A 144,179-nucleotide genomic window follows, 5' to 3' on the forward strand; every position below is an offset into this window, starting at 1 on the left:
CCCTTGCCTTCTCTGACTGAAAGCTAGTGCTTGACATACTTGTTTCTAACCTTTTCAAACCAAAAAAACTTTTGTTTTGGGTCCACATTCCCTCCACACCATGATCAATCCCTCTAGCATCTCTGAGCAATAGTGAGCCAAGAGACTGATTCCAGAATCTGTAACAGATGACAGAAATTCCCAACCTTGCCCTCCAAGCAGGAATTCTTCGCTTATTTGAGCAAGGAATTTAGCTTCCCAGGTGGTTCATGGTAAAGAATCCACCTGCAAAGAAGGAGACTCGGGTTCGATCCCTGGGTCAAGAAGATTCCCTGAAGCAGGAAATGGCAACCCACTCCAGTATTCTTGCCTGGGAAATCCCATGGACAGAGAAGCCTGGCAGGCTACAGTCCATGGGGTCACAAAGAGTCAGACACAACTTAGTGACTAAACAACACGGTGTTTCCAGTAGTCATGTATGGATGTGAGAGTTGGACCATAAAGAAGGATGAGCACCGAAGAACTGATGCTTTCAAACTGTGATGTTGGAGAACACTCTTGAAAGTCACTTGGACTGCAAGGAGATCAAACCAGTCAATCCTAAAGGAAATAAATCCTGAATATTCATTGGAAGGACTGATGCTGAAGTTGAAGCTCCAATACCCTGGCTACCTGATGTGAAGAGCCGACTTATTAGACAAGACTCTGATGCTGGGAAAGATTGAAGACAGGAGGAGAAGGGGATGACAGAGGACGGGATGGTTGGATGGCATCACTGACTCAATGGATATGAGTTTGAGCAAGCTCCAGGAGATGACGAAGGACAGGGAAGCCTGGCATGCTGCAGTTCATGGGGTTGCAAAGAGTCAAACACGACTGAGTGACCAAACAACAACAAACATTGCATATGCCTTGGCAAATCTCTCCTGCCAAAGACCACCAGGATCATGCCAGTAATTGCACAAGTTGGTTTCATTTTTCTTTGCAGCCATGGAGAACTTGCACCATGGAGAACTGAACGGCATCTCAAGAAGTAGTTGTTAGAAAGGACTTATTAGCAGATTTGAGCTCATGTTAAAGATTTGGGATAAAGTTTAAGGCAGTGGGGCTTGTTCTGGTTTCAGTGCTCTTGGGAAATTGCATAGTTTTATCACTGGGTATCTTACTGAATCTTTATCTGGAGGGACAGAAGACTAGAGCAAGGCTAAAGCTATAATGTGTTTTTCAACATGCCACAGTAGTCTCTCATATTAGCCAGGGTAGAAACATGTTTGATCATTTCTGTGGCTTGGATAAAGTTCCTGTTTTGTCCATGTTCAGACATGATTATGGAGTGTTTCTAACTTTGCCTAGATCTATCACAGTTACAAAATGACCTTATCTGCCATTAGTGTTTGCAGGAATTGATATTGCTCCACAGAACACCAAAGCTTAGCTGTGAGTATCAGGACAGGTCCTAGTAACCCCAAGTCCCAACAGATTATACCAGGCCAACTTGTGGATGGCAGGGACTGATTTTCTTTTTCCCACACGCACATATTCAGTCAGAAAAGACTAGAATGTAACAAATATCATTTACTGTTTGTGATACTCCAGCACAGTGTTAAGTGCCCTACATCTTTAATCTATTTAATCTTCACAGTGACTCTATTGAGTAAGTACAACCAATATTCCCATTTTCCAGAAGTGAAAAGTGTGGCATAAAGAGGTTAAGTTATTACCCAACATAAGCAATAGAGCAAGAATTCAACTTAGCAGCTATAGACCAACAGCTTTAACCTCTCTACCTATTGTAGAGGTTATTGTCTATGTGTACAATAAATTCTGAGCAGAGATTACCTTTTAAAGATGATGGGAGTACAGGGATACAGGTGCCTTTTTCTCTTCTCTTTCTTGTCCTTATTTTCTATATTATCTACAATTAATATGTATTCATTTTCAATCAGAAAAAGGAATAATTTACGAATGTACTTATGGAAGCTCTGTACCCAAGCCAAGGTCACCGTCCTAATGCAAACCCAAGTCTTGGGTGCTGTCAAAGCTCCCCTGAATGTCTGAATCAAAAGAGAAGACATCAAATGGGGAGGAGGCAACGCCCTCTCTGCACACGCGCTTTCTCTCTCTCTCTTACTCCAACTCAATTACTCCAACTCAATTTAGATCATATTAACTGGATTTCCCGCATTAAAAAGTGGCAGGAAGACCCACTCTGGGGCCATTCCGTGTCTCTGAATTAAAGCCGGGAGAGTGGAAGTCCTCCAACATGCCCCATATACAGAAGAACAATTAGGAATTGAATTGGGAGGACTAGAACCAAATACCTTGGTCTCCAAGGAAAGACCCTTTCTTGGTGGGAGAACAACACTCCCACTCGTCAGGTGAGCTCTGCTGAGTTTGTCCCGCTCTAGGACGCAGCCCAGGCACTGAGAGCGGGACGCCAGCACTGCAGCCTGCGTGAGGGCTTACATGAAAGGGCTGAAAATTCTAGGGAGGGCAGTGAACCGAGGTTAGGCGGGAACCATTGGGAGGGACAAAGACTTCACAATGAAAAGAGCTCTGTGGAAATGTTAAAGGTTCCCGATCAGACCTGTCGGCTGCTTTCCCTTCTCTCACTGCGCTGGCGGCAGAGCACACGAAACATCTTTGTTTGCTCCCCGCGCAGAGACCGACTTTAGGCCTCCTGAGAGGTGCCCACCCACCAGCTGCCGCTGGCTCGGCCGCAAAGAACTGGGCTCGCAGTCATTCCCGCTGCCATCGCACCCCCACCCCCCACCCCACTCCCCCGGCCCTTTCCTTCTTTCCGTCTGCCCCGGCCGAGAGCCACGAGAGGCAGCCTCCCTGCCATTTAGCACCTCGGCTGCGCAGTGGTGGGTGGTTTCCCAAAACGTGTGCCCTCGCAGCCGCTCGCGCTCGAGTCGCCGCTTGCAGGGGCACAAGTCAATGAGGCTTTTCCCTCCGCGATCATCGTGAATCAGCAAAGCGCTGCAGAGCCGCGGCGTCTCCGCGGGCAGAAATTAAGATGATGGGGGAAGGGCACAAGTGGAGTGTTGCAGGGGAATTTCTAGCCCCTCCCGGGAATGGCAGTTCGGGGTTGAAGGGTGCGTGGCGGGGGGAGGGGGGGGGCGATGTCAGCTGGAAGCTGCCAGAGGGAACCTTTGGAAATCGAGAGCGGTGAACCGGAGGGAGCCTTTGGAAACAGAGAGCGGTGTGGGGAAGAGTGAGGCTAAGCTGAGAAAGTGGACGGGAGTCTGGCTAGGCAGGAGGACCCCGGGAGCGCAGGCTGAGCTGAGCCGGTGCGCCCCCGGGGTAGGCAGCCCTGCCGCTGCAGGTGTTGCTGAGGGAATATAGATTGGAGGGTCTGGAGTGGGGGAAGGGAGGAGAGGAACCAAAAAAAGGAGGATTTCCCGGCCCACGACTTCCTGTTTCTAACGTGCAAGTTCCCAAGTTCAGTTGGAGAAGTGGAGGGCCGCTAGGCATTGGGAAATCTGCGATGGGAACGTTAGGGAAATACCTCCCTCAGTCGCGTTCTCCCATCCGTTCCCCTGTCCCTCTTTTCTTTCTCCTCTCTCTCTCTCTCCAGCTTCTTCCTCTTCCTCGTCCTCCTCTCCCCATCCCGTCTTCCTTCAGCTTTGATTAATATGCATGTCCATGCTCAATAGTGCGGGCCACACTCCAGGGACCGCGCCTCCTGTCACCGCCGCCTTTCGCTAGACCCTTGGCACCAAGAGGCCAAGCGGGAAAGACTGGAGGCGTGGGATGAGAAGACCGAGCGCTCAGAGCGCGAAGCCCGGGGACCCCTCTCCGCGCCCCGGTCCCCACCCCCCTAGCTGGACAGAGCGCCTCAGTGGCCCAGACACGCTCGGTCTGCGTGGCAATGGATGGATCCCGCGGCTTGGAGCGCGCAACAAACCGCGCTAAATTGTACCTGTGCGTGGCCGTTCCCGCCGCCGCCGCAGGTCTATCCCGGGCCCGAAGCCGGCGCCCGCCTTCTCGGGGAATTCTCTGGAGGGGGTGTGCGAGGGGAACCACCGTGGCCGCCTGCTAGCTCACGCCTGGCGCGCACAAGCACACGCCCAACTTTGCCGAGCTGTCGGCGGCCCCCCCGCCCCGGGTTCCCCCGCGCCCCCTGCGGCTCAGCACTCTCGGAGACCAGAGCTCTCCATGTCTGAGATAAGGTGTCCCCCACTCCCACACTCTCGCATTTGAGGAGGAGAGGGCAGGGTGGAGGAGAGAAGGGAAGTAACGCTACTGACTCCCTGACCAGCTGTTCACAAACACTCTACGCCCGCAGGGGCGCCCGCTCCAGCCCCGCCAGTTCCCCCAGACCCGCCAGTGACGACAAAGAGAGGAGGAGGAGGCAGTGCGGAGAGGCGGGAGTCCGGTAGCACCAGAGCCCTGGCGACCGGCGGCTCCACGGACTGAACACCATTATCAGCCACTTTTATTACTGGGGTCGGGGTGGGGAGGTTGAGGGGCGCACAGCAGAACTGTCTAACCCACTCTGGAGAGACCCTCATGGAAAACGAGTAGACTCTCTACAGGCGCCTTCGGAGTGGACGTGTCCCAGACGCACAAGCGGACTCTGGTCCCGCGGAAGCTGCAGTGTTGGGGATATTTTAAATGGCTCTTACTTGAGAGGAGGCGTGATTTCCACGTTCGAGCGTCTTCGCTCCCCACCCCCTCTCCGCACCAGCCAGTGCGCGCCACCACCTGAGCCTGGCGAGAGCCGGGGCGCACGCAGTCTTCAGCCTCCTCCTTTCCGCCTCTGGGGGGGATTCGGCTCTGAGCCCGTCCGCCCGACGCCCCCCGGGACAACTCTTTACTTTTTGTTTGGAAAATCAGGGCCATTTCTTTATTCGTCTCTGGGTCTCCCCGGAGGAGGACAGGGGAGGGGAGGGCGCGCGCGGCGGGCCGGGCCAGGGGAGGGGAGTGCTGGGAGGGGAGGGGACTGGGTGTAGCCTGGAATTCTCCGTCCTCGTGTTCCTAGGCTGGCGCGCAGAGTCTCCCCGCGATAGCGCCGCCGCCGCTCCCCGCGCCACCCCGTCGTTGGCTTCGGGGGTCGGGTGAGTGGGGTCATGACGCGCCGCGGGGGCCGCCCCGGGCCCCTCCCGCGCTGAGCCGGGACGCTGCCCCGCCGCGCGGAGCCCCTCGGGCGGGGAGGCGGCGGGGGGTGGGGAGGGCGCACGGGGTAGGGCGGGGTGGGGGCGGCGCGGAGGCCGCCAAGCTGGGGGGCTCTCCGGGCGGGCGCGGCCGCGGGCAGGAGGGCGTGTCTCCGGCCCGAGGGGACCCTCCCGAGGCGCGGCGCGGGACTCCCCGATGGTGGTGCCGCGGCTCCGGGAGAGCACCGGGTCTCGCCTCCGCCGCCGCCGCCGCCGCCGCCGTCGCCGCCGCGGGCGCCACCACCGCCGCCGCCGCCGCCGCCGCCGCCCGAGCCCGCGCCGAGCGTGCGCCTCGCCCTCCTCCCGCGCCCGCTCTGCTCTAGGATGCTGCGGCAGGTTCTACACAGGGGCTTGAGGACGTGTTTCTCCCGGCTCGGCCACTTCATTGCCAGTCACCCTGTCTTCTTCGCCTCGGCGCCGGTGCTCATCTCCATCCTGCTCGGCGCCAGCTTCAGCCGCTACCAGGTCGAGGAGAGCGTGGAGCACCTGCTGGCGCCCCAGCACAGCCTCGCCAAGATCGAGCGCAACCTCGTCAACAGCCTCTTCCCGGTCAACCGCTCCAAGCACCGGCTGTACTCGGACCTGCAGACCCCTGGGCGCTACGGCCGGGTCATCGTCACCTCCTTCCAGAAAGCCAACATGCTGGACCAGCATCACACCGACCTGATCTTAAAGGTGAGAGGGGGGCGGGCGCGGGCAGCCTCTGCCGGCGCCGCTGCCGCGGTGGGGCTGGCTGTGCGCAGGGGTCCGGGCTGAGAGCGCCGCCTCTCCCATCCCAGGCGACTGCCGCAGGGGCTCTGCTGCACCTCGCGCCCCTCGAAGGCCGCCCGGAGCCTCCCAGCCTCCCGGACGGGTAGTGTCCGGGCCCGGCCCGGCCCTGGCCGCCGTCGCCGCCACCCCAGCAGTCGCTGCAACAGTTGGGGCGGCGGCGGCCACCGTGCTGTGATCGGTGCGCTTGTTTTGGATGCAGTGGTCCTGGGGGCGGGGAGGCTGTGGGGTAACTGGGCCAGAAGGAGCCCAACTAGAGAAGACATTCTAGAAAGTCCTGCTACTTGAAAACAAAATACTCTCTGGGAGGGGGGCGGGGGGCGGATTCAGAGAGCCTGCTCCCCTGTCCTCGTTTCTTCTTCCTTGCTCCAGTCGGGGAGTGGAGTGTCTTGGAAAAGGCTGCTCCGAGGGGCTGTGAGTGGGCCGAGGAATGTGAAGCGGGATGGTAAAGAAGAAGTGTGTTCCCAGAAAGCAGGGGCTGCCCTCTTCCCCTCTTCCCCGGGCGAGGTGGCCATCTGTTTTCCCGAGTGGGAAATGATGTTTGTAATTCGCAGTCGGTTCATATTTCACAGTAGCTCCCCTCCTTCAAGATGCAAAAAGTTCTCTGGGAAAGGGGGTAGGTGGTTCACTGGTTCACTTGTATGTGGGTGCGTTTGGGGGTGAGGGTGAGGGTCAGAGCAAAAGAGTAAGGACAGAAGCCAGGGCTGCGTGGCCATGACAAGAGCACAGTAAGCCGAGCAGCTGCTTAAAGGGTGACACTGGAAGAAACAGGTTGTGCCACAGCCCTAGGTGAGAATTTGGTGTAAAAAGTGAGGTCAGTGGTGATAACTTTCAGGAAGTTCCCAAGAAAAGCAGAAGAGTGAGGACTAGAGATGGAAAAGTGAAGACCTTAGGAAAGAAAAGCCAAGATAGGTTAGAATGTTCCATCCCAGTCCTGGTGGGGATTCTGGGTCTTGTTTACTGAAGGTCCTCCTCTGGGGAGGGCACACAGGAACCAGTCCAGCTGGAGCCCTGGGGTGGAGGGGTGGAAGGTGCTGGTCTTGTGTGGGTCCAGATCTAGGATTGGAGGCTGGGTAGATTTCTAATCTACTTCTCCCACCAGGAGTCAGCCAGTGAGCCCAGGGAACTCTTTCCTTTCTTCTCTTTCCCTCTGCAGGTAACCCCCTAGAGACAAGCTCTTTTTCCTCTATAGTTTTCCACCGTCTTTTGTTGACATCAATCAGTAATTAGTAGTGAGGGGAATCTGAGTAGAGACTCAAGGGAATTAGGACCTTCCCACATTGGGTGGCTTGTGATATTTTTAACGACACACACATCATCACACACACTCATCACAGAACCTTAGTAACATCAATCCTGAGTTGTTTGCTTTTCTGATGATTACACTCCCAACATCAAAGTGTTCCCCCCCCATGCTTCAGTTAATGTATTTTGACACACACATAAATACTGCTACAAATGCTTTTCCCAGAAAATATGTAATAATTTCACCATAGGCTTAAGGAAACTATACTTTAGCCAGTCCTGACAGTTAGAAAACTGCTCCATTTTTTGATATATGATCTATTTAAATGATGTTTCTCTTCGTTTTTATTTTTTGAGGTGATGGTTCCACTGGCTCTTTATTTCCCCTAACAATCCGTCACGCAACTGTGATGGGCAGTCACCAGTTACGTTCACTCTCAAGGTTAATGAGACATCAACAGGCACGTCAGATCTCTTTTCAACTGGATTGTTTCTCTCGGATTTGATTTTGATCTGTTCAGGACAGAAAACCGTATTAGACGAGAAAGTTGGGAGTGGAGAGACAGGGAGGCTGGCTTTGCTTCATACCTAAAGGGCAACTTTAAAGGACTGCGGTCTTGTGAGTGAATTGTTTTAAGAAATTGGGTGTTTTTTCATGCTGTAGGTTTCTGGGGAAGATCAATCCAAGTAGACTAGTGGTGAGAACTCATTTCTAGCTGATGGCTCTCTGGTGAAAGTGAATTCACAGAGCTTATGAAAACCCAGACTCGGGCAACTGAGGGAATTGCCTTCAATTTTATATATCCATTGTTTTCTTCTTATATCCAACCTCTCTATGTGGTAGGTGTGGAGCCGGGGGCCAGAAAAATGGACCCCTGGTAGTCATGGTAATGTAAAGTGTAGGAACAAGCACTGACTTTCTTCCTCTCTTTTTCTACGAGAGACATGAAAGATTAGTCCTTTACAAAAGGTGTTAGGAGTGAGAGTCACCATTTTCTACCCTTTCTGGTGTTTCTCTGATACTTTGTTGCTGCCATCAAGGAGACCTGACACTTAACATTGTACACACCACCAGCTGGCCCCTGCCTGTTTTATCACATCACAGGGGAAGTAAAGTGGACAAAGCAGAACCAGGCTTTGAGGCTTTCCCAGGCCCCATGACAAAACCGAAGAAGTAGCTCCCAGGGTTATGTCACGTACTCCTCCTCAGGCTCTGGGCGTGTACCTATGCAATGAAGGCGAGCCTGCTTGGAATATTAGTCCAGCTACTTTCTGATCCAAAACAGACTGAGGAAGGGATGATGACAAACAGTGAACACCCGTTTGATGTTTTTTAAAATATTGGGCTGGCCCAAAAGTTCATTTGGGTTTTCAGCATGCTACTACAAGAAAACCCAAATGAACTTTTTGGCCAACCCAATATAATTGGGAGTATCACAGAAAAAAAAATAATAATCCACATTTGCAAACTCAGCTCATCTGCCTTGGAGGAGCTTTCTCAAATTCGTGCAAGTGACATGACTGCCATACACTGACCACTGACCTCTGCAGTGTAGAATCTGATCACAAACTACAAGAAGAGGGATTCTCCCTAGCAATGGTTTCCTCTGAAGGATACAAAGCAAAGATGTAATTTGGGGTGAAAGTAGGGGGGGCCTGATAATGCTGGTAAGAGGCCAGCCATTAATTTTTGAACCCTTTTAAATACATGTTGATCTTCAAAAGTCTTCATTTTTGCTAGAAGATTAAATTTAGCTCATTATTATATCTTAACAGAAAATCCAGGATGTTCATCTCAGAGCAAATTTCAGAGTAGTGCCTCACAGGCTTATATGGACATGCTTCTTTCTGATCACCTAAAGTGAAGTGTGAGCAAGACCTAGTTGATAACTGATCTGGCTGTGACTACGACAGTACTTGATTTCTTCCAGGATCATCTGTGTAAAGAACCAGTTCAGCTTACTCCTTCTAATAATGATATCACCTTTATAACAGCTTAGTTATAAACCTGTAATACATTTAAATACAGCAAACACCAAAGGGTAGGCAGGCAGAAAAAATGGTGTGGTTCCATTATACAGTTGAGAAAACTGCTCCTTAGAAATTAACTGACATACTATAGAAAAAATAAAAAACTAAGGACAGAACCAGGACTGTGACCCAGGGTTTTGACTCCCAGCCCACTGCTTTTCTCACTATCATATACTAAACTCCTTGAGTGATTTAAAATGTACATTTCTGGTATCCAAATATATTTGATCAAAATCTCATCCCCATCTAACAGCAACAGTAGAATCATAAGGACATTCTCTTGACTGACACTGCCCCGTGTCAATGGAAATCCACTAATACAAAGTCCACGTGCCCAAAGTAATACGTTTATCATTAGCAATATACAAAGAGAATATTTTAGGGGAAAAATCTCTGGATGATTGAACAGCGATTTCCTGTTTGAGTGCTGTCCACAGGCCAGGTCAGGGTGGATTGAACCCCAGTGCTCACTAACACAGTCCCCAGCACATGACAGACCTTCAATAACTGTCTAAGGGATCTGCCCCCATCTGCTCATATGTTTACGTGATGGGCAAAGAAAACGCCACCAGAACTACTCTGAAAGGTATTTTCAAAATGACATTTTTATGTTTACAACTTTATAGGCAGCTTCTAAGGCTTTTCTTCTTCCTAGATACCATCCTTCCTTTCTCTTTTTCCAAGATCACCTGTGTAGTCATATCAAAAACCATCTCAATTTTGAGATTGGGTAGGGGCATCTCCTTCACATCTTGTCCTCTTCTTCAGAAGAACCTCATAGGCTGTTTGACTCCAAACCAAGGGGAGGTCACGTACTCACTCTGCAGACATTCTTTCTGTTACCGGGGAATCTCATTTTGTTCAAATATCGAGTGTCTATGTTATGTAAACTTTTTATGTTTAAATATACTAAGGAGAAAAAAGTTGTGAAATGAGATTAATAGAATTTAACTTGGAACTCTTTAACTCAAGCTTTCCATGAAGGGCAGCACAACTGCTAGCTCAGGGTCACAGAGACCTGGTAGCTGGATCAAGATCTCAGTTTTTCCAAATACTGTCTCAGCACTTTCAATCATTACAGGAAGCGCCATCATTTCTTTCTCTCCAGTCTAAGGATTGGCAAATGCCAGCCTTTTTTTGAGCTTAGGCATTTTTACATTTTTAAAAAATTGTAACAAAAACAAAGAATAATATGAGACAGAGATAGCCCATGTCTCTCAAAGCCTAAAATATTTACTTATAATATTTACATAAAGAAGTTCCTCTACTGTATTCCAAACCTTCTATACTGTATTCCAAATCTCCCTGACTGGAACAATTTCAGAAGTTAATGCTGTTAAATCATCTCTAAGGCAGTGGTTCTGAACCAGGGGGGACTGTGCCCTGCAGGGGACATTTAGCAATGGTTGGAGACATTTTAGCTCACATCTAGGGGTGACTTGCTCCTGGTGTTTAGTGGGTGGAGGTCATGGATGCTGTTAAACATCCTCTGAGTGCAGAATAGCCCCCCACCACTTCCCACAGCAAAGAATGATTTGGTCCCAAGTCCTGCCTGAAAGGGTTCATTTGTATATTTCTTTTGTTCTGTCAGGATTTTTTCATCTGCATTGATTATGTAAAATGAAAAAATGCCAAAGAGACGTTCACATCCAAAAATTTTATAGAAGTTTGACTGGGGACAAATAGTACAACCTCTGAGGACATGCTCGTATGGGTGGTGAGGCAAAGACCAGATTTGCCAGCGTTAACATTCCCCAAGAGACAGCTCTCTTGCCATCGTACAGCTCTGTCCTTTATGGTCCAAATTCCACTCCAGAGGAACCCAGGAAACTGAATACAGTCTAACTGCCTGAATGGTAAAGCTGGCCTTGAGACTGGTCAGAGTGTCTATTACTGGCAGGCCTGGGCCCCAGTCCTGGCCGTCACCCACTAGGCCCGGCTTCTCCTGATGGTACGTAAGCTCCCACTGTGAGCAGTGACCTGCCGAGGAGGCAGAAGGCGGCACTTTATTGCCTGGCCTAGCTGCTTTGCTTTGCTGAACATTAAGTGACAAAGGAAGGGCTTGTATCCAGAGGACAGAGATGGAAGACCCTTGGGTTTGGAAGGCACCTTAAAGGTCATCTCCATTGACACTGGAATGTGCTCTTAGAATCTCGGGGTGCTTTGTCTGGTGACAGGTACTATGATGCTTTGGGTAACCCAAGTCCCTTCAATGAGTGACCCAAGTGGCAAGTACTCTTAGAGAAGACTGAGGCCAGGCTTGAAAGAGTGGTGTGTGTGTGTGTCGGCTGCACCAGGAGCAAAGTAAGGGGAGGGTGAGATCTCGTTTCATTCTCTTTGCATTTCATAGAAGGTGCATCCGAAAAATCCAAGTTCAGTGTCATTCTAGGGTTGTCTGATTTCTAAGCACATGTCATGTGTGTGAATAGCATCCTCCAGTGCCCACGCTGTTTGTCTCATTTAGATTTGAGGTGCCATCTTTTACTCTCCTGTGTAGATAAGCACTGGGGCCAAACTTTGGGTAAACTGCTAATTTAAACTGGAATTTAAATATAAAGCTGTCATGTGAGAGGAAGCCCACCTTTTTAATGGCTCAGAGTATCTTGACAGATGCCACATTAGAGTTAGAGAAGGAGGCTTTTTTTTTTTTTTTAACGAACACAAAGACTGAACCTCTCAGGATTCACCAGACTTACAACCCTACTATAGCAGCTGAGCATTTAGCCGGTGACTTCCTGTGATAATAACTAAGAGAAGGAGAAGAAAGCTAACAGAAGTTATTTGCTTCCTGCCTGAGAGGTTGCAGCATCCCTGGCACACGAGCTCGGGGATCTAATCAGCTGTGACTCTGTGGTATACGCCATCTGGTACCTGACTTTGGGGCTCAGTGTGAGCCCCAAGTGATACCTGAGATAGGCTTGAAGCAGACCTTTGAAGTCACCTGCTTGCTAGCACATCACAGCAAGCAGGCCTGTCTGCAGCCCTGCCTGTGCTGCCGCCACATGCCCGGAAGGCCACAGAACTTCCGAGGAATCCTGCCAGACTGATTTAATGACCAGCAGGGGAGGTGAGTAATCTCTAACCTTTAAAAGACAAAAAAAAAAAAAAAAAAGGAAATCAACACCAGTTGTTATTTCATATGGGAAGCCCTGAATAATATGTCATACCTTCGACTCCAGAAGTCATATTTTGAACAAAAGAAGGCAGTGAGGGAACAGGGAAGCTATTTTTATCTTCGTGCTCTCTAAGAAGTCCTCCTGAGAATATTGTTTTGGGTATTTTGAATGAGCCTCTTTGTTAGGTCTTCTACTTTAGGTTTACCCTGTGGGCTTCAGATATGGTCAAGGTGAGGACTGGAGTGCTGCCTTGGGATGTGATATCCCAAAACATTGGCAAAGAAGTGAGGACATGAAGTAGAGAGTAGCGGGAAGCCAGTCCAAGGGAGTGTTCTCAAACAAGCATCCACTGTGAGCACCTGGTGCCCAGCCTCACTGGGGAACTCTGGGAGATGCTGGATAACTTCTGTACAACTTATCCCAGCTATGGGTAAAGGACCCGGCTGTTCACCACTGCCCCCCCCCCCCCATCCCCAGCCACGTCTCCAGCCACCATTAGTTGATCTGGGACATGAAATAGTCTCTAGCGATCCCAGATGCCACATGTGTCCCTGTAATCAGAATTGTTTTTGTGGTTGCTCTTTTATGAAAGTGAAAAGAAAGTGAAAGTGAAGTCGCTCAGTCATGTCTGACTCTTTATGACCCTGTGAGCTGTAGCCCACCAGGCTCCTCTGTCCATGGGATTCTCCAGGCAAGAATACTGGAGTGGGTTGCCATTTCCTTCCCCAGGGGATCTTCCTGACCCAGGGGTCGAACCCAGATCTCCCGCATTGCAGGCAGACGCTTTAACCAAGGCACAGGCAAAGAGCTGCGGGCGTTCCCGGTGAGTGGCCTTGACCTGTAGAGGTGAGTGAGAGGAGAGAATGTGGGTGGGACTCCGAGAGCATCTCCACCCATCTAGAGACAGACAGCCAGGAGTGTAGGGCCTGCATTGCTAAGGGGTGTTCCTCGCTTCTGGGCAAGAATCATCTAGCATAGCTGTTCACTTATTCCTGAATTTTGATAGGTAACTGCCGTTTTCAGTTTTGCCACTGGATGGTGGTAAAGAGGATTCCAGGCTGGACCTGGACACTACCTGGATGTGTGGTTTTATAAGGCAGGCCCCCACACTTGAGTGGCCGGTGTCCAGCCCCTCTTTCCCTCCCACAGTCCCCTTCTTCACACATGTACCTACCTTGTTCTCTCCCCTAGAAATGCATTCACTCCTTATCATGAGGTCAGACTTACATGCCTACTTTATGAGGCCTTCCCAAATTCAGGGCTCCCTCCCTCCCTTAAATCCATCTGTCTTTCAGTTATATCCACATTCTTTAATGCTTAATTAGATAGTATTATATAATTTGTTTCCCTGATAACTCAGTTGGTAAAGAATCTGTCTGCAATGCAGGAGACCCTGGTTCAATTCCTAGGTCAGGAAGATCCCCTGGAGAAGGGACAGGCTACCCATTCCAGTATTCTTGGGCTTCCCTTGTGGCTCACCTGGTAAAGAATCTGCCTGCAGTGTGGGAGACCTGGGTTCGATCCCTGGGTTGGGAAGATCCCCTAGACAAGGGAAAGGCTACCCACTCCAGTATTCTGGCCTGGAGAATTCCATGGACTGTATAGTCCATGGGGTCACAAAGAGCCAGACATGACTGAGTGACTTTCACTTTCTTTCATATAATTTGCTGTAATGTCATGTGATACTTTCTCTTAAGCAACATCATAAAGCTCTTCAAGGGTAGCACCATGTCTTATACACCCAAATCTCTCCTAGAAACCAGTATAACATGGAGTGTGCAGCAGGTGCTTAATAAATTGTTGCTGCTTGACGGCTCAAAGGATATAGAATGTGATATGCCTTCCCTATTCATTTATTTTGCTCAAATATAATTTTGCCAGATAGCATGGCCATGTGATTTTTTCAGATCTGTCTTTATTTCTCATCCTTGATAAATTTTGGTTTCAAACTTGATGATAAGCAATAAGCATACATTCTGCCTCAGGATCTGCTGACACTTACTTTATATGAGGAGAAACTCATATAAAGAAAAACCAAGCCCAAACCCTGAACACCTCTTTCGCTTCAAGTAGTTTGGCAAGGTGTAAACTTGACCTTGGTCTCCAGGGGTCCATTCCCATTTGGGAAAGCAGAGCACTCTGCAGTTCCCAACAAACACCCTCAAAGTCAGCTGTCCACTACACACATCCTTACTTGCATAAAGTGAAGTCTCAAAAACCACTGGCCAAACCCATACTGAAATGTAAACATGAAACACATTTTTTTTTAAATCAAGGACAAGTGGTTTTCACAGCTATTAGCATCAGAGTTCAAGAGATCACTGTTGTGATGTCATTCAGCCTTTCATTTTTCAAGAGGGAGCCCAGGGTAAGAGAAAGACTTGTTCTTAGAGATAAACTTAAAAAATGATGCTGGTACAAAATCAGTGTATCTCTGGTGAGTTTAACAGACACACTTGTTGTTCAGTTGCTAAGGCACGTCTGACTCTGTGACACCATGGACTGCAGCACACCAGGCTTCCCTGTCCTTCACTATCTCCCGGAGTTTGCTCAAATTCACATCCATTGAGTCAGTGATACTATCCAACCATCTCACTAGAACTGTTCATTTCTCAGCATTCGAGATTCCTTTGCCCATTCTTCATGGGCTCCACAAATTTGTTAAATACCATGGCTTTGTCAGTTTCTTATAACTGTCTCAATAAAAAATGCATCTCTACTAAACAGCTAGCATAAATGCTCAAAAATTTTTTTCAGATGCCCAGTACCTTAACTTTTGGGTTCTGCATTGTTGTCTCCTGTTTTTATTCTAGTTGTGGTACAGCATGTAGGCAAGTAGTCATATTGAGTAAAGACTGGCTGCTCTTAGATGCTTTATGCCCACACAGCACCTGGGCATCTCGTGAAAATACAGATTCTGATTCAGCCTGGGGTAGGAGCTGCAGTTCAGCATTTCTGACAAGCTCTCTGATGATGCTGCTGGTCAGTGGAGCACAACATTGAGGAGCAGGGCTCAGATCTGGCTGTTGTGAACAGAGCACTGGAGCTGGAAAGCCAAGCTCAAATCCCATTTCTCCTAAAGATTGTGACTTTGCGGAAGTAGCCTAACATCCGTGAGAAGCAGGTTCCTATCTGCAGTGAGTGTAACAGCATCCTGCACACCCGCTCAAGGTGAAGGGTGCGGTGCAATAACGTATGTGAAGGCACTGCATAACCATTTCCTTCTGTAAGTGTGTTACCATCATTTGTATTTACTTTGAAAATGGCTGTTATTTCTGCATATATGCCAGCTCTTTCAGAGCCATTATTGCCTGTTGAGTAAATTCACATAGGCATTTTTTTCCTTTGATCCAAGAGGCAATAATGGGTGCTCAATCTACATTCTCAATACTCACACTGGCAATTTGTTGGTCTTTAACGACTCCATCTGAGTCATTACACATGATTGGATTCATCGTATGCTGAGCATACAGCTCCTAAGTTCGCTGGTGGGCAGAGCCTGTCAGTGGAGATGGGCAGATTGCATCTCAGCTCATTGAGGTGGTTTCTCAGGGCTCAGAACCTCTTCTTCACGCTTGCCAGGGCTTTGCACAAAAAGGAAGCATTCACTTCCTGTCCAGAAGTACCTTTGGAATGAAAACCTCTGGGAGGCTGAGGGGTCCTGTGTCAAGGTTCTCTTCACTATTTTTCACAGGCCGCATGCTAGAAAGGGATTGTCCCGAAACATAGGTGAGAGAGTCAGTAACTCTCCCCTCTCACTTAATTTACATGACTACAGTGCTTCCCTGGGATCTTGCTCACATAAGTAGATCTGCAAGCACTTCAAAGGGAGGAGTGTGTCAGAATGGCCAGAGACCAGGAGAACCAGGCAAAGTGATAATTCTGAAGCCCTTTGAAACTGTGAAATGGAAAATTTTGCTGACTACGGGTTTTAGCCATTTAGGTCAGTGCATTTCCCCATCTTCCCTTTTCTACAATTTCTTTTCAAAGGGTTAGGAAAGAAATCTACAATTATTTAGGATCAAAATCGAATCCACCAAAGAAAACGTCTCAGCCTTCCTGATTCTCTACACCTAAACTCTTCACATGAAACTAACCTCAGGTTAAGAGAAGATGAGCAATTCTTCTCAAATTTGAATATGCTTTCAAATTTCCTGGGAATTTTATTAATGTTCATATTCTGATTCAATAGGTCTGAGACAATAGGCCTGAGCTCCTGCATTTTGAACACACTCCCAGCTCTGCTGCTGCTGCTGGTCTGAGAGCCATGCTGACTAGATCAGTGAATTGGTGGACCTGAAGAAGAGCCTTTGTGTATCCTGACTAACTAGTACCATTTAACTGCCTCCATACTCTGAAGCAGTGGTTCCTCACCTTGAGTGGACATCCCATGGAGGGCTTGTCCAAACAGATTTCAGATCTCACCCCAGAGTTTCCAATTCTTTGGGTCTGGAGTGGGGCCTGAGAACATGCATTTCAAACAGGTTCACAAGGTGATGCTGTACCTGCTGGTCCAAGGACCACAGTTTGAGAACCACTGATATAAAGCATCCTAGTAATTAGCTGCCAGGACTAAACCTAAAAATGCCATTTCTCTCTCAGTTGAAACCTGGACAACATATACAGCAGGGTGAAAGAGTTATTTGTTCAGCCGTTAATTCTGGGTGATGTTGTCATAGCTAGTATGCAAAGGATACTGTTTAAGCCTGAACCTTGAAGCTGGCAGTTTAACGCATGCGTATTGAACAGAGGGACCTGTCCCTGCTGTCTGTCTCCAGGAGCTGGAGTTTAGGAGAAAGGGGCTGAGTAGAAGAAAAGATGCTCAGAGATGAGGGAGAGAGAGAGCCCCCACTTCACACATATACAGTGTGGATGGTGTTGCTACCATCACTGTATGATTCCCAAAGCTTCCTTCCTTCCAGAAGCTTCCCACACAGGGCCACCTGCCATTTGCTGTTGCAGAAACATAATTTACATCAGACCAGAAGGCAGAGCAGGTACAAATAGGAGCTACATGCTGTGTTTCTGAGACAAGGGCCCAGCTCTGTGGTTGCCAGAGGTGAAGGGTCCATGGGGAGGGCCCTGGAAGCTACTGTTCAGTTTCGACTACTGACTGATGTCAGGTGCAGTTAGAGGTGAAGTCGAGCTGGAGCGAAGGTTAGTGAGTACTGATTTTGGAACGGTGGAATCAGCATTGTTTCAGAGCCCTGAAGTTCTGTGTTTGACGCTATGAACCATCAAAGTGTCCATGATAAAGTCATTTATCCTCTCTGGGGTCTTAATTTCCTCACCCATAAAACTGGATCGGCAATATCATCATCATGGTGTTGGAAGAGAGAAGGAGACACAATGTGTGTAAACAAATTGTAAAGTGCAGCATGCCTAAAGCCACACAAATCTCCCGGCAGCTGCACTGAATGCACACGTGTTTGTCTGGGGCAAGAATACAAGCTCCTGGGGATTCCTAGGGGAGACGACTAACCACCTTAGTCACTCAGCTGACACATTCCACATTACCATCTCCTTTTATAAAAAGTGCCTTTACCATCAGTGACTGCCTTTTACTAACCAGAAGCTTTGTTGACATGGCCTCATGCTCCCAGATGATGTAATATTACATTAGTCTGTGTTGTTACTTTGAATTACCCAAGGAGAATTTTAAAATAGCATATCTGATCATCCATCATCTACACTTCTAAAGCCTTAGACCTACACTGTCCAATTCAGAAGCCACTAGCGATGTGGCGCTATCTGATTTAAATTTAAATTAGCTAAGATGAGAAATTCATTTCCTCACTTGCACTAGCCACTTTTCAAATGCTCAATAGCCCCATGTTTCTGTAATAGAGAGAACAGGTAACATTTTCATCACCAGAGAAGTTCTACTCAACAGTGCTGCTTTTCACCAATGAAAAACTGATACATCACATAATCTAACAAACAAGTAGAGGAGTCCAGCAGACTTCGAAAGAATCATTAAAAAATAACTACCCCAGACTGCCCCCATGAAATAGAGAAACAGACAAGTAAGGCATGGCTCCTTGTGTTGGATGGCCTTGAAATAACATTTCAGTTAGTAGCAGAGTAAGCTGAAGCTTTCAGTTTCAACATGTAAAGAGCTTGGAAGTTGTCATCCCCATCCTTACAAAAGGAAAACTCTAGACAAACTGAAAATAAATGATTTTTCTTGAGCACACCGGAGAACTGAGGTCATGGGGCAAACTGACATCCCAAAATCTGCAGAGGCAGTCACGTCCATAGATACAAAGAAACGATCTGCTTACCTGGAACAGATGTCACTGGTAGAAACACTTAATTGGTAATTTTGACCAAGTGCACGAACCTTAGGGTGGAGTAACAGGAGAGTGGGTTACAGTCTCTGAGGGATGAGGGAGCTTATACTTTCTTAAGCTTCCCCTCCAGAAACCCCACCAGATACCCAAGGAAAAGATCTGGCAAGAAGTGGAAGAGAAGTCATCCTCCTGAAATTCACCCGTCTTCTCCATAACGAAGGGCTACACTCTAGGGAAGAGGACTTTGTCAGAGCACAATTCTAAAACTTTATCCTAAGTTTCTCCTTCCCACAGAAGCCCCTATAGCTTTTCTGTCTCAGATAAGTTGAAGATGGGGAGTTCACAGGTGTCAGGAATTTAAGGAAATAGATGCTGCAGCCAGGAAAAGGAGTAGAAGGCAAGGGAAGAAAACTATACCACTGGAGAAATATCTGTGAAGGCCATAGCCCCAGGGCAAGGCCCACTTAAAGACCGAGATTTCTTCAAAAGATTACAAAGCATTTCCCTTCCCAACACCCTACCACCACAGCAACAGGACTCCAGTATAATAACAGTGAGTTACAGGTGAAGAGCTGCAAGACACAGATTCTCTCTGAGAAGGAGTACTTAGGGAAGACAGAGTTAAGAAAAGAGACAAAAAGAATAACAATAGAGAAATTTGAAGCTCCTGGCACTTAGAGCCACAAGAAACATTAAATACATCCAACCTCATAGATTAGCATAAGTCTTTACTATAAAACTCCATATAACTCTATTTACCTCAGTTCCCACAGACTGATACAACATGTCCAGCTTTGGGAAAAAATTACAAGACATGCAAAAGAGAAAAAAATATAGTCTGAAGAGACGAAGCATCAGAACTATACTCAGATATAATACAGATGTTAGCATTATCAGACAAGAAATTTAACTACAATATATCATGAACTTTAATGGAAAAAGGAGACAGCATCAAGAACAGATAGATGCTGTAAGCAGAGAGATGGAAACTCTCCAGATGAATCAAAAGGAAATGCTAGAAATCAAAAGTGTAACAAAAATGAAGAATGGCTTTGATTGGCTATCATCAGTACACTCAATACAGCCCAAAAAAGAATCATTCTATTTTCATCATATATTAAAACCAGAGAAGGCAAAAAAGTAAAGGGGAAAAAATAATGAACAAATGCAACAAATAGAGAATAGTTACAACTATGGTAGATATTAATCCAACCATATCAATAATTATTTTAAACATGAATGGTATAAATATACCAATTAAAAGGCAGTGATTATCAGAGTGGATCAAGAGAAAACAAGACCCAATTCAGTGTTGTCTACAAGGAACCTACTTTAAATATAAAGACTCAGGTTAAAAATGAAGGGATAGAGAAATCTGTATGTATCTTGCTAACACTAATCAAAAGAAAGCTAGAGTAGCTGTATTAATTTCAGGTACAGCTGACTTCAGAACAAGGAAAATTATCAGGAATAAAGAGGGGCATTACATAATGATAAAGAGGTTAATTCTCCAAGAAGACATTAACAATTCTAAACACATATACACTTAAAAAACAGTATTAAAGTACATGAGGGAAGAACTAAAAGGAGAAACAGACAAACCCACTGTTATAGCTAGAGACTTCAACATTCCTCTGTTAGTAATTGACAAAGCAAGCAGGCAGAAAATCAGTAAGGATATGGATGACTGTGACAGAAGTAAGGGCCAGGATGTCTAATACTCTGGGGAGAGTCATGACCCAAATTTTATAAGGATAGTTCTTACAGAAGTATAGGGGTTAAGTTGGAGAGGCAAGATGTTAGAGAGGGGGCGATCTGCTCCTCCACCCATGAGAGTTAATGTAAGTTTGTAAGTAAGAGGCTTTGAGTAGAATAACTGCAGAAGGAGAAAAATGGGGCGAGATTAGACCATCATTTTCCAAAATGTGTTTAGTAAAATCTTCTGTGATACTGCAAAAAAAAATTGGGTTCTGTGACCAAATAACTCTGGGAGACAATGCATGTAGTAGCCTATATCAGATGGCCATATTGAATGCATATTAGCATATCAAAAGCTTTTAAAAGTTCCTTTGTAAAGAAATCTATTTAACTCTACCCAGTTCAGCATTTCTGAAATTTGTTTTGATCATGGATACTTTTTGCATTTTTGGTGACCCTTATTAATATCCCAAGGAACTAATGTGCTTCTGAATATAGACTGAAAATACCACCCCAAAAATAGGGAGATGGAATCAATAGGATTTGACATTCACTGGATCTGTGTATTGTTGTTGTTCAGTTGCTAAGTTGTGTCCAGCTCTTTGCACCCCATGGACTGTAGCATGCCAGGCTTCCCTGTCCTTCACTATCTCCTGGAGTCTGCTCAAACTCATGTCCATTGAGTTAATGATGCCATCCAACCATCTCATCCTCTGTTACCCCCTTCTCCTCCTGCCCTCAATCTTTCCCAGCATCAGGGTGTATAAAAAAGGGAAAAGGATAATGTCGGCTTAGAAGTTTCATAACTGGCTAAGGAGAAAGAGGAGAAGGATGTTAACCATAACAGGAAACAGATGAAAAAATTTGCAGGAAAAGATTCAGCTGTTGTATATATGCCAGTTGAAATATTGCCGTAATATGTATTTGCAAATCTTTAGAAGGCAGATGGAAATTCAGATTAGGAGTTTGGAAGAGAGGGGAAGTATTGATGTGAACTAAGGATTGGTCAGCATAAAGATGACAAGCCAAACTGTGAGATGGAACTCACTGCCCAAGAAGAGTTTATGAAGGTGACAAGATCAGAAGTGCTAGAGATAGAATCTTGAGTAATATTAAATTTACAAAGTATATCTTCAGTTAGGTAGATACTGGAAAGCCAGGTTGAGAGGTAGGAGGAAAGGATACAGTTGTACCATGGAACTCATCATAGGAGAGAGGGAGGGTTTTGGTCAAACCACACATATTGAGCACCTTTGTCTGCCAGATACATAGTCAAGGATATAGCAGTGAGGAAACCAAGCCCATGCCTTAATGGGGCCTACTGGATTCACATGAAAACCTCAAAATGCTTAACCATCTTAAGTATGTTGAAAATACTATTTAGACTCTGCATGATTGACTTCACTGTGTATATCTGCTGAGAGTTTAGGAAAATGAGGACTGAAAAGTTGTCATTGGATTTACCTGCTTTGAAGTCATCGTGGACTTTGGTAGAGTGCTGGGACAGAGTCCAGAATGGAGTGGTTTGAGAAGTGAGTGGGAGGTGAGGAAATGAAGTTAGCGAGCATGAATCACTCTTTCAAGTGCAGTAAGAGACAGCAAGTGTAAAGAGCTTCTTAAAGGAGAGCTATGGCAAGAGTTGGAAGGGGAGTGGGGTCAATGAGGCTTTTTAATATGGGAAAAGACATAAGCACATTTCAAAGCTCACGGGAAAGAACTAGTAGAAAAAGCTTGAGGACACAGGAGAAGAAGAGATGAGCAATACTAGGAAGAAGGAAAGGAAAGCCAGAACCCAATGTAAGCAACTGCTCTTAGAGGGAGGGTCATGGCCTTGATTTTCACATGAGAGGAGGAGAGAAACGGATGGATGTGGGTATTTTTAGAGACAGTGGCAGCCAGTTGTGGATAATTTCCATTTGATGGCTTGGGATTTTCTCTGCAAGATACTCAAGGTCAGCAGCTGAAAGTCTTGTCAAATGCTGAAGAAAGTGAGCCTCTGCCATGATAACTATGGGCTTGGAGGCCAGTCGACAAGGGAATGCAGAGACCAAGTGGTAAACTGGAGGCAGTCTGTCTGGAATTTGGGTATGAAAGTAAAGGGACTATCTCTTCCTCCCTTTTTCTTGAGATGGGCAAAAAGTATTGGGTTGGTGAAAAAGTTTGTTCAGGTTTTTCTGTAACATCTCATGGAAAAACTCACACGAAATTTTTGGGCAGGCCAATATAAAGAAGAAATTAAAGTGCAAGTGAGAGGCAAGTTGAAAGAGCGCACACTGTTGGTGGTATTAGTCGCTTAGCCATGTCAGACTCTGTGACCCCATGGACTAGCCCGCCAGGCTCCTCAGTCCATGGGATTTCCCAAGCAACAATACTGGACTGGGTAGCCATTCCCTTCTCCAGGGGATCTTCCTGACCCAGGGATGGAACCTGCATCTCCTGCATTGCAGGCAGCTTCTTTACTGTTTGAGCCGCCAGGTAAGTTAGAATTCACACTGAGTACATTTAAATTTCAGAAGAATATGAATCATATAAAAGCAAAGATTTCTTAACTCCAAGAGTTGTCTGGCATTTGAATGGCTCATCAGAGGAGATTGAAATGACCCTGAATGGTTCAAACAGAGATTGGGATGGTGTGATCTCCAAGGGTGATATGGCCTTAGAATTCCATCACATATCTCAGTGGTTTTCAGCACTGACTACATGGTAGAATCCTGGAGGAATTCACACATACCATGCCTAGGTCTCACACCCAGGGACTCTCATTCCACTGGTCTGAAAACAGGGTGGCCTACTCGAAACGTGGTCTACATACTGACAGCAACAGCAGCAGCATCTGGGACTTTGTTAGGTCTGCCAACGCCACCAAGGTTCCACCCAACCTACAAGACCTGAATCTGTTGTTACAAGACCCCAGCTGAGTTATGTACATATTAAACTCTGAGAAACGCTGGATTGAAGCATGGTATAGAGCAGGGCCAGTCATGGGTCCTTTTTAAATTCCCCTAGGAATTTCTAATGTCCAACCAGACTTGAGCACCACTGCTACATACAAAATGAGATTCTTTTGCCACTGTCTTAATTAAGCTCACATGATAAAATGGCATAGTATTATACACACATACACACACACACACACACACACACACACACACACAGAGTATATGTAAAAACTGGTGAAATCCAAACATCTGTAGTTAACAGGCTTGTACCAAATCTGTTTCATGCCTTTTATCGTATACTCTGGTTATGTAAGATGTTTTCATTAGGGGGAAGCTGAGTGATGAATACATAGGAACTCTGAACTGTAACTACAACTTCTTGTGAGTCTTAAATGACTTTAATATAAAAAGTTAAAGAGAAAGCATTTTAAGCTAAGAGAAAGCCTGCCTAGGATAAGAAGCAGCTGTTCTCCATCATCATCTAAGAAATAAACAGGCTCCATCATTCACTCGGAGCGGAGCCATTAGAGGATTTAAAGCGGAGGGATGACAGGTTGGGATTTGTGTTCTAGAAAAATAAATCTGGTGGCAGTTTGGAGGATTGACTAAAAGCAAAAAAGATGAGTTAGGAACCTGTTTCTGTCATTCAGATAGGTGATAAGGGCTAGAACCAAATCAGGAGCAATGGAAATAGAGCACGCGAGGATGGACTGGAGAGACCGGGAGGGAAGATCAGCAGGATTTGATGAATGGTTCTAGGACTGTCAACCTTGGCTACGTTGTACCCGCCCTGGGAAGCTTTTTCAGATAGAGATACCCAAGCCTTTGCCAAGGGGTGCTGATGGAAAGGTGTGAGGGGAGCCCAGGCATGTGAGTTTGTGGACTCCACAGGTGGTTCAGATGGGCAGGGCTGAGAGCAGCTGGCTCCGACTGAGGAGGCGGGAAGTGCAGGGTAAACCTCACAGGTTTTCAATCCAGTCGTGCTGGAACCAACAGAGGATGAGGAGGAGGCAGCAGAGAGACAGCCAGGATAAATTAGGGAGGTAGTCCGTCCTCTCCCGTTTGTTTTGAGTAAAATTTGTAAAACGCTTGAGTTAAAATGTGTAAAGCCATTATCCTTGCAACCTAGCTGTCTTCCCATGGCATATCTAAGCATATGCTTTTAAATGAAAATAAAACCTTAGTTCAGTCGTTTCTGCCATCCAAACATAACTTCGGCTTATTTAAAAACGACAACAGCAGAAATTAACATAGTGTTGTACATCAATTATACTTCGGTTAAAAAGAAAAACCAACGACAACAGCAACATTCTCTGAAGGATTTATACAAACAAATCTTCAGGAAGCTAGGCTCAATGCTTTGAGAACAAGGTGAGAGTCCTTGTCTTGACTGCTAGTGGCCTGTCTACATATTCTGGAATGCCCCTCCCCACCTTTCTCCCAAATCTTTGCAGATACCGCTCTCATTTTCTTCTGAACGAGTCTCTCCTTTGGGGTTGGTGTTTGGGGTTGGTGCGGCTGTTTTTTGGAATTCACCCAAACACTCACTCCTCCTCCCCCCCAATCTCCTGGGCCAACAGGGCAGCAGGTGCATTGAAGCCTCTGCAGTCAGCACTCACTGCTAATAAACCCCAGATTCCAGGTACGGGCTTCAAGAGACACTCACTGTGCCCTCAGAGCTTTGAGTCAGAAGCAGCCAATGGCTAATGGTTTATCTTTTTCAGGGTGACCCCCCAAAGCCACCAGTCCCCACCTCACATAAACAATCTGGGGTTTCCCCACTGAGAGTCCCTTGCTCCCTACTGGGAGCTCTCTGTCTTCATAAACTTGTGTGAAAAACACCATGAATACGTTTCCATCTCAAAACAGTCTTTTTTTTGTTGTTTTAGCATTTCTACTTTCCCCATTAAGATATTTCTGCCCCTTTTTTTAACTTAAAAAGTTACAAAGCTCACTACTATCCAAAGCTCACTATTATTCTATAATAATGCAGAAGCACTTCATAACATATAAGACGCACACTGTGGAGTATAACAGTTATTTAAATGGTTAATGTGAGATAGAAAACACTAAGGTGGCATTTACAGGGCTACTACTGTGTTTATGTCTCAGCTTTCTACTAAGTATGTTATTTACAAGGTAACAGAGTAATGCCTAAGTTTATGCATTTTTTAAATGAACCCAAACTTAGTTTGAGATCTGAAGGCTATTTTATATTGATTCTGATGCAGCCACTTCAGCTTGAAAAAGGAGAGAGGAAATGATAGACTGAGAATTTAAAATCTCTTTATTCCTAATTCCAATATCCTATTCTTTCTAGAACTGCCTTTATTAATAACTGCCTGGGTATTCCCTTGAGAGCTGGGCTGGCAAGGCATTACAGTGCTGTTTTGTTTTGTGTTTAAATTGTCACAGCATCTTTCCTTTTAGACATAAAAGTACATATACTCATTGTAACAGTCATCATCTCTCCCCACATGTTCTGGTTCCTCTTGCTGTGTGTTTGCCTTTCTGTTTGTTTTCTTTTTTCCCGCTGAGTATTTGAGAACTAGGTAGTTCTTCTGCTTGATCACTTCTCAATATTTAACTAGGTTTCAGGCCATGCAAATAGAAGCTGTTTAATGCATGCTAGTGATGCCAAGGCGATTGGACACAGTGTGTTGGCTTGTCCGGAACATCTCTGTCTTGAGTACTGTGTGCCTGCACTGTGTGGGGCATGGGGCTGCAACAAAGAATAAAACTCAAAGAGCAGAAAGAAGACAGATGTGTCCACACGCAGGGGGACCAGAGAGGACCTCATCTCATTTCCAAGGCAGGCTTCTTGGAAGAGGTGATGCAGGAGCTAAGCCCATCACCCCTCCGAGAAGGGAGGACTGGGGACCACGACCAGGCTGCTTGCTCACTCTGCAGCCCTTTCCAAATCAGCCTCACTTGCTTATTTATTATTCCTGCTCCGCAGCAACTTCTCCCCCTAAACAGAGTATTGCTCTAAAAAGTGCCCTGCAGATGCTTCCCGCCTCACATCAAATTAAAGCACTGTAGAATATTATGTTTAGTAAACCTTGCCATCGTGCCTCCCACAAAAAGAGAAATGCTATTTCTCACGAAGAATTAAACCCTACATCAAGAGACAGGTGGTAGCTCCATGACAGGAACACTACTAGACAGCCAGGAAGAACATGGGATTTCTAGGCATTAAAACCATCACATGCCTCATGAATAGAAGCTCACAGGTTAAGATGCCAGATTCACGTTCTGATTGAGATGTGTTGGACTCTTAGGGGTTCCAACACTAAGAACCTGTGATGTGTATCTCTGCCAGGCACTCTGTCTTCATTGTCCCATTCAGAAATCAACAACACTCTAGATAGTAAGCCCATTTTGATGATGTTGAAACTGAGGCTCAATAAGGAGATATGCTCAGCATTGTCAAGTGGTCACCAATTTGGCTGGATATGAACACATGTCTGTATGACCCCAATGTCAGGCTCTTTTTAGCATGCCAGGCTGCCCCTGGAGCACTTCTTTTTGGCTTTCTTTACAGCTAGCCCCACTTGTCTTGAACTTAGATATTCTCTTACAAATCAATAAAGATACAACAACCCAATAACCAAAGGGACAAACAGCTTGAAGGGACACTTTGGGAAAGCGTATAGCCACATGGCTAGTGAGCATATGCAGAGGTGCTTGGCTTCAGACATCATGGAAATGTACCTTAAACCAAAGTGAGATACCACTACACATACCCACCAGAATGATACAACTTTTAAAGACTGGGAATCCAAGTGTTACTGAGGATATAGGGCAACTGGAACCTATATACATTGATGGTGTGAATGTAAAATCGTACAGTCACTTTGGAAGACTTCAACTAAATATATGCCTACTCTCCCATTCTGAACTTCCACTCCTGGGTCTCTATACCCAGTGGTATGCTCAGGCTGGCTCATAAAAGCTAACTGAGCACTTCTCTTCCTACATCCTACATCCCCCTGACATTGACCATGGTGGGGGTTGTTTACTAATGGTACAAGTCAGAGCTATTTTTGTTAGAGAACTTACTTTTTCACATCTACTAACATGCCACTGTGTATACCTGAGAGAAATGAGTGCAGATGTCCACAAAAGGACTTTACAAGAATGGCCATTACAGTTGTATTGATAACAACCCTAAAGGTCCACTAATGAGAGAATGAAACAAATGCATTTTTTTTATGCAATAAAATACTCTGCAGTAAAAATTAAACTGTAAGCTATAAACACAATATGGATGAATCTTAGGCCACGGTCTGAGTCAAAGAAGGGAGACACAAAAGAGTACAGTTGACCTTTGAACAACACAGGGATTAGGGACACCGACCCTCGGCATGATTGAAAATCCATATATAACTTTACAGTTTGACCTCCCAAAGTCATGGTTCTGCATCCACAGATTCAGCCAACCACAGGTCATGCAGTACTATAGAATGTATTGATATTTCCTGGAAAAAAAGCCTGAATGTATGTGGATCCATGCAGTTCAAACCTATGTTATTCAGGGGTCAGCTGTACATAATGCCTGATTCCATTTATTGGAAACTCAAGAATAAGCAAAGGTAATCAATGTTGATAGAAGTCAGAATAACTTTCCTCCGGGGGTTTGTGCAGGTACTGACCAGAAGGGGCACAAGGGGGTCTTCTGGGTGCTGTGGATGTTCAGTGTCTTGATCCAAGCAATGTTTATATAGGTAGGCACATATAAAATTCATTGAGCTGTCCACTTAGGATTTGTGCCCATCCCTGTATACAGGTTATGCCTCAATAATGAACAGTGAACACACATACACATTTTATTCAGTGACCCTGTTAATTAAGGCAGACGTGACCACCCTCCCAGCAGTGCAGAGTGTTCCCCAGTGGTGAGGACCGACATGAAGGAAAGCTGTCTGAATCTTGGCAGACCACTCAGCTCAGTTTTACTGACATCCAACATGCCGCCATCATGGAGGCTTTCAACACCTGTCCTGGCAGCGTTGCCGATGCATGAAGAATTTGCCTCCACCAGCACATCCTCCCCAGGCACATCACTGCCTGGGAAGGAATCCAGTGAACACATCAGCTGTCTCTCCCACACACCTACCTCCGTGAGAGCAGAAATCCAGAAATGTAAAGATAGGGACTCTCATCCAACTTGGGCAATATTCCAGCACTTGCTGTCAACAGAGAACACTGAAGCCCAAGACCTTACCTGCTAAGATGTTCTAGAAGGATGCAAAGAGGCTGTTAACTGTGTCTCTGAGTGGTCTTTTTTTTTTTTTTTCAAATAAAGAAATGCCTGCTTCCTTTATCATCAGCAAGAAGAAAGATGAGAGAGCATGTCATCTCATAGCTCTCCATTCCTGGCAGGATGCAGGCCTTGTCCTTTCTTGAGGAGTTATGGGGCATTCTTGTCATCAATATACCTTGGACTCAACCTTAATGAAAAGACTGGACTATGCCCCAGACAAGGGAGAAGTGCTGTTGGCAGCATCTAGACATTAACATTTATGAACACAGCAGAGCCCCTTGAGAAATGTTTGCTGCATACCTACTGCATGCAAGTTGCCAACATCAAAGAAATGTTTCCACCATCAAAAGACAATATGAAAAGAAGCTCAAAAGATCTTAATTTACTCCCTAAGGGTTGAGTTCTGACATAACCAATTCTTGAATACACAAGAAACTGGGGATTGGGTGGTTTTAGAATGGTGCAGTGTTTTGAGGATATTCAGTTCAGTTCAGTCGCTCAGTCGTGTCCGACTCTTTGCGACCCCATGAATCGCAGCACGCCAGGCCTCCCTGTCCATCACCAACTCCCAGAGTTCACTCAGACTCATGGCCATCGAGTCAGTGATGCCATCCAGCCATCTCATCCTCTGTCGTCCCCTTCTCCTCCTGCCCCCAATCCCTCCCAGTAGCAGAGTCTTTTCCAATGAGTCAACTCTTCCCATGAAGTGGCCAAAGTACTGGAGTTTCAGCTTTAGCATCATTCCTTCCAAAGAAATCCCAGGGCTGATCTCCTTCAGAATGGACTGGTTGCATCTCTTTGCAGTCCAACGGACTCTCAAAAGTCTTCGCCAACACCACAGTTCAAAAGCATCAATTCTTCGGCAGTCAGCCTTCTTCACAGTCCAACTCTCACATCCATACATGACCACTTAGAAAAACCATAGCCTTGACTAGACAGACCTTTGTTGGCAAAGTAATGTCTCTGCTTTTGAATATGCTATCTAGGTTGGTCATAACTTTCCTTCCAAGGAGTAAGCATCTTTTAATTTCATGGCTGCAGTCACCATCTGCAGTGATTTTGGAGCCCAAAAAAATAAAGTCTGACACTGTTTCCACTGTGTCTCCATCTATTTCCCATGAAGTGATGGGACCGGATGCCATGATCTTTGTTTTCTCAATGTTGAGCTTTAAGCCAACTTTTTTACTCTCCTCTTTCACTTTCATCAAGATGCTTTTTAGTTCCTCTTCACTTTCTGCCATAAGGGTGGTATCATCTGCATATCTGAGGTTTTTGATATTTCTCCCGGCAATCTTGATTCCAGCTTGTGCTTCTTCCAGTCCAGCATTTCTCATGATGTACTCTGCACATAAGTTAAATGAGCAGGGTGACAATATACAGCCTTGACGTACTCCTTTTCCTATTTGGAACCAGTCTGTTGTTCCATGTCCAGTTCTAACTGTTGCTTCCTGACCTGCATATAGGTTTCTCAAGAGGCAGGTCAGGTAGTCTGGTATTCCCATCTCTTTCAGAATTCTCCACAGTTGATTGTGATCCACACAGTCAAAGGCTTTGGCACAGTCAATAAAGCAGAAATAGATGTTTTTCTGGAACTCTCTTGCTTTTTCCATGATCCAGCAGATGTTGGCAATTTGATCTCTGGTTCCTCTGCCTTTTCTAAAACCAGCTTGAACATCTGGAAGTTCATAGTTCACGTATTGCTGAAGCCTGGCTTGAAGAATTTTGAGCATTACTTTACTAGCGTGTGAGATGAGTGCAATTGTGCGGTAGTTTGAGCATTCTTTGGCATTGCCTTTCTTTGGGATTGGAATGAAAACTGACCTTTTCCAGTCCTGTGGCCACTGCTGAGTTTTCCAAATTTGCTGGCATATTGAGTGCAGCACTTTCACAGCATCATCTTTCAGGATTTGAAAGAGCTCAACTGGAATTCCATCATCTCCACTAGCTTTGTTCGTAGTGATGCTTTCTAAGGCCCACTTGACTTCACATTCCAGGATGTCTGGCTCTAGGTCAGTGATCATATCATCATGATTATCTGGGTCGTGAAGATTTTTTTGTACAGTTCTTCTGTGTATTCTTGCCACCTCTTCTTAATATCTTCTGCTTCTGTTAGGTCCATACCATTTCTGTCCTTTATCGAGTCCATCTTTGCATTAAATGTTCCCTTGGTATCTCTAATTTTCTTGAAGAGATCTCTAGTCTTTCCCATTCTGTTGTTTTCCTCTATTTCTTTGCATTGATCGCTGAAGAAGGCTTTCTTATCTCTTCTTGCTATTCTTTGGAACTCTGCATTCAGATGCTTATATCTTTCCTTTTCTCCTTTGCTTTTCACTTCTCTTCTTTTCACAGCTATTTGTAAGGCCTCCCCAGACAGCCATTTTGCTTTTTTGCATTTCTTTTCCATGGGGATGGTCTTGATCCCTGTCTCCTGTACAATGTCATGAACCTCATTCCATAGTTCATCAGGCACTCTATCTATCAGATCTAGCCCCTTAAATCTATTTCTCACTTCCACTGTATAATCATAAGGGATTTGATTTAGGTCATACCTGAATGGTCTAGTGGTTTTCCCTACTTTCTTCAATTTAAGTCTGAATTTGGTATATTAAAAAACATTAATTCCAAAGGCTTTGAGCATTATTAGGATTGCTCTGTCTTCTTGAAGGATTTTGTTTTGTTTTTTGGCAGTGCAATGTGGCATCTGGGACTCCCTCCCCCCAACCAGGGATCGAACCCATACCCCCTACATTGGAAGTGTAGAATTTTAACCACTTGACCACCAGCTAAGTCACTTTGAGCATTATTAGATGTCTTGGTTTGGGGTCCCCCAGAAGCAGACCTTAAAATAAATCAAGTTGTTTTTGTTGTTGTTCTTGTTCAGTCACTCAGTTGTGTCCAGCTTTTTGTGACCCCATGGACTGTAGCACGCCAGGCTTCCCTGTCCTTCACTATCTGCTGGAGTTTGCTCAAACTCATGTCCATTGAGTTGGTGATGCTATCTAACCATCTCATCCTCTTTCATCCCCTTCTCCTCCTGCCTTCAATCTTTCCCAGAATCAGAGTCTTTTCCAGTGAGTCAGATCTTCACATTAGGTGGTCAAAGTATTGGAAATCAAGTAATCAAGTAAAGGTAGTTTATTTGGGAGTTACAGGGCAACCAGAAGGGATGCAGGGAAGTGAGACAAAGGGGAAGGAGATTCAAAGGGCATGTGATCCAGAAGATCATGGCAGGTTCTTTACCACTGAGCCACCTGGGAGAGGTGCCCTTCCCTTAATATCCAGTATTTCCCACATCCTAGAACTCCATGCAGATTTTTTTATTGCCTCACTGCTTGTCTGTATCTCCCATAGGGCGGATGTTCTATGAGGGGAAAGCCATATCTATCTGGTGTCAGCAAGGTTCGTGTAGGTTGTTGTTGTTATTTAGTCACTCAGTCGTGTCTGACTCTTTTTAACCCCATGGACTGTAGCTCACCAAGCTCCTCTGTCCATGGGGATTCTCCAGGCAAGAATACTGGAGTAGGTTGCCATTTCTTTCTCCAAGGTATCTTCCCAACCCAGGGATTGAACCCATGTCTCTTGTGTCTCCTGCATTGGCAGGCATGGATGAAGCCATATCTATCTTGTTCACATAGCTTGATGTAAGATTTACTAACAATGACTAAAACATATGCATTAAATGGTTGAATGGGAAGATCCTTCATCATCTGGCCCATCTCCTCTCCATATTTGTATTTCATTGACCACCCCCCCACCATGGCTACACACAAACAAATACACACACCCCAACATGTTAGACTCCCTGTACCCCTGTTACATCCTTTGGCTACTCCTATCACAGAATTTTAACACTTCATTCTCCTAACCAATTCTGAGAATCTATCTATAAAGTCCTTCCACTAGACTCTAAGTTTATTGAGGGTAAAACTACATCATAATATTCTTTACCTCCCCAGGGCTTATATTAATGTCCAGCATAGTGTGGAGACTTAGTACCTGTTGAGTAGATGGCCCACTGCTCTAATTGGTGATCAAATGCCTAAGACTTTCTCTCTATGACCTCTAACTCCCAAAAAGCAAAAATTCTCTGGCCTCCCACCTGCCACCTGCCTGAGAGTCATCACAGACTTCACATCTGGGAGCCTTTAAGAAACTTTATCAGCCAAGTCTGTGAGCCACTGTTGGCATATTACATCAAGATAGAATCACCCAGAGTGACACCTTTGGATGTAAAAGCAACCTCTACTCCTGGCTGGATGAAGCCACATGTCACTGAGACAACCAAGGGGAAGCGCTCTGTGGATTCCAGCAAGGTCAGTGTGCTCAGGGCAGGTGGATGGAATGTTCTAAGGGTGCTGTGGATGCACTCTGCCTCTGCAGTAGTGAAAAGAGCTGGGCTACATGAGAGCTGAATCTTGTAAAACATCAGAGCCTTGATGTGCATGGAAGGAAGTTGCAACGCTGGGAAGGGAGGTGTGATTGGAAGTAGTTAAGAGACAGAAGGAGTTTCTCCAGATTCCCAGAGGCCTGTCTGATGACAGGATGGCATCACATGCAACAGTCCAGGTTCCATCAGCAGTGATGGGTCTGCAAACCAAAGGACTGCCATCTCAGTACTTCCCTTGAGGTCCAGTGGTTAAGAATCTGCTTTCCAATGCAGGGAAAATGGGTTCGATCCCTTATCAGGGAACTAAAATCCCACATGCTGCAGGGCAACTCTACCTGCATGCTACACCTCCTGAACCCACGCACTCTAGAGCCTGTGCTCTGCAACAAGAGAAGCCACTGCAATGAGAAGCCTACGTGCTTCAATGAAGGGCTCATGCACCACAATGAAGACCCAACAGAGCCAAAACAAAAAACCAAAGGACTGCCGTTTTACAGCCACTGTGAGGCATAAATAGATGAGGTAACATCAATGCTCACATCCTCTGAGACTGCACAAGTAGGGAGAACATTCTGCTTTGCTTACGATGATCCCACTCTGTGCCTGGTGTTGCTATGAAATTACTGCCCCTGTCTTGCACTCTCAAAAGTGTTCCAGTTTGCATGATAAATTATATGGTCACCCTACCCATGGACAGCATTAACAGCAGGCAGAATCTTCGAACAGACATGACACTAGATATAGGTACATGGGAGTTTTTTATATTAGTCTCTAAACTTTTCTGTGTTTTAAAAAAAACTTTTCCCTCTCCAAAAAAAGAAATACAACAAACAAAAACACTAGAAAAACTTCAAACTACTCTATAATTTAAGCATAACACATAATTATTTCAGAACCCAATCTCTCCTACCTAAATTGTTTCTCTGCATTTGTATTTTGTAGATTATAGTCTAACCATATCCATTTGTCTAATGAGGTCAGCCATTTGTCTGCAGTGTGTAAGTGACAGGATTAAATTCAATGTCATCTGTTTATTTAAGATGGAAATGATATGCATGTAGCACAGTAGCCTTTGGGTACAAATGAAGTATCATTCAATGTCACCAGAGAAAATATAAATCATCAAGAAGGAACAAACATTGAAGGCTCAGGTGGCATGGCTTTGCTTGGCTTCCTCTATGTGCCAGGGAGACAGGATGGAGAGAAACAGAGTCCCTGCCCTCACGGAGCATTTATATTCTGATGTTAAACTGCCTTTGGGGAGGGATGATACCCAAATCCTGTAGGAACCCCCAACTGCAACCTGATGTTTTGCAATAAATCCCCAAATTGCCAGCTCTTTCCACAAATATGTCCTGTAATACTTTTTTTTTTTTCTTTTTCCTGTGTGTGTGTGTGTGTGTATGGGGTAGGGGTGGGGTCACACAGAAAACATACAGGATGCAAAGGATGCTATCTGGACTGATGAGATGCTTGTTTCATCATACACCTGTGGTGCTCATCTCCAGCTCGGGGCAATGTGCCTGTAACTGGGACCAAGAATGTGGCTTCCCTCTGAGGTCTCTGTCACAGATACCTGGCATTCGCTGGGCCTCACTGGTCAGTAAACATTGGGATCCTGGTGCTCAGTCATGTTTGACCCCTTGACTTTGTTACATCATCACCACTTTTAATTCATAGCTGCTGCTAACCATGTCATCCTGTGGCTTGACTGTGCTTAGGCCTAATACCACCAAACAGGTTTATCAATATTCAAATGGTCAAAGCAGAGATATGAGGGGCAAAGTCTTGACACTGTCAAAAGAACTCCCATGAGGGGACAATCTTCTGAGCCCAGGATTTCAATCTGGGCTGATCCTCTTACTAAATGTGTGCATGTGTGCTCAATCATGTCCAACTCTTTGTGACTCCTGGACTATAGCCTGCCAATCCATGGGTCCTCTGTCCATGGCATTTTCCAGGCAACAATACTGGAGTGGGTTGCCATTCCCTTCACCAGAGGATCTTCCCGATCCTGTGTCTCCTGCATTGGCAGGCGGATTCTTTACCACTAAACCACCTAGGAAGCCTTACTAAATGTGTGACTGTGAGCAAGTTACATAAGGTCCTTGAGGCTCAGTTTCCTCACCTGTAAATGCAGTATAACAGTGACCTCTTACAAAGCCCAACCCTTTGCAGGCAATTAACACCTTTTAGGTTCCTTCTTTTGCCCACCCGCCATAGAGCCTAGTTGGATGCTTATGGTAATCTAACTGGGAGCTAACATGGAAAAGGTTGAGTGGTTTTAGGCTGGGAGCTTATCTGGAATTAGGGAGTGCTAACTTATAAACATGTACCATCCAGGTCTTCTCTTAAGATATTTGTACTGATGTACTATTAACCCTGTTTACTCTTTAGTCTCTCAGTACAGATGTAAGCAAAAATCTGTCACCTATACATTTCATTGACTATATTGGGTTGGCCAAAAAGTTCCTTTGGTTTTAAATAAAAATAAAAGACATTTTTTTGTGTTCACCAAGAACTTAATTGAACAATATATTCAGTAACTGAATGAACGTTTTGGCCAACTTTTCAAGAACAACTGAGAAAGTTCTATGCATTAAAGAAAAATATTAAGGGAGACAAGTCAAACCAGAGGATAGAAAAGGGGTTTTTCGCTGGCTCATTTTCATTTTTGCTAACAAACCTCTACTGGGTACCACTTGTGTGTCAGAGACCAAATTGAGTAGTTTATATTCAGTTTCTCACTTATCCTCTAGCAACCATAAGGAGATGGGTCCTGTGACTGACCCCATTTTACTGATGAGGAAGCTGAGGCACAGAAAGAGCTACTAACAGCTTAGTGTTCAGGATCCCACATCTACTAAGAGTCACGGCTGGCAATTGCACCCACACTAGGCCACCAACATTCACACCTCCCAGAAAGGTCAAAGCCCTGGCAAGCTGAATCATAGAAACTGTCATGGCATCAACCATTTGCTCTGTAGGACCTCTTTTCAGATCCCAAAAAGGAAGGTAGCAGCTGAAACACCCCTGTGACTTTTAAGGTCAGTAGCTTTGTAAGGTCAGCAGATTGGAAGACAGAGAAAAAACATTTCAGGAAGAAAAACTGCTATCAAGTAGCACACTCTTTTATGAACTAAATCAAGTACTCACTCCAGTCCACCATTCAGGAGTGCCATCACCATGTCATAGGTGGAACTTCTTCCTTGCTCCGTGCCCCTTAGAAACAGTGAATCCTTTGAAAGAGAAAAACAATTGTCAAAGATCTCATCTGATGGAGACACTTGCTCATCATTTTGTAGATTTAATGTTGTTATTAATTATCTGCAGTTTCAAATATTTCAAGGGTGTGGGTTATGTGGCATTTTTTCTCTTAAGAAAAATCTGCTAAAAGCATGCATTGCACTTGCATGCAGGGACTCATGGCCACAATATCTGCAAGCATCACTCCCTTGTAAAAGGGAATGAGTTGATATTCTACCCAGAACTGTTGTCTTTTTCCTAAAAGCCTGTCCGCGACCACCAAATTAGCCCTTGGAAACCAAATATAAATCTGTTCCCCCTACCCCACAGGGAGCTCTGGTTCTGACAGGACTTTTGGAAAGGAGGAGGGGCTAGAACAGGGAAAGAACAGACCCTCAATGAAGGTTAGTGAGCCACATAAAATTGCCAACACTGACCCACTCTTTTACCTACAGAAGTGGCAACTTCATATGGTTTAACCCAATATTGAATGCTAGATCAGACACCTTTTATATGTTATCACATTTGATCTTCACAATGATCCTATAAGATCAGGTTTATCCCCCCTTTACATATAATGAAACTGAATTAAATGCCTGAAGCTTAGTTTGGGTTATCCCCGAAGTTGTCGCAGAGTCAAGAAATTGATGTGAGTAGTATCTTGGAATACAACTTTGTGAAGCTCTGGTCAGAGAATGGCCACGTAAGACAGGGAAGGGAAGAAGTGAGTTATGGGGACACTGTCCAGCTGGTGGCTCTGTGGGCAACTGGAGCCCAATCCCACTGGGAAACTCCAGGAGCCAATGAGGAACATATGCCACAGAGTCAACCCACCTTGGGGACAAGGGAGCTGGGCTATTTATACACAAACTGTTTTTAGTCATCAATCTAGGCCTCTTGGGATTGGGACAGTATGTTAATACCTCATCATTTCCACATCAGGCTGGAAAGAGGGCTGGTGTGCACTGAAGTGGTAAGGAGACAGGGCAGCTATCTGTGTTGGCTATGGTCTCATAGCTAGAACAATAGACAGGGTTTGAACTGGTGGTTTTCTGACCTCATGTCCTTCCCACTAAAGCACAAGATGTCAAATCACAGGAAATACCACAAGCTCCAGGAAAACTGGGAATCAATTTTAGGGTTGTATCTGGACAGCTAGAAGACACTCACCACTCCATGCTTCCCTGCTGAAGAATAACTACATGTGTGTGGCCCTCCGGAGTTTACAGAATGCATGCAGATCTATCACCTCATGGACCCTCATCATGACCATGAGACAGACTAAAATCTACTCACTCACAAGATTATAATAGTCACGTGTATACTATATAACTATTGAGTATACGTTCCAGGAACTATCCTACATAATAGAAAGGTAGAAGTGCACCAAAGAGATAAACACTCCAGCATGGTAAAACACCGATTCTAGTGGGGAGAGCAGAAAAAAGAAACAAAGAGGTGCATCATGGAATGCCATATCATAACAGGTGTCATGAAAAACTTAAGCCAAGATAGTGATGGCCAGGGACATTTTTTTTTTTTTAATTCAGGCTGAGGTCAGAGAAGATGATTAAATTTGAGGAGGGAAGTAAAAGAAAGATGTTCCAGGCAGAGTTATGACAAAGGCCATATAACTAGGGCACCATGAGATACGAATCCGGAGAAATCACCCAGGGCAATGCCTCATCTTGCTGGCTACAGTCGGGACTTGGATTTTTGCTCTCAGCATGATGAGGAATCACTGGAGAATTGAGGGCAGCAAAGTGGCACGGTATATGTTTTCAAAAGTTCATTTTTTATTTATCTCTAACTCATGGTCCCCAACCCAGAACGGGGACGAACCCAAATGGAATTCTTCTGATTCCCAATCCAGTGGTTTTTCCACTTAGGTTCACAGTTGTTCTCTATACCTAGACGTCCTTGGTGTTCTTTTTGTTTTCCTGTCCCTTGCATAGTTATTTGTGATCTCCTGACCAAATCCTAATACTGTTGTTGCCAGTTCCCCAGGCATTTGGCTCTTTGGGACTTCTCTTTGCCTCTTAGCCAATCAGCGTTAACATTCTCCGATTTCTGAGAGCGCCCTGTTCTCTTAGAGTTACCTAGCAAAACTCATGACCCACAAACTTGCTCAAGCAGAGTTTAAGCTTGACCATGAAAGTCAAGTAAGAACAGCAGGATTCAAAAATAACCACTCTAATCAGAAAGTTTAACTTTAGAGATTTCCAGGATTCTTCCTATCAAGGAATTTTAATAGTCAAGAACAAATCAAATTTCTTCCCAGGCTATGGGGAAAAAAGAGAGTATTGAACCTGTGGTTCATCATATTCTTTCTCATCCAGAGCAACATGGAGTCAGGCAAAAGTCACAATGAGATATTGCAGTTGTCTTTTCCTTCATCATGACTATATTTTGTTTTGAAAATCTCAGATTTATTTGCTTCAAATCCAGAGCTACAGTGTCTTTCCAGTCAGAGCTGCAAAGACAAAACAACCTGTTCAGGGAATTATACTGTGGGGCTTTTAAAAGTGTCAGTACCCACAGTACAGTGTTTACCCCCTGGTAAAACAAGGAGAAAAACAGAAACATTCCACTCTTTCAGACCTGCACTGGCTCTGCAGTACTGACAAAGGTGACCATTTGTCTCCTGTCACTGGAGCAGGTCAGCATGACAGCGGGCACACATGGGTAGAGGAAGCGTGTGGATAGACAGTCATTTGTTTAGCTATATCCACAGCTTAAATTCGGTATCCTCTGAACATGTTATGTTTCAAAGGCAGAATGATATTTCTGTTCACTTATTAAGGGATGACTAACTTGCTTTTGGCTGCACTACAAATGAATCACAGTAACAATCCCCAACTTGCAACTGATGTTCTGATGTAATGCATTTCTATTAAAAGAAGAGGAAAGAGAGTGGGTGAGAGTGAGATCATGCAGCTACAGAACAGAACACCGAGGGAACTAGCGTAATTGATGAACTGCAGCGACCAGACCCATCCACTTCAAGGTGTTTTCTTGTGTCCTGGGGGAGAACACCTTGCCAGTCTGTTCCTACCCCCTCAACAGGGGCAGAATATCAACCCTGATCAAGGCATGGAATCTGGAGGGGTTCAGTGAATAAAACGCTTCACTTAGGGGTGAAATCCTGATATTCTTTGAAAGCATTCTGAAGCAGTTTTGATCTCGTGTCACTTCGAAGGAAGTATTTGGGGGCAAATAATGTAGGTTAGGTTAGACAAGCAAACCAACAATTTCCCCTTTTCAACTGTTTTCCCGTGAGCAGCTTATTTGGGAGTAGCAAAAGGAGGGAGCGGCAAGGTAAGATAGGGAAAGGAAGGCAGCCCATAAAGGTGGTGTCACCAGACTGATACCCCTGGGGACCTGCACCCTCCTCACAGCCTCAATGCAGCTGAGCTTTCTGGGGGATAGCAGAGGGTGTTAATTGCCCTGCCTGGCAGGATGGCCTTCCACCTTTATCTGTCCCCCCTTTTCAACATGAAACAAATACAAAAAAAGCTGGAAGGTGTTGGAAGAGCTCTTCTGAACCCACAGGTATTTTTCCTATGTTAATTACCACTCAGGAGCAGACACTTCCTCCTGGATCCCTCTGTACTCTCCTCGACAAGGTGCCCCTGCTGTCTTCTGAGGAAGATCTGCCTGTGCCAAGGAGAGGCAGAGAGGAAATGAGACTCTGGCCTGTCGTGCCCAGCAGCCCACACTGGCTTTGTCCCAGGCTCTGGCAGAAGGGGATTATAAGAGTGAGTGCCTCCCCAGCCCGGGAAATCACTCAGAGGAGGGAATCTTTTTGTTTTTTTTCTCTCCAGTAAACCTATTTTTCCCTACCATGTGGTTTTCTTTCTGGGTTTCATCTACTATCAGATCTGTCATTGACCTAAAAAGTACTTCAGTGTGTTGAAAAAGCATACTTCAAGCAGCTGTAATAAATCTCAAATTGATATTTATGGAGTTAACTTTCTCTTGCTGAGGATCTGATTGTATACTTTGTGGATGTCACTCATCTTAGAATTATGTCATGTTAGAACCAAATGGTCTGTCCTCAGAGATTAGTGGGACCAACCTCCGTTTTTTACTGAAAAATCTGAGATATGAAGTAGAGTGACATTCCTAGGGTCTCTGACATTCCTATCTCAGCAGCAAAAGCCAGATTTCAACTCAAAACTTATTACTGAATTCCATTATGCCCCACAGTCTCTTTGCTTGGTAAGTCTGTTTTAAAAGTTTTCTTTGGCAACTGAAGAGGCTGGATGGAGAATAAGCAAAGTCAGTAAGTTCAAACCCATCCTTCGTTACTTGTTCACATCAGCATGTTCCGTTGCTGCCTAAACATGAAGTTGGCTCTTTGGATTATTTCTGGTCTCTCTCAATGGACCCCATAAACCCAGGTGCAGCTGCCCCACAGCTCAGTCACATCAAGGCTGGTCACGTAAACCAGGTGGGCAGACAATTCTTCATTCTTCTCCACATCCTCTTCATCCTTACTGAAGTTCTAAAGCTGTCCTGGTCTAGATTCTCTAGGCCTCAGTTGTTCCAATTATAACATGGAAATAATGATTTAACCATTTCCATAGGGTCTTGTATTGAATAAAATTGAAAACTGTATAGAGAGTACTAAGCAGACTAGTTACTATTACTATCATCATTCTTAACCTGAAGGGTAATGAGAGCAAAGAATATAACAATTTAAACAGAGCCTTAGAATGAATCTCAATTTAACATTCAGTCTGGCCTCTTTGAGGGGCTTCCCAGGTGGCTCAGTGCTAAAGAATCCGCCTGCAAATGCAGTATATATGGGTTTGACCCTGGGTTGGGAAGATCCCCTGAAGAAGAAAATGGCAACCCACTCCACTATTCTTCCCTGGGAAATCCCATGGACAGAGGAGCCCAGTGGGCTACAGTTCATAGGATCACAAGAGTCAGATGCAACTGAGCACACACATGTACAAACACTGGCCTCTTTGGCAGCAAATACAATAAACATATTGTGATCAAGACTGACACTGGATTATGCTTTGCTAGAGTGCTCAGCATTGTCTACTGTTAGGATCATTCCCTTGTTTTGGACACCAGATCTTTTATGTGATTTTCCATATGTAAGTGTGAGCACCCTAAATTCATGGAATTTATCCTATTATTGACAATACAGTAGATTTGATGAGTACTTATTGAATGTGTGTTGAGTGAATAATCTAAAAATCTATAGAGTTATATAAACATGGATTCTATGTTGAGCCACATGACAGATCCAGACTATATTAAGGGTCAGGACTATTACTTCACGATGTTTCCCTCTCCTTTTCTTTTCCAAGGGTCTGTAACTAATAATAAGCTTGCAGCAATTGAGACTGTCCATTCTGTAGACTGAGGTGTGTTGGTAACCATTTCACTATCACACTTTGATGTTTTCCTATCTTTCTTTCCCCCTTCTGCCCCTAAGAGCAAAAATTTATTTAAAGGCTAAGATGAAGTCACTGTAAACTAACTTGTCATCATTTTCATCTTGCTTTTCTTTTCCAGTACAGAAATTTAAAGTAAGTATAGACCAATGACGACAACACATAGCTGTGATCTCTGGTTTCCATTTTACCCTGTAAATGGACTAAGATCATCTACTAATGTGTCTGCTGTCCTGAGTGGGGCTCCTTTAGGAAAGTAAATCTGGGCATTCTAAAACGCTATACAGGAAGAAGTCCAAGTAGCATGTGCAGTGTGTCTGCCCATGGCTCCCTGAAGAGCCACACCCACTCCAGAAGTCCCAGGAGGGAATCTCCACTCTCCTTTCCCAAGCCGCTCACTATCCACTCCCCTTTTACCCCCAGGAGAATCATGCAGACTCCCCCTGCCAGGTGGGTGGCTTCAGCAAATACCCCATCTCTGGCTGCTTTGTCACCCAGCATCTCCCTGCCACTGAGAAGCGAGAGTGACACATGTTCTACCCACCTGACCTTCAGAAATTCAAAGCAGGTGAATCCCGCAGCAGCTCTGGTACTGAGAGTTAAGAAACCTCCCCTCTCTAACTTCACTGAGGTTCTCACTTTCCAAGCCTCCCTCCTATGTGCTGGTGGTACAGGGGTTAACAGCATGTCTGCTTTCTTTGGTCTGTGGTCTCAAGGGTCCCAGCAGTAGATCTACAGGGCTGCCAGATCACTAAATGGTTTACAACTCCCCACCCAGCATGGCATGGTCGCATCAGAGAATGGATGGAAAATATCCCCTTGCTATAATTGGGTTCAGCCCTGTGGCTTAACACCATCTTATTTGGCAATCTTTTTCTCTTGACATATTTAGTAATCACTCCAAGGGAGATTTATTAGACCGTTCATGGGAACAAACAATGCACTAAATATTACACATATGCATGCTTTCAATACCACTCCTTTTCTAGCCTATTCTGAATCTTTCCCCCAAAGTCTTTCTTTTAACTCTCTTGTCACTAAACTCCTCTTGGTTCTTCCCTCCTCCACAGTAACCTTTCATATTTTGGAATTTTCTTTTTTAGTTAGGAGTTCTTTTAATCAAAACTCACTGGACCAAGCTTAGAACACACTCTTGGTGTGTCTAAACACACTCAATGTTTAAAACCATTCAAGTCATTCTGCTCCTCATCAATCCCAAAGCATCAAAACAAAAATTTAGCATATGGTTAGAGTTTGGTGAAAACAGTCTCCTAGGTATCTCTGGGACATCAACTCTGCATGTGTGTGTGAGTGTGTGTGTGTGTAGGAAAGGACTCAGAATATTTCAGCCAAATGTAATACAGTGAAGTGTTTCCTGAACCTCAGGGTTGTGGCCTATGAGGAGATGTGAGGGAGGAGCCACTGAGAATTAGGATTAACAACTCATGCTCTGCACAAACTAAAGGACTTTGACAGCTGGTGCCCCTCAGACATTTTCTAAAACCATAATCAATATCCCATTCATCCTGGCACAGGCATGCACAGCAAAATGTCTTAGCAAATAAACCAGCTACAGCAGATTTCAAAGCAAATCTATCGGGGTCATGGAGACACTCAGAAGGTTATGAATCACAATGGTGCAGCACCAGTATGGCAAGTCTGGGTGTGAGACTTTCATTCCCTTTCTGTGGGGAGTGTTCTCCACTCACCAGGTGTGGAACAGTGGCCAGCTCTACTCAGGAGAGTGCTCTATGCTCTGCACGGTCCTAGGTGTGCTCATGTAATTCATATGGCCACCACTGGCCTCATTTTGGAAACTGGCCTCATTTCACAGGGAGAAGGCCTTACTTTCTCACCTTAGACCACAGAATACACATGTTCTTACATATCTGAACTTGATGGAGCACTTGTAATTTCTTAGGGGTGGGGTGGTGAAAGCCCCAAATCAGGATTTATCCAGCTGTTGGCATTGCCAACCTGGAGGTGTCTGGCGAGGAGCTAGGAGGACAAGTGCTGGAGCCAGACTGCCTGGGACAGCCCAGCTCTGTGTGACTTTGGGCAGGTGACTTGGCCTGTCTGTGCCTTAGTTTCCTCATTTGTAACACAAGGTGGGTACTTGTACCTACTGCAGTTTCTTGTAAGGATTAAATGACATAATCTGTATGAAGGGCATGGAACTGTGTCGGGTATGTAGTAGGTGATGTTACGTGAGTGTCTGTATTCCCATGGGCACCTGGATCACAGGCATACAGAACCAGGGCATGGCAAATTTGACTTAGGGCAAGCTTCAGAGAATAAATCCTCCTGCACTTCCTTAGCACAACTGCCCTGTACCCCAGCCAACCTCTGCAGCTACAGCCCCCTTCCTGTAGAAGCAGGACTAAGGATCCTCAAGGTGAACTGCTTGTCTTATATGCCTGAGTGATTGCACCGAATGGGGAAATCACTTCACTGCCCTCCAAATCAGCCACAAGGGATGGGCCTACATAGGACCTCTGTGCTTGGACTTGTGCTTTAGTTCACTTTTGCCATTATATTTTGAAGGAGGAGACTGAATGGTAGACCTGTTGAGATTCTCAGATAGTTACAGACCCACTGAATCACACTTAAAGAACACAACATCCAACTTTAGCTGTATCGGCCTCCCTTGGAGGGTTTGTGAAAACCCAGATTCCTAGGCCCCACCCCAGAGAGTGTGACTTACCAGGTCTGAGATGGGGCCTGGGAATTTTCATTTCTGACAAGTCCCCAGGTGGTGCTGATGCTGCTGGTCCAGGGACCACGCTAGGAGGCCCTCGAGTCAGATGGGTGTCCTACATCCTTACTACTCAGTTCTGATGTAAGGTCCTAACATTTCATTTGAACTCTTTAGCTTGGAGATGGCATGAGTGACTCCCTTTCCCTTCCCCTACAAAAAAATAGAGACCTTTGGATCCACAGAGCTGTCAGTTAGGAATGTCTTATTTTTGGTCATCAACACTGACTTTCATTTTTTTCCCCATAGTTGCATGCTGCTGTAACCAGGATCCAGGTTCCAAGGCCTGGATTTAATTACACATTTGCTCACATCTGTATCCTGAATAACGATAAGACTTGCATTGTGGACGACATCGTGCATGTCCTAGAGGAGCTAAAGAATGCTCGGGCCACCAACCGGACCAATTTTGCTATCACGTACCCGATCACTCACTTAAAAGATGGGAGGGCAGTTTATAATGGGCACCAGCTGGGAGGCGTCACTGTGCACAGCAAGGATCGAGTGAAATCCGCAGAGGCCGTCCAGCTCACCTACTACCTGCAGTCCATCAACAGTCTCAATGACATGGTGGCGGAGAGGTGGGAGTCCAGCTTCTGTGACACTGTCCGACTGTTCCAGAAATCTAACAGCAAAGTCAAAATGTACCCTTACACATCCTCCTCGCTGAGGGAAGACTTCCAGAAGACCAGCCGTGTATCGGAACGTTACCTGGTCACCAGCCTGATCCTGGTGGTCACCATGGCCATCCTCTGCTGCTCCATGCAAGACTGCGTCCGCAGCAAACCCTGGCTGGGCCTGCTTGGGCTGGTGACCATAAGCCTCGCCACCCTCACCGCGGCTGGGATCATCAATCTGACTGGTGGGAAATACAATTCCACCTTCCTGGGAGTCCCTTTCGTCATGCTAGGTAATTACTGTCCTTTTTTTTCCCTTCTATTTCCTTCTTCTTATGGTGGTGACAGGGTTCCTGAAAGGCCAAGAGCAGCTGTCTAACAATTTTGTTTCATTTATAGCATCTTCTTTTAGTCCAGAAGCCCTGAGACCAATTCTGTAAGGTGGTGCTGGGTCTCAAGAAGTAACCGTATCTGGTTGATATGCTGGAAGCCCAAAGCCCTGACTTCTAGCCCTGGCCCTCCATGAAGTAGCTGTAGATATTAATTTAAATTCAGCAGATATTAATCTCTGTGCACCAGTGTTTTAGGTCGGGCTTCCCCAGGAGCAGACCCTGAGACAAGGATCTGGATACAAATAGTTTATTGGGGAGGTTAGCCTGGGAGACCACAACCTGGAAGCAGGGACATGAGACAGGGAAGGAAGACAATCCGGGGTTATGTTAATCAGCAGGTTACCACTGTGGGCATCTGTGGTTCAGTCTCACCGGGGACCTTCGAGAGACCTCAGAGGTGTCCTTGAGGGGTGATGACTCTTTAAGCTGCAGTATGGACCCAGAAACCCTCTGTATGATTCACTGAGGGTTCTCCCCTGGGTCATTAACTCCCCAGCACTTCCCGGGGAAGACTGATCACATTCATGAAGCTGGAGAAATCTCTCAGGTTACCAGTGTTTGGAGTAAGAAGGCTTCTGTGAGCTCAAGAATGAGGGCTTGGAGGGCCACGAGTGGGGCACCAACAGTGTCCACCAGCCCATGGTTTCCCTATCCAGTGGGCAGGGTGGACGCGAACATCACACGGAAGGATATGGTCAGTAGACAAGAACTCTGAAGGCAACAAGTGAGACATAAATAGGAAGGTAACTTTTTCTTGTCTTTGCTATGAACTCAGGAGAATATTTTAAAATGAATCCTATTATGTAGTCTCTTGGGGGCTGCAGAAATTTCCTCATGGAGATTCTGGTATATGTAAAGCCATAGTGCTCATAATATAACGTCAGTTGCTCTGTCCATCTGATATTGATGATGGCAGAGGTCCAGCAAGCCTGGTACCGAGTTTCTCATGAGCCAAGGACCCAAACACTTAGCTTCTCCCTCTTCTTTGGCAACTTCTCATCAATTCCTTTAGAAAAATTAAAATGTCATTTGGAATCAGATACTGACATGACAAATGAAGTGGCATTTCTCACTGGCTGAGAAATAACTGTGATTGAGTTCATTAGTATGCCTGATGCCCTGTTTAGAGGTAGTAGGAAAAAAAGGAATTTACTCAGGCCATCTTAGCTGCATGATGGTTAAATGATAATATGCAGGGGCTGGTGGGGCCACAGAATTATGTGCTGCCCTCCATGCTCTTCTCTGGTAGCTCAACTGGTAAAGAATTCGCCTGCAATGCAGGAGACCTTGGTTCAATCCCTGGGTCGGGAAGATCTCCTGGAGAAGGGATAGGCTACCCACTCCAGTATTCTTGGGCTTCCCTGGTGGCTCAGCCAGTAAAGAATCAGCCTGCAATGCAGGAAACCTGGGTTTGATCCCTGGGTTGGGAAGATTCCCTCAAGAAGGGAATGGCTACCCATTCCAATATTCTGGCCTGGAGAATTCCATGGATGGAGAAGCCTGGCAGGCTACAGTCCATGGGGTCACAAAGAGTTGGACACAACAAAGAGCGACTTTCACTTTCACTTTTACTCCATGCTCTGCAGGAACTGCAGAGAAGGCAATGGCAACCCACTCCAGTACTCTTGCCTGGAAAATCCCATGGATGGAGGAGCCTGGTAGGCTGCAGTCCATGGGGTCACTAAGAGTCTGACACAACTGAGCGACTCCATTTTCACTTTTCATTTTCATGCATTGGAGAAGGAAATGGCAACCTACTTCAGTGTTCTTTGCCCGGAGAATCCCAAGGATGGCGGAGCCTGGTGGGCTGCCATCTATGGGGTCGCACAGAGTCGGACACGACTGAAGTGACTTAGCAGCAGCAGCAGCAGCTGCAGGATCTGAGACCCAAGCAATAAACATATACTAGTAGCTTTTGTGGAAAAGTGGGGCACTGTGTGGAGACTGAGAGAGCTGTGGGTTGAGTCAAGATTTAAATTAAGATGTTTTGCTCATGATTAGTCACATGCTTGGGGTGTTTTGTTTTTTTTTATTTAGCTTTTCATTTTAAAAATACAATGTTTTTTTGCTGTGATTGTTTCTGTGGGAGGAAGATAAACAGGGATAAGGGTTCACAGGAAACTGAAGGGAGACAGGTTCTTAAGTGAGGAAAAAAGATGTTAGGGCTAGAAAAAGAAATATCATTCCTGGTTTTTGACACTCTTAAGTAATTATCATGAGCTCAAAGAAGGGTACAATATTTAAAACTTCCTAAAAACTAATTGCATTCAGTAAAACTACAATATTTAGAGCTTCTTAAAATTAAATTTTTTTAAATTTTATTTTATTTTTAAACTTTACATAATTGTATTAGTTTTGCCAAATATCAAAATGAATCCGCCACAGGCATACTTGTGTTCCCCATCCTGAACCCTCCTCCCTCCTCCCTCCCCACACCATCCCTCTGGGTCGTCCCAGTGCACCACCTTAAAATTAATTTTTAAGCAAAACACAACAGTAACATTCAAAACTTCTTCCCATTAATTTCACTAAAAATATTTCATTGTAAGTAAAAATGAAATTAAATATTCAAAACATCTTGAATTTTATTAAGTAAAAGAAATCACAGTATTTCAAATCTCTTAAAATTGATTTTTGTCCTTTTTAAATAAGTTTTAAATATTGTAAGCAAAACTCAATGCAAAAAGGAATACACCAGACAGTACTGGTATGGGGAGGGATAGAAGAGATGGAAAGATGCTGTTAGCCAGGGAGCATTTTTAAAAGACAAATTCATAAAGAGTAGTGCCACAACTCCACCAAGACCTAGTATCAGTGAATTTCACATGAATTCAACTCAGAAAAACCTAGCATCTGTAGCGAAAGAGACCAAGCGCTGCAGTGCCCAAAAAACCCTTGTTTGTAATTTGTGAGGAATGTCACATGCATTGATTTGATGGCAGTTTTCCCTGCTGACAGTCAGTAGACAACCTTTCTGTACATTTTCAGCTCAAAGAGATCTCAAATTACTTAGTCACAACATGAAAGGAAGCGACGTGTTTTAGTAGCTGAGGCCCATTTGCAATAAATACTTTGCACCACGTAATGGATGCTTAATACGCTCGTAAAGCCAGCAGCACCTGGATTTAGGATGGCTGCCCTTCTGTATTTCTCAGATAAACTCATCGTTCTCAGATTTGATTGTAAAATGAAATCTAAGCAAGAGCACGTTCATAAATGTTGTGTTCAGGACCAATGTTTAATTCTGTTTTTTTGATAACCAGTCCTAAAATGCCAATAAATACTTCAAATGACCAAGAAGAAATGCGGTGCTAAGGGTTTTGCAGTGTGTGACTCACTAAACTTGTCCAGTTTCTAAATTTGCCCGTCTATAGCATCAAATGGTTATGCTTAAACTAAGAAGATTTAAGCAAAACTTCTTGATTTTCTGTGGTATTAATATACAGTCAAATAAAACTAAAAAATATATGGCTTCTTTTAGAAGGAAAGGTGTCTTAGAAAAAAATCTCTTAGTCCTTTCCAGACGAAATTTCCTTGGCCGACAATAGGTCTATAATGTGATACACAATTATAGATTTAAAATTCAACAAACTAAACATTCTCAGTGTGATGCCGGTCACTTAAGGCCAGACCCAGCCAAATGCCAAAATGGCAGCAGATTTAGAATGGAAAATTTTAAGACCACGTGTGTCAAACCGTATTAACCTGACAAAATTCCAGAATAGGAAAGGATTTGGATAAACTCTGAGAGTTCACCATAATGGGATGTGACTGTGTGTTTGTAGCCAAGACGATACGTGACATCTCTGGCAATAAGAATATATCCTACACAGATGAATCATTTGGGCAATGATGTAAGCATAGATACATCAGGATTTAGAATGTTTTTAATCAGTGTCAGGCATATTAGACAGCCCTACTTCTGCCAAAACCCCTGTTCATGAGTCAGATCAGTTTATTTAGAGCTGAAATTCTTAAAGGTCTACAGTATCATAAATGCTCATTGACATTTTTTAGTTATTATACTTTGGAGAGGAGCTTATTTCATCCACACCCTTTGTGTGTAAAGTAATATCGTTTCTTTCCAAACCATATTAACACCAGGCATCGAGGTACTTGAACTGCCATTTGTAAACATTTGACACTCATCATGTTAATCCATTATGGAATTTCCTTTAAAGGATGAGGATTTACAACATTGCCCGGCAGTTGGGTATGATTTAAGAAATTGGCACAGGTTTTGTACATGCCAGCTCTCCTTACAGGCTTAATATTTCCACAGCTTTGCTGATCAGACACAAATCAGCAAAGGAATGGAATATTGGGGAATATAGAAGGGAACAGAAGGAAGGTTTCTTCCTTCTTCATCTGGTAGGTTTGGTGTTTCATGTACATTCTGTACAGCTAAAAGGGGAAAATTGAAGTCGTGGTGAAAGGTATTTTGAATATTAGTTTATATGTGGCAATCTAATTTATAAGGGTAGCTTTGCATTTATTAAGATATAAGAGCCTCAAAGATCAGATGAAATGAAAAATATTCTTCAAGAAAAATGTTCTTCAAGTCCTTTAAAATGTTTGGGATTTTGAGAAGGTCTAATGTCAGATCCAAGGTTCCCTCTTCCTTCTAAATTATCCAGCCAGGCCATTCAAATTCAAGGATAGGAAAGAAGCAAGGATGTGATTAAATGCTAGGAAGAGACCAATAGCAAGGACGTTTGGCTTCCTTCAGGTATACATCCTAAGATTATCTGTATTTAACAGAAACCAGAAGATAAGGTTCAGTTCTCTGAGAAATTGTTTTTATTTGCTGCCAACTGGAATGTGATGAAGTATACGGAGCTCAGGCTTACAAAGAGGTAAAAGGTCCAGTGCAAGAAATTTAGTTCCAAGAAACTGGAACTCTTAATTATCTTGGCTCTAAATTTAAGCAAACTTGCAAAGTTGTGCTTGCCTGATGACTAAAGTCATGAGAAATGTGGGGGAATAAATCAGCCAGATAATAATAAAGTTCAAAGCAAATACAAAATTGTCAATATTCAACCAGTCTTCACCTACGAAATTGGTGCCAATATGTGGCTATTTTTGATCTCCAAAAGCAGTCATTTCTTATGATTCAACCTCCTACATTATGGTATACGTTCATTACTTGCAACAATATGACAGTCTACATGAGGAGTAAAAGTATGTTAAGAATGCTGTGGAAATACTCTGCTTAGGTATAAATTACTAACAGGCTCCACGGTGTCTAGAAAAAAAAAACTGATTTATAGATGTTTTGTTGTTCCCATTGTTGCTTACATCTGATTTGAAATAAGAGAGTAATTCCATATACTATTTTCAAAGTGTTTTTGTCCCTGAATATCCTTTTTGTAATGCTCTATGATCACTGTGGGACTAATTTAAAAGGATACTGTGTTATTTTGTGTCTAGTTCTCATCTTTTTATTCTTATCTTCCACCAGTCATACTACAATGCAAGGTGGATTGGGAGAAATAGGTCTGAGGGGATGGATCAGACATGTTTTATTGGTCTATCCTTAACCACAAAGGATGGCAAGAATGGGACTAGGGGCACAGGTCCAGGGAGGCAGAGAACAATCAGGCAGAGGAATGCAAAGGTATTCGTCTCTGACCCAGGTCTCCTGGGAATCCTCTGGATGGTTTTGCCAGCTAGTCTAGGGAATAAGGGGTGGCCAATTCCATGAAGGTATGGCAGCTGAAATCAAGGACACTGAGCTGGTTTAAAAAAAAAACAAACAAACAAACAGAAGGAGGGACACCTAGTTGGTTGTTGCATTTGGATTAACATCTCCGAAAGTCATTGCTGGGGCCAGGTAGTGTTGACTAGATGGATTTGCAGTAGTTCATGATGCAAGCAGATTCATAGTCATTGTCAAGGAAACCCTGCATTTCACCTAGACTATTTCACCAGCCATGAATCAAAATGTAGATGGAACCTAAGGGAGGGATTCTAGCCCCTTCTCTGCACTGACTGGTGCAACAACACTAACATTTCTCTTCCTCACCAGTAAAATAAATTGCACATCAACCTACTAGTCATTTTGTGTATATATCTGTGTGTGTGTGTGTGTGTGTGTGTGTATAATCTGGGTGTATAATATATATTATATATCACATTACCTATATTATATGTAATGTGATATATTATGTAATAAGTTCATGTTGTATATATATATTTTATGTGTTTATTACATATTATGTATACATATTGTTTGAATGTTTGAAGAGAAATACAGTACATTTCTCTCTGTATTATACAGTATATATTCACACATTTTATATATAAATATATAAAATGTATTTGAATAAGATATGCCACATATATAAATACTACATATGTCTTCTGTATGAAGAGATATCACACAATGACCGTAGCATATATTATGAGCTTCAGTTGTGCACACTGATTTTATATAGTGCGTGTGTGTGCACGCACACATACACACAGAGTATGTAAATACTTTATCTTTAAACACAAAACAGCTATTCATTTCTTGGACTTTTATTTGCAGCTCTTGAGCGAAGGAAATCATTTCTCAGATTAAAACACAATGCTGTGATTAGAATTACCAAAATGTGACAAGCCTCTAGTAGAAGGAGTTTAGCTGTATGTATTCGCCCTGATGTGAGCATCTGTCTTAGCTTAAGCAAAGTACACCTTTACTCTCACTCTTAACTGTGAGACAAAACAGGCTGTGATAAACCAAACAACTCAGCACAGAAAGTAAATGTTTATAACAGGAAAAGTGTAAATGTAACCCAATTAATGAACTTCTCTCTAAAAACAAATGTTACTCAAGCCAGACACATACACACTTTAAATTTCTTTTCAAAAAAAAACCATGAATTTATGTGGATGTCATGGAAGGAAAAGCTTTTTATAAACATGAGCTACTTAGTGGAGCTTGTCTAAGAATAAAATATGTTTTAAGCAGATTTTGCTCATGCATTCATTATACTCTATGGATTTTCTAGAAGAATGTAGTAATTTTATTTTCATATAGGAAATCTGGCACTGCCCAGGCATGCTATAAATGGCTTTATTATCTCCTGATATTAAATGTTTTCACATTGAAACTCAAAGCCATCCCATTTCCCCTCCCCATCTTCGCAGTTATTCCTTACTTGTAGGAACTCAGGATGAGGAAATCCTGCTAGGATTAAAGGATTAAAATACGAGGAGAGCCCAAAGGCATTAGCCTCTGTGCTGTGGCTCTGTGTGCTGGAGAAGGCAGGAGGTTCTGGGCCTCAAGAAAAATCTGCCTTACAAAATCCCAGTGTACCAAGTAGATTGATTTGCCTATGATATTCATTGACAAAAAATAAAAATAAACAAATCACCCAGATTGCCTCTGATAGCAAAACCATTAAATACATTAAAAATATCATTGACTTTATGAATAACTTTCCAGATGTGTATCTACTGGGTAAAGTTAGGTTAACTCTACACTATTCATTTGTCAATTCCTTGGTCAGTGGATTGTAAACAATCCTGAAGGCTTCAGTCAGGTCCCAGAAAAGAGTCTGGGTAAGAGTGAGATTTTATTTAATTTGTGAATATTCCTGAAACTCACTCTAAATGATTGGAGGATTTTCCACCATTAGTATTATTTATCATCTGTGCTGTCTTTTCATTGCCTCCAAAATCTGAAAGGTAACTGCACAAAAAGATAGAAAATTCTTTGGAAAAGAAGAAAACTGATTAGCCTAAACCCTTTAGTATTTGATTTTACTAGATGAAAATCCCAAAGTCTACTGCTAATAAAATTTAAATTGCATTCGTAGTACAAACTGTGTCTGAACACCAGTGAAGAGCTCTACTGTCCTTATCCCAGGGCCTGGCTAAAAGCCTGTGCTGCCAGAAAGCAGTCACTCATGAATAATTAGAACTTAGACTGGTATGTTTATGTCTTGACGCACACTGATAGACATGTGTTCATATGCATTTAACTCTACAGACATGCACTGAACGAAAACAGAAACAAACATCTTGAATGTGCTTTTCAAAGACTAACTGAATGCTTTCAAGTCTTCTTTACCTTCAGAATTTGATAGCATCAGTATGTGTGGTTTAACAGTTCCCTCTGGCAACAATTCAGCTTTAAGTAGTGACCAAAAGAGAGGAGGGTCCCTGGGTGCTGGGAGGCAGCTGCTGAGAGAAGAAAGTGGAGAGGAACAGAATCTCCTCAAATCTTTCCTCCCTGCCTTTCCTTGGTTTTCACTGGCCCAGTTTCTGACATGGATATAAAAATGAAGCCCAGGGCTGGCTGCAGGAAACACTGTGAAGGAGTTAAGTCTCTGTGAGATCCTCTTACCTGGATGTCTCTGCCCTCCCTCCCCATCTCCCTTCTTTGTCCCACTCCCCGGAGTGAAGGGAAGTGGCTTCAGTCGACAACTATTGCACAGGAGGTTGCATTTAAAAGAATCCCGTGAAGGTCAAACCAAAGGGAATTCAGCTGTGGTGACAGACAGAGCAGGCCTTCTTGGGGAACAGGGCATTCTTCAAGTCCTACAGCTTATGGAACATGTCTCCCTGGAGTCCAGGCCAGAGAACGGGAGCCCCACAGTTGAGCTTTCCATTACAGTAACAGGCTAACCTCTTCAACATAAGTGCCCCAGCTGTGAATCAGGTCTGGTGCTAGCTAGGCACTCCAAGCTATTCTTCCCTGGGAGGCACTGGCAGCCATGTTGGTATGCCCTCCCCCCTTGACTGACTGAGCTTCAGTGAGGAGGCCCAGATAAAGTATTACCAGTTGTCCCTGAAATCCAAAGAGTTCTCTAAAGACAATGCACAACTGGAATTTGGAGTTGAGGGTATAGGCATCTGCTAGTGGGAAGGTGTGCTTGAGAAACAAGAGTCTGGCCTATCAGAAGTAATGGTGCGGGCCTCGGCACGGGGCCAACAACAACTACCAACAAAGGCTGAATGATCAGGTAAAACAGATTCTGTCTCAGGGCCTCCTCTTCTGGCCTCTATAAGTCATGCAGGCACAGCCCTGAGAGGAATGAAGGAGAAGCAGAGTTTCCAAAAGCCCCTATGAGTAAAATCTGAATCTTCTGGAACTGCCCCCAGAACCAAGAACGTGTCATGTGCAATGAAAGGGATCAAACTCAGAAGGACAAGGCATTTAAGATGCAGCAGCCATGTGGCTGAGTCCCCTTGCCGTTCACCTGAAACTATCACAACACTGTTAATCAGTTACACTCCAATATGAAACAAAAAGGTAAAAAAAATAAAGTCAACTGATTAGGAGATTTCCCGATATAAACATCTTTGATATGGTATGATATTCTTTTAATATTGTATTGAATTTTTTGCTATAATATTAAAATTTTGTAGCAATATTCAAAAAAATGCAGCAACAGAACTCAAGAGACACTCTAACAGCCTACTTCCACATTCCTTGAGTTTGATTATTTTCACTCAGGACCCTCAGAGGTCTTACTCTTTTTACCTAATAGCTCTGTTAATTCAAAATCCTTTTCTCAATTAGCTTCTAAGATTATTCAATACCAAGGTAATAAAGGAATTCTTATTGTATTTTCCAACAAGAGTCAGGGTCAGATAATGTCATTATAAAATACACCCATTGTAAAAAGGGCTGCAAAACTGATTTAATTTAAATCCTACCATACCAGTAATTCTAATCCTGCTTTATGCATCTTTATTTTCTTACCATATTTGATGACTCAGCACCAAAGCCTTGTTTTAAAAATTCTTTTTCTTTCTAGAAAGAAAACACTTATACGATTCCATTTGCCTTTTCAGTGAAACTCTAAAGTGTGTTTGCCTATCAGAATTTATTCTCCCTGGCCCCAGATGAAATGGTCAGTACTGTTTCCCCAGGGGGCAGGTGCCTCAGAGGTACTTTCTTTACCCTCATTTCAAGGGATCAGTTATTTTAATCAAAGGTTGGCTGATCCTTCCAGAGAACCCAGTGGAAACAAACTTAATAAATAGTTTTCCCTCTTAAGACTAGATGTTAACTATCTAAAACATAATTAAAAACAGTATGCCAGTCAACGAGTGGACTTTTTACTTCTTGTCTAGGGAGTTTAGGTGTCTTCACTTTAATAGGGGTCATGGTGCCAGTTATCAAATTGACAGTCTTGACCTGACCTCTAAAAGTGGCTGTAAAATGATGCCCAGTAAATTAAGATAAATGCCAAATTCCTCTGAGGAAACAGGCTTATATCATGACTGTGAAATGGGTGTGCGGGTTTGAGGCCAAGACTTCACAATAAGTATATAAATACCAGCCTGGGCACGAGGGCAGACGAGCGCTCAGTTATTGTACACACAAGAGCACAGTGACTCACTTCACTCAGCATTACGCTTGGCTGGAGATTTTAAATTCCTTTTTAAAAACAAGACGATTGTACCACAGGGTAAAGATTTTATTATCCTCAATAATGGGATTGAATATGCCAAGGCAGAGAAGCAGAAAATGAGATCTGCAGATCCCAGTGCCAAGACAGGGCTGAGAGAAAGCCACAACAGGTCACATTGGTGGGGGGGGGGGGGGTTTCAATGTTACAGTGGCCTAGAAACCCAGGGAAGCCCCTCTGGGAAATGTCTGGCTCCCACCAAGAGAGATTAGAGAAGTTAAACTAGATCCAGTTGCAGGCAGTAAAGTCAAACAGGAGCACTTACTGTAAGTCTGCTGTTGCAGGGTTACTGGAATACTAACCAAGGAGGAAGGGCATTAAGTAGTTCGGGAGAGAGGTTACTGATCCGGCCCTGGCCCTCAGAGGCCGTTGCCAAGTAGTGTAAAAAAGCCAGCAGTCACCACTAGCTTGAGACATCATCCAACCCAAATGGGGCAGATAGGTCCCTGAAGACCAGAGACAAGCCATAAACCTTCAACCTGAATTCATTTTTATCCACTGCAGGGAGAGTTCCTGTGAATCTCGTTCCTTCTTCCATCCTTCCTATTCACACAAACTTGTCCCTACTTATTTTGTTCCCCTCTGTTTCTCAGATTTATTGCATCCTGCATTGATTCTTGGAGAAGAAGGAAAAAAAAAGAGGCTGTGATTTAGTTCCTGTCAAGGCTCAGATTAAATACAGCACTTCTTTCTCCCTAAAGCTTTCCACTTGGCCAAACTTAAATGAGGTGATGAGACACTAACTCAGACCCCTCTGCCCACTGCCTTCCGCTGTGCTAACCTCCAGCCTTGTGGGGATGACAAGCCAAATGCTGAGTGGCCAGGCATCCTCTCTGGAGTGTTCCACCAACGAAATACTCTGAAAACTGCAACCACAGTCCTAAACCATCAGTGTGCATAAGCCCCAAGAGACTCAGGTGCAAGTCTACTCAGATCTCTTAGGCTAAAGTCCACCCATCTTTCTTCAGCCAGAAGGAAGCATGAAGATCTTAGCTCCTCTCTCTGCCCTCTCTCCCTTAACATGTCTGACTCACCAAAACACAAGTCTGGTCTCCACAGGAGAAATCACTGACATTGACCTGTCACCGCTAGTATGGTTTACATTTCCTTTGACCCAGTTGTTCCCCAGAACCAAGTCGGTTCCCCTCTTTAGAGACCTTAGTATTTTAAACTTTTGATCTGGTCTTTTTCTGCCCCCTCAGGTCATGGATTATATGGGACTTTTGAAATGTTATCCTCCTGGAGGAAAACTAGAGAAGACCAACATGTTAAAGAGAGAACTGCAGCAGTCTATGCAGACTCCATGCTCTCCTTTTCTCTCACCACTGCCATGTACCTGGTCACCTTCGGCATAGGGGCCAGCCCTTTCACGAACATTGAGGCAGCCAGGATTTTCTGCTGCAATTCTTGTATCGCAATTTTCTTCAACTACCTCTATGTACTCTCGTTTTATGGTTCCAGCCTGGTATTCACTGGCTACATAGAAAACAATTACCAGCATAGTATCTTCTGTAGGAAAGTCCCAAAGCCGGAGGCATTGCAGGAGAAGCCGGCATGGTACAGGTTTCTCCTGACGGCCAGATTCAGCGAGGACACTGCGGATGGTGAGGAAGCGAACACTTACGAGAGTCACCTATTGGTATGTTTCCTCAAACGCTATTACTGTGACTGGATAACCAACACCTATGTCAAGCCTTTTGTAGTTCTCTTTTACCTTATTTATATTTCCTTTGCCTTAATGGGCTATCTGCAGGTCAGTGAAGGGTCAGACCTTAGTAACATCGTAGCGACGGCGACACAAACCATTGAGTACACTACTGCCCAGCAAAAGTACTTTAGCAACTACAGTCCGGTGATTGGATTTTACATATACGAGTCTATAGAATACTGGAACACTAGTGTCCAAGAAGACGTGCTAGAATACACCAAGGGGTTTGTGCGAATATCCTGGTTTGAGAGCTACTTAAATTACCTTCGGAAACTCAATGTGTCCACTGGCTTGCCTAAGAAAAACTTCACAGACATGTTGAGAAATTCCTTCCTGAAAGCCCCCCAATTTTCCCATTTTCAAGAGGACATAATCTTCTCTAAAAAGTATAATGATGAGGTTGATGTAGTGGCCTCCAGAATGTTCTTGGTGGCCAAGACCATGGAAACAAACAGAGAAGAACTCTATGATCTCCTGGAGACCCTGAGGAGACTTTCCGTCACCTCCAAGGTGAAGTTCATTGTCTTCAACCCGTCCTTCGTGTACATGGATCGATACGCCTCCTCCCTGGGAGCACCCCTGCACAACTCCTGCATCAGTGCTTTGTTCCTGCTCTTCTTCTCGGCATTCCTGGTGGCAGACTCTCTGATTAACGTCTGGCTCACTCTAACGGTTGTGTCCGTGGAGTTTGGAGTTATAGGTTTCATGACATTATGGAAAGTGCAACTGGACTGCATTTCCGTGCTATGCTTAATATATGGAATTAACTACACAATTGACAACTGTGCTCCACTCTTATCCACCTTTGTTCTGGGCAAGGATTTCACAAGAACGAAGTGGGTAAAAAATGCCCTGGAAGTGCATGGGGTAGCGATTTTACAGAGTTACCTATGCTATCTTGTTGGTCTGATTCCTCTTGCAGCTGTGCCTTCAAATCTGACCTGTACACTGTTCAGGTGCTTGTTTTTAATAGCGTTGGTCACCTTCTTTCACTGCTTTGCCATTTTACCTGTGATACTGACTTTCCTGCCACCCTCTAAGAAAAAAAGGAAAGAGAAGAAAAATCCTGAAAATCGAGAGGAAATTGAGTGTGTCGAAATGGTGGATATCGATAGCACCCGAGTGGTTGACCAGATTACAACAGTGTGAGGGCATCTGCTTGTTACAGTTTCACCCTAGGTCTTATCAGGAGCAAAGGGATGATGTTCATGGCAACACATTTAAAGTTGTTTTTTGGTTTTTAAGGATAAGAAACAGACATTGCCAAAAACAGTAAAGGACCAGGGGAAATGGGGAAATTGTCAACCTTTAAAACAAAAGGTTGTCATCAGAGAGAATTTACTTACACACACACACACACACACACACCCTAGGAGACTCATAGTCTCTTAAACTAAGATCGAATAAGAGAAAGCTTATTAGCAAGCAGAATCCTATTTTATTCACACTGCAGATGTTGCTGGTATGGTGACAAAACCCTTCTGATTGAAAGGTCAGCTGCCAAGGCAGAAATAGCTTTGAGCACTGTTCAAACAATAAGGCTTCCAGAACTTTTGCAAAGCAGTAGCTCCAAGCAGGGTCTATGGTTTAGGGTCTTCACCATCTCATCTAGCTCCCCAACACCCCAAGGAGATGCTTGTGAAAGTTCTGGCCAGCAAAAGCAGCCAGAACCTCAGAAACTGACACGCAGTGGAATGGCCATCACCCATGGGCTGAAACTGAGTCAACTCTAAAGTCACCCGGGTGAGGCAGTTTTCTTGTCGAGAGTTAATTTATCATACCCCCTCATGCACCCACCATCAATACACTTTTAATGTTTGTATGATTTGGTCAATATACCTTTAAACCAGTGACAGCTTCAGTAATGAAAAGTTAAGGCCAGTCTATTTTGGAATATTTTGTCACTTGTCACCAAATGGATCTGCAATAGTAATTGCAGCTTTTGGCAGGAGGCTCTGAGTACCCGGAACCACGGAGCCAAACCCAAATACCTGGCATGATGGAGAAAAAGCAGGTGTCTAAATGAACCCAGAGACAGTGTTTCCATTTTAACAACAAAAAATGGCCAGCTGGTACAGCTGTTTGTGGTTTGGCCCTACATGCATTTTTTGCATGGATGCCCAGAAACAACATCTGCCCACGCATAGCTGAGGAAGGAAAAGTTATTGGCCACAGCTTGCCACTTGTAGTGCCAGTCCACCTTTGCTCAGGAGACCTGCCTGCTCAGAGACACAGAGAAGAAAAGTCCTGAAACTTTGTAAGTCCTGAAACTGAGAACTTCAGGCAAAGACACAAAGGGCTGAAAATGACATAAATGGAACTGATGGGAAGATGTAATCACCAATATAAATCTATCAATGATGACAGTCAAGCTTTCCTGCTCACCCGGCTGCACTTTAATCCTCCTGGCCCCCCTACACCTTCGTTGGTGCCCCCTCTCCTTCCGTGCACGGCCTTTCTGTACATTATCAAGCCTAGATGTTTATACTGTGGGCTTGCAGTATCTACAGGATCTAAACAGAAATGGTTTGATCTGAAGAGGCTGTGTATGTCACCCCAGATCCCTGCATTTCTTTCAGTCTATAAAAATGAAGCTAAAACCTGGTCAAACTTGAGGCAAATGTCTACAGTATTTTTCCCTTTTAGAGATGTAGCTTATTTAGACATCTGTAGTGATAAGCATTTCCCCAAAGCACCTTGCCTTTCTGGACCTTAGCGGACGTACTGTGCAACTTCCCCATCCCTGCAGAGGAGGAAACTGAGACCTAGGAGAATAAAGCAACTCACCCAGGGTCACACCACTGGAGGGTTTCCATCATTTCAGCATGCCTAAGACAGGGCAGGCCAATTTTAGATCTTCTCATAAGAGGGCTATTACTCCCTTCAAAGTACATTTCCAAGGAAGAAACATAGGACTTATTGGCCACAAGGCAGACTTTTTTTTTTTTAATGTCTGGGTAATGTTTGGGATTTAGGTTTACCATTGTCTTTCCAGACAGCAAAAATGCCCAAATGATTCAGATGTAACTACACCAAGTGCAAACCTGTGCTTTCTATTTCATGTACTGTTGTTCACACAGTTCTAAATATATGTGCAGGGGATCATAGCTAGTGCATTACACACTTGTTCAATCTCTCCTGCAAACACACTAAGTGATCATACCAACGTGTTATGCACTCAACTAGAAGATAATGAGCTTTAATCTAAGGACAAATGCAATCCTCGAAAAAGGGCAAGTTCTCATAATAGATCTGCGATCAATTCTCTCTCCAAGGGGCCTGCAACTAGGTGGTTACTGATAAAACACAGCTGAAGAGGGGATTGGTTTTATTCCTAAATCATATGTTGCTAAATCACTTTCTGAAAAATGTGTTTTAAATCAGCCATTGATTTAGTGTTGGCCACATGGAGTACCTTGGGTTACAGTGACTCCATAAAATTGATACAACACACACACCAATTAAGTGTATTTTGTTGAGAATTTAAGCATTCAATTGGGTCAACCAGAATGACTTACTGTGGAACTTTATTTTATGACAGATAGTAGTTTTCCAACTTGACTGGGTCTCTGTATACCTTGGGATATTGTATTTTTAAATGAAGGGCATTTTAAAACTTGTCAACTTCTCTTTTCAGTGCTTGAAATCAAAGCTTATGGAATTCTGATTGTGGAAAGAATGAATTATTTTTACTGGGGGACTCTGCATGCCAAGATTTACTACTTATTATTTATTGTGAGATCATTATTATTTATTTGTTAATATTGATTATTAATAATTGCTCTAATAACATTGGTTTAGCCCCACCATGGATAAGACATTTTAGAAATAGCTCAGAATCACATCTCCTGCAAATTTAAGTCCTTACTTCATGAAGTTTTACTTTTATAATTGCTATCAAGAGGGAGGGAACAGTCCTAGCAAACACTTGCAAAAGTTTTCTTTTTCAATTAATTCCAACCAAGACATTAATGTTCACTTTACCAAAGAAACTGATTTGGTTGGTTTTGAGTTGCTATTTATTGTTTGTTTACCAAAGAAAACATTCCATCCATCAGAAATATTTCTCCTGCTCAACTAAAAGAAAAAAACTGTGATACTTGGGCTTTCTTGGCCATTCATAAGGAAAAAAAGAAAAATCAGGGTAAGGGTGATATTCTTTCAATGAGTGAAACAGCAGAAGGTGTAAATTCACAAGAAACTTGGGGTTTGCAAGAAAGAAAATGATACTTGAAATAGGGTGTTATTGTTAGTCCTATAGCAATGGCCCAGCAAACAGCATGAGGGCTCCTCAGGCTAAAAAGAGTATGTCTGTTCCACAGGAAAAAAAATAAGATAAATGCCAATGAAACTCCTTCTCCACTGTTCCAGCTCATAAGTTTTGTTCTGGGTTTGGGGGTTTGGGGATTTTAAGATTTTGGGGGGTTGTTTTGCTTTGGCTGTGATGTTTGTGTTAGCTTGTTTTCCTCCTGCCTGTCCTACCATTTTTATTCCCTCAATTTTCAGGCAGAAGTGAGATAATCCCATCTGATGCCATCCTCCATGGCTACAGTTACTTATGCAATATGCTGCTCTGAACAAGGCCCTTGATAACTCTTTTATTTTAACTAACCACCACCCAATTGTTCTAAGTGGCATTCTGGGACCGTGACATCACTTTCCTCCAGCCCCAGCAATGAAGCGTGGCTGTGTCTATCTCAAGAACGGGTGGACTGGGCAGCCGCCCTGGGGGGTCTGGTGTGAGGCAGAACCTCTTGGACACAAATGATATCCTCCTCCAAATGGCTTTTTATTCCTTCGGATCCTATTAAAGCAGCCCTGCAGCTTATAGTAGTGTTTGATTTCTGTGAATCTGTTTTCTCATTTGTAAAATGGCGATAATACAGTAACTATCTTTCAATGCGTCAAATACTTACAGAGTGCCTAATATCACCCAGGTACTGTTCTGGAGACTGTGGACAGCAGTGAACTAATGAGACTGTTAAAAAATCTGCCCTCGAGAGTGTACATTTGAGTGATGTTGCGGACTTGCTGAAAGGATTAAATAAGAAGGTGTTCGGAAAGCACTTGTGGCAAGGCCTGGTGTAAAGAAAGAACTCAAGATATTATTATTTGTAATTTGTCCATTCCACACAGTAGCACTTGAGCTCAGGATGTAAAGCTACAGAGATGTGGATTTCTGTAGGCTGGAGCCCAGGATTCAGGCTATATAAAAATGCAATGAATTGTCCTGGTCATTTTAAGACATTCAAAATTTGGCTAGATCATCACTTAGTGGGGCGAGTAGGAAGGGGGCACAGGCTCTAGATGGTGGAGGTGGATGGTAATCCTTGAAAGAAAGAGGCACAGGCAGTCCGGGATGGAGTTGCAGGGGGGCACATATTTCATTACTGTGCCTGGCTTGTCTGAAGACACTCCTTTACGGTAATTTGCTTTTGAGTCTTAGCTACATTAAAAGCATCAGGTATTTGAAGACAAAGTTCCCATTTTCCACACGGAAGGAAAACATTAAATTAGTACTACTGGATTCTCTGGCAAAGAACTGAGAATTGCTTCAGCCAACACATTGCAGAGTTCCTCCCCGTGGTGGTTACAACTGTTTATTTCTGTTTCATGCCAGTCCAGGAGAAAGCAAAGAGGAAAGTGAATGAGCTAAAATCCATTCACCTGAATAGGCAGTGTCAGGATGTCCTCCCCAGCCTGTTTCTCACCTGCCCCACTGCTGCCCAGGTGATGTGTTTGAAGTCCTCTTTGATATCTGTGAGGGCACCATGCAAGGAAGACGAAGTGAGGGAGCAGAGCGCTCTGGCCTGTGTATTGATTTTCAGGTTAGATTAAAATTAGCGTGGCAAAGGTTTGGAGAAGTTGATCTGGAGAAAGAAGGCTTCTTTTCAAAGTACAAAAAAAGCAATATGCACCAAGGAGGCAACCAATGAAGGGTCCTTGGTGGATGGAATGCTGTTGCTGTAGGATGCACCAGCCTTTCCTCCCTCCAAAATGTTGACATGAGATAAACCTTTGAAGAGAATCAAGCTTACTCTCCTGTTTCTCACTTAAGAAAATGGAAAGCTGGAGAACTGAAATGACATGCACAGAGCTAGTTAGAAGCAGATACAGGGCTATGACTGCAGTCTCCTAGTTCCTAGCCTCACTCCTTTCTCTACTCTGCCCCTTTACTGCCAAATTCTGTATGTCTATATCATGGGGTCTTCACCTGGGGGCATAGATGAGTTGGTGGGAGGGTGGACTCTGCACTCCCTAAAATTAAATTATATGCAAAAATGTGTGTATATGTTCCCTATGTGCATTTTCCTAAAGAGAGTTCATAGTTGTCATCATATTTCAAAAGAGGTCTACGACCCAAAAAGAGTGAAGAACCACTGTCCTAAATTAATAAAGACCTCATTGGGGGTGTCATCCTGGTATCCTCATTTTGGCTAATGGGCAATCAAGAATTTCTCAACCATCTTTTCTCCAAGGAGCCAAAACTGCTTGTAGGTATTGGTCTCTTCATGCCCAGTGAAGTGCCTATCACTACTCCTTTTTTCCTCATTCATTCATTCATTTAATCTGCATACATTTTCATTGTCCAATTCATGTTCCAGCACCAGTTAAACACACTCCAGGGCAAGACAGGTAAAGGACCCCTCTGCATCATGCTCTCATTGGCAGAAAGAATACACGTGGATGTGGGAGAAGAAAGAGCTGAGCAACCTATTTCCGAGCTTTCTAGGTCTACGCTTGTGGCAGCAGCATGCCACAGCCTTGAAGGGCTGCTCCCAAGTGATTCTGGTTCAAGATAGGGAGAGAATGTGTCTCATTCATCTTGGAGATATTTGCAGTGAACAAACAGGAAATCATGGCCATGGGCATATGGTTCCACTTAAGGACAGGTGTATGTGCAAATTGAAGCTCAGTTCTCTTGACTGTCAACCATAAGTTAGATGTAGTGGCCATTGATGGAGCAAGCTGAAGAATAAATGACTCTACTCGTACTGTTTGTTGTGCTTCTTCTGGAATGATTTTAGGCACAGCAGAATGCAGCTGGGTTGTCCAAAGGGCCAGGCTGGGGGAACACTGCTTGGCCCTCCCTGAAGCAGAGAGGTGGCACTGGTGACATTTACACAGTCCTCTGTCCAGCCATGACAAGGGAAGTCTTCTGATGAGGGGGAAGAATATGAGCCCCACTTTGTAGCATGTGATTTGAATCCTGAAGGCTTTGCTCACCGAGATCTATAAAATGCTTTGTTTGATTCTTACAAAATGGCAAAGATTCAGCCCATTTCCATTACCTATTCCAGGTTCATCCTGGGGAAAACCCATAGGATTCTCTTTGGCAAAACAATGTATTTAATTTCCAGGGTGAAACTTCAACATGTTTGGCTCAGACTTTCATATCTTTATTCTTCAAATTAACATTCTGCCAAAATTGCCTTTTCCCCCTTCTAGAATCACCAAAGCAGATTCCTCCTGCCTCCCAGGACCACAGGTGACTGGCCAAAACTAGTAATGACCCATCAGCGCTGCTACACACACACATACACACACACACACAGTGCATGTACATTAGCAGGCCAAGTGCTGTGGTTCTGTGGGATCTGGCAAGCCAAAGGCTTCAGCTATTTTAGGAAACCATAAAAAAATATTATCTTCACCTTTTATATGTTTCCTGTACATGAGCATGTCTGAGACCAGCCAGATAATACAGCTTAAAAAAAAAAAAAGAAACCCAAGGAAGTGAATGTTTCTTGGAATTTACAGAGTGCTAACTTACAACTTTCTAGTGGAAAACTGCATTTGATGGAAGTTTTCTAAGTCACAGGTGAGAATAGCAGTAACCCAAAACCATAGAGATCTCTCCCAAAGCCTGGAATTGTGGAACTCTATCTAGAATTTCTCCTTTGCAATTCAGATAAAGACAAAAGGAGTGGAGAGGAAGGGAGAAGGACATATGGGGTGGTCAATCTGTTTTGGCAACTCATAGTTTTAAGGAGGCATGGGCATTTCCCATTTATCTATAGTATTAGTTTAATGGGAATATCAGTGCCTTTCATCCACCTCAAGGAAAGCAGGTGTCACCCAGGAAAACCTAGTGATAAGAAACCTCAGTTGGGAGAAAAGTCATACAAGTAACAAACTATCCAAGACCAGAAACGTTTAGACCGCCCCCCCCCAGCCCCCACAAACACAAACACAGGGAGTGGACATTAACAGAAGTTGGGGAGAGGAGCCCTAGCACAGTTCCTAAGATTTGGACAGAGTGTGGCAGGAAAAACAGGTAATTATTATGAAAGAGAAATGAATCAAATCTGTGTGCAGTGAATAAAATTATGAGCTGAGAATAATGGAGCTGTTCAGGAACCTCTATAACATAAATATATGGAGCCTGAATCTATGCTTTTTAAATAAAAGGACCCCACATTTTCTTTTGAATTCTCGACTTATAATTTCTCCTTAGTAACTTGATGAGAACACACTCAGGTTCTATTTCTATTGTCTATGATTCCATAATTCAACCACCCATGGCTACATATTCACACTCCAGCTTAGCTGCTCTGAGCAGAGTTGTTGAATGCTAGGCCCAAACAAGGAAGATTTCAGCTTCGGTTTAATAATTCCTTGGCCAAATTTATCTCATTCCTCTAAACGCACAAATGTTTCAAAGCTATAAAAAGTGTGTCTAGATAGCCAATGCATTTCACTTTTTTAACATCAAAGATAACTCCTGCCAACAATTATTAACAATGAAATAGTCATAACAGCTGAATGTTCCTTTAGCAGTCCAATTTCAGTGTGTGACAAGAGGGAAGAGTCTGTATCAAACATTAGTGATGCTGGAAAAGATCCTCACCCTAGACATACTATAGTGTAGACAGCAGAAGATGGTCCCTCTCTTATTGTCATCACTAATTAAAGAAGTTCCTGAAACTGCATATATTAGTCTGTAAAGTTTTGGGCTAAATCACAATGACTTTTAAAGTTGGATCCATGGCAACTGATCAAAAGATGACATCTTGTCAGTCAGATTAATCATTCAATGCAGCATTCAGAAGTCCTGTCTATTTCTCCAAGAGACCCCAGTGTTATACTGTTTCCCACTCTTTTAGCTGAGTTTCTTCACAATAGGAAAGTAGGTGATTCTGGAGGTAATAAAATTTTTTAAACTAAAAAGGAATGTTCAAATCCTAAAGCACATAATTAGTTTATATTGGTCAGATCTGAGACAGATAAGCATCAGACCCTACAGAGAAAATTACTACAGTTGCACCCTGCACTTGACAGGGTGTGAGTCACACCACTTTGACCTATGACGGGCAACACCTGCTCAGAATGAATTGAAAACTTGCCCAGAAAAATTTCCCACAAAGAGTTAAAACACTTGTCTACTGAGATTTAATCAACTACACTGTTTACCTAAAGTCAAGACATTTCAAAGATGTTTAAAGAAAATCAGGAATAAAAAATGACTAGCTCCTTCAGGAAAAAAAAATGATGTCCTATATTCTGTACCACTTGAGTTTCTCTGACACCTAAAATATGTATTGATGTCATCCCACACCTACACAAAAACAAAATCAGCAGGGCAAACCATCCCACTGATGATTGGCAACCCCACAGTTCCTCTCCATCTGACCAGCTTTCACCAGAGGGCAATACTTCAGGCTTCCACATGGAATTTCTAGGCTGCAGCAGCCCTGGGAACACTTAGCACACTAGCCCTGGGAAATGCCTCATGCCAAATACTTTGAGTCCTGAGTTAACTGCCCTTTCATATTGAAACCCCATCTTCCCATAAAGCATCCTTCTTTCAATCCTGTTATCAGATTCCCAGACTTCAAACTTCTTGCTTTCACTCAGATTTCTAATCCTCTCACAGACACACCCCAAAGAGTGAAATGGCAATGAACCAGAGAAATGTCTTCAGTTTTACTTTTTTTTTTTTTTTTTGCCTTCCTTTTCTTTTCTTAATTTGGATATTTCTGAGCTTTTTAACAGCAGTTAGTATGCATTCTTTTTTGTTATTTTGTTTTTTCCAGATGAGCAATCAAAAAAGTTTCTATGACTTAATGTCTTATAGATACAGGTTTGGGTTTTTTGTTTAGCAGCAGATTTTTTAGAAAACCTTGCATATGGTGCCTTCTTTGGCTTTAATGGCCACCATGTTACATTTCTGTCTCTGGAGAAAGAAAAGAAAAACCCATTTGCTGGCTTCAGTTTAATATATAAATATATATAAAGAGAGGAATAAAATTGTTGCAGGAAGATTCCTATGCACCTACATGTCTGGGCATAAAAGAACTCAATAGAGGCCAAAGCAAACTACAGTTTTGGCTTCTTAATTCCATAGAATCTTGATCTTCCACGGGCATTTAGAGTGGAGGAGGAAATGCTCTCTATGTTAGTTATAGGTAAATAACCTGTATGGAGAGGGAGTAGAAGAGCTTGAGAGGGGAGTGACAAAGCAGTATATAAGCATGCAATGTCCAGTCAATTGTTGGAGGAGGTAAGTGGGCTTTTAGTATATTTCACAGGGCTAACAATGGATGCATGATTTCACTGTCACAAAGAAAGTTTGAATCCAAAATTATATATCACAGGTACCAAATTACAATACTGACCTTGTAAAAAATGTAACAGATTTGGTTGATTTCAAATTTTCTCTCAGTAGTTCTGAGCTGGGAATAGCGAAGAAGTTGCACTCATACTCCTGTCTGTTAAAGTCCTTATTTAGCCCATTTCCATGGAAACTGAAATCAGTTCTCTCTCACTGCCCCTCACCCTCTCTTTCCCTTCCTTCCTCCCTCCCTCTCTCTCTCTCTCTCTCTCTCTCTCTCTCACACACACACACAAACACACACACACACACACACACGGGAAAAGCTACCTAGAGTTTGGTGGGTATCGTGTGTGTGTGTGTGTGTGTAAGTAAACATTCATAGGCTAATATCTGTGTGGACACTCTCTTATCTGTCTCTCATCTGTGTTAACTTTCCAACCAATGGAATAAAGGCCAGAATGGCTTCCTTCTTTAGAAGCCAACCTGCGCAGATAAAAATCTTGAGGTTCAGAAAACTAAGCATATCACATCGGGCCTTCACTAGCAAATCCTTGAAGAATTCCATTTCACAACTGCATGTTCAATTAATTTAGTTAAGTAACTTGGAAATATTTTGTGCTAGGAAGACATACATAAGAACTAAATTTAATCCCTTGGATTTCTGCCCACTTTGCTTTTACTCTCAAGTATCGACATTTCCCTAAAATAGCCCAGAAAGTAAGGACCAAGAGAAAAGAGAAAATGAATGAGCTCATTTTAATATTTCAACATATACTCAGTTAAGTTTCCACCCTAATGCAAATAATGTGTGCACATTCCAGGCTTATGGAGATATTTAGTAAACGATTCTTAGTCCAAATCTCCCTTGAAGACAGGCCAACACTCAAGCTGCTGCCTATAAAAGGGCACTGCTGAAACCTACAGAAAGGTTGGAAGAAGAACGAATACTGGCCCTCTCCATACTCCTGCAACGATGTCATCAGGCAAACTGGGTGCCTTCTATACATGGACAATTGTCTGATAGGGGGAGATATTTTACTTTCCATATCTGTCTTTTTCTCCATAGGAAAAGATAAAATGGGTTTTATTTTTAAAGAATTTCCCTTAAACATGAGATTTTTGCTTTCAACCTCACTCACCATATTCTCCTTTGTGCTTTATGCTTGAATGAGTAGTCTGAAATAGGGCTGAGGGTGCTGACCATCTGTAATCAAAACCTGAGGGGAGTGGGCAATGATTTTAAAATGGAAAAGTCATTTTTGTAGGATAAAAAGATACTCAGGAGTAAGGGGTGGAAAACTATAATTTCTTGTCACCAAGGCATGACTCAAGATGCCAGCCCCTCCCCCGGCTTGGGAACCACTGTTATCTTCCCCAGGCTATTATGTAGAGATGATATTTCATCATCTACATGAAAATCTTCATTTCTGCAGAGAGCATCACTGATTCACAAGAATATAAAAACACAAATTCCCTTGAGTCATAGCACTTCAGTCGCCAAAATCAAGAGCATCCAATGAGAGGGAGCCCTAAGAGAATGTGTAATAAATTATTTATCACAACAGCTTGAACAGGATACAAGTGTGGAATAGGTAAGAATGTTGAGTCCCATGAACTGGAGGTCATCAAATGAAAGATCCCAGACTGTAATATTGTCTGCATTTCTGAAAATTAAGAAATGTCAAGTGTTGGCAAATGGGCCCACTTATTCTTTCACTTCAGTTGACCTTGTATTGTAGAAAAATGACCAGAAGAAGAAGAAACCCTGGAAGTAGTGCTGAATGTTCTTAACAGGCCTTGCCAATTGACCTCCCATGGTTAAAATGCGAATTTTAGAGGGAATCAGTACTCTTGAATAATTTTTATAAATATACATGCTGAATCCAATGCTTAAACTTGAAATAACTGTAGTGTTGTAGTCTGAGATTTGTACCCCTGCATGCCTCTCATGAATGCAAAAAGAAAATTCTCCCCATTCCTCACTCTTTTACTGTTTTAGATGTTCCAGAAATAGCCCTAGACTTGAGCCAGTGTGGCTCGAATACTCCCCCAACAAACTTTTGCAAGTGTAAGCACTCAGGGGTTCCACTAAAGCTTCTGGATGAATCGTATCCTAAAAGTTATAGAATTATGCATCAACAGCTAAAGGACACAATTATAAGCTGAAATATTGTGACACACTGTGTAATGCCACACGATCAATGCAATGTTCAGTAAATGTATATCTTTTTGTCATTTTGTATTTATTTATACAGAATTAAAAATAAAGCACAGGACTAAAACCAAGGATGTGTGTGCGCCTTTTCCTTTATTTTGATGATAGCAAAGGAAAAACAACAAGCAACACTGCAAAAAGGTTTGGTCCTCACACAGTATTTAAAATAAGGATATGTCAAGCTGAACCATTATTAATATGTGATGTGCCATCCAAGAGTCTTCTTATTCAGGTATGATAACTCAATAACTTTTCAGAATATGGAGCAAAAGTTCCTTCCATTCTGTTGGTGGCATAAAAATGAGGGAGATGAGAGTCTTAGGTTGGTTCTTCCCCAGAATCAGACACAGGGACAAGGATGTGGGTACAAGTGTTTTATTTATGAGGTGATCCCAGGAGCAACAGCGGGAGGGGGGGTGGAGGGAAAATGATGCAGAAAACGAAGGTGATGGGGATATGCAGACAAACCACTCACCACTATATGCAACAGGGATCAGTCCCCTGGAGACTTCTGGGATATGGTTGTGGGAAATGTACCAGACTTGTTGCACTGGAGGAATGAGGAAGCTGAAGTATTTAACTGACAACTGCCATTAAACACTGGACTGCAGGTGTTCTGCAGATGCTGTTGGCATATACTAAACTAGTGCATATCACAGGATATGAACAGAGCACCAGCAACATCTGCTATGAGAAGGAATATTCTTCAAGATATACACAGATAATGAACAGAATCTTGTCTAATTCTCTGAGACATCATGGGTGTTAGGGCTTTACAGCCATAAGCCAGGACTCTAGGCAAAATGAGGCCTAGTTAAGGTCTCCAGCAGTTACACCATCAAGGGCAAAATAAAAACTGGTGAAGGATATGGAAGAACAAAGGCCATAGGGATGGTCAATGCAGATAAAGATCATGGCCCAGCAGGTGCCATGGAAGCTGGGTCATCCTGAAGTATGAATAAAGTTAAGAAACTGGATGACTTCAGAGAAACCAGGTCTTCAGTGTTAGGACCAAGAAGAGCCCCAATTCTACCTTTATCTTTGTATACATAAGATGCCTCATATCCAGTGGCATGCTGAGAAATTTTAACAACTGGCTTTCTGGGGAAATGTATGTGGATGATGGTGGAGCAGGCATAGCCAATTTCAAGCTAGTCACAATTTAGTGACTAGCTCAAAAATTCTTAAAAAGTCAATAATTGTCTCACAAGCTGGTATGAGCCCATCCCAGGACACCACTGCTTATTGCTCTCCACCCAACATCCAGCCATTGTTTGAAGTTTGAAAGGCCAACCACTCAAATGGATCCAGATCCTAATGTCAGAGGTTATGCCTGTAACTACCCCAGTACCATTGTGGGTAGATGACACTACTGATTTGGGCCATGGGGTTACTCAGAGGAGACTCTTCTCTGAGGGGTACCCCAGAGAGGGGTGCTGTCTGATTCCCCCTCATTGTTATCTTCCTTAGAGCCTCTGAAACCCTTTGCGGCTGGAATTAAGATGCTGGCAGAAGTGCCTCTGGGTCAGACTGTGGTAGTCCTTTACTCCAACTTGCACATGGGCATCTATTGATATACTGTATCTATTTCATTCCACGTCTATTCCCATAGCTTCTTCCCTAACATTTACACCATGTATTTATAAGAAAAGCAATCTATACTCATATCCAAAGGCAGAAGAACCTGGGACTGGCATGAGTACTTAAGTTAATGAACTCTTACTGCCACAGCCTTGTGCACAGCCCTCTTCTGGATATTGTAGTTGATGCAGATTTTGTCTGCCCCAAACCATGAACAAAACGTTGCACATGCAATTCAACAGAGAGGCATGTTCAGTTCACACAACGTCTAGCTTCTACCCCAAAGAGAGGTCAAGGACTCCTGTCTCTCCCCATCACCAGTCACTGTCAACTTAAATGCTTCTGCACAGCAAAGGAACCCATAAACAAAATGAGAAGACAACCTACAGACTGGGAGAAAATATTTGCAAATGATGGTACCAACAAGGGATTAATTTCCAAAATGTACAAACAGCTCATATAGCTTAATATAAAAAAACAAACAACCCAATCAACAAATGGATAGAAGACCTAAATAGATACTTCTCCAAAGAAGATATACAAATGGCCAACAGCCACATGAAAAGATGCTCAATAGTGGTAATTATCAGAGAAGTGCAAGGCAAAACTACAATGAGGGTATCACCTCACACCATTCAGAATGGCCAACATCAAAAAGTTTACAAATAATAAATACTGGAGAAGATGTAGAGAAAAGGGAATCCTCCTACATCATTGGTAGGAATGTAAACTGGTGCAACCACTATGGAGAACAGTATGAGTTTCCTTAAAAAGCTAAGAATAGAGTTACCGTATGATCTAGCAATCCTACTCCCGGGTATACATGCACCCCAGTGTTCATAGCAGAACTATTTACAATGGCCAAGACATGGAAGTAACCTAAACACTCACTGACAGATAAATGGATGAAGAAGATATGGTATGTTTATATACACACACACACACAGAGAACCATAAAAAAGAATGAAATAATGCCACTTGCAGCAACATAGATGAACCTAGATATTACCATATTAAGTGAAGTAAGCCAAAGACAAGTATCATATGATAGGCCTTAGAAGTGAAATCTAAAAAAAATGACATGAGTGAACTTATTTACAAAACAGACTCACAGACTTACAAAACAAACTTATGGCTAACAAAGGGAATAGCGGGGTGGGGGTGGGGGTAGACAAATTAGATGTTTGGGATTAATAGATACACAGCACTATATATAAAACAGACGACAAGGGCCTACTGTATAGCACAGGGAACAATATTCAGTACAATAACCTATAACAGAAAAGAATCTAAAATATATATATATATATATATATATATATGTGCATAACTGAATCACTTTGCTGTACACCTGAAGCTAATACAATATTGTAAATTAACTATAGTTCAATTTTTAAAATGGTAAAAAAAAAAAGACCACTTTTCAAGCAATGGCTTGAACAGCCGCATGCCACTAATTGGCATTGACCATAGCTTTCATACTTTAAAATAATTATTGACTCTCAAGTAATTTATATCACCAAAAACCTATGTTTCTTTAACTATTAAGTTCTAGATTTTTATAAACTCCCTGAGAGCCATGGCAGTTCTGCTCTGGATTCATGCTGAACTGTGTTCCAATTTCTTGGTTGTTTCTCCCCCACACTGAAAGATCTATTTCAAAGTAAAACATTCCCCTTCCTCTGTCTGTCTCTGGTCTTACATAAGTTTCAAGTTACTAAGACACCTCTCACAGACTCTTCAGATTTCTTTGCACCTCAGTAAATTCTCCCTATACCTCTCCCCTGCTAAGGTGGCAGACTGGAGTTAAATTCTTCTATTCCCATGTTTTATGACAAAGAACTTTTAAATTATGTCTATTGGAGTATTATATGATAAAAGCGTACAAAGTTCCAATTATTTGTACACTGATGCTTTGCAATTTCTAGCATTCAGAAGGCATCTCAAGAAAGGCCTGGAAAGGAAGGCACCATCTAGTTCACAATTCTTTATCTGTTTAGGGCTTCTCTACATGGTAGCTGCCCCTTGCTTTTGACCAAGGGTATGATTTTAAACTCCTTTGTATCATTTTCTACTCTCATCTGAAGCTGAGTAGCAGAAAATAGCAATGTCAATCACAAGAACTTTTCAATTCAGTTTCAACATTTCCTCAAGATGTATTCAAAGAGAAGTATTTCTTTACTATTACCTGGCAGATTTGCCTTTGGAAAAGCTGTGACCTATAAAACATCTCATTTTCCACTACATATTTCCCATCCTTCTGTCCCCAGCAGCCAGATAGTTCTTATTAGTCAAAGAAATAATCAGATAAGAACAACTGGCCTTTGAACAATGAGAAATATTGCCTGATATATTTTTCTCTAGTACTCATTCTTGGTTTCAGGTAGCAAGAATGTGTCAGCTTAACATTTCCCAGCATCTTAGGTAATGTTTCTAAACCCTCAGCTTCATCTCAAAACTGAACTAAACTCAAATTACATGATAGGATTCAAGTCAGAAAGCTGTCACTTAGGAATCACCCCAGGACTGGAGTGTCTGAATGGGCAAAAGGAGATAAGACAGGGGGGTGGAGCTGGGAAGAGAAGAGTGCCTAATCTGTATTTAAATGAACTTTGTTATTTTCTTAATATGGTATTTTTACAGTATTTTTTCTCATCAGGTGTTTGGCTGTTTGGAGCTCTCATTTCTAGCTATCCTAGAACTCATCAATTGGTGGAAGAATACCTTTGTAAAAAAATACATAATATTATTAAAATATACCTAATTTTTTTAGGTGAAGGGGATTGAGAGGCATAAACTACTAGGTATAAAATAAATAAGTTACAAGAATGTAATACACAGCACAGGGAATATAGTTAATATTTTATAGTAATCTTATAGGGAATATCGGAGAAGGTGATGGCACCCCACTCCAGTGCTCTTGCCTGGAAAATCCCATGGACAGAGGAGCCTGGTAGGCTGCAGTCCATGGGGTCGCTAAGAGTCGGACACGACTGAGCGACTTCACTTTCACTTTTCACTTTCATGCACTGGAGAAGGAAATGGCAACCCACTCCAGTGTTCTTGCCTGGAGAATCCCAGGGACGGGGGAGCCTGATGGGCTGCCTATGGGGTCACACAGAGTTGGACACTACTGAAGTGACTTAGCAGTATAGGGAATATCATCTATAAATAAATACTATGTTGTTCATTGGAACTAATAAAATATTGTAAGTCAACTACACATTAATAAAAAAATATCTAAATGGATTTTTTCTACTGAAACCCTGATGATTAATTTATCATTCCAGAAGGTTTTTTCTTAATTTCAAATTAATTTTCAATTAAGATCCTCTTGGGTTTAAACTGTTCTGCCCACCAGTCTTTTGACTAATGATTGCCAAATAAATTCCTTAATGAACTAGGGCTTCCCAGTGGTGCTAGTGGTAAAGAATCCAGCTACGAAGGCAGGAACCACAGGAGACACAGGTTCAATCCCTGGGGATGGGAAGATCCCCTGGAATAGAAAATGGGAACCCACTCCAGTATTTTTGCCTGGGAAATCCAATGGACAGAAGGGCCTGGTGGGCTACAGTCCAAGGGGTCACAAAGAGTCAGACACAACTGAGCACACATCATTGTTGTCTTAATGAACTAGGGAGCCTCCTATTTCATAGAACCCCTTGGTTAAATGGAATCACAACATATATCACTATAAAAGTGAAGTTCTAGGGAGTAAGGTTATTTCCCCCAACTGACAGGAAGATTAAAAAAAAAACCACTTTGCTGATTTGACTACAAACTTTATATCTTAATTGATTCATGTGAAAAATATCATCTCTGGCAAAGTGGTCCTCTGTAAGGAATGAATTTGATTATTAGCTGCTGCACACAAATCATAATTTTCTGTTACTATTAATTAATAATTCCTCTTAAACTCCTTGCATCCAATCACCCATCAAACCTTCCAATCTCCTCCACAATTCACCTAAATTTTGCTCAAATCACCCATCCAAAAAAAAAAGAAAAAGAAAAACCACAGACGATACTCAGAATCTATGAGACTTGTGGGAAATTAAGTGCTATTTAAATATTTCTCATGCCCATAGTAGCTTCTAATTTACTACTAATATAATAAGTTGCTTCAGATGATGAAAAGTGAGAAATAATTCTCTGAAATAAAAAAAAATGTTCATATCTCGAGGAAAAGAATATTTGTAAATTTTTGCCACTGCTGGAAAACTCCAAATATATGCTCATTTAATTGCAATAATGTTAGTTTTCATGTCTGCCATCATTTTTGAAACAATTGTATGCATTTATGAATATAATGTCAAAATAAATATTATAACAACTGAATATTTTTAACAATTTTATCTAAATTTTGTGTATAAGCTTTCTGTTATATTTTATAAATTGTTTATTTTATATAGAAGTAAATTTATGAAAAATTCAAGCCAAATGTGATTTTTTTGGATACTTCATTTATTAGAAGTCTTAAAATTGTTGCTTGCCTCTAATATAAAATAGATTACATTCTTTGCAGCATTAATTTGGAGGCCTATGATATCATTTGTTTCAAAAACAGATACTAGATAATGTTTAAAGGCCGGTCTACTCGGATCGGCTACTGGCCCTATGTTGTGGTAGGGATGAGCTGTGATGGTACTCATGGCGAGGAAAAGAGAGGAAAGGTAACATGGAACCTCCCTCATCCAACAGAAATACATTTCAGGCATCTTATTGGCAGCAAGTATGTACTGTCAGCATCTTACAGGAGTGAAGAGTGTTTTGTTTGTTCTTGACTGGTTTTACAAAAAATGGAAGTTCCCTGATACACACGCATTCAGGAATAATGAGTATATAGTATAAGTGACACTGAAAGATGTAGGGGTCAATACAGCTCAGAAAAGAATTAAAGAGGGCAAAGGAGTGACAAAACATTTTGGAGGCAACTACAGCAAGAATGAAGGCTTAATTTGTGCTGCCTGGCCTTCCTCTGCTCTGTGGCACTATCTGTTTTCAGTGTCCTATAAAGGGTCATCACCCATAACCCCAACGAACTATTCTTCACTAAAAAGCCCAAATGACTCAGAATCTGGTGGACTGTGGAAATATGACCTCTTTGTGACACTACTAAATAAACTAAGAAGTGAATAGAGGAGGTGTACATGCTTTCTGGTAGCACAGCAATGGTTTCATTTCACTGTAAATGATAGTCATTGAGTATGCACTCAATAATAGGCAGCCATGGGAGAAATGCAGACTACAGGGGAACCTACACCTAGACAGAAAAAGAGGATGTGCACACCAATAACAGCATCTAAGAGCCTCACTCATCTCTACAATGCCCTCTACCATCCCCTGCCCTCACCTTGAATTCTTCCACTCCCAAGACATCTCCTCTGCTTATTTGGAAGCATGGTGGAAATTTGTCTTAATTTAACCATAACCCTCAAATCCCATTTCTACTCACTATATTATTAGGATGAATTAGGTTGTCAGTAACCCAAAAGTCAACTCAAAACAATAAAAGGCTTGTGTAATTTGAAAGTCTAGTGTCAGGGCTTGCAGGTTTCAGGGCATGTCTGGTTCAATAATTCAACAGTGAAATTGAAGTCCTAGGTTCTTTCCTCCATCTGTCAACTTTATCCTCAGGCTATTTCCCCTTTCTGGTCTCAAGATAACTCTAGAGACTCCTAGGGCTACATCCCCTTCAACACAGGGAGAGAGTCAATCTAGCTCTAAAGGGCCTGAAAGCTTCCTACCCAGGGATACTTAGTACTGTGTCACAATTTCACCTACGAACCAGTATCTATGACCAAGGAATGGGATTATTCTGAGACACACAGGCCTAAGGGACAGATCTCACCCCTAGTGCCAAAGATAGGATCCGTTTCCCCCAAAGAAACTGGGGGAATGGAACCAAACTCTCACAGGTGAGGAACGGCTATGCAGAAATACACTTGAGGTTACCAGGATGAAGAAGGAAGCCCACAGAGGAGCACTCTTTCCCTACAAGGAGAAGCCGCCACCCATGCTCCACCCTTCCTCATTGTTCTTCTCACACCGTAAGCATCAAGGGAGCCCAGACGAGGTGTTTTGTGTTTTGAAAGATAAGAAACAGGTGAGGGCATGGCATGTATAGGCCTGAGTTCAGAAATATTCCTTTCCTGTTGAACAAAATGAGCCACTTTTTTAAGCTAGATGATTTGAGCCAACAGTGGGTCCCAGGCCAGGCAGTGTCAGCAGGGGCTCTGACTACTACAGGCCTATGACTGTCATATCTAACACACCAGGCAAGTCTACACACCAGTGATTTGGGGGACTATTAGCACATAGAAAGGAGCTGCCTGGTAGAATGGTTTTCAAAGAATTCGGGCACATAGGAGCGTTCTAGGGCTTCCCTGGTGGTGGTGGTGAAGAGTTCACCTGGTAATGCAGGAGACACAGGTTTGATCCCCAGTCTGGGAAGATTCCACATGCTGTGGGGCAACTGAGCCCATGCACCACAACTACTGAGCCCCTGCTCTAGAATCTGTGCTCAAGAAGAGAAGCCACCAAAATGAGAAGCCTGCGCACCAATGAAGAGTAGTTCCTGCTCAATGCAACTAGAGAAAGCCCACATACAGCAACAAAGACCCAGTGCAATCAAAAATAAATAAATAAAAAAAAAGAACATAGGAGAGTTCTATATCATAGCAAAGGATGGAGGCAGGCACTCTGGAAGAGTAATTCCCAGACACTGCTTGTCTGGGAACCCACTGCTTTCATCTATGGCCAGCATCTGCTCTTCACATCCTGCTATCCACACACCTTCCAGAAGTGAGGAGAACAAGAACACCCACATCAATAGAGGGGGCACCACCCTTTTGCTCTCTCATCAGTCATGGCCTCACTTTTGATATTTTAATCCTTGCACTTATTTTTTAAGCAGAAACTGGAGGACCTACAGGTGTCCCATTTCATCAATAGATGAAGTTACTGAGGAGCAAGAAGCTATAAAACCAGTCATAGGAATATGTCACTGGCAAGAAGGGGTTTCTCTTCCCTTTGCCAGACAGTAAAGAATCTGCCTGCAATGCAAAAGACCCAGGTTCAATCCCTGGGTCAAGGAAAATCCCCTGGAGAAGGAAATGGCAACCCACTCCAGTATTCTTGCCTGGGAAATCCCATGGGGCAGAGGAGCCTGGCGGGCTACAGTCCATGGAGTTGCAAAGAGTCAGACACAACTAAGGGAAGCCAGCCCCTCTAGTGGTTTCTGCTCCTGACCGAATTTCTCCAGTGCCCATCATGCATACCAGGTCATATTTCCAAAATACTTCCCTCTGAAAGGAGTTGAACTAGCTGTAGTAAATGTCCAAGCCACAATTTCTGCCTGTAACTCTATGCCCTAGCACTGGAAAAACTACTAAAATGACCCATATCCTAGGGCAGTGACAAGGCTCACCAACAGTATCTCTCTATATGGAAGCTGACATGTTACAAGGCCATAAAAAATTTCTTCCTTTAGGGGGATTTTCTCCATGTTCTCTTCTCTGTGTCACTCCAGATCCTTGTTTCTTTCAAACTTGATAAATGGAGGGGCTTATGGTCAGAACAGTTATTTTCTATCAGCAAAATTTAATAGCACTCAGTTAATTTATAGGAAACAACAGGCTTCATTAAATGCCAATGTCTGCTTGAATCACTCACCTCGGCAACAGAGGTGTGCTTGGCAGCTGATGGGTTGTTTTTGTTTTGGCTGCATGACAGCAGGCTGCGTGACTTTACATACTGCACCAAAGGAGTGCAAGCTAATTCAAGAGCATCTGCACTGGGGAGTCCAGCATGCTGTGTGTTTATGTGGTCCTACTCAGACATTTATCATGTCTGGTTTGTGAGGAAATGTTTTTATATTAATACTGTAATTCTGCAGATTACAACTGAGCATGGGTTTACAGTAAAAACAACAGCACAGGCTATGTTTACCTGTACAATTAGTGATATAGCCATAAAATATTCCTGGCTAATTTTGAGGATGATGGTTCTAAAACTTACAAAGTTATGCCATCGTTTTGTTTGTTTAGTTTCCATTGGCTCCATATTCTGCCCCAGAGTGGATTATTTAACTATATTAAAATTAATTTTGTTTTGAGGCTTACTTTTTTGAGAATTCCATAACAATCTTCAAGGTCACTGAAAGCTCCAGGACTGAAATAGAATCTAAAGTGAAGAATCAGTGATTTGGAGTTTCAAGAACTAAACAATACAAGTTTAAACTAGGCCAACATTCCTTAGGTTTTCATGGCTAAAAATAGAATTTGCCTCTTTTTTTAAAGCATTTCTTACAAATCACCCAAATTTGGCAAGATTCTGGATTATTGGCCTTCTCAAACTTTGGCAAAAACATCACGTTGAGGGTTTGTCAAAATACAGATGAGCGTGCCTAATCCCCAGAGATTCTTCAGTAGGTTTGGGTGCAGACAAGAATCTGTGTATCTAGTAACTCCCAGTTGATGCTGTTGCTGCCAGCCCATGGATCACTTATTCTAAAGGAGTCTTCACAAAACTGAAGTCTATATTATGTGTTAAGACGAAGCCCCAAACCCTTACCTTTTCCATGAGGTATAATAAGGACCAAAAAAAGCAACTGCAATATTTGCTCTCACTGTCGCTGTCATGAGAGCTATTAGGAATGCCCCTAGAGACAATGAACACAGCCACCGAGGATGTGGAAATAATGGCAAAAACTAAACTCAGGTTCCAGAATCAGCCATTTAGGTTAATACCAGAGCCCCAAGGAACAGCTGTCCATTTGGTCAGGTCAAGTTTGACTACCTACTTTACTGCCTCCAATTCACAAATTCATATTCTTTCATTTAGGGCAGGAAATTCTGTGGCCACAAGAATATTGCCTGGAAATGTGAATGTTCCCTAGGAAGAAGTAAACAAACCTAGACAATAATGCACGCAATGTGAATCCAGCCGGGTGCAGAGTGAAAAATTCAAGCAGCTGTGTGTTCACTCTCTGAGATGCTGTATACACAGGTTGATTAATTTTTTCCTTTACCAAAGCTCCACTAAATTACCTGATTAGCAGGGGTAAGGAGGTGATGAGGAAATAAGATTTTAGCTTCATTAAAATAAGCAATAGTCATGTTTTTGCTTTTGTTGTGTTAGTGAGGCAGTAAACAAACATTTGTTAGCATCTCTAAGTACCAGCCCTGCATTCGTTCCATAAGCAGATCAGCCCAGAGGCTGGTATATTGATTATTTTCCCCATTTACTACAAGGAAATGAAGGTTCAGAATGCTTAAGTAACATGCCCAAGGTCATTATGCTACCAAATTGCAGATCTGGGTTTCAACAAAATCACGCCTTTTCCTCTACACATACTAGTCTTTCTGATACAGCTTCTCTTACTGTGAATCACTAATATTTAAGAGCTTTCTTAGCATTTGATATATATTCTCTTCCAATACTCACAACAACCCTATTAGATAGGCACTAATAGTATTTGCATTTTACACATGAGAAAGCTGAGATATGGAGAAGTTAAGTAATTTGCCCAAAGTCACTCAAGTAACCAGTGGTAGAAGTCAGACTTAGGATCTAGGCCCAGGGTCTCAACCACTACTATATTACTACACTGGACAACAGAAAAGGAACAGCTTGGAAATGATTAAAAACAACCAGTTATCAATAATACACCATCAACTACAAAGGTGAGACTTTAGACTCTAAGTTTGACAGTGATGGAAGAGAGAGGGAGTTAATCTTAGAAGACTTTCTGAAAGGGTAAGTTTTCAGCCACATTGAGAGAACTGAAGGACATGGTGGGTTGGGGCAAGGCTCAAAGGCAGAGGCAAGAGTGATTCACAATTGGGAAAGATACCATTCAACTTGTCTTTCTAGAGACTCTCTCTTTCTTTTCCTAAGAGGCCACTTAGCTGAGTCTGCATATGTTAAGAATATGCTATGCTCTGTGCCATGATTCAAAAAAAGCAGAATCATGTTCAAAAGCTGTAAAGCAATTTGCCAGAAAGAGCACTAAGTGTCACTATCTATCTTTGGGCCCTGTGCTTTGACTGTTGATGTACACTGATTGCTCATTTCTCTCAGTCATTTTACTCCATTTACTCTGCCATCAGTTCCCAATACATACCTCAGGAATGCAGTCTCTAATCTCACTGGAGTCCTCATGGGGCAATGATCTTTTTCCCTTCACCTGCAATATTTACAACCCCTCATCTGGAATGTCCAGCTTTTGGAAGTCAGAGACTTGAATACCATAGTTCCAAGTGGTTGGAAGAGAAAATCAATACTCAATATTGATTGGAAGCAGAAGAAAGCATGCAGACATTATATTGATTGAAGGCAGAAGAAAGCATGCAGACATTATGTAATGCATACATGTGGAATAAAGATGGGACAGGAATGGCAAGTCAACTACCAGGGGACATAGCTTGTTCAATAACAAACAATTAACACCAGAATTAGGCCCTACCTCCAGCCTCACTCACACTCACAGTTCTTCCCCCATACTAATTAACTCACCTTGTTTTCTCCTGAGTACCTCATTCGGCTTGTTCTAACACAAGCCTATGCCCTGAAGAAAAGCACATACAGATTTTCAACTGGGGCAAAATGTACCTTTGTTCCAGGATCTCCTTACCATAGTCTACTGCTGTCTTCACACCTTGCCTCCATCTTGGCATCCTGTCCATTCCCCCTGCCCTGATTGCTATCCTAAGCCATTTAAAATTTTTCTTTACTTTTTTGTAAGAACCCTTTATATTTAAAGTTCTGTGTTTCAATTATTTTGCCTTCTTAGTCATAAGTTTTCTATTCTCTTTTCAAACCCCTCTTATGTGATTACTGGTCTATTAATAATCATCTCTAACTTTTTATGGTATTTTTCTAACCCAGTTTTGATCATATTACATAAGTAGTTATGAATTTGACTTTTTCACTCAGAATTACAACATAAGCATTTTGCCATCATGGTGGTTTTAAAATATATCCACAAATTCTTTCATACTTTTCAATTCAAAGAGTAGAGCCTAACTACCTCCTCTCTCTAGACTGCAGGCTGTATTCAGTGACTGGCTTCCAAGGAAAAGAATGTGGCAGCAAAAGGTGTAGACTATGTCAATAAAAGGCACTGTGGCTTCCTCTCTGCTCGTTCTTTCACATCACTCTTTCTGGAAGAAGTCAGCTGTCATGTCATGAGGATACTCAAGCAGCCCAATAAATAAGTCTCTTGACAGAACCAGTACTAACCTGCCATGCATGCAAGTGAGCTGCATTGGAAGTTCATCCTCCACTCAGCTCCTTTCAAGGCTTCAGATGACTATAGTCTGGGATCAACATCTTGACTTCAACCTCAAGTGAAAGTGAAGTCGCTCAGTCGTGTCCAACTCTTTGTGACCCCGTGGACTGTAGCCCACTAGGCTCCTCCGTCCATGGGATTCTCCAGGCAAGAATACTGGAGTGGGTTGCCATTTCCTTCTCCAGGGAAATCTTCCCGACCCAGGGATCAAACCCTGGTCTCCCGCATTGCAGGCAGACGCTTTAACCTCTGAGCCACCAGGGAAGCTCAACCTCAAGAGGGACCCTAAATCAGAAGCACACAGTTAAGCTACTGCCAGATTTCTGACCCACAAAAACCGAGTCCTACAACGTGCACTATTTTAAGCCATTAAGTTTTAGGGCCATTTGTAGATGGACCAACAGTAGATGACGAACACAGCTATGTATGTTATAAAATTTTCACAAATGCTATTTTAATCATTGTTCTTCATATATGTTTTATATATGCATTTAAGTATACATATCTACTTTGACAGGAAGTTATCTATTTTGACAGGAGTAATGTCAGTATGAAAAAGCAAAATAAAGTCTCAGTCTAGTACCTTTTGTTTCTTCTCCAAATCAGAATACTGGAAGGGTATTTCCTAGGTATTATAAAATGCTGACCTAGATCTTCAAAAGTCTCTTTATTCCCATGCTACACTTAGAAATGCAAAGAAAATTATAGTTTTCATATCAGCAAGGAGGACAAAATTAAAACAAAATGAAAAATAATCTCTCTTTTAATATATTTCTTTTATGTCATGATCAGAGAAATGATCTAGTCTTTCTATTCTCTTTCAAGAGCTGAGGAGATATACAGCTTTTTTTTTTTTTTTTTGGATAGTTACATTGTAATCTTGACTCATTCTACTTATCCTAAAGAAGAATAAGTATGAATCATGTATACACACCAGTTTTAGAATTGCTATAGAAACATATCTGCCACACTAACTATTGGGATAAAACATTACCTATTCATACAGTATTATCTTTGAACATTTATTTATATGATAAGAATGGGGTACAGTTGTGAATGTGGCAGACACATTGCTGCCATCACAAAGCTTACAGCCCAGTGTGATATGCAAATAAATAGGTTATGAAAGTACAGTGTTGGGACTTCCCTGGTGGTCCAGTGGTTAAGAATCCACTTTGCAATGCAGGAGACGCAGGTTCCACCCCTGGTCCAGGAACTAAGATCCCATGTGCCATGGAACAACTAAGTCTATGTGCCACAACTACTGAGCCTGTGCCACAATTATAGAGTCCATGCACTGCAATGAAAGATCTCGCATGATGCAACGAAGATCCTGAATGCTGCAACCAAGATGACACAGCCACATAAATAAACAAATAATTTTAAAATAAATAAATACAGGGTGTTGAGTATTCTAACATAGATGGAGTAGGATGCCATGAGAGAGCACACAGATAATGTACCTTATCCAGGCACAGCAATAAGGTAAGGCTTTCTAGGTGAAATGTCCTTTATTATTTTTTTTATTTTATTTTTTAACTTTACAATATTGTATTGGTTTTGCCATATATCAACATGAATCCACCACAGGTATACACATGTTCCCCATCCTGAACCCTCCTCCCTCCTCCCTCCCCGTACCATCCCTCTGGGTCATCCCAGTGCATCAGCCCCAAGCATCCAGTATTGTGCATCGAACCTGGACCGGCGACTCGTTTCATATATGATATTATACATGTTTCAATGCCATTCTCCCAAATCATCCCACCCTCTCCCTCTCCCACAGAGTCCAAAAGACTGTTCTATACATCAGTGTCTCTTTTGCTGTCTCGTATACAACCAAGGTAAATGCAGTGATGTCTTGATAAAATGGCTTTCCAGGAAAAAGCCCTGATTTGCAGTGTTTGCCAGTAACTATAGTGTAAATACTCCCACCGTGGTCGATTTTAAGCTATTAATGTGAAGTCACAGATCATGAAATTGAGAAGACAGGTATAGAATCAACTACCACAAATTAGTACAAGCCACTTCTAGCAAACCACTGGAAATGCCTCACGAAGTATTTTATCCTCTCTTCCTTTAGCCCTCCACCCAGCCTGTTTTCAGGCCTGTATCATACCTCATCTAGATTACTGCAATAAACCCAACTGACCCCAACCATGGTTGACTCTTGGCTTTATTCCCAACCTCCTCCCAGCTGTACTCTGACCATGCCTCTTCTGTGCATAAAACATTGAGTGACTTGCTGTCTTGGTCTGTTTAGCCTGCTATAACAGAATATCAGAGACTGAGTGGCTTATAAACAATAGAAATTCCTTTCTCACGGTCCTGGGAGCTGGGAGTCTGAAAGCAGAGTGCCAGCATGTTGGGTTCTGATGAAGGCCCTGTTCAGATTGCAGATTGCTGACTTCTCACTGTTTCCTCAAGTGATGAAAATGGGCAAGGCATTTCTATGAGGTCTGTTTTATAAAGAAACTAATCTTTCTTGCCTCCTACTTGCCTCCCATAGGCTTCACCTCCTATTGCCACCACCTTTGGTATTACATTTTCAATGTATGAATTTTGCACAACAAACATTCAGATAATATGCACCACTGTATATAAATCAAGACTTCATAACAGAGCATGTAAGACTCTTCATAGTCTTGTCCTACCTGCCTGTTTAAGCTCTGCTCCTGTACCTCTTCCATGCCTGCTATGTACCAACCATGCTCAATAGTCATCACTGGCCTGTCAATCCTAAAATATACCGTCTGTTCTCCCCTCTTTCTCAAGGATATTAACATAAACTAACATTTATTAAGCACCCACTGAATGCCAGGGGAGGTGCTAAACACTAGTGGTCTAGGGCTTCCCTGGTAGCTCAATCAGTAAACAATCCACCTGCAATGCAGGAGACCAGGGTTCGATAAATAAAACACAATCTGAGAACTCAGTAATCATGGGATAGCCAGACAGACATGTACATTCTTTATTACAATGCTTTGAGATGAGCACAGTACCTACAGGGATGGATACGACACATAATCAGGAACAGTAAATACAAAATGAGCCCTATAATAGAGCCTGGGAGTAGGTGCTAAATAAGTCTGTTAAATACATGAATTATTGATGTAATGCTGGAGTAGGGTACCATTTGAGTCATGTAGTACACACAAGAATTACTATAAACATTCAGAGAAGGGAAAGCTCACTGCTAATTGGAGAGAAGACCAAAAGCACATTTATAAAGAAGTGAGTCCTGAAAGACATCTCTAAGCGCAGCAGCAAGGGCCTAATGAGCCTCCAGGTCTTCAAAGCTTTGCAGATATGCCATAAGCTATGGTTTCCCATGTTTGTCAGTGCTGGCTGACCATGAGAATCACCTAAGGAACATTTTTAAAATGAAATAGACTCCAGCCATCCAGCCAAATCTCTTAGAGGCATTTCCTGAGCATCTTTATTTCTAAAAATCTTCCCAAACTTCTGACACATATCCCTGATTTAGAACCACTGCATAGACCTTACACCTCCAAGCAAACAGCAGCATTTTGATTATTTACTGAGAGGAGAAGTGAAGGGAGATGGAAAGACCTGGCAAGGCCAAGCTTTTGGTGACCTCCTCTCTCTGACAGAAGCTATTGACAAATATTCCCTGCAGTCAAGGCTAATCCGCTGAATGCTTCAGCTCACCAATATTTTAGGTGAGGCTTGCAGTCATTATACTTGCCTTCAACTGAAGTTAGAGTAGACTATTTTTTTTAATTTTTTTTAAACTTTACAATATTGTGTTAGTTTTGCCAAATATCGAAATGAATCCACCACAGGTATACATATGTTCCCCATCCTGAACCCTCCTCCCTCCTCCCTCCCCATACCATCCCTCTGGGTCGTCCCAGTGCACCAGCCCCAAGCATCCAGTATCGTGCATCAAACCTGGATTAGCGACTCGTTTCATACATGATATTATACATGCTTCAGTGCCATTCTCCCAAATCTTCCCACCCTCTCCCTCTCGCACGTGTACCCCAATGTTCATCGCAGCACTCTTTATAATAGCCAGGACATGGAAGCAACCTAGATGTCCATCAGCAGATGAATGGATAAGAAAGCTGTGGTACATATACACAATGGAGTATTACTCAGCCATTAAAAAGAATACGTTTGAATCAGTTCTAATGAGGTGGATGAAACTGGAGCCTATTATACAGAGTGAAGTAAGCCAGAAAGAAAAACACCAATACAGTATACTAACGCATATATATGGAATTTAGAAAGATGTACGAGACAGCAAAAGAGACACTGAGGTATAGAACAGTCTTATAGAGTAGATTATTTATTCATTTTGATTCTCTGAATATGCAAAACAAGATGTTGTCCAGAGGTCCTTAAGAGGAAGGTCTCAAGTATCTGTTCTTGTCAGAATGCTACTGTTTAACAATGTACAAAAAAAGAAGTGGAAAAATGGAGAAGTGGGAGGGAGTACGGAAGAAAGAATTCAGCTACACCTCTGAGAAATCGCCACTATTGAGGTGTGTGTACAATACTTCAATCCAATCTGGACAAAGCTGAGTGTCCTTCAAAAGGGCTACACTCAGACAATTTTTGGTCCTTCTCCATTTTTATTTCAGTGAAGACTATTCAGGCCAAGGATTTCTGGTCTGCCTAAGTTATTTACAGTGATTAAAACAAAGCCCAAGGGATCTAAGATGACTATGTAAAATGTGCATACTTTATGGAAAAGTTATTCTTAATTTTCAGTTTTACTCAACATGCAAAGCTTCAGTGTCTTTTCATAGTTCAAAGTGATATGAATTCACTGTAAAAAAAAATTATACAACACAAAAATGAAAAACAATGAAAGCAAAACACCATGTATTGCCTCTTCCTAACTTTTATCTGCATGTAAACTAAATATGCTTATTCCATACACACTATTCTGGAGCCTTTCTAAAAAGTACAAAGTAGACTGAGGTATTACTCCCATGTCAATGCCTGTAAGTACAGCCTGGTTTATTTGCTTAAAATAAACACCTATTTTTCTATTGTAAGAATGGACATTGGGGTTCATGCCAATCTTGCTATTCTATACAACACTGAAATAAAACACCTTTGGGACACTTACATGATCACCTCTTTAGACTAATTACCTGGTCTAATATCTGACCGAAGATAACTCTTGAGTCAAAAATGGAAAATATATTTTAATACAAGCTTGCCTTCCAAAAAGGTTAGTCAATTTAGATTGCCTACACAGTGCGGAAGACTGCCTGTTTCCTCAGACTTTCATCCAGTCTGACTATGGTCAAAATTTTCCCATTTTGACAGTATGGTAGCTGAACAAAATACCACCAAATTCTCATTTTAATTCATCTCTAAATATTGTGAAATTAAGCATATTCTCTTGTTTATCAGTCTCTATATGAATTTCTTATTTTCAAAATTGAGTATTTAAATCTTCTGTCCACTTTGCTATTTAAGGGTTTACCAGTTTCATTAATTTCTAAAATATCTTTATATAATATGTTCTTAACCCTGTGACATCTTTGTTATGGGTTTTTAAAATTTGTTTTAGTATTGTCGTGTCAATGATTTTATTATTACTACTACTATTACTGTGATTACCACTGTATGGTCAAAGTGATTCAACTTTTCTTTAATATGATAAAACCTTGGGGACAAACAAAGAAAATCCTTCACCCTCTCCAAAAATCTTAAATGATTTCTTAATTTTTCCTCTAATAATTATATGATGTTATTTTTCACATTTAAATATGGAATCCTTTTGGACCTTACTATTGTTAATGGTATGAGGTAAAACTTTTTCTCCCAATGGACAGTCAAATGTCCCAACACTATTTTATGAGCTAATCTCATTCTATTTTCAGAGAGGCTCATATGTTTAGCTACATTCATTGTGTAGGTAAAGATTCAACATCAGTAGATTTAGTCTCAGATATTGCTTTTTTTCTAGTTTTAAGCTTATATCCTTTGGGTTATGGGAGGCAGTAGTAAATTTAGTAAACCTATGTATCACACTGGAGAAGGCAATGGTACCCCACTCCAGTACTCTTGCCTGGAAAATCCCATGGATGGAGGAGCCTGGTAGGCTGTAGTCCATGGGGTCGACTAAGAGTCAGACATGACTGAGCGACTTCCCTTTCACTTTTCACTTTCATGCATTGGAGAAGGAAATGGCAACCCGCTCCAGTGTTCTTGCCTGGAGAATCCTAGGGACGGGGGAGCCTGGTGGGATTCCGTCTATGGGATCGCACAGAGTCGGACACAACTGAAGCGACTTAGCAGCAGCAGCAGCACGTATCACACACTGAATTCTACAAAGTAAATGGTCTTATTACATAATCCATTTGCACCAGGTAATGCTCAGTAGAAAGAACACTTAGAAAGGCTACTCAATTGCTTTTCAAACTGCTCAAAATATACCAGACACATAATACTGAGTAATGTAAAAGAAATTACACTGATACTAGATGTAACTGCAACACTAAACTAGCTTAAAATCAGATACTCTAATCTTTAAGTGAAAAACCTAATATTTTCTTTAACTGACTTTTCTAGATAAGACTTCCCATTATCCAATATGAGACATTTTAAAGCAGGATTTGATCAAAACAAGTGTCAAAGTTCAAGTGATATTACATGGTCAGCTAGAGTATTCAGAAAATAATTCCTGGAAATAATAAAGAAGAAAGTAATCACAGTACTCATTTCGTAGCTCAATCAGTAAAGAACCTGCCTCCAATGCAGGAGACCCAGGTCTGATCCCTGACAGTGGGGCAGGGGGGCGGTGGTTGAAGATTCCCTGGAGAAGGAAATAGCAACTCACTCCATATTCTTGCCTGGAGAATCCCAGGGACAGAGGAGCCTGGCAGGCTATGGTCCATGGGGTTGCAAAAATCGACTAAACCACCACCACCACTCATTTCTGAACATAATGAAATATATGTGTGAGATATAAATATATATGTATATTTGAGCTTTCCCTGGTAGCTCAGATGGTAAAGAGTCTGCTTGCAATGTGGGAGACCCAGGTTCAAGCCCTGGGTTGGGAAGATCCTCTGGAGAAGGAAATGGCAACCCACTCCAGTATTCTTGCCTGGACAATCCCATGGACAGAGGAGCCTGGCAGGCAACAGTCCATGGGGTCACAAAGAGTCAGACACGACTGAGTGACTTCACTTTCTTTCTGGTTTCTGGTGGTAAAGAATCTGCCTGCAATGTGGGAGACCTGGGTTCGATCCCTGGGTTGGGAAGATCCCCTGGAGAAGAGAAAGGCTCCCCACTCCAGTATTCTGGCTTGGAGAATTCCATGGACTGTATAGTTCATGGGGTCACAAGGAGTCGGACACAGTTGAGCAGCTTTCAGTTGTACTTTTCATATACATATATACATTTTTACCCACTGCCTAGATACCAATCTTTTTTCAGTCAATATATGAACTCAGGCCTACAGAGAAAAATCTTTCAAAAATAAATTATCAAAGGGCTTCAGAGGGCTGGCCCACCAGCTCCTGAATCATATCCAATTTTTTTTACATCTATAAAGACACAAAGAATTAGTTTGGTCTCTAAAACTAATGGGCCAGAGAACTTTGGGGTTCGGAGGAATAGGTATGAAGCTTTACAAATCTAAACACTTTCACGTATCTCATGGATAAAGATATTTTTCAGACATATGTAGATATTGTTTGGTTAATAAAACACGTATTCATTTTAAAGCAAATGTGAAATTATAGTAGCTTTGGAGATCAAGTATTTTTCTATTAACAGATTAAGATATTTTTAATGTTAAAAGAATTAACAAATTTCACTTTAAAATGAGTTTCACACTTTCTAAGTCTGGGACATGCTATTTCAATTCACTGTTTTGGTATCTATGGTTGTATATCAAATTACCCTAAAATTTAGCACTCTAAAACATAAGACCATAAAACTCCTAGAAACCATAAGGAAAAAAGCTTCCTGACATTGGTCTTGAAAATGATTTCTTGGATAAGACACCAAAAGCACAGGCAACAAAAGCTAAAATAAACAAGTGGGAGTACATCAAACTAAACAACTACACAGAAAAGGAAAAGATTTATAAACTGAAAAACAACCTATCAAATGGAAGAACATATTTGCAAACCATATACCTAATAAAAGTCTAATATTCAAAATACATAAAGAAATCATACATCAGTTCAGTCGCTCAGTCGTGTCTGACTCTTTGCAACCCCATGAATTGCAGCACGCCAGGCCTCCCTGTCCATCACTAACTCCCAGAGTTCACTCAGACTCACGTCCATTGAGTCAGTGATGCCATCCAGCCATCTCATCCTCTGTCATCCCCTTCTCCTCCTGCCCCCAATCCCTCCCAGCATCAGAGTCTTTTCCAATGAGTCAACTCTTCCCATGAGGTGGCCAAAGTACTGGAGTTTCAGCTTTAGCATCAGTCCTTCCAAAGAAATCCCAGGGCTGATCTGCTTCAGAATGGACTGGTTGGATCTCCTTGCAGTCCAAGGGACTCTCAAGAGTCTTCTCCAACACCACAGTTCAAAAGCATCAATTCTTCGGCATTCAGCCTTCTTCATAGTCCAACTCTCACATCCACACATGACCACTGGAAAAACCATAGCCTTGACTAGACAGACCTTTGTTGGCAAAGTAATGTCTCTGCTTTTCAATATGCTATCTAGGTTGGTCATAACTTTTCTTCCAAGAAGTAAGCGTCTTTTAATTTCATGGCTGCAGTCACCATCTGCAGTGATTTTGCAGCCCCCAAAAATAAAGTCTGACACTGTTTCCACTGTTTCCCCATCTATTTCCCATGAAGTGATGGGACCAGATGCCATGATCTTCATTTTCTGAATGTTGAGCTTTAAGCCAACTTTTTCACTCTCCACTTTCACTTTCATCAAGAGGCTTTTTAGTTCCTCTTCACTAATAGGCCAATTACCAGCAATAAAATTGAATCAATCACTTTTTTTTTTAATTTCCAAAAATCAAAAGTCCAGGATCAGATGGCTTCACAGGTAAATTCTACCAAACATTTAGAGAACAGTTAATACCCATCCTTCTCAAACCATTCCAAAAAATTGCAGAGAAAGGAGTGCTTCTGAAACTCATTTTACAAAGCCAGTAGCACCCTGATCCCACAATCAGACCAGACACCACAAAAAAAAAAAAAAGAAAGAAAAGAAAATCACAGGCCAATATCACTGATGAACATAGATACAAAAAATCCTTAACAAAAATTTAGCAAACTTAATTTAATACATTAAAATGATCATACACCATGATCAAGTGTGATTTATTCCAGGGATACAACTATGGTTCAGTATCCGAAAATAAATCAATGTGATACACTACACTAACAAAATGAAGAAAAAAAATCATATGATCATCTCAATATACGTAGAAAAGTTTTCAGACAAAATTCAACATATATTTACTACAAAACTCTCCATAAAGTGGGTATAATGGGAACATATCTCAACATAATTAAGGCCAGATAGATATTTGCAAATGATTTAGATTTATCTGATAAAGAGTTAATATCCAAAATATACACAGAACTCATACAACTCTATATCAAAAAAAACTCTTAAAATTAAAGACAATATTTTAAATCAACTATACTCAATTAAAAAAAAAAAAAACAGAATATCTGAATAGACATTTTTCCAAAGAGAATACACAGATGGCCACAGGTACATGAAAAGATGAAGAATATCACTTATAATCAGAAAAATGCAAATCCAATGCAGGGAGCTTGGGTTTGATTCCTGGTTGTAGAACTAAGATCCCACATGCTATAAAACATGGGTAGCCAAAAAAAATTTTTTTAATAAAATAAAATTTATTTTAAAAACAACTACAGGGATTTCCCTGGTGGTCCTGTGTTTAAAAATCCACCTACCAATGCAGGGGACATAGATTCAATTCCAGGTCCAGGAATATCCCATATGCTGAAGGGTAACTAAATCCATGCACCACAACTACTGAAGCTGGTGCCCTAGATCCTGTGCCCTCCAACAACAACAAAAAACCACTGCAATGAGAAGCCTACTCACCACAACTACAGAGTAGCCCCCATTCGTTGCAACTAGAGAAACCCATGTGCAACAGTGAAGGCACAGCATAGTAAAAAAAAAAACAACAACAACAAAGATAATTGTTTTTTTAAAAAGAACTATAAAATAGCGTTGGAGATCAACTATACATGAAAAACAAAGTCATGGAAAAAGAGATTACATTTGAAGTTATTAGAAGGAAGGGGTGGGGGTAAGGAGAAATTGGATGATAGCAGTCAAAAGATACAGACTTCCAATTATAAATAATTATCAGGCATATAATGTACAACATGACAAATACAGGGGCTTCCCCAATGGCTCAGTGGTAAAAGAATCTGCCTGAAATATAAGAGCTGTAGAAGGCACAGGTTTAATATCTGGGTTGGGAAGATCCCCTGGAGGAGGGCATGGCAACCCACTCCAGTATTCTTGCCTGGAGAATCCCATGGACAGAGGAGCCTGGCGGGCTACAGTCCACAGGGTTGCAAAAAGTCGGACATGATTGAAGCAACTTAACATGCATGCATGACAGCTATAACTAACATTGCTATATGTTATGTATGAAAGTTGTTAAGAGAGGAAATCCTAAGAGTCCTCATCACAATGAAAAAATATTTTTTCAATTTCTTTGATTTTATATCTATGTGAGATGATGGATGTTCACTAAACTAACTGCAACAATCATTTCATGATGTATGTACATCAAATCATTATGCTGTACACCTTAAACCTACCCAGTGCTGTATGTCAATTATATCTAAATAAAACTTGGGAGGGGAAATTTGTTTAAAAGTCAACTTCACAGAAACAGAGACTAGAACAGTTGTTTCCAGGGACTGGGCAGAGGAAGAAGTGGGGAGATGCAGATCAAAGGGTAAAAACTTTCAGGTATAACAAGAAGTTCTGAGGATCTAAAGTATACCATGGCAACTTTAGTAAACAATACACTATTGCATACTCGATAGTTGCTCAGAATAGATCTTAAGTGTTCTCACCACAAAAAAAGATTAAAAAAAAAAAAAAAAGCAGGGGGTGTGTTCCAGGCCCACAGCTGAACGAGGCTCCAACCTGCAGGCGAGATTCCAGGCCCGCAGCTGATTGGGTTCTCCATTCAGAACCCATGTGGCCAGAAAACACAGTCAAGCTGTTTCGAGGACCCCAACTCAGCGTCCTGAACTGAGGGAAGCCACTGAGTCGGCATGCCTGGGCATCATCCAGTGCCCTCATGCTGCTGAGTCGCTTCAGTTGTGTCCGACTCTGCACGACCCCATAGATGGCAGCCCACCAGGCTCCCCCATCCCTGGGACTCTCCAGGCAAGAACACTGGAGTGGGTTGCCATTTCCTTCTCCAATGCATGAAAGTGAAAAGTGAAAGTGAAGTTGCTCAGTCATGTCCGACTCTTAGCGACACCATGGACTGCAGCCTACCAGGCTCCTCTGTCCATGGGATTTTCTAGGCAAGACTAGTGGAGTGGGTCACCATTGCCTTCTCCACAGTGCCCTCATATAACTAGGTAAAAGAGAACATCCTCCCTTATATCAACAGTTACCAAAAGGCAGCTATGTTGAGAACAGCATTGACAGGACACGTCACCCTCAGGAAGAAATAAGCCAAATCATGTAAACCTGTGAGCTGGTTCACCTGTTTCAGGTTGCAAGCATTATTCTGGGGATTTCCACATATAAATCTCCTGTTTAAATGGCTCTTTAAAACTGGATTAAGAAGTATCTCCACTTGGATGTTGTGCTGGTCAGGGTACAGTTAGAACATAGAAAATACACCAGCAATTTATATAACATATTTAATATAAAAAACTGATGATAAAAGACAACAAGATGGTGAAGGAGTAGGTAGACGTGGAGTAAATCTCTCTCCACAGATACATCAGGAATACACCTTCAGACACAGAAGTGCATGCAGAACACCAGATGAGAGTAGACAGGAGTACCTGACCAGTGGAAAGGAATGTATAGAACCATGCAAAATTCAAGATCAAGCTCTGAGCCTTTAGAGTGAGAGCACTGACAACAAGACCTTAGATTACCAGAGAACCCCAGGGAGTATCAAACAGTGAGAACTCACACAAAGGAAACCACCTGAATACAACTCCCAGCATCACCCAACCACCAGTAGCAACCTGTGAAGGACACCTCATCTAAACAACAAACAAAACAAAAATACAGACCCAATCCATCAGCAGACAGGATTAACACCTCATTCAGCCTTGCCCATCAGAGGAAAAACAAATGAACAAACAAAACACTCAGCACAAATCTCACCCTACACACCCTATATGAAGCTTACATAAACCACTGGACCACCCTTAGGAGAGCAGAAACCAAAACGAAAAATAAATTAAACCTTGAAGCTTGGAAAAAGGAGACCTCAAACACAATTAGTTTTAAAAAAATAATGAAAAGGCAGAGAAATGCTACACAAATGAAGGAAAAAACTAGAAACACAGAAATCAAACTAAATGAAGAGGAAATAGGCAAACTACCTGAAAGAGAATTCATAAAAATGATAGTAAAGATGATCAAAACCTTGAAAACAGAATGGAGAAAATGCAAGAATCAATTAACAAAGACATAGAAAAATTAAAGAATAAAGACAGACAACACAATTACTGAAATTAAAAATACTCTAGAAGTCTAGAACAAATAGCAGAATATCTGAAGCATAAGAACGAAATAGGGAGGTGGGAGATAAAATGGTGGAAATAACTTCTGAAGAGCAGAATAAAGTAAAAACAATGAAAGGAAATAAGGACAGTCTCAGAGACATCTGAGACAATATCAAACACAACCAACCACCAGAAGAAGAAGAGAAAAAGAAAGAGTATGAGAAAAAATTTTAAGAGATGATAGTTGAAAATTTCCCCAACATGGAAAAGGAAATAATCAAGTCCAACAGGCACAAAGAGTCCCATACAGGATAAACCCAAGGAGAAACATGACAAGACAAATATTAATCAAACTAACAAAGATTAAACACAAAGAAAGAATATTACAAGCAGGAGGAAGAAGCAAAAAGTAATATACAAGGGAAAACCCATATGCTTAACAGCTGATCTCTCAGCAGAAGCTCTGCAGGCCAGAAGGGAATGGCAGAATACATTTAAAGTCATGAAAGGAAAAAAATCTACAACCAAGATTACTGTGCCTGGCAAGGATCTCATTCAAAATTGACGGAGAAATAAAAAAAAACTTTTCAGAACAGCAAAAGTTAAGAGAATTCAGTACCACCAAACCAGCTTTACAACAAATGTTAAAGGGACGTATATAGTCAAGAAATACAAGAGAATAAAAAAGAACTACAAATTAAACCCCAAACAATAAAAAAAATGGCAAAAGGAAGCTATATATCAATAATTACTATAAATATAAATGGACTAAATGTTCCAACCAAAAGACACAGACTGGCTGAAAGGATACAAAAACAAGACCCATATATGCTGTCTACAAGAAATCCACTTCAGACCTAAAGACACATATAGACTGAAAGTGAGAGCATGGAAAAACATATTGCATGCAAATGGGAAGCAAGAGAAAGCTGTAGTGGCAATCCTCATATCAGACAAAATAGACCTTAAAACAAAAAGATTACAAGAAATAAGGAAGGATACTACATGATGATCAAAGATTCAATCCCAGAGGAAGACATAACAATTGTAAATATCTATGCACCCAATATAGGAGCACCTCAATACATAAGACAAACACTAACAGACATAAAAGGAGAAATAGACAGTAACACAATAATAGTGGGAGACTTTAACACCCCACTCACACCAATGGACAGATTATCAAAATAGAAAATTAATAAGGAAACACAAGTCTTAAATGATTCATTAGATAAGATGGATCTCATTGATATCTTCAGGACATTCCATCAACATGCAGCAGAATACACCTTTTCTCAAGTGCACATGGAACATTCTCCAGGATAGACCACATCTTGGGTCACAAATCAAACCTCAGTAAATTTAAGAAAGTTGAAATCCTATCAAGCATCTTCTCCAACCACCACACTGTGAGACTAGATATCAATTACAAGAAAGAAACTGTAAGAAACACACACACATGGATATTAAACAAAATATTTCTAAATAACCTACAGGTCACTAAAGAAATCAAAAGGGAAATAAAAAAATTTCTAGAAACAAATGACAATGAAAACATGGCAACTCAAAACCTATGGGATGCAGCAAAAGCACTTCTAAGAGGGAAGTTTATAGCAATAAAATCCTACCTCAAGAAACAAGAAAAATTTCGAATAGACAACCTAACTTTACAACTAAAACAACTGGAAAAAGAAGAACAAAAAAAAGCCCCAAAATTAATAGAAGGAAAGAAATCATAAAGATCCGAGCAGAAATAAATGAAAAAGAAATGAAAGAAACAATAGTAAAGACTAATAAAACTAAAAGCTGGTTCTTTGAGAAAATAAACAGAATTGACAAACCTTTGGGCAGACTCATCAAGAAAAAAAGAGAGAAGAATCAAATCAACAAAATTAGAAAGGAGAGGTTACAACAGACAATGCAGAAATATGAAGGAGTATAAGAGACTATTATGAACAATTACATGGCAATAAAATGGATAGCCTAGAGGAAATGGACAGCTTCTTAGAAAAGTGCAATCTTCCAAGACTGAACCAGGAAGAAATAGAAGCTATGAGCAACCCATTTACAAGCACTGAAACTGAAGCTGTGATAAAAAATCTCACAAAAAAACAAAAGCCCAGGACCACATGGCTTCACAGGAGAATTCTATCAAACATTTAGAGAAGAGCTAATGCTTATCCTTCTAAAACTCTTTCAAAAATTGCAGAGGAAGGCACACTTCCAAACTCATTCTACAAGGACACTATCACCCTGATACTGAAATCAGACAAGATAACATGCAAAAAAGAAAACTACAGGCCAATATCACTGATGAACATAGATGCAAACATCCTCAAAAAAATTCTAGCTAACAGAATTCAGCAACACTCATTAAAAAGCTCATACATCATGATCAAGTTGGGTTGATCCAGGGATGCAAGGATTCTTCAATATGCACAAATCAATGTGATATAACATATTAACAAATTCAAAGATAAAAACCGTATGATAAGCTCAATAGATGCATAAAAAGCCTTTGACAAAATTCAGAACCCATTTATGATTAAAACTCTTCAAACAATGGGCATCAAAGGAACCTACCTCAACACAGCAAAGGCCATATGTGATAAGACTATGGCAAACATTCTCAAAGGTGAAAAACTGAAAGTACTCCCCCTAAGATTAGGAACAAGACAAGGGTGTCCACTTGCCCCACTATTATTCAATATAGTTATGGAAGTCCTAGATATAGCAATCAGAGAAGAAAAAGAAATAAAAGGAATCCAAATTGGAAAAGAAGAAGTAAAGCTCTCCCTGTTTGCAGATGACATGATACTGTACATAGAAAACGCTAAAGATAGTATCAGAAAACTACTAGAGCTAATAAGCAAATTTAGCAAAGTTGCAGGATACAAAATCAATACACAGAAATCACTTGCATTTCTATACATAACAATGAAAAATCAGAAAGAAAAATGAAGGAAATGATCCTATTCACCATTGCAGCAAAAAGAATAAAATATCTAGGAGTAAACTTACCTAAGGAGACAAAAGAACCATACACAGAAAATTATAAAACACTATCAAAAGAAATCAAAGATGACAAAGAGATGGAGAGATATTCCACGTTTGTGGTAAGGAAGAATCAATACTGTGAAAATGACTATACTACCAAACTCAATCTACAGATTAAATGCAATCCCTATCAAATTACCATTGACATTTTTCATAGAAAGAATAAAGAATTTCATAATTCATATGGAAACACAAAAGACCCCCAACAGCCAAAATAGCCTTGAGAAAGAAGAATGGAGCTGAAGGAATCAACCTTCCAGACTTCAGATTATACTACAAAGCTACAGACATCAAGACAGTATGGTAGTAGCACAAAAACAGAAATATAGACCAATGGGACAAGATAGAAAGCCCAGAAATAAACCTATGCACCTATGGGTACCTTATTTTTGACAAAGGAGGCAAAGATATACAATGGGGCAGAGACAGCCTCTTCAATAAATGATGCTGGGAAAACTGGACAGCTACATGTAAAAGAATGAAATGAGAACACTACCTAACACCATACACAAAGATAAACTCAAAATGTATTAAAGACCTAAATGTAAGACCAGAAACTATAAAACTCTTAGAAGAAAACATAGGCAGAACACTCGATGACATAAATCAAAGCAAGACCCTCTATGATCCACTTCCTAGAGTAATGGAAATAAAAACAAAAATAAACAAGCAGGACCCAATTAAACTTAAAGGCTTTTACACAGCAAAGGAAACTATAAGCAAGGTGAAAAGAAAACCCTCAGAATGGGAGAAAATAATAGCAAATGAAATATCTGATAAAGGATTAATTTCCAAAATATACAAGCAACTCATACAATTTCATACCAGAAAAACAAACAATCCAATCAAAAAGTGGGAGAAAGACCTAAACAAACATTCTCCAAAGAAGACATACAGATGGCTAACAAACACATGAAAAGATGCTCAACACCGCTCGTTATTAGAGAAATGCAAATCAAAACTACAATGAGATATCACCTCAGACCAAAAGAATGGCCATCATCAAAAAGTCTACAAATAATAAATGCTGGAGAGGGTGTGGAGAAAAGGGAACGTTCTTGCACTGTTGGTGGGAATGTAAATCCATACAGCGACTATGGAAGACTGTATGGAGATTCCTTAAAAAACTAGGAATAAAACCAGCATCAGATCAGATCACTCACTTAGTCGTGTCCGACTCTTTGTGACCCCATGAATCACAGCACGCCAGGCCTCCCTGTTCATCACCAACTCCCGGAGTTGATTCAGACTCACATTCATCAAGTCAGTGATGCCATTCAGCCATCTCATCCTCTGTCGTCCCCTTCTCCTCTTGCCCCCAATCCCTCCCAGCATCAGGGTCTTTTCCAATGAGTCAACTCTTCGCATGAGGTGGCCAAAGTACTGGAGTTTCAGCTTTAGCATCATTCCTTCCAAAGAAATCCCAGGACTGATCCCCTTCAGAATGGACTGGTTGGATCTCCTTGCAGTCCAAGGGACTCTCAAGAGTCTTCTCCAACACCACAGTTCGAAAGCATCAATTCTTCAGTGCTCAGCCTTCTTCACAGTCCAACTCTCACATCCATACATGACCACAGGAAAAATCAGACTAGATGAACCTTTGTTGGCAAAGTAATGTCTCGGCTTTTGAATATGCTATCTAGGTTGGTCATAACTTTCCTTCCAAGGAGTAAGAGTCTTTTAATTTCATGGCTGCAGTCACCATCTGCAGTGATTTTGGAGCCCCCCAAAATAAAGTCTGACTCTGTTTCCACTGTTTCCCCATCTATTTCCCATGAAGTGATGGGACCAGATGCCATGATCTTCATTTTCTCAATGTTGAGCTTTAAGCCAACTTTTTCACTCTCCACTTTCACTGCCATCAAGAGGCTTTTTAGTTCCTCTTCACTATCTGCCATAAGGGTGGTGTCATCTGCATATCTGAGGTTATTGATATTTCTCCCGGCAATCTTGACTCCAGCTTGTGCTTCTTCCAGTCCAGCGTTTCTCATGATGTACTCTGCATATAAGTTAAATAAACAGGGTGACAATATACAGCCTTGACTAACTTCTTTTCCTATTTGGAAACAGTCTGTTGTTCCATGTCCACTTCTAACTGTTGCTTCCTGACCTGCATACAAATTTCTCAAGAGGCAGATCAGGTGGTCTGGTATTCCCATCTCATTCAGAATTTTCCACAGTTTATTGTGATCCACATAGTCAAAGGCTTTGGCAGAGTCAATAAAGCAGAAATAGATGTTTTTCTGGAACTCTCTTGCTTTTTCCATGATCCAGCAGATGTTGGCAATTTGATCTCTGGTACTTGGATGCAATCTCAAAAACGACAGAATGATCTCTGTTCATTTCCAAGGCAAACCATTCAATATCACAGTAATCCAAGTCTATGCCCCAACCAGTAACGCTGAAGAAGCTGAAGTTGAACGGTTCTATGAAGACCTACAAAACCTTTTAGAACTAACACCCGAAAAAATTGTCCTTTTCATTATAGGGGACTGGAATGCAAAAGTAGGAAGTCAAGAAACACCTGGAATAACAGGCAATTTTGGCCTTGGAATACGGAATGAAGCAGGGCAAAGGCTAATAGAGTTTTGCCAAGAAAATGAACTGGTCATAACAAACACCCTCTTTCAACAACACAAGAGAAGACTCTATACATGGACATCACCAGATGGTCAACACCGAAATCAGATTGATTATATTCTTTGCAGCCAAAGATGGAGAAGCTCTATACAGTCAGCAAAAACAAAACCAGGAGTTGACTGTGGCTCAGACCATGAACTCCTTATTGACAAATTCAGACTTAAATTGAAGAAAGTAGGGAAAACCACTAGACCATTCAGGTATGACCTAAATCAAATCCCTTATGATTATACAGTGGAAGTGAGAAATAGATTTAAGGGGCTAGATCTGATAGATAGAGTGCCTGATGAACTATGGAATGAGGTTCGTGATATTATACAGGAGACAGGGATCAAGACCATCCCCGTGGAAAATAAATGCAAAAAAGCAAAATGGCTGTCTGGGAGGCCTTACAAATAGCTGTGAAAAGAAGAGAAGTGAAAAGCAAAGGAGAAAAGGAAAGATATAAGCATCTGAATGCAGAGTTCCAAAGAATAGCAAGAAGAGATAAGAAAGCCTTCTTCAGTGATCAATGCAAAGAAATAGAGGAAAACAACAGAATGGGAAAGACTAGGGATCTCTTCAAAACCACCATATGACCCAGCAATCCCACTCCTTGCCATATACCCTGAGGAAACGAAAACTGAAAAAGACACATGTATCCCATTGTTCATTGCAGCACTATTTACAATAGCTAGAACATGGAAGCAACCTAGCTGTTTATTAAGATGAATGGATAAAGAAGTTGTGGGACATATACCCAATGGAATATTACTCAGCCATAAAAAGGAATGCCTTTGAGTCAGTTCTAATGAGGTGGATGAACTTAGAGCCTATTATACAGAGTGAAGTAAGCCAGAAAGGGAAAGATAAATATTGTATTCCAAAACATATATACAGAATATAGAAAAATGGTAGTGAAGAATTTGTTTACAGGGCAGCAATGGAGAAACAGACATAGAGAACAGACTTTATGTACATGGGGAGAGGGAAGGAGAGGGTAAGATGTATGGAAAGAGTAATATGGAAACTTACAATAGCATAAGTAAAATATATAGCCAATGGGAATTTGCTGTATGGCTAAGGAAAGTCAAACAGGTGCTCTAGCAGAGACAGAAGATGATGGCAGAGGAGTATGACAGGGAGACTGCCAGCCTCCCCCTCCAAATACATAAAAAACTCATCAAGATATATAACAACTCCTACAAAGCAACCTCTAGGCAATAGCAGATTACCCCAGGCCTCCAGGGGGACAGGCTAAGCTCCTTGAAATGAGAACACAGGCACAAGTCACCCTCAACAAAAAATGAACACAAACCACCACACCAACATTTTCCTCTGAGGGCAAAAATCAAATGAAGAAGTAATACAACCATAAAACCTGGGGAAAGGAGACCTCAAGTGGAACAATTTAGGGAAAAAAAAAAGTGAAATATGGCACAAATGAAAAAGGAAGGTAGAAACTCACAAGACCAAATAAATGAAGAGGAAATAAGTAATCTCCCTGAAAGAGAATTCAGAATAATGATGGTAAAGATGCTCCAAATAATTGAAAATAGAATGGAGAAAATGCAAAAAGCATTTAACACAGTTAATACAATCACCAAGGACATAGAAGAAATAAAGAATAAGCAAAAAAGAGATGAATAATACAACTGCTGAAATTAAAAATACTCTAGAAGGAACTGATAGCATAATAACTGAGGCAGAGGAACGGATAAATGAGCTGGAGGACAGAATGGTGGAAATAATTGCTGAAGAGCAGAATACAGGGAAAGGAATGAAAAGAATTGAGAAAAGCCTCAGAGACCTTTGGGACAATATTAAATGCACCAACTTTCGACTTATAGAGGTCCCAAAGGAAAAAGAAAAAAAAAAAGGCAATGAGAAAATTTTTGAAGAAATTATAGTTGAAAACTTCTCCAACATGGGAAAGGAAATATTCCATCAAGTCCAAGAAGCAGAGAGTCCCCTACAAGTTAAACCCAAGGAGAAACACATTGAGACGCATTAATCAAACTAACAGAGATTAAGTACAAAGAAAGAATATTAAAAGAAGCAAGGGAAAAACAAGTAACATACAAGGGAAAACCCATATGATTAACAGCGGATCTTCAGCAGAAACTCTGTAGGCCAAAAGGGAATGTCAGGATATATTTAAAGTTCTGAGAGAGAAAAACCTACAACCACGATTACTATACCCAGCAAAGATCTCATTCAAAATTAACGGAGAAATCAAAAGCTTTGTGGACAAGCAGAAGTTAAGAGAATTCAGAACCACCGAACCAGCCTTGCAACAAATATTAAAGGGACTTACACAGCAAGTAAACACAAAAGAAAGGAAATAGCTGCAAAAACAAACCCAAAACAATCAAGAAAATGTCAACAGGAACATATGTATCAATAATTACCTTAAATGTAAATGGATTAAATGCACCAACCAAAAGATACAGACTGACTGAATGGATACAAAAACAAGATCCATATCTATGCTGCCTACAGGAGACCCACTTCAGACCTAAAGACACATACAGAATGAAAGTAAAAGGATGGAAATAGATATTCCATGTGAATGGAAACCAAAATAAAGCTGGAGTGGCAATCCTTGTTTCAGATAAAATAGACTTTAAAATAAAGAATATCATAGGAGACAAAGAAGGACACTACATAATTATTAATGGATCAATCCAAGACGAAGACATAACAATTATAAATGTCTATGTACCCAACATAGGAGCACCTCAATACACAAGGCAAACACTAACAGGCGTTAGAAGAGAAATCGACAGCAACACAATAATAGTAGGGGACTTTAACTCCCCACTTTTACCAATGGACAGATCATCAAAACAGAGAATCAATAAGGAAATACAAACCTTATATGAAACATTAGACTAAATGGATCTAATTGATATTTTCAGGACTTTCCATCCAAATGCAGAAGAATAAACATTCTACTCAAGCTCACATGGAATATTCTCCAGGATAGACCACGTCTTGGGCCACAAATCAAGCCTCAGTAAATTTAACAAAATTGAAATTGAATCAAGTATCTTCTCTGACCAGAACACTATGAGACTAGATATTAACTACAGGAAAAAAAAAAAAAAAAACAGTAAAAAAACACAAATTCATGGAGATTAAACAATACATTACTAAACAACAAAGAGGGTACTGAAGAAATAAGAAGAGAAATAAAAAGATTCCTAGAAACAAATGACAATGAAAACATGATGACCCAAAATCTTTGGGACTCAGCAAAAGCATTTCTAAGACGGAGGTTTATAGCAATAAAATCATACCTCAAGAAGGAAGAAAAGCATCAAATACACAGCCTAACTCTACTTCTAAAGCAGCTGGAAAAAGAAAAACAAAAACAAAAACCCCCCAAAGTCAACAGAAGGAAAGAGATCATAAAAATCGGAGCAGAAATAAGTGAAAAAGAAATGAAGGAAAAAATAGAACAGATTCAGTTCAGTTCAGTCGCTCAGTGGAGTCTGACTCTTTGCCACCCCATGAATCGCAGCATGCCAGGTCTCCCTGTCCATCACCAACTCCCGGAGTTCACTCAGACTCACATCCATCGAGTCAGTGATGCCTCCAGCCATCTCATCCTCTGTCGTCCCCTTCTCCTCCTGTCCCCAATCCCTCCCAGCATCAGAGTCTTTTCCAATGAGTCAACTCTTCACATGAGGTGGCCAAAGTACTGCAGTTTCAGCTTCAGCATCATTCCCTCCAAAGAAATCCCAGGGCTGATCTGCTTCAGAATGGACTGGTTGGATCTCCTTGCAGTCCAAGGGACTCTCAAGAGTCTTCTCCAACACCACAGTTCAAAGGCATCAATTCTTTGGCGCTCAGCCTTCTTCACAGTCCAACTCTCACATCCATACATGACCACAGGAAAAACCATTGCCTTGATTAGACGGACCTTTGTTGGCAAAGTAATGTCTTTGCTTTTGAATATGCTATCTAGGTTGGTCATAACTTTCCTTCCAAGGAGTAAGCATCTTTTAATTTCATGGCTGCAGTCACCATCTGCAGTGATTTTTGAGCCCATAAAAATAAAGTCTGACACTGTTTCCACTGTTTCCCCATCTATTTCCCATGAAGTGATGGGACCGGATGCCATGATCTTCGTTTTCTGAATGTTGAGCTTTAAGCCAACTTTTTCACTCTCCACTTTCACTTTCATTAAGAGGCTTTAATAAAACTAAAATCTGGTTCTTTGAGAAGATAAACAAAATTGACAAACCACTACCCAGACTCCTCAAGAAAAAAAATAAGAAAAATCAAGTCAATAAAATTAGAAATGAAAATGTAGAGGTTACAACAGATAACACAGAAATACAAAGGATCATAAGAGAATATTATGAGCAATGATATGCTAATAAAATGGACAACCTAGAGGAAATAGACAGATACATAGAAAAGATCAGGCTCCGAATTGAACCAGGAGGAAATAGAAATTATGAACAACCTATTTACAAACACTGAAACTAAACCAATGATCAAATATCTCCCCAAAAACAAAAGCCCAGGACCATATGGCTTCACAGGGGAATTCTATCAAACATTTAGAGAAGAGCTAATGCCTAATTTTCTGAAACTCTTCCAAAAAATTGCAGAGGGAAGAAGACTTCCAAACTCATTCTGCGAGGCCAATATCACCCTGATACCAAAACTAGGAAAAGACAACATGAAAAAAGAAAGCTACAGGCCAATATCACTGATGAACATAGATGCAAAAATCCTCAACAAAATTTTAACAAACAGAATCCAACAACACATTAAAAAGCTCATACACCATGATCAAGTCAGGTTTATTTCAGGGATGCAAGGATTCTCCAGTATACACAAATAAATCAATGTGATACACCAAATCAACAAATTCAAAGATAAAAACCATATGATCATTTCAGTAGATGCAGAAAAAGCCTTTGACAAAATTCAGCTTACAATTATTATAAAAACACATCAAAAAATGGGCATAGAAGGAACCAACCTCAACATCAGATCAGATCAGATCAGTCACTCAGTCGTGTCCGACTCTTTGCGACCCCATGAATCGCAGCACGCCAGGCCTCCCGGTCCATCACCAACTCCGGAGTTCACCCAGACTCACGTCCATCGAGTCAGTGATGCCATCCAGCCATCTCATCCTCTGTCGTCCCCTTTTCCTATTGCCCCCAATCCCTCCCAGCATCAGGGTCTTTTCCAATGAGTCAACTCTTCGCATGAGGTGGCCAAAGTACTGGAGTTTCAACTTTAGCATCATTCCTTCCAAAGAAATCCCAGGGCTGATCCCCTTCAGAATGGACTGGTTGGATCTCCTTGCAGTCCAAGGGACTCTCAAGAGTCTTCTCCAACACCACAGTTCAAAAGCATCAATTCTTCGGCGCTCAGCCTTCTTCACAGTCCAACTCTCACATCCATACATGACCACTGGAAAAATCATAGCCTGGACTAGACAAACCTTTGTTGGCAAAGTAATGTCTTTGCTTTTGAATATGCTATCTAGGTTGGTCATAACTTTCCTTCCAAGGAGTAAGCATCTTTTAATTTCATGGCTGCAGTCACCATCTGCAGTGATTTTGCAGCCCCAAAAAATAAAGTCTGACACTGTTTCCACTGTGTCTCCATCTATTTCCCATGAAGTGATGGGACCGGATGCCATGATCTTCGTTTTCTAAATGTCGAGCTTTAAGCCAACTTTCCACTCTCCACTTTCACTTTCATCAAGAGGCTTTTTGGTTCGTCTTCACTTTCTGCCATAAGGGTGGTGTCATCTGCATATCTGAGGTTATTGATATTTCTCTCGGCAATCTGGATTCCAGCTTGTGTTTCTTCCAGTCCAGCGTTTCTCAGGATGTATTCTGCATATAAGTTAAATAAACAGGGTGACAATATACAGCCTTAACGAACTTCTTTTCCCATTTGGAACCAGTCTGTTGTTCCATGTCCACTTCTAACTGTTGCTTCCTGACCTGCATACAAATTTCTCAAGAGGTAGATCAGGTGGTCTGGTATTTCCATCTCTTTCAGAATTTTCCACAGTTTATTGTGATCCACACAAAGGCTTTGGCATAGTCAATAAAGCAGAAATAGATGCTTTTCTGGAACTCTCTTGCTTTTTCCATGATCCAGCGGATGTTGGCAATTTGATCTCTGGTTCCTCTGCCTTTTCTAAAACCAGCTTGAACATCAGGAAGTTCACGGTTCACATATTGCTGGAGCCTGGCTTGGAGAATTTTAAGCATTACTTTAATAGTGTGTGAGATGAGTGCAATTGTGCAGTAGTTTGAGCATTCTTTGGCATTGCCTTTCTTTGGGATTGGAATGAAAACTGACCTTTTCCAGTCCTCTGGCCACTGCTGAGTTTTCCAAATTTGCTGGCATATTGAGTGCAGCACTTTCACAGCATCATCTTTCAGGATTTGGAATAGCTCAACTGGAATTCCATCACCTCCACTAGCTTTGTTCATAGTGATGCTTTCTAAGGCCCACTTGACTTCACATTCCAGGATGTCTGGCTCTAGGTCAGTGATCACACCATTGTGATTATCTGGGTCGTGAAGATCTTTTTTGTACAGTTCTTCTGTGTATTCTTGCCACCTCTTCTTAATATCTTCTGCTTCTGTTAGGTCCATACCATTTCTGTCCTTTATTGAGCCCATGTTTGCATGAAATGTTCCTTTGGTAGCTCTGATTTTCTTGAAGAGATCCCTAGTCTTTCCCATTCTGTTGTTTTCCTCTATTTCTTTGCATTGATCACTGAAGAAGGCTTTCTTATCTCTCTTTGCTATTCTTTGGAACTCTGCATTCAGATATTTATATCTTTCCTTTTCTCCTTTGCTTTTCGCTTCTCTTCTTTTCACAGCTATTTGTAAGGCCTCCCCAGACAGCCATTTTGCTTTTTTGCATTTCTTTTCCATGGGGATGGTCTTGATCTCTGTTTCCTGTACAATGTCACAAACCTCATTCCATAGCTCATCAGGCACTCTCTGAAAAGCCCACGACAAATATTATCCTCAATGGTGAAAAACTAAAAGCTTTCCCTCTAAGATTAGGTACAGGACAAGGTTGTCCACTCTCACTATTATTATTCAACATAGTTTTGGAAGTCCTATCTATAGCAATCAGAGAAGAAAAAGAAGTAAAAGGAATCTAGATTGGAAAAGAAGTAAAGCTCTCACTGTTTGCAGATGACATGATACCGTACATAGAAAACCCTGAAGATAGTATCAGAAAATTACTAGAGCTAATCAGTGAAGCCAGAAAAGTCATGGGATACAACGTCAATACACAGAAATCACTTGCACTCCATATACTAACAATGAAAAATCAGAAAGAGAAATTAAGTGATCAATACCATTCATCGTTGCAACAAAAAGAATAAAATATCTAGGAATAAACCTACCTAAGGAATCAAAAGATCTCTATACAGAAAACTATAAGACACTGATGAAAGAAATCAAACACAACATAAACAGATGGAGAGATATTCCATGTTCCTGGGTAGAAGGAATCAATATTGTGAAAATGACTATACTACCAAATGCAATCTACAGATTCAATGTGATCCCTATCAAATTACCAATGGCTTTTTCACAGACTAGAACAAAAAAGTTCAAAATTCATATGGAAACACAAAAGATCCTGAATAACCAAAGCAGTCTTGAGAAAGAAGAATGGAGCTAGAGGAATCAACCTTCCTGACTTCAGATTATACTACAAAGCTACAGTCATCAACACCATATGGTACTGGCACAAAAACAGATATATAGACAAATGGAACAAGATAGAGAACCCAGAGATAAACCCATGGACCTATGGGTATCTTATTTTTGACAAAGGAGGCAAGAATATACAAAGGGGCAAAGACAGCCTCTTCAATAAGTGGTGCTGGGACAACTGAACAGCTATGTGCAAAAGAATGAAATTAGATCATTACCTAATGCCATACACAAAGATAAATTCAAAATGAATTAAAGACATAAATGTAAGACCAGAAACTATAAAACTCTGAGGAGAACATAGGCAGAACACTCAATGACATAAATCAAAGCAAGATCTTCTATGACCTACCTCCTAGAGTAATGGAAATAAAAACAAAAATAAACAAGTGAGACATAATTAAACTTAAAACCTTTTGCACAGCAAATGAAACTACAAACAAGGTGAAAAGACAACCCTCAGAATGGGAGAAAATAATAGCAAGGGAAACAACTGATAAAGAATTAATTTCCAAAATATACAAGCAGCTTAAACAATTCAATACCAGTAAATCAAACAACCCAATCAAAAAGTGGTAAAGGGACCTGAAGAGACATTTCTCCAAAGAAGACATACCGATGGCTAACAAGCAAATGAAAAGATGTTCAACATCACTCATTATCAGAGAAATGCAAATCAAAACTACAATGAGATATCACCTCACACCAGTCAGAATGGCCATCATCCAAAAGTCTACAAACAATAAATGCTGGACAGGGTGTGGAGAAAAGGGAACACCTTTGCATAGCTGGTGGGAACATAAACTGATATAGCCGCTATGGAAGACAATATGGAGACTCCTTAAAAAGCTAGGAATAGAACCACCATATGATCGAGAAATCCCACTCTTTGCCATATACCCTGAAGAAATCAAAACAGAAAAAGACACATGTCCCCAATTTTCTTTTTTTTTTCTAATTTTATTTTATTTTTAAACTTTACATAATTGTATTAGTTTTGCAAAATATCAAAATGAATCCGCCACAGGTATACATGTGTTCCCCATCCCGAACCCTCCTCCCTCCTCCCTCCCCATACCATCCCTCTGGGCAATCCCAGTGCACCAGCCCCAAGCATCCAGCATCGTGCATCGAACCTGGACTGGCAACTCGTTTCCTACATGATATTTTACATGTTTCATTGCCATTCTCCCAAATCTTCCCACCCTCTCCCTCTCCCACAGAGTCCATAAGACTGTTCTATACATCAGTGTCTCTTTTGCTGTCTCGTACACCGGGTTATTGTTACCATCTTTCTAAATTCCATATATATGCATTAGTATACTGTATTTATGTTTTTCCTTCTGGCTTACTTCACTCTGTATAATAGGCTCCAGTTTCATCCACCTCATTAGAACTGATTCAAATGTATTCTTTTTAATGGCTGAGTAATACTCCATTGTGTATATGTACCACCGCTTTCTTATCCATTCATCTGCTGATGGACATCTAGGTTGCTTCCATGTCTTGGCTATTATAAACAGTGCTGCGATGAACATTGGGGTACATGTGTCTCTTTCCCTTCTGGTTTCCTCAGTGTGTATGCCCAGCAGTGGGATTGCTGGGTCATAAGGCAGTTCTATTTCCAGTTTTTTAAGGAATCTCCACACTGTTCTCCACAGTGGCTGTACTAGTTTACATTCCCACCAACAGTGTAAGAGGGTTCCCTTTTCTCCACACCCTCTCCAGCATTTATTATTTGTAGACTTTTGGATCGCAGCCATTCTGACTGGTGTGAAATGGTACCTCATAGTGGTTTTGATTTGCATTTCTCTGATAATGAGTGATGTTGAGCATCTTTTCATGTGTTTGTTAGCCATCTGTATGTCTTCTTTGGAGAAATGTCTATTTAGTTCTTTGGCCCATTTTTTGATTGGGTCGTTTATTTTTCTGGAGTTGAGCTGTAGGAGTTGCTTGTATATTTTTGAGATTAGTTGTTTGTCAGTTGCTTCATTTGCTATTATTTTCTCCCATTCTGAAGGCTGTCTTTTCACCTTGCTAATAGTTTCCTTTGATGTGCAGAAGCTTTTAAGGTTAATTAGGTCCCATTTGTTTATTTTTGCTTTTATTTCCAATATTCTGGGAGATGGGTCATAGAGGATCCCAATTTTCACTACAGTACTCTGTACAATAGCTAGAACATGGAAGCAACCTAGATGTCCATCAACAGATGAATATATAAAGAACCTGTGGTACATATATACAATGGAATACTACTCAGTGATAAAAGGGAACACATTTGAATCTGTTCTAATGAGGTGGACGAAACTAGAGCCCATTATACAGAGTGAAGTAAGTCAGAAAGAGAAATATAAATATCATATACTGACACATATATATGGAAACTGAGCGATGGCACTGATGAATTCCTTTTCAGGCTAGCAGTGGAGAAACAGACATACAGAACAGACCTCTGGACAAGGTAGGAGAAGAGGGAGAAGGCGAGATGTATGGAGAGAGTAACATAGAAATTTACAATACCATGTGTAAAATAGATAGCCAATGGGACTTTGCTGTATGACTCAGGTAACTCAAACAGGGGCTCTGTGACAGGCTAAAGGCTGGGGTGGGGAGGGAGGTGTGGGAGAGAGGGGACATGGATGTACTTATGGCTGATTCTTGTAGATGTATGACAGAAAACCACAAAATTCTGTAAAGCAAGTATCCTTTAATTAAACAATTTAAAAAAACAGTGGCTCTATATCAAACGAGGGGTGGGATATAAAGGAAGATGGGAGGGAGGCTCTAAAGGGAGGGAATATATGTATATATATGAAGCAGGGCAAAGACTAAGAGTTTTGCCAAGAAAATGAACTGGACATAACAAAAACCCATTTCCAACAACACAAGAGAAGACTCTATACATGGACATCACCAGATGGTCAACACCGAACTCAGATTCATTATATTCTTTGCAGCCAAAGATGGAGAAGCTCTATACAGTCAGCAAAAACAAGACCAGGAGCTGACTGTGGCTCAGACCATGAAATCCTTATTGCCAAATTCAGACTTAAATTGAAGAAACTAGGGAAAACCACTAGATCATTCAGGTATGACCTTAATCAAATCCTTTATGATTATACAGTGGAAGTGAGAAATAGATTTAAGGGCCTAGATCTGATAGATAGAGTGCCTGATGAACTATGGAATGAGGTTTGTGACATTGTACAGGAAACAGAGATCAAGACCATCCCCATGGAAAAGAAATGCAAAAAAGCAAAATGGCTGTCTGGGGAGGCCTTACAAATAGCTGTGAAAAGAAGAGAAGCGAAAAGCAAAGGAGAAAAGGAAAGATATAAGCATCTGAATGCAGAGTTCCAAAGAATAGCAAGAAGAGATAAGAAAGCCTTCTTCAGCGATCAATGCAAAGAAATACAGGAAAACCACAGATTGGGAAAGACTAGGGATCTCTTCAAGAAAATCAGAGCTACCAAAGGAATATTTCATGCAAAGATGGGCTCGATAAAGGACAGAAATGGTATGGACCTAACAGAAGCAGAAGATATTAAGAAGAGGTGGCAAGAATACACAGAAGAACTATACAAAAAAAGATCTTCACAACCCAGATACTCACGATGGTGTGATCCCTGACCTAGAGCCAGACATCCTGGAATGTGAAGTCAAGTGGGCCTTAGAAAGCATCACTACGAACAAAGCTAGTGGAGGTGATGGAATTCCAGTTGAGCTATTCCAAATCCTGAAAGATGATGCTGTGAAAGTGCTGCACTCAATATGCCAGCAAATTTGGAAAACTCAGCAGTGGCCAGAGGACTGGAAAAGATCAGTTTTCATTCCAATCCCAAAGAAAGGCAATGCCAAAGAATGCTCAAACTACCGCACAATTGCACTCATCTCACACACTATTAAAGTAATGCTTAAAATTCTCCAAGCCAGGCTCTAGCAATATGTGAACCGTGAACTTCCTGATGTTCAAGCTGGTTTTAGAAAAGGCAGAGGAACCAGAGATCAAATTGCCAACATCCGCTGGATCATGGAAAAAGCAAGAGAGTTCCAGAAAAGCATCTATTTCTGCTTTATTGACTATGCCAAAGCCTTTGTGTGGATCACAATAAACTGTGGAAAATTCTGAAAGAGATGGAAATACCAGACCACCTGATCTGCCTCTTGAGAAATTTGTATGCAGGTCAGGAAGCAACAGTTAGAAGTGGACATGGAACAACAGACTGGTTCCAAATAGGAAAAGAAGTTTGTCAAGGCTGTATATTGTCACCCTGTTTATTTAACTTATATGCAGAATACATCCTGAGAAACGCTGGACTGGAAGAAACACAAGCTGGAATCCAGATTGCCGGGAGAAATATCAATAACCTCAGACATGCAGATGACACCACCCTTATGGCAGAAAGTGAAGACGAACTAAAAAGCCTCTTGATGAAAGTGAAAGTGGAGAGTGAAAAAGTTGGCTTAAAGCTCAACATTCAGAAAACGAAGATCATGGCATCCGGTCCCATCACTTCATGGGAAATAGATGGGGAAACAGTGCAAACAGTATCAGACTTTATTTTTCTGGGCTCCAAAATCACTGCAGATGGTGACTGCAGCCATGAAATTAAAAGATGCTTACTCCTTGGAAGGAAAGTTATGACCAACCTAGATAGCATATTCAAAAGCAGAGACATTACTTTGCCAACAAAGGTCCGTCTAGTCAAGGCTATGGTTTTTCCTGTGGCCATGTATGGATGTGAGAGTTGGACTGTGAAGAAGGCTGAGTGCCAAAGAATTGATGCTTTTGAACTGTGGTGTTGGAGAAGACTCTTGAGAGTCCCTTGGACTGCAAGGAGATCCAACCAGTCCATTCTGAAGGAGATCAGCCCTGGGACTTCTTTGGAAGGAATGATGCTAAAGCTGAAACTCCAGTACTTTGGCCACCTCATGCGAAGAGTTGACTCATTGGAAAAGACTCTGATGCTGGGAGGGATTGGGGGCAGGAGGAGAAGGGGACGACAGAGGATGAGATGGCTGGATGGCATCACTGACTCGATGGACGTGAGTCTGAGTGAACTCCGGGAGTTGGTGATGGACAGGGAGGCCTGGCGTGCTGCGATTCATGGGGTCGCAAAGAGTCGGACACGACTGAGCGACTGATCTGATCTGATCTGATGGCTGATTCATGTTGAGGTTTGATAGAAAACAACAGAAGTCTGTAAAGCAATTATCCTTCAATTAAAAAAAAATTTTTTTAAAGAGTAACTATGAGAAGTGTCGGAGAAGGCAATGGCACCCCACTCCAGTAATCTTGCCTGGAAAATCCCAGGGATGGAGGAGCCTGGTAGTCTGCAGTCCATGAGGTCGCTAAGAGTCAGACACGACTGAGCGACTTCACTTTCACTTTTCACTTTCATGCATTGGAGAAGGAAATGGCAACCCACTCCAGCGTTCCTGCCTGGAGAATCCCAGGGACAGAGGAGCCTGGTAGGAGGCCATCTATGGGGTCGCAGAGTCGGACAAAACTGAAGTGACTTAGCAGCAGCATGTGAAGTGTTGGATGAGTTAATTATCTTGATCTTGGTAATCATTTCACAATGTATGTCAAATAATCACATTATGAACTTCCAAATGTCCAAGCTGGATTCAGAAATAGCAGAGGAACCAGACATCAAATTGCCAACATCTGCTGGATCATCAAAAAAGGAAGAGAGTTCCAAAAAACATCTACTTCTCCTTTATTGACTATGCCAAAGACTTTGACTGTGTGGATCACAACAAACTGTGGAAAATTCTGAAAGAGATGGGAATACCAGGCCACCTAACCTGCCTCCTGGGAAATGTATGCAGGTCAAGAACCAACAGTTAGAACTGGACATGGAAAAATAGACTGGTTCCAAATGGGGAAAGGAGTATGTCAAGGCTGTATTTTGTTACCCTACTTATTTAATTATATGCAGAGTACATCATGAGAAATGCTGGACTGGATGAAGCACAAGCTGGAATCAAGATTGCTAAGAGAAATATCAATAACCTCAGATATGCAGATAACCCGACCTTTATCGCAGAAAGCAAAGAAGAACTAAAGAGCCTCTTGATGAAAGAGAAAGAGGAGAGTGAAAAAGTTGGCTTAAAGCTCAACATTCAGAAAACTAAGATCATGGCATCTGGTTCCATCACTTCATGGAAAATTGATGGGGAAACTATGGAAACAGTGAGAGACTTTATTTGGGGGTGCTCCAAAATCACTGCAGATGGTGACTGCAGCCATGAAATTAAAAGACACTTGCTCCTTGGATCTTCAGTGATCAGTGCAAAGAAATAGAAAAAAAAAAAAAATAGAATGGGAAAGACTAAAGATCACTTCAAGAAAATTAGAGATACCAAGGGAATATTTTATGCAAAGATGGGCCCAATAAAGGACAGAAATGGTAGGGACCTAACAGAAGCAGAAGATATTAAGAAGAGGTGGCAAGAATACACAGAAGAACTGTACAAAAAAGATCTTCATGACCCAGATACTCACGATGGTGTGATCACTGACCTAGAGCCAGACATCCTGGAATGTGAAGTCAAATGGGCCTTAGAAAGCATCACTACGAACAAAGCAAGTGGAGGTGACGGAATTCCAGTTGAGCTATTCCAAATCCTGAAAGATGATGCTGTGAAAGTGCTGCACTCAATGTGCCAGCAAATTTGGAAAACTCAGCAGTGGCCAGAGGACTGGAAAAGGTCAGTTTTCATTCCAATCCCAAAGAAAGGCAATGCCAAAGAATGCTCAAACTACTGCACAATTGCACTCATCTCACACACTATTAAAGTAATGCTTAAAATTCTTCAAGCCAGGCTTCAGCAATACGTGAACCGCAAACTTCCAGATGTTCAAGCTGGTTTTAGAAAAGGCAGAGGAACCAGAGATCAAATTGCCAACATCTGATGGATCATTGAAAAAGCAAGAGAGTTCCAGAAAAATATCTATTTCTGCTTTATTGATTATGCCAAAACCTTTGACTGTGTGGATCACAATAAACTGTGGAAAATTCTGAAAGAGACATTAGTTTGCCAACAAAGGTCCATCTAGTCAAAGCTATGGTTTTTCCGGTAGTCATGTATGGATGTGAGAGTTGGACTATAAAGAAAGCTGAGCACTGAAGAATTGATACTTTTGAACTGTGGTGTTGGAGAAGACTCTTGAGAGACCTTTGGACTGCAAGGAGTTCCAACCAGTCAATCCTAAACAAAAGCAGTCCTGAATACTCATTGGAAGGACTGATGCTGAAGCTGAAACTCCAATATTTTGGCCACCTGATGTGAAGAAGTGACTCATTTGAAAAGACCCTGATGCTGGGAAAGATTGAAGGCAGGAGGAGAAGCGGATGACAGAGGATGAGATAGTTGGATGGCATCACCTACTCAATGAACACGAGTTTGAGTAAACTCCGGGAATGGTGATGGTCAGGGAGGCATAGCGTGCTGCAGTCCATGGGGTCGCAAAGAATAGGACATGACTGAGCAACTGAACTGGACACTTTAAATATATATAATTATGTTTATCAATTTTTCTTCAATAAGTAGGTAAAATTATGGTGGCAATATGTAGTAATTTTTATACAAATAATTAAAAAATAAGAATCATAAATAGCATAGTTGGGATAATCCCTTTTAAAAATTTATATAGACAGGTAGGTACATAGGTAGAAAAATAAACCATAGACAAATGAGCAAACAGAAAGAAAGACAGTAAGAGGGAGGAATTTCTCTTGGTAGTGTATACCATCTCCACTATTTTTTTTAATTAATTAATTTATTTTACTTTACAAAATTGTATTGGTTTTGCCATACATTGACTCAAATCCACCATGGGTGTACATGTGTTCCCCATCCTGAAACCCCCTCCCACCTCCCTCCCCATCCCGTCCCTCTGGGTCATCCCACTGCACCAGCCCCGAGCACCCTGTATCATGCATTGAACCTGGACTGGCGATTCATTTCACATATGATAATTTACATGTTTCAGTGCCATTCTCCCATATCATCCAGCCCTCGCCCTCTCCCACAGAGTCCAAAAGACTGTTCAATACATCTGTGTCTCTTTTGCTGTCTCGCATACAGGGTTATCGTTACCACCTTTCTAAATTCCATATATATGTGTTAGTATACTGTAGTGGTGTTTTTATTTCTGGCTTACTTCACTATGTATAATAGGCTCAAGTTTCATCCACCTCATTAGAACTGATTTAAATGTATTCTTTTTAATGACTAAGTAATATTCCACTGTGAATATGTACCACTGCATTCTTATCCATTCATCTGCTGATGGACATCTAGGTTGCTTCCATATCCAGGCTATTATAAACAGTGCTGCAATGAACATTGGGATACACGTGTCACTTTCAACTCTGGTTTTCTCAGTGTGTATGCCCAGCAGTGGGATTGCTGGGTCATAAGGCAGTTCTATTTCCAGTTTTTTAAGGAATCTCCACACTGTTCTCCACAGTGGCTGTACTAGTTTACATTCCCACCAACAGTGTAAGAGGGTTCCCTTTTCTCCACACCCTCTCCAGCATTTATTGCTTTTGGATAGCAGCCATTCTGACTGGTGTGAAATGGTACCTCACTGTGGTTTTGATTTGCATTTCTCTGATAATGAGTGATGTTGAGCATGTTTTCATGTGTTTGTTAGCCATCGGTATGTCTTTTTTGAAGAAATGTCTGTTTAGTTCTTTGGCCCACTTTTTGATTGGGTCTTTTATTTTTCTGGATTTGAGCTGCAGGAGTTGCTTGTATATTTTTCAGATTAATTCTTTATCCATTGCTTCATTTGCTATTATTTTCTCCCATTCTGAAGGCTGTCTTTTGACATTGCTCATAGTCTCCTTTGTTGTGCAGAAGCTTTTAAGTTTAATTAGGTCACATTTGTTTACTTTTGCTTTTATTTCCAATATTCTGGGAGATGGGTCATAGAGGATCCTTCTGTGATTTATGTCAGAGAGTGTTTTGCCTATGTTCTCCTCTAGGAGTTTAATAGTTTCTGGTCTTACATTTAGATCTTTAATCCATTTTGAGTTTATTTTTGTGTATGGTGTTAGAAAGTGTTTTAGTTTCATTCTTTTACAAGTGGTTGACCAGTTTTCCCAGCACCACTTGTTAAAGAGATTGTCTTTTCTCCATTGTATATTCTTACCTCTTTTGTCAAAGATAAGGTGTCCATAGGTGCATGGATTTATCTCTGTGCTTTCTATTTTGTTCCATTGATCTATATTTCTGTCTTTGTGCCAGTACCATACTGTCTTAATGACTGTGGCTTTGTAGTAGAGCCTGAAGTCAGGCAGGTTGATTCCTCCAGTTCCATTCTTCTTTCTCAAGATTGCTTTGGCTATTCGAGTTGTTTTGTTTGTTTGTTTGTTTGTATTTCCATAGAAATCGTGAAATTATTTGTTTTAGTTCTGCGAAAAATACCGTTGGTAGCTTGACAGGGATTGTACTGAATCTATAGATTGCTTTGTGTAGTATACGCATTTTCACTATGTTGATTCTTCCAACCCATGAACACAGTATATTTCTCCATCTATTTGTGTCCTCTTTGATTTCTTTTACCAGTGTTTTATAGTTTTCTATATATAGGTCTTTTGTTTCTTTAGTATTGTATTCTTTTCGTTGAAATGGTGAATGGAATTATTTCCTTAATTTCTCTTTCTGTTTTCTCATTGTTAGTGTATAGGAATGCAAGGGATTTCTGTGTGTTAATTTTATATCCTGCAACTTTACTATATTCATTGATAAGCTCTAGTAATTTTCTGGTGGCATCTTTAGGGTTTTCTATGTAGAGGATCATGTCATCTGCAAACAGTGAGAGTTTTACTTCTTTTCCAATCTGGATTCCTTTTATTTCTTTTTTGGCTCTGATTGCTGTGCCTAAAACTTCCAAAACTATGTTGAATAGTAGTGGTGAGAGTGGGCACCCTTGTCTTGTACCTGACTTTAGGGGAAATGATTTCAGTTTTTCACCATTGAGGATAATGTTTGCTGAGGGTTTGTCATATATAGCTTTTATTATGTTGAGGTATGTTCCTTCTATTCCTGCTTTCTGGAGGGTTTTTATCATAAATGGATGTTGAATTTTGTCAAAGGCTTTCTCTGCATCTATTGAGATAATCATATGGTTTTTCTTTTTCATTTTGTTAATTTGGTGTATTACATTGATTGACTGGTGGATATTGAAGAATCCTTGCATCCCTGGGGTAAAGCCCACTTGGTCATGATGTGTGATCTTTTTAATATGTTGTTGGGTTCTGTTTGCTAGAATGTTGTTAAGGATTTTTGCATCTATGCTCATCTGTGATATTGGCCTGTAGCTTTCTTTTTTTGTGGCATCTTTGTCAGGTTTTGGTATTAGGGTGATAGTGGCCTCACAGAATGAGTTTGGAAGTTTACCTTCCTCTGCAATTTTCTGGAAGTGTTTGAGTAGAATAGGTGTTAGTTCTCTAAATTTTTGGTAGAATTCAGCTGTGAAACTGTCTGATCCTGGGCTTTTGTTTGTTGGAAGATTTCTGATTGTAGTTTCAATTTCCGTGCTTGTGATGGATCTGTTAAGATTTTCTATTTCTTCCTGGTTCAATTTTAGAAAGTTGTACTTTTCTAAGAATTTGTCCATTTCTTCCAAGTTGTCCATTTTATTGGCATATAGTTGCTGATAATAGTATCTTGTGATCCTTTGTATTTCTGTGTTGTCTGTTGTGATCTCTCCATTTTCACTTCTAATTTTGTGATTTGATTTTTCTCCCTTTGTTTCTTGATGAGTCTGGCTAATGGTGTGTCAATTTTATTTATCTTCTCAAAGAACCAGCTTTTGTGTGTGTTTTTTTTAATTTTTGCTGTGGTCTCTTTTGTTTCTTTTGCATTTATTTCTGTCATAATTTTTAAGATTTCTTTCTTTCTACTAGCCCTGGGGTTCATAATTTCTTCCTTTCCACATTGCTTTAGGTGTAGAATTATTTATTTGACTTTTTTCTTGTTTCTTGAGGTAAACCTGTATTGCTATGAACCTTCCCCTTAGCACCGCTTTTACAGTGTCTCATGGGTTTTGGGTTGTTGTGTTTTCATTTTCATTCATTTCTATGCACATTTTGATTTCTTTTTTGATTTCTTCTGTGATTTGTTGGTTATTCAGCAGCATGTTGTTCAGCCTCCATATGTTGGACTTTTTAATAGTTTTCCTCCTGTAATTCATTATCTAATCTTACTGCATTGTGGTCAGAAAAGATGCTTGGAATGATTTCAATTTTTTTGAATTTACCAAGGCTAGATTTACGGCCCAGGATGTGATCTATCCTGGAGAAGGTTCCGTGTGTGCTTGAGAAAAGGGTGAAATTCATTGTTTTCGGGTGAAATGTCCTATAGATAACAATCAGGCCTAACTGGCCTATTGTATCATTTAAAGTCTGTGCTTCCTTGTTAATTTTCTGTTTAGTTGATCTATCCATAGGTGTGAGTGTGGTATTAAAGTCTCCCACTAATATTGTGTTATTGTTAATTTCCTCTTTCATACTTGTTAGCATTTGTCTTACATATTGTGGTGCTCCTATGCTGGGTGCATATATATTTATGATTGTTATATCTTCTTCTTGGATTGATCCTTTGATCATTATGTAGTGTCCTTCTTTGTCTCTTTTCACAGCCTTTATTTTAAAGTCTATTTTATCTGATATGAGTATTGCTACTCCTGCTTTCTTTTGGTCTCTATTTGCATGGAATATCTTTTTCCAGCCCTTCACTCTCAGTCTGTTTGTGTCCCTTGTTTCGAGGTGGGTCTCTTGTAGGCAACATATACAGGGTCTTGTTTTTGTATCCATTCAACCAGTCTTTGTCTTTTGGTTGGGGCATTCAACCCATTTACATTTAAGGTAATTATTGATAAGTATGATCCTGTTGCCATTTACTTTATTGTTTTGGGTTCGGATTTATACACCCTTTCTGTGTTTCCTGTCTAGAGAAGATCCTTTAGCGTTTGTTGGAGAGCTGGTATGGTGGTGCTGAATTTTTTCACCTTTTGCCTGTCTGTAAAGCTTTTGATTTCTCCTTCATACTTTAATGAGATCCTTGTTGGGTAAAGTAATCTGGGCTGTAGATTATTTTCTTTCATCATTTTCAGTATGTCCTGCCTTTCCCTTCTGGCCTATAGAGTTTCTATGGAAAGATCAGCTGCTTTCCTTATGGGAATCCCCTTGTGTGTTATTTGTTGTTTTTCCCTTGCTGCTTTTAATATTTGTTCTTTGTGTTTGATCTTTGTTAATTTGATTAATATGTGTCTTGGGGTATTTCACCTTGGGTGTATCCTGTTTAGGACTCTCTGGGTTTCTTGGACTTGGGTGAATATTTCCTTCCCCATTTTAGGGGAGTTTTCAACTATTATCTCCTCAAGTATTTTCTCATGGTCTTTCTTTTTGTCTTCTTCTTCTGGGACTCCTATGATTTGAATGTTGGGGCATTTAACATTGTCCCAGAGGTCTCTGAGGTTGTCCTCATTTCTTTAAATTCTTTTTTCTTTTTTCCTCTGTTTCATTTATTTCTACCATTCTACCTTCTACCTAACTTATCCTATCTTCTGCCTCAGTTATTCTACTGTTGGTTCCCTCCAGAGTGTTTTTTATCTCATTTATTGCATTATTCATTATATATTTACCTTTTTATTTCTTCTAGGTCCTTGTTAAACCTTTCCTGCATCTTCTTGATCCTTGTCTCCAGGCTATTTATCTGTAACTTCATTTTATTTTCAAGATTTTTGATAATTTTCACTATCATTATTCAGAATTCTTTATCAGGTAGATTCCCTATCTCTTCCTCTTTTGTTTGGTTTGGTTGGCATTTATCCTGTTCCCTTTACCTGCTGGGTGTTTCTCTGCCTTTTTATCTTGTTTATATTGCTGTGTTTGGGGTGGCCTTTCTGTATTCTGGCAGTTGGTGGTTCCTCTTTATTGTGGAGGTTCCTCACTGTGGGTGGGGTTGGATGGTGGTTGTCAAGGTTTCCTGATTAGGGAAGCTTGTGTCGGTGTTCTGGTTGGTGGAGCTGGGTTTCTCCTCTCTGAAGTGCAATAAAGTGTCCAGTAATGAGTTTTGAGATGTCAGTGGGTTTGGTGTGACTTTGGGCAGCCTGTATATTGAGGCTCAGGGTTATGTTCCTGTGTTGCTGGAGAATTTGCATGGTATGTCTTGCTCTGGAGCTTGTTGGCCCTTGGGTGGTTCTTGGTTTCAGTGCAGGTATGGAGGCATTTGATGAGCTTTTATCGATTAATGTTCCCTGGATTCAGGAGTTCTCTGGTGTTCTCAGGATTTGGACTTAAGCCTCCTGCCTCTGGTTTTCAGTCTTATTCTTACAGTACCCTCAAGACTTCTCCATCTATACAGCACTGATGATAAAAACATATAGGTTAATGATGAAAAGTTTCTCCACAGTGAGGGACACCCGGAGAGGTACACAGAGTTACATAGAGAAGAGAAGAGGGAGGAGGGAAATAGAGGTGACCAGGAGGAGAAGAGGGGGAATCAAAAGGGGAGAGAGCAAGCTAGCCAGTAATCACTTCCCTATGTGCTCTCTACAGTCTGGATCCCTCAGAGATGTTCACGGACTTACACAGAGAAGAGAAGAGGGAGGAAGGAGACAGAGGTGGCCAGGAGGATAAAAGGGGGAATCAAAAGGAGAGAGACAGATCTAGCCAGTAATCAGTTCCCTAAATGTTCTCCACATCCCAGAACACACAAAGAGATTCACTGAGTTGGGTAGAGAAGTAAAAAAGGGAGGGAGGAGATAGAGGCAACCCATTGGGAGAAAAAGGAGAGTCAAAAGGGGGAGAGAGCAATCAGGCCAGTGATCTCGCTCCCAAGTAAAAATGGGTACTGAAGATTGGGTTCTTAAAGGTACAAAGTTGATAACAAATACCACAAAGCAAAGATTAAAAATCTACAGTAGAGGTTAGATTCTCAAAATTACAATATTAAAAAAAAAACAAAGTCACAAAAATTATAAAATATATATATATATATGTGAAGTTTGCTTTAAAAATAGGGTCTTTCTTTTTTTGCAAGGCAATAGTAGGTTATAAAAATGAAAATTAAAGGAGTAATGGAGACTTAAAAATAATAAAAATAATAAAATAATTTTTTTAATTTAAAAAATGATAATAGTAAAAATATATCTAAGACTTTCTCTGGAGCTGTTGCAGACAGTGTGGGATCAGTTCATTTTCAGATAGTTCCTTGGTCCGGCTTGTACTTCTCAAGGTCTATAGGCCCCTTCCTATGCAGTCGGTGCTAACTACAGGGTTTTAATCTATTGCACCTGTCACTTCCAAAGCAGTTCCCTCTGTTTATTTTAGCTTCTTCTGTTTGCTGGTCTCTTCAGTGTCTAATTTCCACCCTAACACAAAGGGCGCGGTGGTGGTCACTTTTTTTAGGCTCGCTTGTTCAGTCGTGCTTTGGGGAGGGAGGAACACTGCAAACAAATATCACTGGCGTGTGCTCACAGTGATTCAGCCACACTGGGTTTGCCCCCACTCATGGCATGTGTGCTTTTCCAGTCTACATTTCTCAGACTCTAGGTTGCTCTGCTGGGAACTGTCTGATGCAGGCCCTGGTTTGCATGCACTTCCCAGGTCTAAGCCACTCAGGTTCAGGTTCTCGGGTACTCCACAAAGGCACAGAATTGGTTGGGCCTGCATTTTGTGCCGGTCCCAAGTCCAAGCAGCTCAGGTGACCAGGTGCTTGGCGCGCGTAGACGCTCCCAGTTGAAGGCTGCAGCTTATCCCCTCCCCCGTCCCAGCCGCTAGGTTTTCTGGGTGTACAACGGGCGTGCCTTCTCAGGTGTGCCATGTGTCTCTTCTGGGGAGCTGATCTCTGGCTGCAACCCTCCCGGCAGATGTCAACCATCCAGAATCCCAAGAAGTCTTGGTTAGCAACGAGGTCTGCTTGCAGTTTGGTCGATGATGCCTCTCTGGGGCCGCGATTGCCCCCTTTCGGCTCTGGCTGCCCTAGCCTGCCTGTCTCCAGCAGGAAATGGGCCGGTCTGCAGCCAGCTAGCTCTGCTCAGTCCTTTGTTCTGTGAGTGTGCCTGGCAGTGTTTTAGGTTAGGGCTTTTTGCAGGGTAGCTGTCCCACAGTCTGGGTTGCTATCTCAAGCTAGTTTCCTCAGATTGCCCTCAGGGCATTCAGGCCCGGTCCTTACCCCAAGCAATGCAGCCCGCTCTTCCCTCTCCCTACCCTGCTTGCTAGTGGCGGATGCAAGCCTCTGGGAGTTGTTGTTAGGCACATAATCTGTGGGTTTTAATTATTTATTTATTTTTCCTCTGGGTTATTTTGCCCTCTGAGATTCCAAGGCTCACCACAGACCCGCCGGAAAGAGTGTTTCCTGATATTTGGAAACTTCTCTCTTTTTTAAGACTTCCTTCCTGGGAGAATAAAATGGCAATCCACTCCAGCACTCTTGCCTGGAAAATCCCATGGACAGAGGAGCCTGATAGGCTACAGTCCATGGAGTTGCAAAGAGTCAGACACAACTGAGTGACTTCACTTCCTGGGACTGATCTCCGTCCCTACCTCTTTTGTCTCTCTTTTTAAACTTTTATATTTTGTCCTATCTCCTTTCAAAGACAATGGGCTGCCTTTCTGGGTGCATGATGTCCTCTGCCAGCATTCAGAAGTTATTCTGTATAATTTGCTCGGCATTCAAATGTTCTTTTGATGAATTTGTGGGGGAGAAAGTGGTCTCCCCATCCTATTCCTCCGCCATCTTAGGATCACCCCCCTAACTTTTTTTTTCTGCTTTTATTTTATTTTTTTTAATTTAATTTAATTTTTAAACTTTACAATATTGTATTAGTTTTGCCAAATATCGAAATGAATCTGCCACAGGTATACCTGTGTTCCCCATCCTGAACCCTCCTCCCTCCTCCCTCCCCATACCCTCCCTCTGGGTCATCCCAGTGCACCAGCCCCAAGCATCCAGTATTGTGCATCGAACCTGGACTGGCGACTCGTTTCATACATGATATTATACAAGCTCTTTCCACACCCGTAAGCAACACTCAAATTGCCTCTTCTTTAAAAAAAAAAAAAAAATCCCTCATTCAAATAGAATTACCATCTGTCCTAGCAATTCAACTTCTGGGAATATCTGCTTAGGAAATGAAATCATTATGTCGAAGACACACCTGTACCCTCGTGCTCATCCCAGAATTAACTACAATAGCCAAGATACAGAAAAAAGGCATCTAAGTGTCTATCAATGGATGAATGGATAAAATACATGCAAACGACCCTAGGCAGAAACTCAAATATAATAGGCATTTGAAAAACAAAAACAAATTCATGATCATCCCCAAACAAATGATCATTTTCTCTCTCCTTTTCTTCAAAATCCACTAAGATTCAAAGAAAGTGTAATATACAATCACTTTCAGCACATCAGCACCTTTCATTCACTTTTTGGTGATAGTTTCCACACCTACCACCCCAGAGAAACAGCTCTTGTTTCAGTCAACCTTTCTGAGCCTCTGACACTAGTGATTCTGCTTATCTGACTATGGTCCTCTCTGGTTTTCCTTCCTTCCTCTTTAGTTACACCATTTTACTTGGTTTTCAAAGCCTGCTCTTTACATGCCTCTATCTTGAATATTTGTTTTTCTAGGGGCATTAATCTTGGCCCCTGAGGGGACAGTTGTCATTCTTTCTGGCTTATCTTTCCCCTCAATCATCTGTATACAGCCTCACTTCAGGTATGGATTCTGAACATGCCAGTGGCTTGCTTCCCCAAGTTCCCTAGAAACCACATCATGGTTAAATAATCATTTGAACTGGAAGCTGTGCTCAGTATTCACATTTACCTCTCTGGATCCATTTTCCACCCTGCTCTGTGTGCTCAAGAAGTGGACACTATATCCCTTGAGCCCTCCTTGACAGCATCCATCCCATTAAATTTGGCCAATGAAATATAGTAGCAAGAGATAAGAGGGCCAGAGGAGAGTAAAGCTGAGCTATCTATTACCTCTGTCTCTTCCTCACTGAGATGTAATTTGGCAATGGCTGTTTTCCTCTAGCTTAGGCCACGGGTTCTCTCCTATAGTACCAGATCCTGCTGGGTTCTTGTAACTGCTCCCTTGTAACCCCTACAGACCCAGGGGTGCCATTGCTAGCTCCCGAGTGCTTCACTATCCCTTCTTCCGAGATCAGACGAGATCGGGCGCATTCAGGGTGGTATGGCCGTAGACTTCACCATCCCTTCTTGTTCCTTTACAAATATCTAGTCCCTTCTTCAAATTCTCTTTTGTGACCCTTTTGAGCATGCTATCTATTTCCTGTTAGAACCCTGCCTGGTATAAAAACGAGTAACAGAATAAAGCAGGAACCCTGCTAAATCTATCCTGGTAAAAAGTGGCTTAGAGTTGGTGAAATCTATGATACTAACAGCAATGGGATTTGCAGCGAAAGAGTCATCTGGCATGATTTGCAGCACTCATCCTAGTTAACAAACCTCCATGTTTGGTACTCCTGCCTTCCTGGTGACTCTAGTTAAATCAACTAGGGCTCAATCTCAATTCCTATGACTTTAAACTAAAACCCTAACTAATAAAAGACTCTTGTTTTCTAGGATCATAGTTTTTATTTCTCTCTCTCTCCCTCCCTCCTTTACTCTCTCAATCTTTCTCTCATTTTCTCTCCCTCTCTCCATTGAATTTAACTGAAATTGATGCAGCACTGGTAGCTGTCAACTCCCTTTCTCTACTACAAGTTTGCTGCTGCTAAGTCGCTTCAGTCATGTCCGACTGTGTGCGACCCCATAGACAGCAGCCCACCAGGCTCCCCCATCCCTGGGATTCTCCAGACAAGAACACTGGAGTGGGTTGCCATTTCCTTCTCCAATGCATGAAAATGAAAAGTGAAAGTGAACTCGCTCAGTCATGTCCAACTCTTCGTGACTCCATGGACTGCAGCCTACCAGGCTCCTCCATCCATGGGATTTTCCAGGCAAGAGTACTGGAGTAGGGTGCCATTGCTGAACTCTAAATCTGTTTACTCAGTTACCTACTAGACATCACCATATCACTATTTAAGTGTCCTATAAGCTTCTTAAATCCACTATTTTAAAATGTATTATTTTATCTCTCACCCTAGCCTGTCTTCAACCCTTTGACCTGGTATTCGGCTTTATCTGGGTAGAAGATACTACTATTTACCCATGAGAAACCTGCCAGCTTTTCTAGTCTCTTCTCTTTCCCTCCTTCCCTTTGGCCCCACCACCACATGAGAGCAGTCAGATGCTTCTATTTCTACTTCCTCTTATCACAATGATTTCTAACTGCCAATTGCTATGTTTATAGTGCTTATCATTTCTCACCACCAGAAATGCCCTCTCTTCACTTACACTCATTGCCTTACTCTTCCCTCTGAAATTAACATTCTAAAACTCAAAACTAAAGGCCCAGTGCCTTCAATGATATCTTAAGACTCACCATGACCTGCCCCTACTCCCCTCTCCAGCATCATTTTCTAAAATCATCATCCTAGACTTCTGCCAGCTCACAAAAGGTTCAAATGATCTTCCTCACCTCCTCTGTCTCAAACATCTACCACCAAGTTACACAACACTCATTCATTGTTCAAGAGTCATATGTCATCTACTGCTCACCTCCACATTACAAATGGCCCATGTCTGTGCATTCCAAGAATGCCTCTACCATAACACTTATCATACCACACTTTATTTCTTGGTTTAATGGTCCATCATCCCCTCTAGACTATGAACTTAAGAGAAGGAGTGCCTAACATCCAGTGTACAATGCATACATTTTTTGTTGCACAAATTACAATTCTCAACCCAAATTAAATTATTAAAATGCAAGGTGCCTGTGTTAGGGAATGGGGGAAAAAAGAGCCAAGCTGTAATTGCTACCTCTATGGGGGAGGGGCACAGAGAAAGGAGCAGAAGCAAGGTGGAACTACTGAACACTGAATCAAGCATGGTAGTCATTTTTATGGGGCCCTGAAACACTATAGGAATGATCAATTGGAAGCAGGAAGAGTCCTGGAGTCACTTGAAGCAACATCATTTACATAGCCACTTGTGAGAGGCCAGCCCCATTGTGTGGACCAATCTGATTCAATATTCAAAGGCTCGTGTGTATAAGGGAAACAGAAATGGCAACCCACTTTAGTACTCTTGCCTGGTAAATCCCATGGATGGAGGAGCCTGGTAGGCTGCAGTCCATGGGATCTTTAAAAGTCAGACATGACTGAGCAACTTCACTTTCACTTTTCACTTTCATGCATTGGAGAAGGAAATGGCAACCCACTCCAGTGCTCTTGCCTGGAGAATCCCAGGGATGGGGGAGCCTTGTGGGCTGCCGTCTCTGGGGTCAGGTAGACTTGGACATGACTGAAGCAACTTAGCAGCAGCAGCATGTATATAAGACTGCTCCTTATCCAAACAGGAGACAGCAAGAACATCATGTATGACATCTGAAAACAGAAAGGATAATGATGTATTCTCATCACTGGGTGTTTCCCTAACTTAGAGCCCTCGTGAGAAATGTGGCATGCCTGTATTTTCACTGGTGTCAAATGGATGATTGCCAGTGACTAATGAGGATGCCAACTGGCTCCCAAAGATTTCATATTTTGTGAAAATAATTCAGAGGCAGAAGGTCCAAAAGACACCATAAGGATATTTCACCAAAAATATATTTTCCCAAGACACAGAGCAATTTTAAATAGAATACATTTTTTGTTTTTTTTCCAAATGTCCCAACAGGGTTTAAGCCAAAAATGATTTATTCATTTGTCTATCCAGTTAGTCAACAAACAATTATTAAGCAGTTCTTATGTACCTTCATGGTACAGTGTAAACTATAGAAATAAATAAATAAGCGTATTCTCTGATCTTAATTAATTCAGAGGCCAGAGGGACAAGATAAACAATAACACTACATAACAAATACAACTGTGATACAGTCAAAGTGTTGTGGGGAATTGTTGAGTTGGTTATATTAATATTCAAAATACAAGCTTCTCATTTCAGGTCCAAGATGAGAGCACGGGAAGATCTAGAACTCCCCTCCTCCCATGCACACACTGAATCTACAGCTACATAAGGGACAATTCACCCCAAAAAAGACCAGAAAGCTAAACAAACTGCTCCTTCACAATGAATGATTAAGGGCCCACATCGAGATGGGTAGATATGGTGGAGATGCAGTCTTGCACAAAACCCCACCTGCAGCACAGTCACCCACAACAGGGAGCATTCTCACAAGTCTGAAGCACCTCACTGAGGAGTGAGGGGTTTGTGCCCCTCATCAGGTTCCCCAATCCTTGGGCATGCACTGGAGAGACAAGGCCCCAAAGCTTTGAAAACCTATGGGGCTGACATCCAGGAGACCCAAAGGGCTGTAAGGAACTACAGCTGCCTTGCTACAAACAGTGGGTGTGCCACAGCCCTGAACTCTCCCACGGCCTGGCTAAAACTAGCCAGTGGGCACCCAGACTATGCATTCGCTCTGCCTTGCCAGAGATAGCAGGCACACACAGTGCACACAGGGTACACTCCTTGACTTCCTGGCTCTGTGGCCAGGGAGGCTTCCATTCCCGGGTCCCCTAGGGCTATGACCACGGAAGAGACAGCTCCAGGAAGGCTACCCTCCTGAAAGTTCTGCACAGACAGCAAACTGAAACACATCCCCAGTCTCTGTGAAATATCCTGCCATTTGCAGAAACACGGAGGGACCTACAGGGGATTATACTAAGTGATATGACTCAGACAGAGAAATATTTCTATGGGGTCTCTTTTATAAGAAAACTAATCTCATTCATGAGGGCAGAGAAAGACAAACACTGAATGATTTCACTTACATGTGGCATCTAAAAACAAAACAAGTGAACAAACATAATGTAACAAAGCTTACAGAGAAAAGAATGGTGGCTGCCAGGAAGGGAGTGGCATTGGGGATGGGCAAAATAGGTAAAAGGGGTCATGAGATACAACCTTCCAGTTACAAAATAAATCAGTAATGGGGAGATAATGTATAGCATCATGACAGTTACCAATAATATTACTGTGCATATTTGAAAGTTTCCAGGAGAGTAAATCTTAAAGGGTCTCATCATATGAAAAAAAAAGTTTGTAACTTTGTGTGGTGATGGATGGTAACTAGATTTATTGTGGCGATCTTTTCACAGTGCATACAAATACTGAATCATGTTGTGCACCTGAAACCAGCATAATTTTATATGTCAATTATTCCTCAATCTAAAAAATACATCATCTGCTCCTTTCTGGGTGTATATTATACCTCCTCATTCCAATGACAAATGACAGGATTTCTTGTGGCCAATGAAATATAAATCGAATTGACATTCTCCATTCTGAGCTAAGAGCCATTGCTTTTCCCTATACCAACTGACAGCATTATCCCAGATGAAAGGTGCTCTGCCAGCCTGGGCTTCAGAGGAGAGAAAAGGCTGACTTGAGACGGACATATAGCATAAATGAGAACTAAACTTAAATCACTAAGATTTGGAAGTCATTTGTTACTACAGTAAAACCTGGCCTATCTTGACTGAAACCACTGTTAAGAAAACTTAATTTGTGAGTGGGGTATAACTCGAATATGGGTGGCTTATACACTGGTGGCTCAGTGGTAAAGAACTTGTCTGCTAATGCAGGAGACACAGGAGACATGGGTTCGATCCCTGGGTTGGGAAGATCCCCTGGAGGAGGAAATGGCTACCCACTCTAGTATTCTTGCCTGGGAAATACCACGGATAGAGGAGTCTTGCAGGCTACAGTCTGCAGGGTCACAAAGAGTTGGACATGACTTAGCGACTAAAACAGTAACAACAAAGTCAAATGTATAGAGGAAGTGACATATTTAGTTGGACCTTGAAGACTGAAGAAGTGGGTTAGGGAAAGGGTCTTCAGGAGAGAGTCTCTGGTGTGAGCAAAGACCTGGTGGTGTGGAAGTACATACCCTTCCACAAGGATATATACAACGTATAGGCAAGGTACCCACTACACTGGATTGTAAAAAGTATACTGGAGTCATGTATTAAAGATCCATTGGCCATGCAAAGGAGTACAAATTTGACCCTGCTGCTGTTTAGAAGCCGTATGAAGTTTTTAAAGATTCTAAGTATAAAGCCTCAGTTATCATGTGATGCTTTCATCTGTAATGCTCTAGGCATGGATGAGATAACTGTTGGGGTCCCAGGACTAAAGGTGGGAAAGGAAAAGAGTAGGCCAACACTGATGATACTTGAATCATTTAGTTTGTGGCCAAAATCAAGCTCAAATCAACTGAAAGTTTACACAGAAAGCATCTCAAGGACCTTTAGGGGTTTTTTGTTGTTGTTCCCTCAAGGTTAGAACACCCTAAACTGAAAAGAGGCTAAATGACATACCCATAGAGCAACAGAGGTGGAAATGCAGCCCAGACAGACTTGTAGAACACTTAGACTCAGCTCAAAAGAGAACAGTGATGGAGGGAAACAACCTTAAGTGGCCAATTCTATACCATTTTCAGAGAAAAGAGTGTCAGGGCAAATGGTGAGCTTTCAAAACATTCCAGAGTGGGCTCTGAATGCAAAGCAGGGAAAGAAAATAAAAACAGGGAAAGTGGGGTAAAGAGCTAAGTGGCTGGCAGGCACAATTAAAAGGAGCTTGCACTGCATTCAAGGCCTTAGCCTTGGTAACAGTTCTTTCTTTCCTCAGTTCAGTCACTCAGTCATGTTCGACTCTTTGGGACCCCATGGACTGCAGCACCCCAGGCTTCCTTGTCCATCACCAACCCCCAGAGCTTGCTTAAACTCATGTCCATCAAGTCAGTGATGCCATCCAACCATCTTGTCCCCTGCTGTTCCCCTTCTCCTCCTTTCTTTGCTTGTACTAGTTTATTCTTCATAAAAAACTCAATATAGGAGTCCTTAAAATTGTCTGCTGCTCACCAAGTTTTGCCCATGGAATTGAGATAGCATGTTCATTTTTCATGGCATATCAGACAGTGATTATATATGAAAAGTTGAGTTTTTTTAAATGTCTATCCATTTTATTTAGGACCCAAAATCTTGGTGAGACAAAGATACTACAAGCCACTTAGAAGGCACATTATCTTGGTTTCCCATGTAAGAGCAAGACAGGAATTCAACATCAGTACCCAGGATCAACCTAGACTATCATGAAGTTCAGCTGCAGGTTACCATTTTGCCATGAAAAGTTTTTTCTCTTTGCAACCAGTTTCTTTACATTCTTTTATATAAGTCACTGGCTGTATCTTGGCCTTGTTGTTGTTGTTCAGTCACTAAGTCATATCCAAATCTTTGACACCCCATAGACTGTAGCATGCCAGGCTCCCTGTCCTTCACTATCTCCCAGAGTTTCTTCAGATTCATGTCCACTGAGTCGGTGATGCCATCCAATCATCTCATCCTGTCACCCCCTTCTCCTCCTGCCCTCAATCTTTCCCAGCATCAGGGTCTTTTCCAATTAGTTGGCTCTTCCCATCAGATGCCAAAATATTAGAGCTTCAACATCAGTCCTTCCAATGAATATTTAGGGTTTATTTCCTTTAGGATTGACTGGTTTGATCTCCTTGCTGTCCAAGGGACTCTGAAGAGTCTTCTCCAGCACCACAGTTCAAAAGCATCAATTCTTTCATGCTCAGCCTTCTTTATGGTCCAACTCTCACATCAGTACCTGACTACTGGAAAAATCATAGCTTTGACTAGATGGACCTTTGTCAGCAGAGTGATGTCTTTGCTTTTTAATATGCTGCCTAGGTTTGTCATAGCTTTCCTTCCAAGGAGCAAGCATAACTCGGTCTACCCAAAACAATTATTACATGCTCTCCATGTTCCCAACACTACAAAGTGGCACTGGAGGGAAGGTTTTACAAGGATCTCAATAAAATTTTAGAGATGTAACAGTGGGATGAGGAGATAGTATACATACTGTCCTCAGAGTCAGGACATTCTCTGAAAGATAACAGGATCCTAACGGACTGCAAAGCTATCCCATCTCTCTTCCTATCTTATTCATACTAATTTTTCAAGGCCCAAGACAACTCTAACCCACCCTGAGAAGCCTTTTCTGGCATAAACAGTTTATTGCTATCATTTCTTTCCAATAGTACTTGTTTATGCCTTTTTTGCGGTACTTACATTATCTTTCCTTGATTCGAAGTAGAATCATAACTCTGCCATGGTAGCTAACTTCAATGTGAAAGTCTTGTTTCACAAATGTGGTAAAAACAACTATTTTGTGCTCTTTTATAACTCTCTCTTAAGAGAGGTGTGATATATATATATGTGATACACCTCTCCATCTCTATAGAGAGAGGCACACGATACAAACATGAAGGCTACAGAATGTTTAAAGCATTCAAGAAACTTGATTAACTTGATAACCTGATAAATTGACTTTCAAATTCAACTTGATAGCTTTGTTATCTTGCTTAGTGACTTTAAAAGGATTGGTCTTTAGTTTGAAAATGAAGTATTCTTTTGTCTCATTACACTGATTTAGTTTAAATCACATTTTAATTTACTCATAAATTTGAAATAACACTAATGGAGGGAATGAGATTTCTATGCTTATTTAAAAAATAAATGAGTTGGTGAAAAAATGATTAAGAAACACGACTCTACGTCATTTACCCAAACTTTATTTCTGGTAATAAAACAAGAGGAACAATGCCCCTTGTGTCCCTTCAGCTTGATTCAAGTGTCAGCCCCTGAGATGTCTGCCAGTAGACTCAAAAGTTATTTATCCCAGTGAGAACATACCACCAACCACCTGCCACTTTTCAATCAGCAGCACTTCCACAAGAATCATTCAAGTCCTCAAATCTCCCCATGGGATTTTCCATTTTTTTGACTCAACATGTAAGCAGACATATTGGTTCTGGTGTCTCATCCATTTTAGAAGTCTCTAAGCACACCAATAGCAGGGGCATTTTGTACACAGTGTAATTACTCACCCTCAGTATTATATAGTTGCTTGGAGCACATTTCCTTCTACTCAAAAAGCAATTGTCTGAACAATTGTCTGACTTAGTGCTTATTTTGCCTTCTCTCTCCATTACCCTCTTAGAAGGCAGTTGCTGCTGCTGCTGCTAAGTCACTTGAGTAGTGTCTGACCCTGTGTGACCCCAGAGACGGAACCCCACCAGGCTCCTCTGTCCCTGGGATTCTCCAGGCAAGAACACTGGAGTGGGTTGCCATTTCCTTCTCCAATGCATGAAAGTGAAAAGTGAAAGTAAAGTCACTCAGTCGTGTCCGACTACTAGCGACCCCATGGACTGTAGCCTAGCAGCTCCTCAGTCCATGGGATTTTCCAGGCAAGAGTACTGGAGTGGGGTGCCATCGCCTTCTCCATAGAATGCAGCTGTCTCCCTTCTAATGTGCTTCTCCATGCCTGTTTTGAGTAAATACAGTTGTAACTTTTCTTGAATAAGCTCACCTGAGATGCATCTATCATCTTTTCATGAGGATTCTTTCCACTACAGTATTCCATTGCAAGAAAAAGAGCAATTTACAAAGTCTGAAGATAAATTCAGATTTCTACTATGCTTTGAATTTGGCCAAACAAACAAACAAAAAAAGGGCAACTGCTTATTTTTTAAGGATGAATGATTTCAGCCATATCTGGTGTGTTGAACTATTTTTCACATGAGTTGGTTTCATTGGAGACATTTGTTCTCATGTTTTCCTTTTCATTATTAATGTCAGTGGCCTTGTAAGAGAAATAAAGCCATGTTAGGGAAGTGACTCATACACATTTCATGAAAGTCTGAGTAGTTATGGAAGCCTTTGAGGATGGTGCCAGGTTGAGTTCTACAGGTTGTGAAAAACAGGAAAGCATACAAGAAACTTTGACTATTAGAGGTTGTTATAAGGATACATAGGCATTGGAAGTGGAAAGACGTGGGAACCAAGAGAAATCTGGAAATTAGCTGTAATCTCTTCTCTTACCAGCCACAGGATCTCTTATTTATGGTTTCTCTGTAGCTCTCAATATCTGTTTTCTAAATATTTGCTTCCTCAAATCTGACATGAGGCCCCCTGGCTGCTGTTCCTAAATCATAAGATCTCCTGATAAACATACTTCTTGTCTCAGTTCCTGATGTTATTTGCTTCATTTTCTTAGCTCACATTCTATTCTTTAGGGGTAATAAATGGGGAGTTTCTCTTAAAAGGAATTTCATGATACAATTTAGAAAAAAAAAATGGCAGAGTAAGCAGCTCCAAACTCTCATTCCTCCACAGAAACATCAAAAAAAAGCAGGAACTATAAAAAACAACTGTTTCAGAACTTTGGAAAACAAAGATTTACAGCAATCAAGTAGACAATGAATCAGGAAAAGACAACTTCAAAACAGCAGGAGAGCTCTGTGGAGTTGTTACTTGTCCTCACCGCAAGATTCCTCTGTGGGACTCTGTCTGGTTCCTGGTCCAAGAGAAAACAAAGTAGATCTTTTTACAAGTTATTGTGTATGTCTGTTCTAACCTGTCTGGCAGTTAACTGAATGACTGATTCAATGTATCTATCACTCTTTCACCTAACTCAGACTCAGACTAAGGTCAGAAAAGCCCAGGGCATTGTTCAAAAACACTGGAAGCCCAACTAACAACCCACTGACACCTGGGGCAAAAGACGAATGCTGGACTATACAATAAACTGCCTAAGTCCAGAAGCAAAAGTTGGGGAGAATTTCTTTAGCAAATCAGGACATTCAACAGCACCTGTGTATATGGAAGAATTTATATAGAAAGCTGTGCACATGCCCAGGGCAAGATACATGCTCTTAAAAGAACTGAGAAGACTGTAATCTTATACCTTGGGCCAACCCCTAGGCTCAGTGCAAGCCAGGTTAACTGTGCAAGGAGAATTCCAGAACAAAGCCCAGGTACAAAGGCTTGGAGAGATATTTTCATTTATATCATTTGGTTGTGGTTTTTATTATCTGTTTATTATTTTTAGCTCCTGGTATTCAAGAAATATCTGTCAACACACTAGCTGAACTCAAGCTAAGAAACAGGGATTTCAGAGAACATACAAAACAAGGAAAACAGTCTTTGAAAGAATAATTTGGGAAAGTCACTAAGCAAAAAGACTATTACAGCCTTCAACAATAAAAAAAAATGTAAAGAGAAAAATCTGGTTTGCATAGTTGCAACATTCAAATGTCTGTTTTACACACACACACAAGTCACAAGGAATACAAAAAACAGTAAAGAATGATCCATTCAAAGGAACAAAATAAATCTCTAGAAATCATCCCTGAAGAAACACAAGTATCAGACTTACTAGATAACTGTCTTAACTATGCTCAAAGAGATCAAAGAAAATGTGAGAAAGAACTAAAGCAATCAGGAAAACTATATATGAACAAAGTGAGAAAATCAGTTTAAAAATAGGTCATAAAAAGAATCAAATTTTAGAGCTGGAAAGTACAATAAATGAAATGAAAAATTCACTAAAGGGGTTCATAGCAAAAAAAATATGATCTAAGCCTTTAAATTGTAGAATTTAATCCATTTATATTTGAAGTAATTAAAAATAAAGAAGGAATTACTTCTGCCATTTTGTTAGTTTCCTGTACTTCTTATACCTTTACTAAGCAAAACAGAAACAGATTCACAGACATAGAAAACAAACTAGTGATAAACAGAGGGAAGAAGAAAGGGGAGGGCAAGTTAGGGGTATGGGAATAAGAGATTCAAACTACCATGTTTAAAATAGATAAGCAACAGGATATATTATATAGCTCAGAGAATTATAGCCATTACTTTGAAATAATTTTTAATGGAGTATAAGCTGTAAAAGTACTGAATCACTGTTCTATATACATGAAACTAATATAATATTTTAAATCAACAAAAATTCAGTAAAAATAAAACACAAATTGGCAGAATAGTAAATATGATCAATCCATATGCTGTATTCAAGAGATGAACTTCAGATCTGAAGAGACAAACCTTAGATCCAAAACCCAAACAGATCAGAAGTGAAAGAATGGGAAAAGATAGTTTATACAAGTAGTAATGAAAAGACAGCTGAGGTTATTTTACTAATATCAGAAAAAATAGTCTAAGTAGAAAATCATTAGAAGAGACAAAGGACTGTATATTGCTAAGAGGACTGATTCACCAAGAAGATACAAAAATTATAAGCATATATACACCAAACAAAAGAGCCCCAAAATATATAAATAAACATTGACAGATTTGAAGGGAGAAATACATAGTTCTACAATAACAGCTGCACAAGTCAATACCCACTTTCAATAATGGATGAAATAAATAGAAGATCATCAGGAGAACGGCACAAATTGTAGTCAAGTTCATATAATGTAGACTGTATAGTTTTTCTATTCAGTAAAATGAATGAACACTGACAAATCTCAAAAACATAATGTTGACAAAAAAGCAATTCATAGACATTTACAACATAACATTTATAAGCAATTTTATAAAGCAAACTATAAAATGCATACATTTTGTTCACAGATACTAAAGAGTACAAATATATGTGGGACTTAAAGAGTTCCATGATTAGGATGACAGTTACTCTGGAGAAGGGGTAATGGGGATGTGATTGAAGAGGGGCATTTAAGAATTTTCAACTGTAATGTAAAATTTTATTCCTTATATAATAGAAGATCTGACTGAAGAAAATAAAAAAGAATATAGATATCTTACAAAGTTAGGTAGATGATCAATAGGTTTTATATATACTTTCTTTTTCCTGAAATATTTCAAAGCAATCATTTACAAAAAAATCTTTATTATTTTAAAATAGAGCATTAAATAAAATCATCAGTAAAAGAAAAAATAGATGATCAATAAGGAAACAGTGAAAAAACACTATAAATCAACTAGATCTAACAATGAACATATTCTTCTCCAGTGGACATGGAACATTCTCTAGCAAAGTGTATTAGGTCACAAGACAAGACTCAAATTTTAAGAGTTAAATCACACAAAGTATTTTTTCTGACAACAATTGAATGTATATCAAATTTAGTAACAGAAGAAAAATGGGAAACTCACACACATGTAGAATGTTAAACAACCAATGAGTCAAAGGAGAAATCACAATGGAACTTACAAACTACTTAGAAATGAATGAAATGAAAACAATATACCAAAAAAAAAAATGAATGCATTATTTTTTTATTGAAGGATAATTGCTTTACAGAATTTTATTGTTTTCTGTCCAACCTCAACATGAATCAGCCATACGTATACATATATTCCCTCCCTTTTGAAATCCTGCCCCATCTCTCTCCCCATCCCACCCCTCTACATTGATACAGAGTCCCTGTTTGAGTTTCCTTAGCCATACAGCAAATTCCCATTGGCTATCCATTTTACTTATGGTAATGTAAGTTTCCATGTTACTCTTTCCATACGTCTCACCCTCTCCTTCCCTCTACCCATATCCATAAAGTCTATTCTCTATGTATGTTTTTCCATTGCTGCCCTGTAAACAAATTCTTCAGTAACATTTTCTAGATGCCATATATATGCATAAGAATATGATATTTAACTTTCTCTTTCTGACTTACTTCACTCTGTATAATCAGATCAGATCAGATCAGTCACTCAGTCGTGTCTGACTCTTTGCGACCCCATGAATTGCAGCACACCAGGCCTCCCTGTCCATCACCGACTCCCGGAGTTCACTCAGACTCACGTCCATCGAGTCAGTGATGCCATCCAGCCATCTCATCCTCTGTCGTCCCCTTCTCCTCTTGCCCCCAATCCCTCCCAGCATCTGAGTCTTTTCCAATGAGTCAACTCTTCGCATGAGGTGGCCAAAGTACTGGAGTTTCAGCTTTAGCATCATTCCTTCCAAAGAAATCCCAGGGCTGATCTCCTTCAAAATGGACTGGTTGGATCTCCTTGCAGTCCAAGGGACTCTCAAGAGTCTTCTCCAACACCACAGTTCAAAAGCATCAATTCTTTGGCACTCAGCCTTCTTCACAGTCCAACTCTCACATCTATACATGACCACAAGAAAAACCATAGCCTTGACTAGATGAACCTTTGTTGGCAAAGTAATGTCTTTGCTTTTGAATATGCTATCTAGGTTGGTCATAACTTTCTTTCCAAGGAGTAAGCGTCTTTTAATTTCATGGCTGCAGTCACCATCTGCAGTGATTTTGAGGGATGGAGCCAAAGCAAAAAGAATACCCAGCTGTGGATGTGACTGGTGATAGAAGCAAGGTCCGATGCTGTAAAGAGCAATATTGCATAGGAACCTGGAATGTCAGGTCCATGAATCAAGGCAAATTGGAAGTGGTCAAACAAGAGATGGCAAGAGTGAATGTCAACATTCTAGGTATCAGTGAAGTGAAATGGACTGGAATGGGTGAATTTAACTCAGATGACCATTAGATCTACTACTGCGGGCAGGAATCCCTCAGAAGAAATGGAGTGGCCATCATAGTCAACAAAAGAGTCCAAAATGCAGTACTTGGATGCAATCTCAAAAACGACAGAATGATCTCTGTTCGTTTCCAAGGCAAACCATTCAATATCACAGTAATCCAAGCCTATGCCCCAACCAGTAACGCTGAAGAAGCTGAAGTTGAACAGTTCTATGAAAACCTACAAGACCTTTTAGAACTAACACCCGAAAAAGATGTCCTTTTCATTATAGGGGACTGGAATGCAAAAGTAGGAAGTCAAGAAACACCTGGAGTAACAGGCAAATTTGGCCTTGGAATACAGAATGAAGCAGGGCAAAGACTAATAGAGTTTTGCCAAGAGAATGCACTGGTCATAACAAACACCCTCTTTCAACAACACAAGAGAAGATTCTATACATGGACATCACCAGATGGTCAACACCAAAATCAGATTGATTATAGTCTTTGCAGCCAAAGATGGAGAAGCTCTATACAATTAGCAAAAACAAGACCAGGAGTTGACTGTGGCTCAGACCATGAACTCCTTATTGCCAAATTCAGACTTAAATTGAAGAAAGTAGGGAAAACCACTAGACTCTGTATAATAGGCTCTAGGTTCATTCACCTCATTAGAACTGACTCAAAGGCGTTCCTTTTCATGGCTGAGTAATATTTCATTCTGTATATGTCCCACAACTTCTTTATCCATTCATCTTCATGGACATCTAGGTTGCTTCCATGTTCTAGCTACTGTAAATAGTGCTGCAATGAACAATGGGATACATGTGTCTTTTTCAATTTTTGTTTCCTCTGGGTATATGGTAAGGAGTGGGATTGCTGGGTCATATGGTGGTTTTATTCCTAGTTTTTTAAGGAATCTCCTTACTGTCTTCCATAGCGGCTGTATGAATTTACATTCCCACCAACAGTGAAAGAGTGATCACTTTTCTCCACACCCTCTCTGGCATTTATTGTTTGTAGACTTTTTGATGATGGACATTCTAACCTCAGTGTGAGGTGATATTTCATTGTAGTTTTGATTTGCATTTCTCTAATAACGAGCAATGTTGAGCATCTTTTCATGTGTTTGTTAGCCATCTATATGTTTTCTTTGGAGAAATGTCTGTTTAGGTCTTTTTTCCACTTTTTGATTGGGTTTTTTTTTTTTTTTTTTTTTTCCTGGTATTGAGCTGTATGAGCTGCTTGTATATTTTGGAACTTAATCCCTTTTCAGATGATTCATTTGCTATTATTTTCTCCCATTCTGAGGGTTGTCTTTTCACCTTGCTTATAGTTTGCTTATAGTTTGCTGTGCAAAAGCCTTTAAGTTTAATCAGGTCCCACTTGTTCACTTTTGTTTTTATTTCCATTACTCTAGGAGGTAAGTAATAGAGGATCTTGCTTTGATTTATGTCATTGAGTGTTCTGCCTATGTTTTCCTCTAAGAGTTTTATAGTTTCTGGTCTTATATTTAGGTCTTTAATTCATTTTGAGTTTATCTTTGTGTATGGTGTTAAAGTGAAAGTGAAGTTGCTCAGTCATGTCCAACTCTTTGAGACCCCATGGACTGTAGCCTACCAGGCTCCTCCATCCATGGGATTCTCCAGGCAAGAATACTGGAGTGGGTTGCCATTTCCTTCTCCAGGAGATCTTCCCGACCCAGAGATCGAACTCAGGTCTCCCTCATTGTGGGCAGATTCTTTACCAGCTGAGCCACAAGGGAAGCCCTTGGTATGGTGTTAGGAAGTGTTCTAATTTCATTCTTTTACATGTAGCTGTCCAGTTTTCCCAGCACCATTTATTGAAGAGGCTGTCTCTGCCCCATTGTATATCCTTGCCTCCTCTGTCAAAAATAAGGTACCCATAGGTGCATAGGTTTATTTCTGGGCTTTCTATCTTGTTCAGTTGGTCTATATTTCTGTTTGGGGGCCAGTACCATACTGTCTTGATGACTGTAGCTTTGTAGTATAATCTGAAGTCTGGAAGGTTGATTCCTCCAGCTCCATTCTTCTTTCTCAAGACTATTTTGGTTGTTTGGGGTCTTCTGTGTTTTCATATGAATTGTGAAATTCTTTCTTCTCTCTGTGAAAAATGTCATTGGTAATTTGATAGGGATTGCATTGAATCTGTAGATTGTGTTTGGTAGTATAGTCATTTTCACAATATTGATTCTTCCCACCCAGGAACATGGAATATCTCTCCATTTGTTTATGTCATCTTTGATTTCTTCTGATAGTGTTTTATAATTTTCTTTGTATGGTTCTTTTGTCTCCTTAGGTAAGTTTATTCCTAGATATTTTATTCTTTTTGCTGCAGTGGTGAATAGGATTGATTCCTTCATTTCTCTTTCTGATTTTTCATTGTTAGTGTATAGAAATGCAAGTGATTAATGTGTATTGACTTGTATCCTGCAACTTCGCTAAATTCACTTATTAACTCCAGTGGTTTCTGATACTATCTTTAGGGTTTTCTATGTACAGTATCATGGCATCTGCAAACAGGGAGAGCTTTACTTCTTCTTTTCCAATCCTTTTATTTCTTTTTCTTCTCTGATTGCTATATCTAGGACTTCCATAACTATGTTGAATAATAGTGGGGCAAGTGGACACCCTTGTCTTGTTCCTGATCTTAGAGGGAATGCTTTCAGTTTTTCAACATTGAGAATAATGTTTCCTGTAGACTTATCACATATGGCCTTTGCTATGTTGAAGTAGGTTCCTTCTATGCCCATAGTTTGAAGAGTTTTAATCATAAATGGGTGCTGAATTTTGTCAAAGGCTTTTTATGCATCTATTGAGCTTATCATACGGTTTTTATCTTTGAATTTGTTAATATGTTGTATCACATTGATTTGCACATATTGAAGAATCCTTGCATCCCTGGATCAACCCAACTTGACCATGATGTATGAGCTTTTTAATGTGTTGCTGAATTCTCTTAGCTAGAATTTTGTTGAGGATGTTTGCATCTATGTTCATCAGTGATATTGGCCTGTAGTTTTCTTTTTTCCATGTAATCTTTGTCTGATTTCAGTATCAGGGTGATGGTGACCTCGTAGAATGAGTTTGGAAGTGTGCCTTCCTCTGCAATTTTTGAAAGAGTTTTAGAAGGATAAGCATTAGCTCTTCTCTAAATGTTTGATAGAATTCTCCTGTGAAGCCATCTGGTCCTGGGCTTTTTTGGTGGGGGGGAGATTTTTTATCATAGCTTCAATTTCAGTGCTTGTAAATGGGTTGCTCATAACTTCTACTCCTTTCTGGTTCAGTCTTGGAAGATTGCACTTTTCTAGGAAGCTGTCCATTTCTTCCAGGCTATCCATTTTATCGCCATATAATTGTTCATAATAGTCTCTTATACTCCTTCATATTTCTGCATTGTCTGTTGTAACCTCTCCTTTCTCATTTCTAATTTTGTTGATTTGATTCTTCTCTCTTTTTTTCTTGATGAGTCTGCCCAAAGGTTTGTCAATTGTTTATTTTCTCAAAGAACAAGCTTTTAGTTTTATTAATCTTTACTATTGTTTCTTTCATTTCTTTTTCATTTGTTTCTGCTCGGATCTTTATGATTTCTTTCCTTCTATTAATTTTGGGGTTTTTTTGTTCTTTTTCCAGTTGTTTTAGAAAGTGTAAAGTTAGGTTGTCTATTTGAAGTTTTTCTTGTTTCTTGAGGCAGGATTTTATTGCTATAAACTTCTCTCTTAGAAGTGCTTTTGCTGTATCCCATAGGTTTTGAGTTGCCATGTTTTCATTGTCATTTGTTTCTAGAAATTTTTTATTTCCCTTTTCTTTAGTAACCTGTAGGTTATTTAGAAACATTTTGTTTAATCTCCATGTGTGTGTGTGTTTCTTACAGTTTCTTTCTTGTAATTGATATCTAGTCTCACAGTGTTGTGGTAGGAGAAGATGGCTGATAGGATTTCAATTTTCTTAAATTTACTGAGGTTTGATTTGCGACCCAAGATATGGTCTATCCTGGAGAATGTTCCATGTGCACTTGAGAAGAAGTTGTAGTCTTCTGCATTTGGATGGAATATCCTGACTATATCAATGAGATCCATCTCATCTAATGTATCATTTAAGACTTGTGTTTCCTTATTAATTTTCTGTTTTGATGATCTGTCCGTTGGTGTGAGTGGGCTGTTAAGTCTCCTACTATTATTGTGTTACTGTCAATTTCTCCTTTTTATGTCTGTGTTTGTCTTATGTGTTGAAGTGCTCCTATGTTGGGAGCATAGATATTTACAATTGTTATGTCTTCCTCTGGGATTGATCCCTTGTTCATTATGTACTGTCCTTCCTTATCTCTTGTAATCTTCTTTATTTTAAGGTCTATTTTGTCTGATATGAGGATTGCTACTCCAGCTTTCTTTTGCTTCCCATTTGCATGTAATATGTTTTTCCATGCTCTCACTTTCTGTCTATATGTGTCTTTAGGTCTGAAGTGGGTTTCTTGTAGACAGCATACATATGGGTCTTGTTTTTGTATCCATTCAGCCAGCCTTTGTCTTTTGGTTGGAACATTTAATTCATTTATATTTAAAGTAATTATTTATATATATGTTCCTATTGCCATTTTCTTAATTG

The 144,179-nt window shown here is 41.4% G+C and overlaps 1 protein-coding gene across 1 annotated transcript; it reads left to right on the plus strand.

Moving 5' to 3' along the window:
• The first annotated feature begins 5,207 nt into the window (after window positions 1-5,207).
• Window positions 5,208-70,266, plus strand: PTCHD1 (patched domain containing 1). Its single transcript, XM_027534046.1, has 3 exons — window positions 5,208-5,813; window positions 44,546-45,206; window positions 56,917-70,266. The coding sequence occupies exons 1-3, from the start codon at window positions 5,463-5,465 to the stop codon at window positions 58,569-58,571; spliced, it is 2,667 nt and encodes an 888-aa protein (XP_027389847.1). The 5' UTR covers window positions 5,208-5,462; the 3' UTR covers window positions 58,572-70,266.
• The last annotated feature ends 73,913 nt before the right edge of the window (window positions 70,267-144,179 follow it).

This window comes from Bos indicus x Bos taurus, chromosome X (genome assembly GCF_003369695.1).
Source record: "Bos indicus x Bos taurus breed Angus x Brahman F1 hybrid chromosome X, Bos_hybrid_MaternalHap_v2.0, whole genome shotgun sequence".
NCBI lineage: Eukaryota > Metazoa > Chordata > Mammalia > Artiodactyla > Bovidae > Bos > Bos indicus x Bos taurus.

Coding starts and splice junctions, on each gene's coding strand:
- PTCHD1 (XM_027534046.1), top strand. CDS start 5,463: ATGCTGCGGCAGGTTCTACACAGGGGCTTGAGGACGTGTTTCTCCCGG. Junction 5,814..44,545: donor ACACCGACCTGATCTTAAAG/GTGAGAGGGGGG, acceptor TTTTCCCCATAG/TTGCATGCTGCTGTAACCAG. Junction 45,207..56,916: donor AGTCCCTTTCGTCATGCTAG/GTAATTACTGTC, acceptor CTGCCCCCTCAG/GTCATGGATTATATGGGACT.